Raw genomic sequence first — 113,611 nt, forward strand, 5'->3', positions numbered from 1 at the left:
AGCCTCCCTCCAGCATTGTTTCTGAGTTAGTTTGTAACTCTGGAAGTTGTAGGTAACTGTAGCAACTTAAAATATCTATGTGATAAGCAAACGACTGTTCCTGGAGGGATCAAAGCGTCCTTTCTGCATAGGCAATGCCAGAGTTTGTCTGTTTGCACTGTCAACTCACTATTCTCTCCTGTGCATGAGGCATGCCTACTGTCTCCTACTTATCTTTTTGAATCCTGAGCTCAGAAGAAATCCGGGTGGGGCCAATGGAAATCAGACAGTGGGAAAAAAAATAACAGTGTGGGAAAGGGCTATGAAGCTCCATACACCACTGAGCTGGAAACATGTGCCTGGTGCTGAGCATGGTGACACACACACACACACACACACACACACACACACACACACACACACACACACACACTTAAATCCCACCACTGGGGAAGCAGGGGCAGCAGATCTCCCTGAGGTCAGCCTGAGTTCCAGGTCAGCTTGGTCTGCAAAGTGAGTTCCAGGCCAGCTAGGACTACACAGTAAGACTCTATCTAAAACAAAACAAAACAAAGCAAAACAAAAGCACAAACAAAATGAGTCATGTCTGCTTGCTCCACTGATATTTGTCAAATTTTTTGAAATGTGTTCATTTTATATCAGTATGGCAACAGCCATAATTTTACCTTTAAGAACTATCTATAGCAATATTAGCCTCCTTACCGTGTCCTTTCTTGTCTTTAACTGGGTGTCCACTGTTGCCCATGACTGGCCCTCTGTTTCATTTGCTCAGGGTTCTTTCTTCCCTTACTGGTTCTCCAGCTTGGCTTCCCTCAGGTCAGAGCACACACAAAGTTGAGCATCCCCAGCCTGCTTTCACCAGCTTCTGGGAAGTGACTGATGCCAGCCAGAACTTTCCCTTGCTTGGCTAGGCATTGCAAGTGTTTGTCAGTTTCTCTTCCACATTTTGTCTGGTTCTGTTTGTCTCTCCTCTGTCACAGAAAGACAAGCTCCTCCCCTTTGTTCTTCTGTTTGAATGAGATGCTTGCAGAGTCTTGACACTGGACCATTTTGCCCATGACCATAATCTTTCTTTCGAATGACAATCTCTCCCTTCCTAAGTTTGATTTTATTTAACATACCCTATCCTTAAGTTTCCATTCTTGGCACACACCACACTGACTCACGAGCCACCGAAAGAGTTGGGGGCTCCACAGCAGTCATTTGTAGTCCAGGGGTTTCCTGTGCAATGATTTCTGAAGCTTCACAGCCCTTTCCTAGAAGCTGTTAATTTTCTCACCATCTGATTTCTATTGGCCCCACCCTGATTTCTTCTGGGCTCAGGGCTCTTGGGGGAAAGTTCGTCTCAAATATGCTATCGTGGAAGCTTGGTTACCAGCTGGAGGAAGTACCTCCTCCGTGGCAGCTGGAGGTCAGGCTCCCTTCCCACCCCTTTTAGCAACAACTGCTTGGGCAGACTACGCCCATCACTGCAATCAAGTCAGAAACTTGCAAGGCTGAGGTAGCAGAATGTCTCTTCTCACCTACGGCTTCCTCTTCCAGGTTAGTGAAGAGGTACGTCCAGGCAGGGCAGCAAACCTAGCACACTGAGTACACAGATCTCTCCCAGACTGTCCAAAGCTACTGCAACTGATTTGCAAACACATAGACTGAGCTCACCATTTGGATGTGTGCCCGTTTTTAATCTGAGTCAGCACTGCTCTTTATGCCTCAAAGCTTCCTCACCATGGTATGTGTATCAGGGGAGTTGGCCAAGTCTTCTCTTTAGGGAAACATGATCCCTGTTAGGGAAACACAACGACACACACAAATCCCCTCTTCCCAAAAGAGTCACCCAACCCAGACCGGTAGCCAGTAAAGCAGAAACAGCTGTCGTATCTGGAATGTGAGCGAGATGGAGAGGGAGAAAGTGGAAAGAGTTTGTGTGTGTGTGTGTGTGTGTGTGTGTGTGTGTGCGCGCGCGCGGTGCTCACGTGCATGCACGCGCGCACACACACACACACACACACACACACACACGTTCTCTGTTGGGCTCACAGACTTCACAGCTGCCCACAGGAAATCCCCACTCCTTGTTTTAGGAGGGATACAGCAGCAGCTGATGAGGTGAAGTGAGCCTCACTCTGAAACAGTAGACTACAGTCCCAGGGCCTCCCTTCCTGGGTTCAGTCAGCAGAGGACAAGGCAGGTCTAGCATGAAGGAAACCTACTCTTTCCCTTCCTGATGAATCCAAAGCAGATCACAGACAACATAAATTCTAGAGTTGTAGTTCAGTGGTAGACCACTTGTCTAGTGTACACAGGCAAGCTCAATCCTGAGTATCAGTGTGCCCGAGGCAAAAACAAACAACCCAGTTCAGTGTGCCAACTTTTGTCTGAACCTTAATGTCCCCCACAAGCTTGGGTGTTGAATGCTTGGTCCCTAGCTGGTGGCACTACTTTGAGAAATGGTAGGAATTTAGCAGGCAAGGCTGGGTGAGGGGACGAAGCCCTGTGGCTTTTGAAGTACACATGGTCTTCAGAATCTCTCCGCTTGCTTCCTGTCTACAATGAAGTGAACAGCCTTTTTCCTTTACAGGCTCCTGCATGCATGGTGTTCAGCCCTATTTCAGCACTAACATAATAGGACCACCCAAGCACAGACTGAAGTCCCTGAAGCTCTGAGCCCAAACAAGTAGTTTCTGCCTTTAATCTGTTTCCCCAGTGTTTGCATTGCAGCTACAAAGAGCGTCATAACACGTAGTGTGTCCTCCTTTCCTCTAGAGAGATTTGTAGCACAAATTCTAATTGGTCTTAATAATAAAATAACCTTGAGTCAGATATTAGTGGGTGAAAGATGAAAGATCAGAGAAGCAGAGTAGCCAGCCACTAGAGTTCTTACATCTGCAAAATCCTCAGATGGGTAAGGGGCTCCTGTCTCTGCCCACCTTATATTCCTTTTCTGCCCAACCATATTACTACCTGGGATCAAAGGAATGACATCCCAAGTGCTGGGATTAAAGGTGTGTGCCACCACTGCCTGGCCTTTAATGGCTAACTCCACACTCTGATTTCCAGGGAAGCCTTATTTGTTAGAGCACAAACATAATATTACCATAGAGATTATAGGAGTTATTCTTTCCTCAGGACTGCAGCGTGTGGCATGAGGCAAAGGGGGCTTCTGGAGGGTGGCTGAGACCTGAAGAGGAGACTGGACAGGCATCTCTTTAATCTTACAAAATGTGGGGTGCTGGGACTAGAAGGGGAGAGGAAACAGCCTGAAGAAAGTTCCAAAGGCCCAGATGCTTTCTGAGCAAATGCTGAGCTGTTTCTCCAGCCTGCACACATGGCCGCATATAACACACCGCAGACACCCCAGACTCTCCCTGAGAGGGGCTTCCATATGGGTTTCTCCAAATGGCAGATCAGCCAAGGGTAAATTATGTTTTCATTTGTGTTGTCCCTTGACATTTTCAAAATACCAGCCCCTCCCCATCTTCTTAACTCCTATGCCAGATCATTTTGTCACAAACTAGAGACAACTGGAGTGGCAGGGAATGGCCCCCATTAGATTGGCTCCTGGGCATGTCTGGGGGATGCATTTGATGGCTTAGGTGGGCTTAGGGTTGTATAAGTAAGGTAGCTGAATGTGAACTTAGCTAGAAGCAAGCCACTATGCAGTGCTCCTCTGGGATCTCTGCTTCAGCTTGACTCTAGGCTCCTGCCTTGAGCTCCTGCCCTGACTTGCCTCCATGATGAACTGTAACCCATAGGGTGAAATAAACCTTTTTCTCCCACAAGTTTTGTTTAGCTGGCAATCATTCTGTCAAAGCAATGGAGGAGCAAACCAGGGCTTCCTCTCAAGTGGAGACCTACTACTGCCTACTCCACTGTCAGAATTATGTGTGTCAGCTTACAAGGTTTGTGAAATTGTTTGGGGTAGCAGCAGGACTAGGCTTGCCACCATTATCACCACTGTTGTTACCATCATTGCCAGCAGCAGCAGTAGCAGCAATGGCACCTCCATGTGAGGTCACAGGAGTGTCCGAGCAGCTGTAGCTGATCCACTGCCTTCACAGTGCCCGATGAAGGGAACAGATACAGAGAAGTACGTTGCCCGCTCTATAGGAAGCATCACAGGGTACCAGAAAGGTGTGGCCCTCCACAGTTTCCAACAATAGTATCCCCAAGTCCTCCAAATCAGTGTTTTCAGGCAGAACGTGTTGCTTACTAAGCAAAAGTAGCTCCAAGGCAAGCTTCAAGATTAGCTCTTACAACCCCACCTACCGTCTGCATGTTTCAATTTTCAGGTCCCTTCCAAGTAGAAATTTCAGAACTTCCTAGATATATGCTGGAGTTCACATGGCAAGAAGCCAATGTGGCACTCAGTCACTTGTCTCCAGAGTGTGCAGGCTGGGTGTGGTAATTTCTCCCAACACACCAACCACAGCTGTGGCATTTCCACGGTGCTTCTAGGAGCCATCTTCGTTGTAAGCACCCCTGGGTATATATATTCTTGCTTGCTGAGTTACTTTTTCTTTTTTTTTTTTAACTGTTGTGACAACAGTAAACCAACTCAGGGTCTATTTGGTTCCAGTTTGAGAGATACTGTCCATCATGGCAGGGGGAACATGAGGTGTCTTACCACACTGTATCCATGGTCAGGAAGCAGACCTGGATTCTGGTGCCCAGCTAGCTTCTTGCTTTTCCCATTATTCAGTCTGAGACCCCAACCCTTGGGAAGGAGCCACCCACATCCAGGGTGGGTCCTTCTTTCTCAATTAAGTCTTTCTGGAAACACCCTCAGACACATCTAGAATTGAGTTGTTTCCAAATCCATTCACGTATACAGTGAAGGTTAAGTATCGCACTGGGCTTGTTCAATTATGATCTGGGGGCCACAGTTGCCGGAACTTGGGCCTACCTGACCTCTTGATTTTTCCCTTTACCCAATTCCATTCCTTTGCTCAGTCAGTGGGTGACTAGGTTCATTGCCAGGGAGTGACACTGGAAATACTGAATGGCCACTGAGCTTGTGGAGGGTACCCTGATATTGGTCCTGAGGCAGGAAGCCTGTCAGCCATTAATCATTCAGTGGATGTATTGGAGGGAGCATGTGGGGGTTGCAGATAAGGGGCTGGGGGGCCAGGATGCTGGAATAGTAAAGGGACAGGAAGGGGCCGGGAGAGCCAACCACTGAACTTTGTGAATCAGCTTTCTACTACTCTGACAAAGTATCGAAGATAACCAGCTTAAAGGAGGAAGTTCATCTTTGGCTCATGGTTTCATAGGCTCCGCTTTGTGGTCACCTGGTCCTGTGGGTTTTAGTTGATGGTGGAAAAGTATGTCATAGCAGGGGTATGTGGCAGGGTTGTCTATTTACCCCATGGCCTCCGGGAAGCAAAGAGAGAAAGAGAGAGCTGGAGTTTCAATAGTCCTTTAAGGTTCATGCTCCTAGTGACCAAATATACTAGTTACTTTTCTGCTGCTGTGACAAAACACCATGATGAAGTCTATTTATAGAAGGAAGAGTTTATTTGGGCTTCCTGTTCCAGAGGGACCGATTCCATCTTGGTGGGAGGCATGACAGCAAGTGGCAAACATGGTGGCAAGAGCAGGAACATCTTCAATTGCAAAATTGGAGTAGGGTGAGGCTATGAACTCAAAGCTCGACCCCCAGAGACAAACTATAGCTAACACAACTCCTGAACTCTCTTAAATGGTGCCACCAACTGGGGATGTGTTCGGATATGTGATCACACAGGGAATAGTGGTGGTTCGAATAGGAATGGCCCCCATATTTAGATGCTTGGTTGGTAGGGAGTGCTCCTACTTGACAGGAACTAGGAGGTGGCCTTGATGGAGGAAGTGTGTCACCAGGCAAACAGCCTCATCTCATTTCCTCCCACTGGGCCCCATCTCCTAAAGGTCCCAATCTCTTCTAATAGTGCTGCAGGCTGGAATCGACCCTTTAGCCTATAGGCCTTTGATGGGCATTTAACATCCAGATCAAGGTTAGAGAGATAGCTTGAAGGTTAAGAGCTCTTGTTGCTCTTGCAGAGGACCTGGACTTGGTTCTTAGTACCCATGTGATGGCCTGCAACCATTCACAAGTCCAGTTCCAGAAATCCAATGCCTTCTTCTAACTTCTGCAGGTACCAAGCATGCACGTGGTGCATATACATACATACAAGCAAAATGCATAATAAAATAAATAGATCTTTAAAAAAGACATCCAAGTTCAGCAATCCCATATCCCCTGCTTCCTGCCGTATTTGCTTTATGGCCATTGAGACTTGGTTCACATGCTTCCTCTGCTTCCTGATGTGGTCTCCTGGGGGTCAGGTGTTATTTTCTTGCTGTTGTTGACCTGCCTCAGTGACATTGCATTATTGCTGTGGTCTCATTTATTCTATAGCTTTGATTCCAAATGCCCTTCTGGTCCCCAGTCACCCAGGCCCTTTGGTGTCCATCCTTCTGTCAAACAGAGGATGACTTAGTGACCCACTAAGGATTTGTTTGACTATGGATCTGACCCAGTGTCTTTAACTTCTTAGGCCTCAGTTTCTCTGTCTGTGAGAGAGGGACCAAGACATCCACAGTGCCGACTAAGTACTTAGTAATTCTCAGGAGGATGCAGGCTTGCAGATATAGCTCAGGTTGCTGGTACAGGGCAGAGGAGGGTGTGGGCTTCCTCAATGCAGAATGTGGCCCTGGCTGTGCCGTACTTACTCAGGATGCTTCACAATGTGAGAGCTGCAACACAGAAACGAGGGTTGGATGGAACTCCAGAGCTGTTCTAGTTCAATAGTTTGCAGCTTGTTTGCAAAGCAACCAAAGTTTCATGAGATGTCAGTGAGTGGTTTGTGTGTGCGTGTGGTTCTGAAATTTTTTTTCATGGCCAAAAGATTCTGGAAAATGATTCACATTCAATTTGCCTCCAGATGAGCCATAATGCTGTTTATATGTTAAGGACTCTGCAGTATAATTTAAGAAAAGCAGCATGCAAGAGAATGATGCCATGCAACAGAGTTCAAGCAGAAGAGTTTTTTGTTTTGTTTTTGTTTTTAATTGGGGAGAGGGATCCTAAAAAGGGGGAAGGGGTATGGGGAGACCAGACTCTGGGGACAGGAGCCTAGGCAGAGAGGAAAGAGAGGTAGGGGAGGGAAGGAGGGAGGGGGGAAGGGAGAGAGGGAGGGGAAGAGAGAGAAGAAGATAGGATGTGGGCAGGGCCCTTTTAGAAGGAAACATAGTGAATGTGCACAGGTGGTGCTCTTAGTGGCTGCAGCTGAGGGCGTATCCTGTCAGAACCTTGATCAAGGGCAGGCCAGTGCAGATGCCTGAATATTAACACTGACCAGTCCAATAGCAAAGAATTACGTTTAGCTGAGTGTACCAATTTGTGTCCTCTAGAAAGTAAATTCCCCTTTCTACAAAACAAAACAAAAACAAACAGCCCCTCCCCGACAAAGTTAGAGGTTGTGATAGGTAATCTCCATCGTCAGCTTGACATACCTAGGTTGAAGAATTACCTCCATCAGGTGGGCCTGTCATTTTCTTGGTTGCTAATTGATGTAGGAGGGCCCAGCCCACCGTGAGCAGTTGTCATTCCTAGGCTAGTTAAGATAGGTAGCTGAGAAAGTCAGAGGAAACAAGCTAGGAAGCAATTTCCTCCTTGGTTTCTGCTTCAAGCTCCTGCCTTGAGTTCCTACCCTGGTTTCCTTTCATGATAAACTGTAACCTCTAAGCCAAATAGAGGTTTACTTCCATCTATTTCCTTTTGGTTATGATTTGTATCACAGCAACAGAAAGCAAACTGGAATAGAGGTTCAAGAGAGCTGGGCATGGTGATTCACACCTGTAATCTCAGCACTTGGGAGTCTGAGGGAGTGGGGGTTGCTATGAGTTTGAGGGTGGCCTGGGTATAGAGTAAGGAAATGTCTCAGAAAACAAACAACAAAAAAATGCAAGAGGCTTCCGGGTGCCAACTGTGAAAATCTAGAGAGCAGGAGAGAGAGAGAGAGAGAGAGAGAGAGAGAGAGAGAGAGAGAGAGAGAGAGAGAGAGAGAGAGAGAGAGAGACTTCAGACGGCAAGGAAGAATGAAGAAAGAGAAGAAAAGACTGTAGGGCAAAATGACCCTTAGAATACACTGTAGCTCTCTGAGGGAACCTCGGCCACCCAGATGGAGACTCCAGATAAAGCCAGCTCCAAAGAGGTCTGCCAGGGTTGAAATGAAGTCCAGACAGCTCTGTGTGCTGCCACTGACTGGAGCTGGCTGGGGAGCCAACTCTCCTTATCAAATGTTTGGTGCATATTCTTCAGCTCCTCTGGGTAGGTAGCCCAGTGAGCCGCCGTGTCTTGCTATCATTGCCACATTTACAGTTGAGAAAACGGAGGCATCAAGAGATCCAATGACTTCCCCAGGACCATGCAGCTGGGGAGTTGTGGCTCTGGACTGTGAAGTCCAGACGGCAGCTTGTAACTCAGGTCCTGGATGTACTGGACTAGGACAGTGCGTTTGCACTCTGCCCTCACCGTCACAGCACACTGCAGGCTGCAGGGCTGCCTATCATTGGTCACTTCGCTTCCGTGGCTTCCTGACACTCTGGCCCTTTCCCTTCTAGCAAACCCTTCGCTCTTCTCTCCGCCCCCCCCCCCCCCCCCGCCGCTGTCCTGGCCACACCTGCCCCATTCCCTATGCTTGTATCTTTGTGTAGGACATATTGTCCTTTCCTCTTCAAAACCTACCCAGAGTGTGCTTTTAAACTTCCCATCCCAGGGACCACTTGTGAATACACCTAGGATCTGGAGTAAAATAATGAGCGTGCTTCAGCTGGTGGAGACTTTCTCTCTTCCGGTCCCCTCCCCCTTGCCCCTCCCCTTCCCCCCCCCCCCTTCTCCTTCTTTTACCCTTTATACACCCAAGGAGGAGATTTTTTTTCCCTACGGGCTTGGTATTGTCCTTCATTAGAGTGTTAGCGTGGGTTCTCAGGCATATTTAGTGCAGGTTAACTGTTGCCCTTTCATCCTCCATTGGATCTGGAGTACGGGAGAGGCACCTAGCCCTTGTCGGAACGAGCTGGAGAGCTGTAGCGCTCATCTGAGGCCGTTTGAGGCTCTGCTCTTGAGCACCTAAGAGAGATGAGGGAAACCCTGCCTGGGGCCAAAAAAGGGCATATTCTGGGAGTAACCTCAGAGCCGAGCCTGGGGCTGAGTCATGCTCAGATATGTGTCCCCACAGCTTCTGACTCAGGGCCCAAATTCCTCAATATTCACAAAAGCCGAAGCTCTGAGGGACCTTCCCACGCACCTAGTCCAGCAGCTGTGGCTGAGCAGCAGGGGTCCGAGTGGTAAAAGCTATAGGAGTGCTTGTTGCTGGCTGCAGCTGGGGCTGGGGCTACAGCTACCCCAGGGACTGGGGCTGGGGTTTCTAGAATCCCTGAGGCAGCTCATTCTGCCTCTGCTCCTTCGGCTGTGCCCAGTCTGAACGGACTGAGGTGCATCTGAGGCCCAGCCACTCTGACCTGAGCAGGTTCTGCAGGGAGGCCTCAGCCTCCTGACTCATATTCCGAAGGGAGTGCCCCTAACTGACTCGGAACTAATTGAAATGCAAGTCACATTAGGAGTGTGACTCCTGTCTCCTGAGATGTGGACTCATAAGCCAGAAGGCACAGTTGTGGATGAGTGAAGCTGTTCTCTTTGTACTTTAAATTTTAATTCTATCCATTATTGTGTTATTTTTATTTCTGTGCACCTCTCACAGGGACCAGAGGGGGGCACTGGGCATCTCTCTCTACTGCCTTCTACCTTGAGGACTGGGACTCCAAACATTTGTCAGCTCAGCAGACAGCCAGCAAACATAGCTGTTGTCCTGTGTCTACCCATCTCAGTGCTGCAGTTCTAGATGTGTGCAGGACCACTCCCAGATTTTAGGTGCATGCTGGAGTACAAACTCCAGTCCTCAATGTTACGAAGCAATCATGCACAGTTAGTGCTCTTAACTACCAAGCCACCACTCCAGCCCCCTTAGCTCCTTTTATATGACTTCTGCTAGAATACTCGTCCCTGGTGCTACAAATACCTGTTCAATTGTCCACTAGAGTGTGGTTCCTCTTCTCTCTGAATTGGTTACTAGCATGTATTAGGTGTACAAAACAATGGATTTCATTGTGACATTCTCAAATGTTCACATAAAGGACTTTGATAATAGTCACCACCACAACCCCTCTCCCTCCTTTCTGCCCTTCTCCTCCTGATCCCTCACTCCTGGACCTGGGCCCCCTTGTACATTTATATGTTACTATTATTTTTAAGTTCTGAATCTGAAGCTGCGTGTTGTGACACCTGTCTGTAGTCTTGGCATTCCAAAGTAGGAGCACAGATTGGAGACTGTGTGTGTGTGTGTGTGTGTGTGTGTGTGTGTGTGTGTGTGTGAGAGAGAGAGAGAGAGAGAGAGAGAGAGAGGTTTGTTTTGCCCATAACAATGATCTCTGACTCTGTCATTTGCCTGAAAACAATACAATTTCATTCTTGTGGCTGGATAATATTCCCCTGTGTAAAGGCAGCACATTTTCTCTGCCCTCTCATACACTGATGGGTGGACTGACTCCTAGGCCAACTCTGTGACCTGGCTGTTGTGAATTGTGCAAACAATACATGGTGTGCAGGTCTTCATTGGAAGCTGACTTAGACTCCTAGGTGTGGTTTAGGTAGCTGATATAGTAGTTCTATTTTATGGGGTACCCACACTGATCTTCATAGAGGATTCACTAACTTACATTCCTGCAGTGGCCTATAATGCCCCTTCACCCCTATTCTGGTCAGCATCTATTGCTGCTTTTCTTGATGATAGCCAATCTAACTACAATGAGACGGGATCTATGTAAGTTTCCCTGATGGCTAAGGATGCCTATGTGTTTTGCATTTTAATGGACATCCTTCAGGACTGTCTATTCATTTAATTTGTCCATCTGATTGGATTTTGTATTTAATTTTTGGTGCTCCTTATAGATTGTGGATATTAATTTTCTGTCAGATGTATAGCTGGCAACAATTGTCTTCCGTACTGTAGGCTCTCTTCACTTAGTTAATTGGCTCCTTTACTGTGCAAAATCACTGTAAATTAATTCAACCCCATTTGCCAATTCTTGCTATTTCTTCCTGAGCCATTTGAGTCCTCAGAAAATCTTTGCTTGTGCCTGAACCTTCAAACATCCCTCGCCCTGTGCTTTCAAAATTTCACATTAAGGCCTTTTACATTAAGGCCTTTGGTCTATTTTGAATTTATTTTTGTACAGGGTGGGAGATGGTTTTATTACTCCACAGTGCATATCCAGTTTCCCCATCTGTGAAGAGTCTTTTCTCCAACTTGTACTCTTGGAACATTTGTCAAAGGTTAGGTGATCCTAATCCCAACAATTGACAGTCAGGACTAACCATCCTAGCATCCCTACATGGTAAGAGTCTTGAGGGAGCAGAAAGGTGCCCCGTGACATAATAAAGGCCATATGCACAGCAAACGTACAGCCAATGTCATATTAAAGGAGGAAAAACTCGTAAGTCAGAATAAGGCTAAGTTTTCATTTTATACTGTCTTAACTAGAGTGGTTAGAGAAGAGAAAAAGGTAAAAAGAGATTCAAGTAGAAAAGGAAGAAGTCAAATTATCAATTTGCAGACAACATGACACTTAAAAGACCATTCTTTAGAATCACCATGGAAACACACTTCTGGGTATATCTCTGAGGGTGTTTCCAGAAAGGGTTAACTGAGAATGGATGACCCATCTTGAATATGAATGGCACTATCCCATAGGTTGGTGTCCAAGGGTGAATAAAAAGGAGGAAGTGATGTGAGTACTAATGAGGGAGGCATCTCTGTGATTAAGTCAGGTTTATTAAACAGTTACAGAGTATAAAGTACACTCACAATACAGGATCCTCTCATTCCCAAGGGCGACTGGGGAGGTCCAGGGAAGACAACCAAGTTGCTGTTGCTGTTGTCAGGGAGCCCTCCACAGTCCAAGAGAGCACCCTTCTCTCTGCCCCTCCCTGGCCTTTTATTGGGGTATTTGGGTCACCCCCCCCCCCGCCCGCAAGAAGACCATGCCCATTGGGTCAAGCCACTCCAATACAATTGGCTGTCAGATAGAATTCCCACAATGGAGCACCAATCATCTCTCATTGCTTCTTGATTTTCAATGCAATGTGACCAGTTGTGATGTGGCATGCTCTTGTTGCCAGGCTTTCCCACCTGTGATGGAGTGTATCCTTGAGCTCTGGGTGCAGATAAACCCTTTTTTCTTTAAGGAATTTGATATCAGCTACTGAAGTAACCCATACAGATGGGGAACTTCGTTACAGTTTTTCTCTGCATATATTGGGATGGTCATGCGATCTATGCCCTTAAGTCTGTTTATGTGTTTTATTGCATTTATTGAACCAGTCTTGCATCCTTGGGATGAAACCAGCTTGGTCATAGTGTATGATCTTCTTAAGTGCTGTTAAATCCAGCTTGCAAGTGTTTGCTTGAGGATTTTTGCATCAGGATATTGGTCTGTAGTTTCCTTTTGTGTGTGTCTTTATCTGACTTTGGTGTCAGGGTAGTTCTGGCTTCATAGGATGATTTTGGTACTGTCCCTTCCTGTTATCTTCTGTGGGGAAGTTTGAGGAGTGTAGCTACTTTTTAAGAGCATGGTAGAATTCATCAGTGAATCCATTCAGTCCTGGGCTTTTATTTCTCAGGAATCTCTCAGTCTTGTTGTTTGCTATGGGTCTGTTTAAGTTATTCATAGTATCTTGATTTAATTTTGGTAGGTCACATGTGTCCAGGAACTTTTCCACAGTTTGTTTGGAATATAAGTTTCTAAAATATTCCCTAATGCTGTTCTGAATTTCACTGGAATCTATTGTAACATTTCCTCCTTCATCTAATTTTATCTTCCCTCTTTCTTTTTGTTAGATTTGTTAACTAGTTGGTAATCATCTTTATGTTGTCAAAACAACTATTTATTGCTATTGTAGTCTCTATTACATTAATTTTGTTTCAATCTTCTTTATTTCTTGTTGCTTATTACTTTTGGGTTTGGCTTGTTATTGATTTTCTAAGGTCTCCAGATGGATCATTAAGTTATTTATCTATGATCTCTATGATTTGCTTAATGAAAGCACTGTTAACTCTAAATTGTTCTCTTAGAATTGCTTTAGCTATATCCTTGAAGTTTTGGCAAGTTGTGTCTTAATTTTAATTTTATTATAACAATTTAAAACAAATTCTTGTTAATATTTTTAATGACACATTGTCCATTCCAGGGTGTATCCATCAGTCTCCAAGTATTTGTGTTGTTACTGTGGTTTCTCATGCGATTTATTTCTAGTTTTATACAAGAAATCATCAGGTTCTCTTGTATTTGTTGAAACTTATATTGAATGTGATCTATTTTAGAAAAGGTTCCATGGGCTAAGAAAAATGTTCATTCCATATCTGTTTGATGGAATGTTCTGTAAGTGTCTATCAAGCCAATTTCATCTATGGTGTTGTCTAGGTGATTTATCCATAGATGAAAACGGAGTATGGTATCAGGATCCATCTGATGTTTTATGCTGTAAAAGTGTAGCCTGGATTGTGTTGGAGACCCCCGAATGTTGGAGAAGCCAGAGCTGTGGGATATCTGCCAGGAGAGCTGCAGACAGGGAGTGGAGCCAGACACAGAAGTGTATTGCAGTGAGCAAAGCTGGAGGAGGAGACCACCCAAACCCTTTGACATCACACACGGAGCTACAAGATTTGACGTTTCCCTGCTGGCTTGAGTAGCATTTCCTTGCTATGCCTCCATTCCTCCTGTTTGGAATGGTAATGTGCAGTCTGTGCCATTGATGTTGGAAGTATATAATTTGATTTTGACTTTACAGAGGATGGCAATTAAGAGATTGCCTTGAGTCTCAAAAGAGACTTTGGGCTTTTAAACTGTGTTGGGACTGTGAAAGACTATGAGGACTTTTGAAGTTGAACTAGATATATTTTGCATTACAACAGAGCCAGGGAGTAGAATGTGGTGCCTTGAATGAGAATGACTCCTATAGGTTCATGTAATCGAATACTTGTTCCCTGTTGGTGGCGCTGTTTGGTAAGGATTAGGAGGTATGGCCTTGTTGGAGGAAGTGTGTCACTCAGGGTGGTTTCAAAAGCTCACGCCATTCTTGGTTAGCTCTCTCTCTGCCTCCTAATTTTGGATAAGGATGTCAACTCTTGGCCATTGCTTTAGCACCATGCCTGCCTGCCGCCATACTTCCTGCCATGATGGTCATGGACTCCAACCCTCAGAGACTGTGATCCCCAATAAACTCTTCTGTAATTGCCTTGGTTATGGTATCTCTTTACCATAGAAACAGAAAAGTAACTAAGAATAAATATAAGAAGGGGAAATATAAACAAAACCCCAGTAAGATAAACTCAAAATACTTCTAAAAGTATGCATAAATAAATGTACAAAGGGGGGTTTCCAAATGGCATATTGCGTGCCATGCTGCATTGAACCTGTGATGAGCCTATTGTTTGCCAGAGCTATCTTAACATCAGTAGCTCCCTTCTTTGTATACATAGTGCTTCTACTGGCTAGCCACCCTTGGCTTTGCCAAACCGGTTCTTCTACTCTTCCAAGACTCCCCAGTTTGTACCCACTGGTATGGGTGATGTTCTAGCAGACTCTCCCAAGTGCATTGAGAGTGGAGGATGCAACCACATGGGAAGACCATATGAGAGGACCACTTGGGAGAGCCTGTCTCCACACTTTCAAAGCCCTCTAAGTATTCATTGTCCTGCTGGAAAGATGCACGATAGATGCTGAGTGCTCTGCTGGGGCTTCAGAGTTATCTGATAACAGCATCGAACTTCACAGCACACAGCTAGCTCCAGTGGTTGGTCTGTTTTGCTGATCCCTGGCTCAGGGCTATCAATCTCAGCCAATGATGTGGGCTAAGAGAGGAACCATCTTCCCTGTGCACTTGACTGCCTGAGCCTTGCCTGCTGCCCTTTGCACGATTTAGCTCCACAGCAAGGAGGACTGTCCAGAGCTGTCTTCACACCCTGCAGCTGTGGCAGTTTGAACTAGAGCCCCCAGACTTGGGACTGCTCCTGTTCTCAAGCCTCAAGGGTATTCATTCTTAAACCCTAGGTTACCCCTTAAGCAAGATAACACCCAGCCATAGTCCTCCAAGCCAGGGCAGCTTCCCTGATGGCTGACTCCTTCCACAGGAGGAATCACTATTTCAGCAAGACTCATAGTGGGATTTGAGGCTTGTGAGGCCTGTGGCCTGGTCTTGTGGGTAGGATGACTATCACGATGGTCTAGAATAGTCTTTCTATCCAGGCCACCTTCCACCTCACTCCTTGCCCCAACCATGGAGCTAGAATCATGTTCAGCTTGGCTTTCTTCTCTTCAGCACCCTGCCTCGCATTTCTCTGTACTTCCCCCTGGCTGTCTTATCACTCCTTTTATGGGGCTCTGAGGCTCTTCTCCCTCTGTTTCTTTCTTTGGAGTAAAGTCTGTTTGTTTGTTTGTTTATTTATTTATTTATTTATTTTTACTCTGGCATCTCTCTCTCTCTCTCTTTTTTTTTTTTTTTTTTTTGGCCAGGCTACCCAGAGACAGGTTCTAGGCTGCCATCTTACCTGGAAGTCATTTTTCTCTGATTGTTTAACACAGACATTGATAATTAGCTATAGACTTCCTTTCTTTTTCTGTGTCCAAAGTTATCATATGTTGAGTTTTCATTTTCATTTGGTTCTAGAGAATTTAAATTTTCCTCCATTGATTTCTTCAATGGCTCATTGATTGCTCAAAGGTGTGCGCTTGCTCTCACATTGCTGTTCAGTTTCCCTAACGACTCTTGTCATTTGACTTCTAGTTTATTGTATTATGCTATGATAAGAGCGTATGTCCTTCTTTTTGGGTGTGTCCTTGTGGGCTTCCGTGGTCTTGGCAGAGTGCCTGACATTTGGCAGGTGCTTTGTAGAAGTTTATTGTTGTGGAATATTATTCTAAGATGTGTTACACTTGTTTATGCTGTGGGACATTGGTTTAATGATGCGAAGATGTGTTGCATTCTTTTATGCTGCATTTGTCTAACTCTGTGAGCTGTGTTACTTTGCCTGTCTAAAACGCCTGATTGGTCTAGTAAAGAGCTGAGTGTCCAGGAGGAGAAATCTGGGAAGAGAAGATGAGGGAGCAAAGGGGAAGGAGAGGAGGACTCCAGGGGCAGCCACCCAGCCGCACAGCAAGCCACGGAGTAAGAAGTAAAGGTATGTAGAAATGGAAAACGGTAAAAGCCCAGAGGCAAAAGGCATATGGGGCACTTTTTTTTTTTTTAAAAGCTGGCTAGAATTTAAGCCAGGCTAAGGCTGGGCGTTTATAAGTAAGAATAAGTCTCTGTGTATTTGTTTGGGAGCCTGGTGGCAAGCCCCTAAGAATAAAGAAGTGAAACAATTAACTACAGTTTATTGAACAGAAGCTAGAGACACAGATCTTCCTGAGACAAAGGTTGTTGGCATCTTTGACGTCATTGTCACTTATGCTGGCTGGGCAGGGGTGCTGTTGTCCCTGTATCCAGCATTTGAAATGGGTCATGATGTGCCCTCCTTCTTTACAAGGGAAGCCCCACTCCCTAGGGTGGAACGCTTGCCTACATTCCCATTGTCTCCTTTTCTTACTCTCTGCAGCTCAGCTCATCCCTCCACTGTGAGTTTTGGCTGATATGGAAGTGTGAGGATAGGGCTAAGGAAATCTTTGGGGAGTCTGTTTGGGACCAGACTGCCCATTCACGCATGGTGCGCCTTCTTCCCACTTCCCTGAGGGCATTTTTTGGAGCCAACTAGAAGATTGTGGAAGCTCTGGCAACTCTCTCAGCCTCTTGAGAATACTGTGTGGTGGGATGCCTGGGGGTAGTGGTAATGTGGTGATGGGGTTTTAAAGGAAAGAGTGATTCGATGGCATGTGAGTATGATAAGATTACTTTGGACCAACACAATGGGTAAAGGGACCATAGCAAAGGGACTTGGGAGCAAGGAAGCTAGTGAACACTAGGAAGGACAGACAAGGACCAAGGCTGGGTCAGTGAGTGGGAGTCTCGGGGTGAGGGCATTGGCTTAACCTAGTGATTTGTAGCACAGTGACCCTTGTCATCACTGAGACTAAGTCCCTGGCAAAGAGCAACCCATGGGAGGATGGGTTTGTTTGGCTCATGGATTGAGAGAGGGTAGTCTGTCATTGTGGGAAGGCATGGCAGACTGTGGCTGGCACACCTCAGATCTGGGCAGGTCGGGAGGCAGAGGATAGGCAAGATTGGTGCTCTGTGGGCTTCTCCTTTTTCCTTTTTCAGCCCAAGCTTCAGCTCACAAGATAGTGTCATCCACATTAGGGTAGGCGTTCCCTCCTCATTTAAACCACATGGGGGACACTCTTGTAAGGCACACCCAAAAATATGCCTCACTACTGCCCTGTGGGTTTCTTAATTCAGTGAAGCTGACAATCAAAAGTAGCCAGCATAGCCACCTATTGATGCAGCCAAGTCAGGTGATCAGATATCACTCCAAGGTTAGTGGGAGGGTCAGGGACCCCAGGACTAATGCTGAACAGAGTGGAGATGGAGGGATCTCTCTCTCTCTCTCTCTCTCTCTCTCTCTGTTTAGGAAAGGTCATACATGTTCTGCAGCGTGTGTGTGTGTGTGTGTGTGTGTGTGTGTGCGCGTGCGCGTGTGTCTGTACGTGCGTGTAGGTCACGGGACAAGTTGAAGGAGTCAGCTCTCTTCTTCCACCGTGTTCTGGGGATTGAACTGATGTTGTCAGGTCTTGAAGTGAGCCCCTTTACCACCTCGCCAGCCTGAGGATGGGCACAGTCTTGATAAGGTGACTTAACAGAGTTCTTTGTTAAAAGTAGATTTTATGAGACATGCTCAGAAGGCTCAGGAGCCTTGACCTAAGTTTGGTCAAGCAAAGAATCTTTGCTCAAGGCCTGGGGAGGTCAGAGTGAGGCTGGAAGGTACACAGAGGCCAGATGGTGTGAGGCCACAGAAGGGGACCCATGACTGTGTTGCAGGGGCCGACTGTGCATGAGAGGTGTGGCAGGGGAGAGAGCACAATCGATGCTGTCACAGGCATGCCAGGGGAACGAAGACACATCCCTGGGAGCGAAGCCCTGGTCAGGAGCCATCTCCCACGTCCCCAGCCCAGGTGATGCCCTCCTCCGCAGACCTGGGCAGGCCTGGGTTTCTTTGATGACAGTGACACTCTGCAGCTTGCTTCTCCCAGCTTATGCTCCCTCGCAACACTCTTCAGTCATGCTGGCTACTCTCGGGAGAGGACATCTCTCTTCACTCTTGTATGGAGCTGGATGATTTATTTGAATACAGAAAAGTGTAAGGCTCACTGAGATTTCCTGAACCAATACACTGTTTATACCCAAACTACACAGGAAACAATGGTGGGTAATGTCACACACAGCCTGTCAGGAAGCGAGGGCAAATGGCGGCTGTGAAGGCCTCTTTGATGTTTCGTTGGCCCCACCTTGTGGCAAAAAACGATAATGCTGTTTGGAGGAAAAACATTTAATTAGGCAATTCGAGTGGAAATGTTTCAAAACCAGTGAAACACACTGATGTACTTAGCAAGAGCCCTCTGGAATCTGATAATGATCCTTCACATATCTGTCTATCTCTAATAGATCTACCATCTATCTGTCATCTATTATGTATTTATCTATCTACTTATCTATTATCTACCTGTCTATAATCTATCTACTGTCTACTATATAATACCTATCTGGCTGTCTGTCTATCTATCTATCTGTCTGTCTGTCTGTCTATCTATCTATCTACCTATCTATCATCTGTTGTCACCTATCATCTCAACTTTATAACACTCACAGATGGAATCTGTCCCTAACAACCCTTTGCCCTTCTTTGTTCCCACTGGCTGAGGCTTGGTGGCTGTGGTAGGATGTATAACAGCTTTGTCAGAACTACCACACTTTAACCTTCAGAACCTGCACTCACTGTGTTACTTTGCAGGGTAAAGAGGACTTTGAAGACCTGATGTTAAGGATCTTGACTGTCCAGGTGGACCCGGTGTCATTAAGAAGATCCTTCTGAGTGAGGCAGGAGGTCTGAGTGGGAAGTGAGGGGACAATAGAAGCAAGGGTGTGAGGTGGTGTGAGGAAGAGATAGATCCCCAGCCTAGGAGAGCAGCCAGTTTCTAAGCCCTGAGCAGGGCGAGCACATGAACTTCTCCGGAATGCAGGAGGAGCTCTGAGCTCACTCCGGAGATACGGATGGAGGATGGATCGGGACCCTTCCCTTCCTGAGACACCCCACTGTTGCAGCGGCCACACAAAAGGAAACTGGAAGGGTGCTGCATTTTACAGAGCTGGAAGGCTGAACACTGGCTCTCCCTGAAGGCTCTGGGGCTGGCTCTCAGGCTCACCACTCAGGGCATGACTGTGAGTAAGTTCTGCGCTGAAGACAGTGGAGGGCAGATTCTTGGTGGGGTGCTGGAGTGACACTCAGGGCTAGCTACAGCTTTGGGGTACACTGTTTTGGGTGGTTTAAAGATAAATGAGTCCGCCCAGTGTCTGATGTCTGCCAGGGCCAGGATCGTCACTTCCCACTGGCCCCTCTACATTTTATTATTTCCTGTTTTAAAGGTCTCAATTTGCATATGTTAATTATGCCACGACAACATCATACACATATATAATGCATTTTAATATTAGTCCCTGATTACCTTCTCTGATCTCCTCCCACTCTGATGACCCCTCTCTTCCCAATTAGTTTCCCTTCTTTGGAAACATTGCCCCCTCTTTTGGGGGAAAACAAAGGAATATAATTAGTGTTACTAATAGAAGCAAGGGTGAGAGATTACTTAGTGTCACATGGGCATCTTAGCAGTGTCTGCGCCACAGGAAAAAATATTTCCTTCTCTCTCCCAACAACCTTTGATTGCCTGTAGATCCTCAGGGTGGGATTTTGTGAAGCCATTCCTATCCATGACAGAAGGTTTAGAGGCCTTATCTCTTAGCACTTGTTTAAAAAACATTTTAGCAATATTTTATTAATTCTTTGAGACTTCCATACAATGTACTTGACCACACTTACTTTCCCTCCCCAGCTCCTCCCGTTACCATCCTCTCTGACCCTTCCCACCCAACACTGACATTTTTCTTCTTTCCCCATGGAGTCCAGTCAGAGCCTGGGACAGCCTGTGAGTGAGGGCGCTCCCCTTATGGACCAGGGCTTGCTTGTTCAGGAATGTGCTGAGAGTGGCCCATGAGTGAAATTCTTTCCTTTGGTGGCCACGCTACTTGCTCTGGAATGTGCTGGGACAGACTCAGTTGGCTTAGAAGATAACAAGAGGGATGGAAAATACTGGAGCGGGGGCAGGTTTCAAACACAATGTTGCCAACCTGTCACAGCATAGTCGGATGTCCGGGACCTCTCAGAATCTCTGGGCTGGGGATGTAATAAAGATGGCAATGAAAACCCCCTTACCAAAGGATTCCCGTTTCTGTTTCTGGCTATGCTCCCTCAGGAGGCAGCTTCCAGGGCCTTGAAGGCAAGAAGAGTGTGACCCTCCTCTGTGGTGATGTGGCCAGGTGTTCTGTTTTGTATTGTCATCAGGCAGGTCACCTCCTGTGACTTCTGGTTATGCATAGAGGGGTTGTATCTGTTTGCTGCATCTGTGTTTCCATCAGTCACGACCCCTCTTGCTGGGATCACAGATCTCCTTGTCAGGCTAAAGTCCTTTGTAGCATGTTGGGCACTTTCCCACAGACCCCTTTCCTCCCAGTCGTCTGGGCTTTTGACCCTGGAGGTTTAATCTTTGAGGGTATTTTCTTTCCTTCAGGAGAACATGCCAGGTCACCTGCAGCTGACTGCTGGAGTTCTGGCTTGCTTTTCTTTGTCCTCAGACGTCCTGCAGGAAGTCCTAGACTCACAGCACAGAGGGTCAGAACATGCACCGGACAGGCAGATCCTGTAGCTTGTGGTGTCAGGGACCAGAGGAGGCAAGAGCTCTCTGCACTGGTGTCAGTAGGTGACTCTGCTGTGACCTGGGGCTATTCCTCCCTCTTTCATGGATGCCTGGAACCTGTGTGTTGGGTGCTGTTTGCCACTCTGACGCTTCCTATCTAGTGACCCAAGGGGAAGGACAGTGGCCTGTTATTTGTTTGCTGATGGAGACTGTGGATTGTTACTCTTGGGGGCTGCCAGAATGTTTATCCAAGACCCACCCTGGGCTGTGATGGAGGTTGACCCAGCCTTCCTTGGTTCTCTTGGAGGACTTTCTCTTGACAGACACTGAGGTTTGCATGTGGTGTGAGTGACATGCAGGCTGAAAACACTGCAGGGTAATTCTTAGCACAGGGCATTAAGAAGCAGCGATGCTTAGAGGTGGGACTGAAGAAGTCATATAAGTCGTTGGGATTAGGTGAGGCTGATCTCATGACTGTGGAAGTGGCTTCAAAAAGAGCGAGGAGGTGGATGCTCAAACCTGAGGGCACACACACACACACACACACACACACACACACACACACACACACACACACATGCTTTCAAGAGAAGGCCATATGAGGTGAGGCCTTTAGGTCTTATACTTTCAGAACTTTGAACCCAAACAGGTTTCCCCCCTAAAGTTAGCCTCAGACATTTCATTATAGTAATGTATAATAAACTTCAAACTTATGGAAAAAAAGTACCAAATCTTCCTGCATATATCATTTGCCCAGACTGCATATATCATTTGCTTACTTTTTGTTTTTGTTTTGCCTTGTTCTACTGCCTATATCTACCTCATGAATCTCTACCATCTGTTTATTTACCTATTATTATATGTGTATCACACACACACACAAACACACATATGTCATTATTTATCTGCATATGTGTGTGTGTGTGTGTCTGTTTCTTAACACCTGAGGACTGGTTGCAGACATTAGGCAGTTTACCCCTAAAACAGTTGAAGGTGTATTAAGGACTGGGTCCTTAACATTGATATATAGCTACCATCTAACCCATAGTTTATATTTTAAATTCATTACTTTCTTTTACAGCCGTGGGAACATTCCCTGGTAAATGGCCCAACGCAGGCACATGGAATGCATTCAGATGTTATATCGTCTTCTTTAGATGGAAGCAGTTTTTCGGCTTATATTATCTCTCACAGCCATGAGGTTTTTAGAGAACACAGGGTATGGTGCAATGTCTTCTGTTTGGGTTTCTTTGCTCTTTGCATGAGATTGAGATGTGATTTTTTTTTTTTTGGGTGTGGCAGTAACATCACAGGAGTGATGTGCCCTTTGTAGGACATCGCTTTAAGGAGGTATGTGATATTGATTTGTTTCATTTCTGGGGATGCTAGTTATGATCATCTAGGCGGGGCAGGGGCTGCCAGTGTCTCCATTACTGAATTATTCCCCCCTTTGTAATTAACCAATCATTTGTTGGGGGCATACTTTGACATCACATGCTTTTCCTCCTCAAACTTTCACCTACTAGTTTTAGCTTTGTAACAGGGGTCCCAAGACCTTGGCACAGCTGACTCCATGGTGGAAATACCATTCCGGCTGTAAAACTCAGCACGTAGACAGCACCACCTGCCAAAACTGAAACACAGACCTAATCCATCAAACTCCACAGTTCTGGGAAAGTCTCGAAATGCACTAATCTTGAGTTTTTTTTGGCTTCTGTAGGTCTGCTTCTGGCTGACTGTTCTTGTTAACTGAAGTATGTCAACCCAGAACATGATTTTTGTGCTTAAAAGCTCACCCTGAGAAAGGTTTGGGGCTACTCTGGGGTCCTGAACACGCAGTGTAGTCACCAGCTGGCTAATAAAGAGTTTCTATTATCTCACACCTATGTCTGAGCAGTCTTCTCTGGTGGATACCTCCTAACAGCCTTCCTCAGTATTTCCTGTCTGAACCAAGCACTGTTAACGATTGTTCTAAATTAGTGTTTTAAATCTTTAATGATGTCTTCTAGCTTTGCTGGTGGCCATTTCATGATGAGAAGGAGCTTTCTTCCCAGCCGTTATGTAGACGGGGACACAGAGTCTCACTCTGCTCATGCTTTAGAATGCATTACCATTATTACTTGTTTTTTTTGAATAATTTTTAAAATTTAAATTTGCAACAAGCTTGCTTTACATGTAAATCCCAATTCCCTCACCCTCCCCTTCTCCCCTGTCCCCCTCCAACCCCCATCCCATCTTCTTTCTGCTCCCCAGGGAGGGTGAGACCTTCCATGGAGGATCTTCAAATTCATTATTACTTGTTTTGATGCATCTCTTGGCCCTGAGTTTTACAAGGGTTTGTCCCATAAAGCTCTCCTGTCATGTCCTCTTCATTCACAGACAACAAAAAGATATTCTAGGGTCTTCTTACAAATGTCCTGTTGCCTGCTCTGCAATGGTCTCTTTCATGTGGAAACCGAGATCTGAGCATTTACTGCTATGGAGGTAACCTTGTTTCCAAGCCTTCGAGGCTGGCAGGCCTCTCCTGTGTATAGACAGTGTCCAGTAAGCAGGCTCCCCAAGGGTGTTCTCAGTCTCTAGGAGAATGCGTACGTGTCTCCTCTTTGGTTTGTTCTTCTCCATGGAAGAGGGTCATACATCTTTAAAGTCACACTTTAACGTGTAGATTTCTTTACCCTGTACAATAGTTTCTATCATGTTAAAAAGAAAAACAATGAAAAGGGAACGAAATTCAAAACAAAAACCACATTTAGAAATGATCACTTTTCTTGTCCTGTGTGGTGTCAACCAGTCTGTGCCTTTTTGAACCAGCTTTATTTTAATCTGGATGGTTCTTTCATTCTTTAAGCAAATCATTAAAAAAGAAGGTACATGCAAGGTGGTGGTGGCGCATGTTTTTAGTCCCAGCACTCAGGAGGCAGAGGCAGGAGGATCTCTGTGAGTTTAAGGCCAGCCTGGTCTACAGAGCAAGGTCCAGGACAACCAGGGCTACAGAGAGAAACTTGTAGTCCTGAAAAACTTGTGTCTTGAAACAACAACAACAACAACAAACAATCAAAAAGTAGGTATATAAAAGGGGTTGTGACCATCGCGGGGCTGCCCAGAGTGGAGAGCCTCTGAGCTTTCACCTTAGACATGGCGCCATCCTCTTGGCGTTCTTGTTCTTGGGGCCTGCCTGAGACCCTTGCCCTGTCCCTGCTGCCCAGCAGCCTAGCCTCGCCCTGCTGCTGTGGTGGGCTGTTTCTGAGGCAGTAAGGCCCAGCACCAGTGCAACGAGAAGGCCTTGCATGAGGCCAATGAAAAGATGGAGGCGCAGCTAGAGAAGGGCAGGCAGGTTTAGCAGGTACACACCGCCTGCTGCTGGGTGCTGGACATTCACGATTGCAAAGCAGATGAGGATCCTGCTTGTTAATGAGTTTAACGGAGATAGAAGTGCAGGGCATCAAAAACAACCCAAAGGAGGCCTCTGAAACCATTGTGACCTCCATGAGCAACCTGGTGCCCCCTGTGGAGCCGGCCATCCCGGAGAACCAGGTCCGAATGGGCAGCATTCTGAACTGAATGTGCAGAACCTTGACTTCCCACGTGAATTCTACCAGCACTCCAGTGAGCACCAGCTGTCCAGTACTTCCTGGACAGACTCAGTGTGAATGAGCAGCCTGACTACCTGCCAGGCGACCAGACCTTCTTCTCTGCCACGTCCTGACTTCTGGGATCTTTGAGACCAAGTTCCAGGTGGACAAAGTCAGCTTCCACTTGCTCGAAGAGGGTGGCCAGCGCTCTGAACGCCACCCGTGGATCAAGTGTGTTAGTGATGTTATCTTCATTGACTGTTAGTGCTGTCATCTTCGTTGACTGCCGTCCTCTTTGTGGTGGCCAGCAGCAGCTACAATATGACTACCAGGGAGGACAACGCAGACCATCTGCCTGCAGGAGGTCCTGAACCTCTTCAAGAGCATCGCAGATGGCTGCACACCATCTCTGTAATCCTCTTCCTCAACAAGCATGACCAGCTTGCTGAGAAGTCCTCGCTGGGAAATCCAAGATTGAGGACTACAGAGTTCACCCCCAACTCTCCACTTGAGGATGCGACTCCCTAACCTGGAGAGGACCTACCCGCTCTGCTCCCTGGGTTAGCTACTCCATCCGGGATGAGTTTCTAAGATTCAGAGCTGCAAGTGTAGATAGGCACCACTACTGCGACCCTTACTTTACATCCTGTGGACACTGAGAACATCTTAGATGACTGCCACGACATCTTCCAGTGCATGCATCTCTGCCAATAGGAGCTGCTCTAAGAAGGGGACACCCAAAATTTAATTCAGCCTTAAGCACAAGTAATTAAGAGTGAACTGTAATAGTAAAACCAGTTGATCATTCACCATGCAACCTTTCTTTTTCTGGAGTGATTCTGAATCCCCAGTTCCCTTCCCTTTATCTTGTTTAGATGTTCCAAATTTAGTTAAGTTTAAGGGGGCCTACAAAAGAAAAAGAAATAGGTCACAAAAGTGCCCTCTCACTTTCAGTAAATAAGATAAAAGCTGCAACAAACAGTAATAAAGAAATAAATGAAATATAAAATGAAATACATATTGTGTTGTGTAGCATTAAAAATCAAAATTAAATGTGAACAAAAAATTATGCATATAAATCCATACTTACTTTGTGCTTATCAGGGTGAATAAATAAAGTATAGTTTAGCCATAAAATTTTATACCTTGCTATGTGAGCTCAAGTTGGCCTATAATTCAAAATGAGCACCTCACGGTTTATTTTCACGTTTTCTTCCCATCTTTGTAATTCTCAAACAAGAAACATGCCTTCTGCCCTTCTAGTATAGTTGAGTATTTTATCCAAGAATTCACAGAGAGTATTTTTTTAAGTTACTAACCCGAATGACTATGAAAATAAAGGCTAAGTAGTGTTCATTGTGTGTGTGTGTGTGTGTGTGTGTGTGTGTGTCCTAGCACTGGGGGTCACACCCAAGGTCTTGTCAGTTTCTTTTTTTCTTTTCCCTATCTGATAAGTGGTTTCTCCCATCCAAGCACTAACCAGGTCTGACCCTGCTTAGCTTCCAAGATAGTGTGGAGACTGAATGAATTCAGGGTGCTATGGCATAGATGTACTTTCTAATCTGAACTATGTTTAGGAAAAACTGTCTTGGTTTGTTCTGTTATCTTTAGTTAGAAGATTCTCACATACAGATAAGGCTTAAAAAAAAACCTACACGATCGCTGTGCAAAGAGAACCAGTAAATATCTATGTTACAGAATGCCTTTTTCTTTTCTTTTTGATTGTGTATCCGTCACTTCTGAAAAGTGATTTGGATTTACCAACCACTTACTAGCGTTCTGGCCTTTGCTGCTCCCTTAATAACCCGTTAGTTCCACACCCTGTGGGAAATGACTGGATCAGCACACTTTCATTAACTCCACAGTATTTTCCTCTATTTAGGATTCTGAGAAATTGACACTTCTCCAGAGGACCCCAGATAATAAACAGCAACTCCAGTTCCCTAGAGCTGAGCCATCCAGAGTCGATTTTAAGTAAGCATTTGCATGATGTCTCCAAGTATTCGTGTAAGGCATTAGCATACTTCTGGTGTAAGGTTTAATGCCTCATGTCAATGACATCTTAAGTTTTAGTTTTTTTATAGTTGGGCTGTGTGCTTTGTTCTGTTTTAAATAGCTGACTGTGTGATTTACATCCTTGCCAGGAATAGAACTTAACAGAATCTAAGTGGACACAATCTGGCATTTGTTTTTCGGCCTATTCCTCGGTTTCATCATTCTTTCCCCTCTTAATGGTATTCACTCATGTCTGTCTTCCTTGGACATTGTTTTGCACATTTAAAAACCTTTTATGGAAGTACCTGAAGTTCATCCGTGTTAAGGCTTATGCAAGAGCAATAGGGCACGTGTTCCTCTTCTCTTCTGGGCACATTTGAAATAATCAAATTAACATATGTGTACCCCAATAAGTAATTGATAATATGATTTTCACAATTTTCTGCAAAATGAAAATGTAGCCATCTTCAACCCTCTGCAAAGTGCTATAAACATCACTACAATAAACCAAGCACGGTGGCTCACATATTTGGGAGGCTGAGGCCGGAGGATTTTGAGTTTACGGCAAGGGGGACATAATACACTAGATCCTGTCACAAGCAAAAGACAACAAAAAGGAGTACCACAAAACTAAAATGTAAAGCTATTCCCTTATTCCTTTTCCTAGGCTAGGGAGATGGTGTGGTTGGTAAAATGCTTGAGTTTGTATCTTGAACATCTACATGAAACCTACACAGCATGCACCTATAATCTCAGCACTGGGGTGGGGAGTGTGGATTCCTGGGGCTTGATGGACAGCCAGTGTAGCTGAACCAGTGAGGTCCAGGTTTAGTAAGAGACCCTGTCTTGGAAAAGCAAGATGAACACTGACTGAGGAAGTTACTGAATGTCAACCTCTGGCGTTCACACACACACACACACACACACACACACACACACACACACACACACACACACCTACATACATACTCCACACACATGTACACACAAACAGACACATATACAAACAAGCACAAACAGATACACAAAACACACACAAGCACACATAAAAGTACACACAGACACACAACATACACCTACATATATACACCTCACACAAACACACCTATATACATTCACCACACATACACAGACACATGGACACCTATATATACCACACACACACACAAACACACATACCTACATATACATATACACCACACACACTGTTCTTTTGACTTATAAAATACAGTAAGGAGAATAATGGTATATGAGTAATAACATAAATTAAAAATTACAAAATTATACCTTTTAATTATATTTTCTATAGCACAATGAATAATTAATGTGATTGATCACAGAATTTTCCTGACTTATTTTTCTGCATATTTGTTAACTAGGTCATAAAACTTTATGTTTTCAACATGGCCACAGAAGATCACTAAGCCACCTGCAAGCCCTGGGACTGCACTGTTGTGGCTCATGTTGTCAGTTCCCCTGGGCTCTGCGGCTGGTTCCCCAGAAGGAAGTGCTGAGCTGGAGTTTGAATTGATGTGTGTGTGTGTGTGTGTGTGTGTGTGTGTGTGTGTGAGAGAGAGAGAGAGAGAGAGAGAGAGAGAGAGAGAGAGAGAGAGAGAGAGAGAGAGCAATATGTGTGTAGGAAGGGAGGAATAGTTTGGGTCTTAAGGAGAAGTCAAATGTGGCACAGTTGTGGCAAAGCTCTGTATGCCCAAGGGACACTCTGCTCCATATGTGGTCTATCAGAAATACCAAGAGACACTCTGCTCCATACGTGGTCTATCAGAGATACCTCATTAGGCTAAAATGCCTGGGTCTCCACACTTCCTTTTATCATGTGTTGGACAAGAGCCACTCCAGTAGTTGGGAATATGATAAGCGGGGGTTACACTCAGGCTGTTTAGAATTGTTCCATTGTAGAGAGAGCCACTAGTTTGACTGCTGGAGAGAGAATTAGCAAATGGAATATAGCTATGTACATACGATGCTGGTTCCCAACCAAGAGTTCGGTTCTATTCTGGGAGTGAGGATTGATTTAACATTAGGGAAGCAGGATCCCACCATTGACTGGCTGATCTATAGTAACAGAAGTGCCCAAGGACAAATACAGAAAGGGTGAAACAGAAATAAGAAAGCTGTATCACGTGGACACTAAGCAGAGGGAAGATACCATATCTGTTAATATCAGACAAAGTAAAGCATTGTTAGTTAGAGGGTAAGGTGAGTCATGTGTAACAACAGAAACGTGAATGGCGAGAGACAGTGAGAATATCAGAAGGTGCATTAAGGAGATGGGCTGGGAGGGCCTTCTCCCACCCACTACCAGCTTAGACAGCTTATTTCTTTAGAGCGTTGTTGTGTAGTTAAAGAATAAAGAGAATGATGCCATAACGTTATAAGAGGACATGGTGGAAGCTTTAATACATGTTATTAAGTGACTGACAAGGCCAAATGCTGTATAATTGCTATCAAAAGCCTAGCAAAGTTGAAACTACAGAGCCAGTATAAAGACTGTTGCTTTGTGTTTGGTGGAGAGGGAGAGGAGGAGGGAATGGTGGCACGTGGAGGAGGTTCAGGGCAGTGAAACTGTTCTGTAGATGCAATATTGTGGGTGCATGTTGTTATACATTTGTACAAGCCCAAAGATGAGCTCTAATTGAAACTGTGGTGACAATATGTTCAATATACCACTGTAGCCCAAGCTGTTAACAATTGAGCAACCGTGCCTGAGGGTAAGGGAGTGTGAGGGAAAGCCATTTTTTTCCCCTCTGTTTTTTCTGCAAACCTAAAACAGACCTGAAGTCTATAAATTTAAAGAGTTGCTGACAGACTGAGTACAGCGATTTTTTTTTTGTATAAGTTACAGAAATCACCTGAAACTAAGCTCAAAGCAAACATAGGTCAGGACTGGGTCCTGCTGAGGGATGGCTTAAGTCTAAGGGCATGATAAACAGACAGTTCAATGCCAGGCTGTGATGGTGTAGTGCCTAAACAGAGGGCTCATTGGGGATACTAAGCCCTAAGCAGCCAGGCTGGGAAGCCCACTGTGGGTCTAGAATGGGAAAGTGGCATCTCTTGTGTGATGAGGAAGACTCGGGCAGATCTTTGGTGGGGGCTGCTGAAGTTCAGAACAGAAGGCCAGGGCCAAACGTCACTGGTGTATGTTAGCATTTCTCTTTCCTTCCACAGCTGCTTTCTCTGTAGCGAACCCAATGCTGCATATACAAGGACTGCATATACACAAGCAATTGCGAGAGTCAGCAAGGAGAAACTGAGTCAAAATGTGGTCCTAGAGTAGGATGGCGGCTGCAGGGGGCTGGGCAGAGAGCCAAGTGTAGTTTCATAAGCTTAGAGTTTCATTCTGGGAACATTAGAGATGGTGGCGATGGTACCCTGTGTGGTGGATGGTGGGGATGATGGTGCCCTGTGGGGTGGATGGCAGTGATGGTGCCCTGTGTGGTGGATGGGGTGATGGTACCCTGTGTGGTGGATGAGGTGATGATGCCCTGTGTGGTGGATGGGGTGATGATGCCCTGTGTGGTGGATGGGGTGATGGTGCCCTGTGTGGTGGATGGCAGTGATGGTGCCCTGTGTGGTGGGTGGGGTGATGGTGCCCTGTGTGGTGGATGGGGTGATGGTGCCCTGTGTGGTGGATGGTGGGGGTGATGGTGCCCTGTGTGGTAGATGGGGTGATGGTGCCCTGTGTGGTGGAGTATGGTGGTGATGGTGTCCGGTGTGGTGGATGGGGTGATGGTGCCCTGTGTGGTGGAGTATGGTGGTGATGGTGCCCTGTGTGGTGGATGGGGGTGATGGTGCCCTGTGTGGTGGATGGGGTGATGGTGCCCTGTGTGGTGGATGGGGTGATGGTGCCCTGTGTGGTGAATGGTGGGGGTGATGGTGCCCTGTGTGGTGGGAGGATGGGGGTGATGGTGCCCTGTGTGGTGGATGGGGGTGATGGTGCCCTGTGTGGTGGATGGGGTGATGGTGCCCTGTGTGGTGGATGGGGTGATGGTGCCCTGTGTGGTGGATGGGGTGATGGTGCCCTGTGTGGTGGATGGGGTGATGGTGCCCTGTGTGGTGGATGGGGTGATGGTGCCCTGTGTGGTGGATGGGGTGATGGTGCCCTGTGTGGTGGGAGGATGGGGTGATGGTGCCCTGTGTGGTGGGAGGATGGGGTGATGGTGCCCTGTGTGGTGGATGGGGTGATGCTGCCCTGTGTGGTGGGTGGGGTGATGGTGCCCTGTGTGGTGGATGGGGTGATGGTGCCCTGTGTGGTGGATGGGGTGATGGTGCCCTGTGTGGTGGATGGGGTGATGGTGCCCTGTGTGGTGAATGGGGTGATGCTGCCCTGTGTGGTGGATGGTGGTGATGGTGCCCTGTGTGGTGGATGGGGTGATGCTGCCCTGTGTGGTGGATGGGGTGATGCTGCCCTGTGTGGTGGATGGGGTGATGGTGCCCTGTGTGGTGAATGGGGTGATGATGCCCTGTGTGGTGGATGGGGTGATGGTGCCCTGTGTGGTGAATGGGGTGATGGTGCCCTGTGTGGTGGATGGGGTGATGGTGTCCTGTGTGGTGGATGGGGTGATGCTGCCCTGTGTGGTGGATGGGGGTGATGGTGCCCTGTGTGGTGGATGGGGTGATGGTGCCCTGTGTGGTGGATGGGGTGATGATGCCCTGTGTGGTGGATGGGGTGATGGTGCCCTGTGTGGTGGATGGGGTGATGGTGCCCTGTGTGGTGGATGGGGTGATGGTGCCCTGTGTGGTGGGAGGATGGGGTGATGGTGCCCTGTGTGGTGAATGGGGTGATGGTGCCCTGTGTGGTGGATGGGGTGATGGTGCCCTGTGTGGTGGATGGGGTGATGGTGCCCTGTGTGGTGGATGGGGGTGATGGTGCCCTGTGTGGTGGATGGGGTGATGGTGCCCTGTGTGGTGGGAGGATGGGGTGATGGTGCCCTGTGTGGTGGATGGGGTGATGCTGCCCTGTGTGGTGGGTGGGGTGATGGTGCCCTGTGTGGTGGATGGGGTGATGGTGCCCTGTGTGGTGGATGGGGTGATGGTGCCCTGTGTGGTGAATGGGGTGATGCTGCCCTGTGTGGTGGATGGTGGTGATGGTGCCCTGTGTGGTGGATGGGGTGATGCTGCCCTGTGTGGTGGATGGGGTGATGCTGCCCTGTGTGGTGGATGGTGGTGATGGTGCCCTGTGTGGTGGATGGGGTGATGGCGCCCTGTGTGGTGAATGGGGTGATGCTGCCCTGTGTGGTACCCTGTGTAGCAGTGGATGGTAGTGATGGTGCCCTGTGATGTAACTGTACCGAACACCACCAGTTTGTTCTATTTAGTGTCTGTTGCTTTAGTAGTCTGACATAAACAACTCTGGAAGGAAAAAAAATGTTCATTTAGCTCACAATTCCAGGTTATAACCCATCATGCTGAAGCCAAGGCAAAACCATGAAGCAGTCATAAGCATAGTAAAGAAGAGAGAAAAATGAATGCACAATGATTGTTAGTACTCAGTGCTCCCTCTGTCTCTCCCTCTCTCTCTGCATTCATACAGTCCAGGATCCACTGCTCACAGTGGCTTGGGGCCTCCCACTTCAGTTAACATAAGACACAATCCCTCACAGGCATGCCTACAGGCCAGCCTGATCTAGACAATGCCTCACTCCAGGGTGACTGTGGATTATGTCAGGTTGACAAACTAACCCCCTCACCACCAAACTGTTCACTTAGATGAATAAGACAGAAAGCTATATGTGATGCGCCTCCCAGCAATGCAAAAACTCAGAAGCTAAATGCAATGTGCAGATTCTGGAATGGTTTGGAGAACAGTCGGTACGATAAAGTTACACCTCAGAAGAGCAAAGGCAGAGGCTTGTAGCGTTAGGGTCTCTCTCTGTATCTTGTTTCTCGATACAGGCCTGGGATGATTGTTAACGTTACTGTTCAGATCACCTGTGTCTGTATTTTATTTGTTCATTTTACCAGTTGCTAAAAGAACCATATTACGATCTCATACTTAGATGTTATAGTTTGCCTTTTTGACCTGCAAAATCTTACTTCATGTATTCTGAGGCTGTGTTGAGTATACAGAATTAAACTGGTTACTGTATCTTTCCAATGAACCCATCTGTTACTGTCATGAAAGAGTTCTCCTTATCTCAAGCACTTGTTTGCTTTCCAGGTAGTCTCTATGACATTAGCACAGCTATTCCCATTGTCTTAGTATCTCTTACACATTTCCCCTGTTCTTGCATTTTAACCTTTAAGCTGCATCTCTTTGCTGTTGTTTTCAGCTAGTATAAGAATTAATTAACAGATTGATTTTTAGTTCTGGGGATAGAACCTAGGACCCTATTGGTTAGTTTTTATCGTCAATTTGACACAAGCTAGAGACAACTGGGAAGAAGGAAGGAGAAAGGAAGAATTGAATCAATCAGACTGGCCTGTAGCAGCAATGTCTGTGAGAGACTGTCTTGGGTCCTACCCACTGTGGCCTGTGCTATCCCTAACCAGGTGGCTCTGGGCTGCATAAGAGCTAGCTGAGTAAGCCAGAGAACAAGCCAGCAAGCTGTGTTCATCCATGGTTGCTGCCTCTTGGTTCCTGTCTTGATTTCCTTCCTGAATTCCCTCAAAGCTGGACAGTGGCCAGGAAGTGTAAAAGGAAGTAACCCTGTAAACCTCCTTCCTAAGTTGTTTTTGGGTAGACTGCTTTATTACAGCAACTGAATAAAATTAAAGCAGACCTTGAACACATACTCTACATTGAGCTACACCCCAACAAATACTTAGTTTTCTAAATGTAGTTATTTAGGCCCAACAGAACTACCTATTTATTGGTGTTTAAACTTCCTGTTTTCTTTTTTACTTGCCTCATTGAATCTATGTTCTTTTTCTTTTATGTGTGTTTTCTTTTTGATTAGCTCTTTAAACTTATTCTATTTCTCCAGTAGGTTGGTGTAGTGGTTTAAATAAAAGTGCTACATGCTACAATCCACAGACCCAGAGAAGCTAAGTAACAAGGAGGGCTCAGTGGGGGGGGGCACACATGGATCTCCTAGGAAGGGGGAATAGAATAGGCTTACAGGGGATGAGGACAGGAGGGACCAGGTGTGGGGGATGGAGGGAGAGAGTACTGGGAGACACAACAGGAGGGGGGGGGGCACATCTTGGAGACAAGCTAGAAACCTAGTGCAATGAAAACTCCCAGGAATGTGCAAGGGTGACCCTCACTAAGACTCCTAGTAATGGGGAATACAAAGCCTACACTGGCCATTGTAACCAGACATGACTTCCAGGGGAGGGATTGGGACATTAACCCAACCACAAAACCTTTGACCTACAATTTGTTCTACTTACAAGTTGTGCTGGGGTAAAGGCAGTGCAGAAATTGTGGGAGTGGCCAACCAATGACTGGTCCAGCTTGAGACCCATACCATGAGAGAGAGCCCACCCCTGACACTTCCTGGAGGGCCAGGACCCAGAGGCTAGGTAGCCCAGAGACCTAGGAAAAAATCAAACACAACTGAAAAAATTCAATGACATAATACCTAATGATATTTTGCTAAACTCATAGATTGAGTATAGCACAATTATCATCAGAGAGGCTTCATTCAGCAACGGAAGGAAACAGATGCAGAGACCCATGCCAAATATTAGGCAGAGCTTGGGGAATCCTGCAGAAGAGGGGTGGAGGGGTTAACGGCATCTCAAGAAATCCCACAGAATCAACTAACCTGGTGTCTTAGTTAGGGTTTCTATTGCTGTGAAGAGATACCATGATCAGGGCAACTGTTATAAAGGAAAAACATTTAATTGGGGTGGCTTACAGTTTCAGAGGTTTAGTCCATCATCATCATGGTGTGACATGGTGGTGTGTAGACAGACATAATGCAAGAGAAATATCCGAGGGTCCTTCATCTTGACTAGGAAGAAACAGGAAGTGGTCTGTCTCACTGGGAGTGGTTTGAGCACATATGAGACCTCCAAACATGCTTCAATAGTGACACACTTCCTCCAACAAGACCACACCTCCTAATAATGCCACTCCCTTTGGGGACCATTTCCTTTCAAACCAACATGACTGTACTCAGAGGGTCCCACAGAGACTGAACCAACAACCAGGGAGCCTGCATACGATTGGTCTATGTACGCTCTCTACATATATGTTACAGTTGTGTAGCTTGGTCTTCTTGTGCGATTCCTAGAGTGGGAGCAGGGACTGTCTCTGACTCTTTTGCCCACTTTTGGGACCCATTTCCTCATACTGGATTGCCTCATCCAGCCTTAATATGAGGGAGGTGCCTAGTCTTACTGCAACTTGATATGCCTGCCCTCTTCTGGAGAGAAAGGGAAGAGTGGATTGGGGGTGGGATGGGGGCGCTGGGAGGAGAGGAAGAGGGGAAACTGTGGTTGGGATGTATTAAAAAAAATACAGGAAATATAAACAAGGCAAACAGGGGCAAATTCTACATAGTCCCCAGACATATCTGTATACTTAAGCAGAAGATTCAACAAAAGAATATGATGCATGGACATTTCAGTAAGAAAAAATATGACCCTCACAGGCTCACAGGGAGTGGAAGGTTTGGTCTTGGAGTTTGTGTGGCTTTGTTGGAGGATGTGCATCACTAGGGGGAGGGCTTTGAGGTCTCAGATGATCAAGCTGAGTTTAGTACGACATTCACTTATGCTGCCTGTGGATCCAGATGTAGAACTCTCACTAACCCTCCAGCACTGTGTCTGCCTGCACACCGCCATGATTCTCACCACAACGGTAGTGAACTAAACCTCCTAACTGTAAGCCAGCCTGGGTTTTATAAATGTTTTTCTTTATAGTAATTGCTGTGGTCACGGTGTCTCTTCACAGCAATAAAACCCTAAGACAGTTGGTCAGTTAGTTATTCTGTTCATTTTTGGTGGTCATTAGACCATAATGTCAGTGGTTCAGGGGCTGAGAAATCCCACTTAATCTCCTATTCCTCTACACTGACAGTCAACACAGGTTTGGTTCCATTCAACTTGTTTTGGAGAAGACGACAGAATTTCACACAGGTGGCTCCTGTTGTCATCCTGTTTTAGCATGTCACAAGGCAATGGTGTCCCAGGCACAGATGCTCAGAATGACAATGAGGCTTGGGTGTCAGCCTGCTCCATCCATCCCAGAGCTTCTTATTAGCCTTTTGTCTAATCGTGCCAGCATCCTTGGTGACAGCTGCTTATGTCCATTATGTCATTAAAAGCTGAAAAATGTTGACTTCTGTCACCTGTTCCCTGATTAGCTGTAGTTCTTCTGTAACGAGAAACATTTATTATCAATTGTTATTGTTTTTAAATTGAACACATTTATTTACATGTACTTATTTGAGACAAGGTATCTCTATGTAGCCCTGGCTGCCCTGGGATTCACTATGTAGACCAGGCTGGACTTGAACTCATAGAGATATGCCTGCCTTTACCTCCAGAGTTCTGAGATTAAAGGCATGCATTGCCATACCTGGCAATTTTTAAAGATTTTATACATCTCGGTGTCTGTATACTATGTGTCTGCTGGTGTTCACAGAAGCCGGAGAGGATGCTGGATCCCTGGGGCTGGAGTTACAGACAGTTGTGAGCTGCCATGTGGGTGCTGAGAATTGCACTCAGGACCCTTGCAAGAGCAGCTCTCTTAAGCACTGAGCTGTCTCTTTACCACTTACTATTTATTTAATTACCCTGAAATATAGTCCATGCAGGAGAGCCAGGGTAAGCATACCGTTCTTTCCCTTATCAATTTTCAGTATCCACAGTCACTTAAAAATGTGCCTTAAATATGCTTTGTAGGCCTTTTCCAGAGCACCAGCAGCAACTACCCAGTAGGAGGCTGCTACAGAGCTAATGCTAAACCAGAGGGTTTTAAAGCAAGCCCACAGGCTTGCTGGGAGAGAACTGGGTCCTAGAGGGCAGCAGAGACCACCAGCTGCTGCAGTGGGAGCAGCTTGGTTTCCTTTCCTTCCAAGGTTTGTAACCACTTATTTGAGTTAGCTAGAATCTTCACCAATCTAGCATGCTGTTTTCCTGTGACCTCTATAGAATAATAGAATACTCCTGGGTCCTTGCTACAAGATTCTGGTGTGTGTGTGTGTGTGAGTGGGGTGGTGGTGAAGGTGGGTTGGGGAATCTCCCAGGGACTCACAGTGGGAATCCTGAAGTTCCCATGGGGAATCTTGTCTGTGAGAAGGCAGTAGCCTAAATTAGTCCAAGTCTTTGAGAACACTGAACATATTAGAAAGTAGTTCCTGCCCCTTTAAGCCAGTGGTTCCCAACTTTTAGACCATGACCCTTTTGGGGTCGCATATCAGACATTTACATTACAATTCATATCAGGAACAAAATTACAGTTATGAAGTAGCAATGAAATGATTTTATGATTGGGGCCACCAGAACATGAGGAACTGTATTAAAGGGTCGCAGCTTAGGAAGGTTGAGAACCACCATATTAAGCGGTGCCAACACAGGATCTTCATATTTTGGTATTAGCTGAGACGAATCTGAGTTTCAAGTTTGTTCTACTGTGCATGGCCAGTGTGGTAGAACACGGTTGCTGGTGGTGGGTGTTGCACAAGACGGATACACCAAAGGAGGAGGTACAAAGAAGGTCCCCGTTCTGGTCTTCTGAGACATGGTCTCACTGTGTATCACTGGCTTTCCTGGAACTTGTTATGTGTGAAGTAGGCTGGTCTTGAACTCACAGGGATCCTCCTGTCTCTGACTCCTGAGTACTGGGTTTAAAGTGGGCATGTGCTGTAATGGCTGGCCACTCTAATTCCTCTTACAACCAAATCAAAACAACAAAAGCAAATCTTCAGGTAAATCTGGCAGTTAAAGGGAATGTACCATGCTTATGTTTCTGACATGTCACCCAGAACTCCCCTGATGAGCATATGTGGCTACGGGCAGAGCTTCTAATGGCTTCCATGATGGTTGGCAAAGTGGCCCTGACTGCCTGATCTTGTGGTGCCACTTTGTACCACTTTGCACAGAGGAAGGCAAGGCTGGCTGCTGGGAGTGCTCATGCACCAAGCCCTGGAGTGTAGAAACAGAAAGGACTCTGGAGGCTGTAGCTGGAAAGCTGCCATCCTACACCATGGCAAGCTGTCCTTGGCTCAGTAAGTGACCTTTAAGATCCATGTGGCATGATTCAAGGAAAGATCTGGGACAATTAGGATCTCCCTTCTTGGGAAATTGGGTGGATAAACAAAGGCATCCCTTGCCACTTAGTGGAAAGAGAGAGTTGGCTCTGGAGAGGCTGTGATGGACCAACGGGGAGTTCAAGTAATGCTGGGGCAAAGACAATGAGTGTCTCTGGGGCTAGCTGAGAGCAGGACTGGATTAGATGGTTGGTCCAGGCCAAGGCTAGCTGATGCCGGAACAGTAGCATCAGGACCCACTGATGTCCTCTAGGCCCCTGGAGCTGTGATTAGCCATTTGAATAATCCACTTTCTGAGTTTGGGAGGTCCAGCATCATGAAGCTCTGGTACCTGACTTGCTATTCTTATGCCCAACTCTGTTTAATCTAGTTTTTGCCCACAGATGTGTGACCTGCATAGAGCATGACTGTCCTAGAGTACACCATCAAGCTGCAGTAGTTTAAAGAAGTGCTGTGCCCTAGAGCCTCCCTTTAAAGAGAGAGGCTAAAAACTCCCTGGCTAGAGAAGGCTTGACATGGCCATTTTCTTTAATAGTAGAATACATCATAAGTAATTATGTGTCACTTCATGCTCTGCCTTTTCTTGGGATCTGGTGGCCTGGAATGAGGCAGTCCCTGTGTTCTGAGGACACACACGCAGCTCACAGAAAGTCCCGCTAAGGAATTGAAGGATATGACTCACAACATGTGTGTGAGCCATCTTGATTCTAGATCCTGGCACTCTACTCACAACATCCATTGACTTTAGCTCCCTCCCCTCCCCAGTATCTTCTCAAAGCTGCAGCCCCTTGAGAGACTCTCCAGGCCACAGTCACCCTAAATTCATTCCCCTCAGAAACTGTGAGATTATAAATGTTTGCTGTTCTAGACCATTAAGTTTGAGATAATTGGTTAGTACACTAGATAAATCATACATATGTGGATTGGTTCAAGTTAAATTGATAATTACCAACTCAAATGCCCCCAGATGCTGCCTTCTAGAGTTATGTATCTTGTTCTTTCTCCGAGTCTCAGTATCTCTCCCTATTCCATCCTTCCCTACCTCCCCACCACCTCATTTTTCACTCTTCACTAATGGCTTTAATACCTATTTCCAAGAGAAAGTTAGAGTAATTGGAGTTTCCAGGCTCGGTGCTCACACTGCCCTTCCTACTGGATCTGCCTTCATACCTTCATACCATGCTCCTGGCAGAGGCCATCCTCCCCCCCCCATGCTCTGGCTATGGTCTTTTCTTGCTTCTTTTAGGGTCTCCTTCCTGGGATCCAACCCTCCCACCATCATTAGGGGGAGGGGAAAGGTCACTACCCTGTGTTTAATTTGCCACTTGCAGGTCAAATGCAAGGATCACTAAGAGTCAACACTGATTGAGTGCGATCAGTGGCCCACGGGGTTTTGGCCCTTGATTTTACCCTGAAAATCTGCCTGGAGGGACAGCAAGGAAGAGACAGTGAGTATGTATTCACTGTGTGTACATGGAACTTTATTGTGAAATGAAAAGTAGGTTAAGCAGTGGTGGCGCACACCTTTAATCCTAGCACTCAGGAGGCAGAGGCAGACAGATCTCCGAGTTTGAGGCCAGCCTGGTCTACAGAGTGAGTTCTAGGTCAGCAAGGACTGAACAGAGAAACCCTGTCTTGAAACACCTCCCTCTCCCAAAGAGGAGAAAAGTAGAAGCCAGATGTGATGGCTCACATCATCCCTTGGATGGCTGAGGCTGCAGGGTTATCTACATTTTAAGCTCTGTCTGAGCTAGATCAGCCTGGACAACACAGTAAAGCCTGTGTTTCAAAACACCAAATGAAATGTTACTGATGGTCGTGGTGGAATGATACAGGTATATCCATGAACACTTGGTACCAGGGACTTAAGGCAGGGAAGTATGACAGTGAGGTACCCAGCAAGAACAACCTCCAAGTGCATGTGGTCAGCCTGAGTCTGCGTGTGGTCTCTATGAAGGCCTTGGACTGAGAGGCTCTCCAGCTCCTGTCTCTATGACCTTTTCTAAAACCATGAGAACTCCCTGCTCTCTGCCACTTCTTTCCTAATGAGTGGTTTCCTTTGGGAGGAAATGGCAGCGTCTCCTCGTTTCCCTAGACTGAATTCTGAGCTGCCTCAGTGGGTGGGAAGTGAGGTCAGGCTAGTGGGGTCAAGATCATCACCATCCTGAGAGATGAAGAGAGATGTCCTTGCTCGTCTCTGTCCACAGCCTACTCTGCTTCTGACTCTACATCTGGGGTTCCATTGACTGATTCTCCAATACTAGCCGTGTCTCATATTTATTTAGATTCTGCAGGCCCTATGAGGTGAAGGTTCAGACCTACAAGGTTGCCCCCTCTTTAGATCTTATTGCTACTGGTGGGTACCCACAGTGCACTCCTGTTCAACTTGGTCAAATTCAAGAAAATTATCTTTTGAGACAAGGTCTTGTCTTGCTATATAGACTGTGGTCAAACTCAAAATCCTTCTATTTCAGTTTCCCAAGTAATAGAGTCATATTGCATTAAGTGTGCCATCACTCCCTGTACAGCTTGGTCACAAGTGAAGATTCCTGAGACACTCGTCTCCTCATTGATTTGAATAGCTTATCTGACTTGACTCAGGGTAGGTTTACTTACTCGTGTAAGTACGTCTACTTAGTGTAGAAGAGTATCACTCATAACAAGCCATTGGAGCACGTGTCAGGGTCTGAGTGTGTGGGAGGCGGCTGGAGCTTTCAAGCCCTGTCTAGATATACCACTCCCTATTATGCCACGTGGTCCACATGATCCAACCACATTATTGAACTTGTAACCGGGATAGACATTAGTTCAATCAGGTACTTTTCTTCCTGGGGGAAGTTCCAAGGTAGCCTCCTTGATTTTTATTTATTTGTTTAGCTTTTTTGTTTTTTTGGTGTTTTTCTTTTTCTTTTCGTGACCACCCCTGATCCAGAAGCCCACCCAGAGATACCTCATTAAAAGCAAAGATACATTACCACGCAGGAAATTCCAAGGGATTTAGGAGCTCTGTGTTCAGAACTTGTATTAAAGACTTGGTATTGGCACAAAAGATGCTCCTACTATCCTCAGTTGCTTGGGAAATTCCAGGGGTTTTAGAAACTCTATGCCAAAAGAAAGAAAAGGAGGAAAGAAGGGAAGAGGGAAAGGAGAGCAAGTGGGCGAGAGAGAGAGAGAAATTGATTTTATTTGTACAGTAGTATGTACAAATTTTATATGTACTGTAGAATGCAAGGACCCTGGCCACATCTTTTCCTCTTTACCCATCTTCCATCATCCCTCACAGAGATGGAAGCTTGGGAACTAGTCTCCCCCATGTTTTAATCTTGCTGCAACTACCTATTTAGGCTGCTACCAGTTTTTGCCTCGTTCCCAGAAGCTGCCTTCTAATTATGAGGAAATGTCCTTGCTGGTGGGTAACAGCGGTCAGTGTCACTTTATCTTGTGGCTCCTTTACTGCTCTGCAGTGCATCATGACATTCTCTTGGTGCTGTGTTCAGGGCTCCTCCTCACTGCCATGCTGTGTGCAGGGCTTTTCTTCATTTTAACGTTGTGTGCAAGATTCTTCACGGCCATGCTGTGTGCAGGGTTCTTCCTTACTGCCATGCTATGTGCAGGGTCTTCCTCTTTGTCATTGCTATCCTGCCCCCATTCCCAGCTCATATGCTTGATTCTCATTGCCTTCTCCCAAAATCCTTATCCTTAATCCTGTTCATAGCTGGAATGCCACCTCTTCCCTGAATACCTCCTTGTTACTCATCAATCTCAGAGCCTATCACTCTGTTCTTGAGTGCTACCCTATCTTGTCTTGGCACTGAAGTTTGGTAGGGACAGGCTACATTTATTTGTTCTTTATTCCTCTGCCCATCTGTAGTCCCACCATCTACTCTTCTTGTGGATGGTGCATCCCATCACTTCCTGTTATTCATATGCTTTGGAAATTGTAGGTTTTGGTGGTGGGAAGATAACAAGATATCAAATCAGAAAATTTTGGCCTCAAATTTGCTACCTGAGTGATCTTGGGCGAGTCTGGCTGTGAGCTTGTTGTGAGTCCAATCAACCAATGAATGTAAAAGCTCTGTGTAAACCTAGTTTATTCCAATAAATGGGTTATCATCCTCTCTTAGCTACAGTGGTTCAGCAGGACCTGCATTGGCCACTGGAGGGCAATCTCAGCCAGTCTCCCACCTGGACTTGATTGGGTCCCTTCTTGTCAGGGATGAGGGCCTGATGTATAACTCCAACGTGCCATAAGTGATCTTAGAGACCTGGTGAGGGATATACCCCAATAATGTCACTTGGTCAGCTTTCTCTTTTCTTTAGTGTGGCTAGAGAAGGTTCTGCTCACAGTCCCAGAACCCTGCTGCATAATAGGCCATTTGATGTCCTGGGCAGATGGAAAGCCAGCCTTGTACTCAGATCGCTGCAAGTCTTCCATTATGTAATATTTCCTTCCTTCCATCCTCCTTCATTCCCTTCCCATCCTTTGTTCTCCCCACACCCTCACCCCCATTATTGTGTTATGTAGTGTGGTATCAAATTCACTCTGCAGCTCAGGCTGCTTTAGCCTTCTGAGTGCTGACATTTTAAGCATGAGTCATAATACTCAGCTCTAGTTTAGATTTTGTATTGAGATATATTCCACACAATATAGCTTCATCATTTTCAGGCATACATTTAAAGTGTGACTTTTAGTAGCAGTCGGTCGCAATCCCCCATCTCCCTAGCTCCTGGGAATCACTTTCTGTCTCTGTGACTTTACCAGTTTTGGAAGTCTTATGTAACTGGACATGATGGTTAAACTTGATGTCAACCTGACTAGATTGAGTGGTGCCTAAGAGATGATTAAAAGCATTCTTGGGTGTGTGAAAGCATTTCTAGAGACTGCTAACTAAGGGGGAATAATCCTTCCTTGAATATGGATGGGACCATCCTGTAGGCTGGGAGCCCAAAAAAATGGGAAGGACAAAAGGGAAAAACCTTCAAGAGGGCAGCCATTCTTGCTCTGGGACTGTCACAATGTAAGCTGCTCTGCTATGAGGCTCTCCCTGCCATGAAAGATGAAAACTTTGAAACTTGATTGTTAGATGTTTCATTACAGTGACTTTGAGAGTGACATGTCTTTGATGATTAGCTTTGTTTAATTTGCATAAAGTTTTTATGCATTCCTGCACTATTTCACTCTTGGGGCATGGAATCCAGGGCCTTACTGTAGTTGTACTGTGAGCTACCCTTGCCCTCTGCCAGCCATTGGGTCTATGCTGGGTCATCTGGGCTAGCCTTGAGCTCATGATCCTCCAGCCTTTGCCTCCAAAGTGCTGAGATCCTAGGTATTTGACACCACACCTAGATGCTGCACTTATTTTTTAGGACTAAATATTATTCTCTTCTCTGGATGTACTGCATTTTGTTTATTTACTCACCCATTGATTGGTGGCTGCTAATTTCTACCCTTGTACTAGATCACTCTCTTCATTGTACAAGCATGCGTGTACAAGGTTTGAGCGGACATTTACTTTCTGTTCTTTTTTGGTTCTTGCTAACTGTGGAGTGCTGCTGGGAGTTACCATGCAACTCCACGTCTGGCATTTTTGCAAAACTGCCAGACTGTCTCTCCAAACATCTGTACTGGTTTCCATTTCTGCCAGCCACATATGAGAACCCCAAAATGCTCTTGACACTGAGTCCAACCCCTGCTTTCCTTAACATTCCGAACACAGGAAGCTCAGGGGACGAATCTGCCAGCTTTCACCCATCTCTTTCCAGTGCTATCGTTATGCAAGACAACAAGCTTTGCAGACTTTAATTGCCTGAGAAGCATACTTGGGCCCTTGGGTGCAACCAGGGTGATTCATCTTTCTCACTGAGGAGAGTACTACTGTGTGGCTCCCTGTAGTAGTGGAGGGCTTGTCTGTGAGCAAGGCTCAGGGACTGACTTAGCTGATGAGCACTTGGGCTGTTTGCCAAGAGATGTTCTTATTAAATAGGGGCTGCCAGGCAGGTGTGTGCACAGATTCCTTGCCTCTGTAATGGATCCCGAGGCTTCCTGGCAGGGAGCTGGCTCTGGCTCTTGCAGTTGTCATAGGTATGAGGTTGGGAAGACATCTGTCCAGATGGATAGGGACTGTGGGTACAGGCTGCTTCCTCCATGGTGCCTGGCTGAATAGCAGGTAAATACTGGCTGTCTGAGAAAGAGGGGCTGGTGAACAGGCCTCCCTCCCCCACTCAACATTCATTTTGTGACTGGGCAAATGATAGCAGCTCTATTTGCAGCAGCCCAGAACCTGCCTGCATGGTCTTGGTGGTATGCTATCTGGATCAGGAGTGAGGCAATTTAGGAAGGGGGTAGGAGAAGGAAGGGCAGATGGCTCACCCCAAAGGGGAAGCAAAATTACCATCTGCATTGCCTCTGTGCTTAGAGGAGGAAAGGCTAGCTCATTTCTGTCAGTCTGAGGGGAATGGTTTGGGCATGCACAGGGAAGAAACGGGCAGAGAAACACTCCCATGAAGTCTTCATTAATTAACTAGTGGCCCTGTATGGGGTTTCTAGGCCATTATATCTGGTTTAGATCTATTCAGCTACTGGACATCTTGATTTATGGTTGTTTCTTCATGTAAGAAACATGTAACTGAGTTTCTGGAACTGTCCTAAGATCCAGGGATTGACTGGCAAATAAATCCAGTCCTGATAAATGTCATTGTGGAATGCAAGACTGATGGGGCAGAGGGGCTTTAATTCACTGATTGCAGGAGTCTGTTCAGGGCAAGGGCTATACACGTCTGATAGTGTAAAAGGGGGTGGTGGCTAAATCTGAGGGATAGGGTTGGGGAAAACCTTTCCTAGGGCACAGGTCTGAAGGGTAAGCAGAGGGCAGAGGAGAACATTCAAGTTAGGAGGAACAGCCCTGAGGAGGGACAAGCATGACATCCCATAAACAGAAAGTAAGCCTTTTGTGGGAAAACAGGGAGGAAGGAGAGACATGGAGACAGGTGGCAAAGTCAACAGGGCCAGTGTGCCTGGGCTTCCACCAGCCATGCAGAAGACCCATTCCCTCCTAAGCTTGCTGGCGGTGGTCAGATCTGGGTTTGAAATGGCCACATTGTTCCCTGTGACTCATCGTGAACTTCAGATAATTAGGAGACAGAGTCTGGAATGAGAACAAGCCCTTACCCCACTACCCACTCAGAGATGTGGGCTTCTGGAATCCTCAGTGTTCCAGGCAACTTCAAGGGATGGAATGGAGTTAGGGTTCTAGTTTAAAAAAAAAAAAAAAAAAAAAAAAAAAAAAAAAAAAACCAGACCTGGGAATGCTCAATAAGATGAACAGTGGGCCTGTGTTGATTCAAAGGAAAAAGAGTTTTGAGGGAACAAAGGGGACTCCCAAGGCATAGGGAGAATCAAGCCCTTCAGATAACCGACAAGGCACAGGGAGGAGAACCAAGTTCTTCAGATAACCGACTCAAGCCTTTGAAGGTCATTCTGACCTTGTAGTTCTGATTAATCCTTAGAAGAAACCAAGTTTTCCTCTTTTTTCATGTGTGGGGAGGTGCATGGGCTTTCTTTCATTCAGAAATACCTAGCTCAGGGCTGAACACATGGCTTACCATCAGCATGAAGGTGAGAATCTGTAGGCCTCAGACCACCTGGTTCAGAGTCTAGTGTGAACCCTTGTACTAGAATCATCTGGGGGGGTAATGGTCTAAAGACTGTGGGTTCTTGATTCTTACCCCAGGTCTACTGAATCATAACTATTTTTTATTTTGTTTTATTTCAGTTTAGAGGCAGGATCTCATGCAGACTAGGCTGGCTTTGAACTCACTATGTAGCCCAAGATGGCCTTGGACTTCTTATCCTCCTAGCTCTACCTCTAAATGTAGATTCTCATGTGTGTGTGGCAAGTCCTTTACCCACTGAGGCATCTTGCAGCCCCAGAAACTCCCTCAGAGATGGTAGCAATGGTTCAGGCTATTAAAGAGCCCGTGTTGTTGGTAAGCAGATAATTCTTGTCACACTATATTTGTTGCCTGTGACTTCTGTAACAAATAAAAACACATGTAGTGACCAAAAAGAGCAGAAGTTGGGGCTGGAGAGATGGCTAAGGGGTTAAGAGCACTAGCTGTTTTCCTAGAGGACCTGGCCTTGATTTCTAGCACCCACATGGAAGCTAACAGCTGTCTGTAACTCCAGTTCTGTGACTCTGACACGCTCTTCTGGCCTCCAAGGACACTGCACACCTGTGGTGCACAGGCACACACGCAGGCAAAATACCACACACACTAGCGATAAAAACAAAACAAAACAGAGGATCATCCACTTTCTGCCCTGAAGACACACAGTCCTAAATTATTTCAGACTAAAACTGAGGATTGGGCAGGGCCACTCCTCACAGAGGCTCTGGGGAAGGACCCAGCCCCTGCCCTATCCAGTTTCCAGTGACTTCTGATAGCCTCCACTTGTGGCCTCTGAATAGCGTGTGAGCAGCAGGAGAAGGTGGGGCAGATTTACCAGCACCTTGGGTACATATTTGATCCTGTTTATGACTCATGTCCCTTTGGAGCTGGGCCTCCCTCGGGTGAAAAGTTTGCATGCCCCACCTCCCTGCATGCTGCCTTATAGGGTGGCAGCCCCACAGGGCAGATGTCTGAGAAGACACAGAAGCCCTGCTTTGCTGTCCATCCTACAGGCCATGGCAGCCCTGGCAGCAGGAGTATCCAAGCAACGCGCAGCTGCTGAGGGTCTTGGCTCTAACCAGAATGCTGTGAAGTATTTGGGCCAAGACTTTGAGACCCTGAGAAAACAATGCTTGAGCTCAGGGGTCCTATTTAAAGATCCAGAGTTCCCAGCATGTCCATCAGCTTTGGGCTACAGGGATCTGGGGCCCAGCTCTCCCCAAACTCAAGGCATCATATGGAAACGACCCACGGTAAGGCACAGCTGAGGGTCACACAGGGTGAAGGGCTGTCACTTCTGGTCAGGAGTTGAAGGCAGTGTCAGTGTCAGAATCCATTTTCAGATCCTGTAGATCCTGTAGTTCTGACTCCACGCCTTGCTTTCTAAAATTGTTTCTGAGGAGGAACATATACAGGTTCCAGGCTAGATGAAGTAGGTCTCAACAGTGGCTCTGCTGATGTGGCCTTGGGAAGATAGCTTCATCTCTCTGAGCTTCATCGCTCTGCCCTTAAAATGGCACTGCTAGAACCATGGTGTGTTAGTGTTGTTATGAGAACTAGAACTTAACCTGGGAGGGTAATTGCCCTGCATGTAAGAGGCGCAGAATGCAGGGTACTTAGGATTGCGTAGTGCCCCCAGGCCAGCACACAGGGGAACAAACCAAGGTTAAATACAGTCAGCTATGGGGAAACAGTGATAGCATCACTGCTGAGAGGCACAGGGCTACTGAAGGAAATGTCAGGGTTCCATCAGGGATGGAGAGTGGAGAAGAGCTGTGGAAGCCATCCTCAAGGGCATGGGTGTGGCCACATTGTGGTCTTGATTTGCATTTCCATGATGATTATGGATGCCATATCTTTTCATCTTTGTGATTATAGATAATCGGTGTATCCTATAGTGCCTGTTCAAGCCCTTTGTCCAATTTTCAATGGTTCGGTTTGCTTTTTCTTTGTTTGATTTGGTACTTATTTAGTTTGGGAACTGCCAATTTTTTTTTTAATCTAGTAATTCTGCAAATTAGGTTGTTTTATTTCCTTGTCCACATCCAGACAGCCATTCCTTTACTTCTATACTTCTCCAAGTTCTACATAAAAGGGAAAACATGTAATATTTGTTTGTGAGCTGGGCTCATTTCACTTAAAATGATGACTTTTGCTTCTGTTTATTTCCCTACAAATGACGTGATTTTCATCTTTGTTATAGTGAATGATACTCCATTGTACACACACACACACACACACACACACACACACAAATATACAATATTTTTATTCATCCCTTTGTGGATGGGTACCCTGGCTGATTCCATATCATGGTTACTGGGACTAGTGCTATAATAAACACAGGTGTTCAGGTGTCACTATCTGAGCTGGCTATGATTCGTTGGGATACCTACCCAGGAGGAACATAGTTGCTTTGTTTCTGTCTATTCTTAAGCTTTTAAGTAGAAGATTCACCTATGCTCTTGTCCCAAGGAATGGAAGACACAGTTGTCTAGATGAAGGTTGCATGATTAGACCTGGATTCTCAAGAAGAACTTGCTGTTGGGAGGCTGAAATCTCCAAGGGTTTTCCTGTTTGTGTGGGCCAAGAGCAGTAGTTGGCCCACAGAGACAGTGGCTGATCCTGCTGGTCCCCTGTGCCCTTAGCCTCTTGCTTTACCATCTGGACTCCTTGTCCATCCTGTGAAGTGTATAATGCTCAGTGTGAATGGACTTAGGGCAGCCTAGTCAATATTCTTATCTGTCTTGTGTCAGCCCTAACCCAGCAATTAAACACTTTATTGATCTTAAGAAGAAATATGGAGTCAGGACTTCATCATGCCAGGCACATGATAAGGACCCTGGCTGACAGACTCATGGAGGTGTTGAATTGTTGGAAGGTTAATGGATGGTGGTAGGCTCTGTTTGGGGTGTCCATCTTTTCTACAGCTCCTATCTCTTAGATTGCTTTGGAGTTCACAATTCAGTCATGATCTGCTGTGCACTTGTCCTGTATGGAGGAGCTTTAGTTAGTAAGGAGGGGCAGAGACTAGGCAGACAACTGAGTGACATTGGAATGGAGAAGACCATGGGCTTGGGTGTCAGGAGTCAGGGTTCTGGTCTATTGTCTATCACTCACTAACTGAGTGACTATGGGTAAGTGACTAACCTCTTTGAGAGGCCATTTCCTCATCCATGAAATGATGAGGAACAAAAGTACTATTACCCACATCCTTGCATTGTGAGGAAAGCTGGATGAAATGTTTAGAAAGTGAGCTATCTCTAGATAGTTTTACATGACAGACTGGGCAGAGAGAAAACTATTCAGTCAACAAAATGCATGGGATCTCAGGGGGAAGCAGTGGAGCTTGAGTGTGGAACTGGACAGGAAAATGATGCAAGCCAGTAGAGCTGGGATGGGTGGAGAACGAGGTCTTAGGTGAGATCAAGAAAGCTTGAGTGTGAGTCCAGGCGCTGGGCTGTGGAAGAGCATGAATGCAAGAGTGTTCAGAGAAGGCAGTGGTCTGTGGTCATTAGAGCAGATCAAACATGGCTGGAAACAGGCAAAGCTAGAAACATTCAGTGGATCAGTTCCTGGAGGGTCAGAAGAGCTGGATTGTGTGATGCGGCGATGGAATGAGGATAATGGCACCACTGGGCTTCTTGATAGCCCCTCAAATGCCAAACCAAGTCCCACCAGCCACCGTCCTGGAGAACAAAGTTTCCGAGTAGCCACTGCTTCTGCTTTCACAGCCCTTTCTATCTTGAGTTCATTACAGTAAATTAGAACTACTGTTTCCTGTCTTCCCATTTTTTTTCTGGGGCCAATGCAAGGCTTGGGTAGTTTGTGTTAAGGAGTGCTTGGGGTCATTACTTGATGGCCAGGAAGCATTATCCCGAACACATGTGACTGGTGCTAAAGAAGAAAAAAAAATTGCAGTCCAAAAATATTGGCAGATGGGGCTTGGCTTGTAGCAAGTTTTTCTCTGTCCTACCTCCCAGCTCCCAAATAAAGGACATGGAGAATTCTTATTAATTATGAAAGCTCTGCTGATAGCTTAGGCTTGTTTCTAACTAGCTGTTATAACTTAAATTAACCCATTTCTATTAATTTCCATGCCACCAAGTGGCTTATGACTTGTTACTTCATCTCCTACATGTCATGCTTCCTCCAAGTCTGGCTGGCAAACCTATCTTTCTTACCAGAGCTCTCTCTGTCCAGAAGTCTCGCTCTGCACCTGCTGCCTAGCTATTGGCTGTGTAGCTTTTTTTTTTTTAATTAAACCAACCAGTGACACATCTTCACACAATGTAAAGGAATATTCCACAACACCTGACCTTCTACAGGGTCTCCATCATTTAAATCTCTCCAGCGGCATGTTTACTCTATCTCTGCTTCAAGGGTTAATGGAGGAGAAGGCATACATCAAGTTCTTGTGTCTTGCAGTGGTCTTTTCTCCCTGTGAATTGTGTGTGAAGACTTTCTGTGGCCCTCGAAGGATCTGTGTAATGTATCAGTCATGGTTATGTTTTTTTCTGGGTGGGGAAATTTTGCGTTATAATTCTTGAATAACACATGTTAAGATGAACAGTGTACTGACTTACCAACAGGTAGCATTTTAAACTGTAGCCTCTGCTAACATTCTCTCTTCTTACCCAAACCTAAGACTGCAGCAAATTTTGGCAGCCTTACTGGGTATGAGTGTCTTTGCTTTTGTCACAAGGACAGTGTGACAGGGAATTAAGGAGAAAGGGCTGGGTGTTCACCTTGAAAGCCTCAGCACCGGCTGGTTAGGAGTTGAAGGGATGAGTTTGAATGATTTCCCCAATACCTTTCTCAGAAGGGTATGACTGATGGGTGAAATGGGGCCAGAATAGAGGCTGAGGGTCAAGTCCAGGGGTTCCTGGATTCCTAGAGTGAGAAAACAGGAGTCCACGGAGAAAATCATGACAGTCTATTGAGAGATGAGACACCCACGAGCAGGTGAAGACACTCACTGCAGGAGAAGGCTTGTAGAGAAAGAGCAAGCCAATAGCAGCAAATATTAAGGAACAGCCAGTAAAATGGGGCAGAAAATGATCATCTGGGGTTACTGGTGACATAGGAGATCTGTTTCTTGGACCTTCGAAGAAAGTAGATCCCATGGGAGTGATGGGTGAATGAATAAAAAAATACTTTTATTAGTTCTTTGAGGATTTCATATATGCTTACAATGGATTTTGATCATATTCACCCCCGCTCCTTCCTCTAACATCTTCCAGACTCAACCCTCCACCTTCCCACTCTGTCCCAATTCCACAAGTTTGTGAATGCTGTGGTCCTGTCATGTCTAGAAGACACTGTTTTGTCCTTCCTAACCACTGGCTCACAAATTGTTCTGACCCTCTTCTGAGATGGTCCCTGAGTCTCCAGGGAAGAAGTGATACAGTTGTCCCATTTGTGGCTGAGCACTCCAGTGACAGTGAGTCTCTGCACGTTGACCAGTTGCGAGTGTCTGCACTAGCCATCTCCCTGCTGCAAGACTCTCTGGCGTAGAGATACAGCTTAAGGGCAATTGGGCACTACATCCATTTAGCAGAATAATAGCAGGAATGGATACATTAGAAAAAAAAAGATTTGTTTAGGAGACAGGGTTTTTTTTTTTTTTTTGAGACAGGGTTTCTCTGTGGCTTTGGAGCCTGTCCTGGAACTTACTATGTAGTCCATGCTGGCCTCGAACTCACAGAGATCCACCTGCCTCTGCCTCCCAACTGCTGGGATTAAAGGTGTGAACCACCAAAGCCCAGTGAAATTGCCTCCTTTTTAAGAGTTTCCAATCTGTTATTTTTAATTAGTATTTCAAATTCCCCCACCTTTTAGTTGTCAGGAAATAATGGTCTAGAAGACCCGGGCACCTGAGAGCAGATTGTAGCTACAGCTTTTATATTTAGTGTATGTGTGTGTGTGGGTGTGTGGTGCATATGGGTGTGGTGGTGGTGTGTGTGTAGTGTGTGTGTGGTGTGTATGTGCCTTGTGTATGTGCGTATATAGGGTGTGTGGTGTATATGTGTGTTGTGTTGTATGTGTGTGTGGTGAGTATGTGTGGTGTGTCTCTCTTTGTGTACAAGTGTCTCATCACGTGTGAAGGCAAAGAGTTGTTTCTCTCTTTCCCCCTATGGGACTTCAGGAACTGAACTCAGGTTGTCAGGCTTGGCAGAAGATGTGTTTACTGCAGATCCATCCCTCTGGTCTACCATGTCCTCTTTTCACGTGCCATCAGAGACTGCAAAAGATTGAAACAAAACAGAACAGAAGTCAAAGCTCCCTCACTGGAGGACTGGCTGAGTGATCCATGACACTTTCAATGAAACTTAAAAACTCTGTTTTACAAAAGATGTAAAAGAACATGTGATCTCTCTCTCTGTCTCACAGACATACACTCACACACACTCACAGGGCTCTCTCTCTCTCTCTCTCTCTCACACACACACACACACACTCATACACACTCACAGGAAGGGGCTTGCTCTCTCTCTTTCAAAAAACACACAAACACACTGGGGGGCATCATTTGCGTATCATAGGCGCACTAGGCGACATGTGGGGTGGGACAGTTCAAAGTTGTGCCCAGCAGAGGGAGGAGTCCAGAGGGAGGAGTCACTGAGAGTGCTCCTTTGAAGGGGGCATAGGACCCTGGGCTCTTCTCTCCCTCTCTCTTCTTCCTGACTGGCATGCAGCGAGCAGGACTCTTCTACCACATATTCTTACCAAGCTGTCTGCCTCACCACAGACTCCCACATAGTAGAACTGTTCATGCCTCAGCCTTCAAAGATGTGAGCCCAAATGAGATTCCTCTTCCTCCTCTTCCTCCCCCTCCCTTCCTCCTTCTTCCTACCTCCTCATTAATATGTCCTCAAAATAATGATCTTTTTTTTTTATTCTTCCAAGTGCTGGGATTATGGGTATGTAGCACCGTGCCTGACACCTTTTCTTCTTTGTAAGCTGATTATCCCAAACACATTGTTATAAGAATAGAAAGTTGACTAAGACACACACACACATGCATGAAAATGTGCTATCATATCAAAGACAGTTTTTAGAAGAATGTTTTAGAAATGTTAAGAATAAAAAGCAAAAAATGGAAGGGTTTTTATTTTTTTGGTTACTATTATAATTTTGTCCATCAGTAAGAGTTACTTTCTTAACAAAAAACGTAAATAAAAAAAAAAAATAGTTGGGTGTAGAAGAGAGTGGTGTTGGGGGGGAGGGGCTGTTTCTGGCCCTCTAGGCAGGAGCTGACAGGTTCATATTGGCTGCCTTCCAGAAGGTTCCATCTGCTACAGTAGGATCTCAGGACTCCCGTTCACTGCTCCACTTGGGCCCTGCCCTTTTTGCTCAGCACACTTTCTTGCTTCTCACCTTGTTGGATCTGTTGCTTATTCATGTCTGTGGAGTAAGCAATGACTCTCACTGTGTAGCCAGCTACCCCTCCCTCCCTATAATGCAGCCCATCGGTTTGATGCCTCTCCGGAAGTGTAGCTCAAGTTCTCTTGGTCGCTTGAGGTCCCACACTTTCCCCTCAACAACTTGTCTCGTGTCCAGGATAACCATCTTCTTTGGACACACCTCTGCAGACTGTACCAGAGCCTGCCTTTCCAGCCGACAGCCATCATTTTCACCTGGCCAGCTGGTCAGCCAGAATTCGCCCTGGACTTTTAAAACACTCCCCCCCCCCGCTCCGTTTCCCTTTTAAAACACCCCCCCCCCGTTTCCCAATGATGTCAGCTTGATTTGCCTGTGTAAACCAAAAGCTTGCAGAGCCAGCAGTCTGCCTTTCCATTTCTTCACTTTTATCCCCCTCCCATCTCCCCTGCCTGCTGTGATACCAGAAGACCCAGAATGCAGCCCAGGAGGTCCTTCCAAGGTAAACAGAAGGAAAAGGTTGAACACATACTGACTGCCTGGTCCCTCCTTCTGGTCTAGGGTGACATCACACGCGTGCAGATGCCAAGTGGAATCTGGGAAATGGCAGATCTAGGTGTGCATATGACCTTAGCAGATCTGAGCTCTCCTGTCTGGAAATGGTCCTCCCTGATACCTCATCCTTGATCTCTGACGTCCTCCCTGGCACCCTTGGGATCCATTAGCTACAAGGCCCTTGCTGCTCAGTCACATGTTTAAGGAATGCCCACAATGTGCATTGCCTTTTGCCAAACAGCCCTCTAATTGGCTCTCTGTGTAAAGAGGGGTGTTGTCCAAATAGGCAAGGTCATATCTCATTGTATTAGCATCTCAGTCTTTGCCTTTCTCCTACCACACCACACCACACCACACCCTGAAGCCTTTCCACACCCGCTTATCCACATACCCACACACCTAGTGTGCATAGCAGTCAAGATCCCGGTTATTACAGGGGCTCTAGGCTCCAGCTTTTGTCCTGTGGACCGGTAGCTGTGTGACTCTGGTGTCCTCCCCTCTCTGGTCTCACAGACCTGGGAGAGGAGAGAAGCATATATGTGTAGTAGTAGACAAGCTGCTAGGCTTCTTCCAGGTCTGAATTCTTCACTGGTGTTTTTACTCACTCTGCCTCCGCCATTAAACAGCATCCTCTGACTTGTGTTTTCTCCTAAACTACTTTCAGGAATTGTGTTCCAACCCTCAGTTTATTGTTGGTGGAGCCACACGCACAGACATCTGCCAAGGGGGTCTAGGTGAGTAACTGGGTTGAGCCCTATTTATTTAGGGCGAGGGCAGGTGAGTGTGTGGAATGAGCAACACCAGATTAAGCTGTTAGACACGGCCAACCAAATTATGCACACATGGGCTCCTGTTTTTGCGGCTGCATGTTTCACAGCAGGTCTCAATGTTGGCTTCTCTTAGCCAGCGATTTTCTGCCAGCCCACTGAACTTCTTTACGATAGAGTGAAGAGCTGGGATTACAGACCAATAGTAGAAAACCTGTGATGTTTTTCATAGCTGTCCTTAAGCAGGCGGAGCTTCCCGTGGAGTGACCCTGTCTGCATAATTACAGCACAGGAGATGCCTCCATCCCATTAGCAAGAAAACATGATCTTATCTCTCCAGCCAAACATTCTTTCACAAGCCTGGGATCCTGGAACCAAGAACCTCCTTCTGGTGTGTGGGGGTGTTGGGGGTGTTGGAGGATAGGGGGGTGAGGACTGTTGGGAGGAATGGGTATCAAGCCAGGGTGAGACCCTGGGATCAGTCCTCGAAACAGATGAACAAGCAACAAACAACTCTCCCCCAACAAAACAAAACAACAACAAGAAACCCCAAACCCACCATTTCCTCAAGTCTCACACTCCTTTTAAGCCAGCAGTGGTTCATTTTGGGGAATAATTTTATCTTTGTTTCCCATTTTTTAGGCTCTCTGGGGTGTAGCGATCCAGTCATGCTACAATACAAGAGGGCTCTGGTCTAATCCCTAGCACCAAAGCTAATAAATAAATAAACAAAGTTTACTCATGAAGAGAGTTTGACAAAACCCAGTAAGAACTCACTTTGCCAATTACAAAGCCTGTATCTCATTTCCAAACAGTATCATTCAAGGCAAGTTCTAGGCACTAATTTTTAATATCCTCTCGTCACAGTTTAAATGTGCTGATAACATGCAGAGACATACCTAGGATTTTTTTTTTGATGGGGTTGCAATTTATCCTGAGTGGGCCTCAGACTGGCTCAGCCAGAGGTTGAGCGTGGAGTTGGCCGCTAACTTCCATCTCTGGAACATCTGGGATTACAGGCCTGTGGAGTAGAGGATTGAATCCACAACCTTTGGTGTACTAGGCCAGCCTTCTATCCACTGAGGAACAACCCTAATAGGACTTTTTTATTTTTATTTTTTTATTTTAAATCAGAATATTGTTAAGGAGCCGAAATTACCTGCAAATATATCAAGTTTTAAATGGCTCTTAACTGTTTAAACGCAAACTAGCTACAACTATTGTCCTGATTCTTTAAAAGAAAAATAAAGATTGGCTTGTAGGAATAGCATCACCAGGAGCTTGTGTGACTACATCTTCTTAATATGAGAGAACATTCAGAGATACTGTTCTTAGGGCTGGGTTGGGGCTCAGTGGTAGAGTGCTTGCTCAGCATGCAGGAGGGCCTAGGCTAAACCCCCACTGCCACCAGAAAACACACAGACACAGACACAGATACACACCACACACACACACACACACACACATACATACACACACACCACACACACACACACCACACACACACACATCACATACCACATACACCATACACACACACACACACACATATACCACACACCACACACACCATACACACACACACACATATACCACACACCACACACACCATACACACACACACACACACACACATATACCACACACCACACACACCATACACACACACACACACATATATACCACACACCACACACACCATACACACACACACAGCACACACCACACACCACACACACACACACACACACACATGCACCACAAACACATATACACACATACACCCCTCTTTACACTGCATGGCTCCACAGCTCCAATATGTAAGTATTTCAAATGTATATATCTTGTAAAATAGGAATAAGCATAGACTATCCTCCATAACAAGTTAGCTCTGTTGATCTCCAGTCTTTCTAACCCCAGAGGCTCCCTGATGGGAGTTTCTACAGAGAGCGGGACAAAATTTAATAGGTTTTATGGCCCAATGGAATCCTCAATTGAGCTTGCTAGGCCTTCATAGTGCCTTGGCACCTGTTAGTGGACAGGTACAAAACAAATTAGAGATGAAAGCAAAGAAGAAAGACAGGAAGGAAAGAAAGAAGGGAGGGAGGGAGACACTCCACCTGATGAAAATAAACAACACCCCCCTTTCACACCATCCCCTTGACCTTTATTTGTTAGCACAGTTTTCTGCCCTTCCTCTATGCTCTCCTTGTTGCAGCCTTGAAAACCTTTCTCCTCAGCCTGTGGGAAACCATCACAACTTGGATAATCGCAGGGTACTTGATTTTAAATGCTTGCAATAATCTGTCCTTTAATAAGTACAGCAAATAGCTTAGTTCGAACTCAGGCAGTGTGAGTACAAAGCATGATGCACAATTTGGTTGCCACACATGAGCGCCCCACTCCCACACTCACACCGGCGTCTTTCTAGCTCTGGCATGAGGCTCCCTGAGGGGAGAATGCCCTGACCTTTTGCCTGCTCTGGATGAGGGCGCCCTGCCCTTTTCCTTCAAGTGAAACAACCTAATTTAGTCCACAGCCCAGGGAAACAACCCTGAATGTCTGCCTTCAATGGCTCCTCGTTAGAGACCTTTTAACTCTGGGAAAGGCGGTTAATGAATGCCTTTCCATCGACTGACTTGGTGGGATTGTCCTTTGATTACTGTTAAGCAAGCAGATTTGAGGGCTTCCAGAAGGGGCTGGAGCATTACCATGGAGAATGTGTGTGGCGGATGAAGCCCCAAGCTGGACGCGCAGGAAATGAACCCTGATTCTCGCTCACATCAAAACAAGTGGATCTGTCACCTCAGAGGCGGAGGGAAGGGGCCATGGAGCACCTGGACTGACGGACGGATGGACGGACGGACGGGACAGATGTCTGGGAAAGGGCTTGAGTCCCTGTTTATCAGCTGCTGCTTCGTAGCTGATGCTGCAGCCAGTGGCCGAGCGACAACAGCTCTCGTGGCTTGTGAGGTCTGAGCCAGGGCTGTCCCTGAACTATGAGGAAAGAGTCCTCACTGGATAGCTCACCTTCCCAAGGTCCCAGGGAATTTGACACTCAGTTATTGAGTATGGCAGGGAGTAATGTTCGATTAATGTTTTGTCGGCATCCCAGAGTCCACTGTTAGCACTGTTATTTTTTCTTTAATTAAAATTTTTAATATTTGACTTACATGATAAAGAGAGGTCATTTATTTATTTTTGTTGTACTGGGAGTTGAACCCAGGGCTTTGGGCATACCAGGCAGGAATGGAACCACTGAGATATGCCCTAGCCCTCCCTCCTTTAAAAATTCATTTTAAGACAGAATATTACTAAGTTGTACAGACAGGCCTCAGACTCACTCTGGAGCCAGGTGGACCATGCACTCATGATCCTTCTGTCCTAGACTCCTCTGAGCCCCATCATAGTGCTCCACCGTCTCATGGTAGTGCTCCACCGTCCCATGGTAGTGCTCCACCGTCTCATGGTAGTGCTCCACCGTCTCATGGTAGTGCTCCACCGTCTCATGGTAGTGCTCCACCGTCCCATGGTAGTGCTCCACCGTCCCATGGTAGTGCTCCACCGTCCCATGGTAGTGCTCCACCGTCCCATGGTAGTGCTCCACCGTCCCATGGTAGTGCTCCACCGTCCCATGGTAGTGCTCCACCGTCCCATCGTAGTGCTCCACCGTCCCATCGTAGTGCTCCACCATCCTATCGTAGTGCTCCACCGCCCCATCACAGAGCTCCATTGTCCCACCATAATCATTTGCTTTCTCTTCACAGTGTTCTATTATCCTACCCCAGTGCTCTACTCTGCCACCACAGTGCTCCATTGTTCTGTTAGAGTGCTCCTGTGTCCCGTCACAGTGCTTTCCTGTCTTAGAAAATGTTTAGCTGCCCAGTCCTAACACTGTCAAGTCACCATGCTCTCTTATCTTCACTATGCTTCACTGTTGTCATAGTGCTCCATTGTCCCGTCACAATGCTTTGCTCTCGGGATTCATCTCAAGGCTCTTCACTGTATTATCACAATGCTCTACTAAATAATTATCACAAGGTGAATTGACTCATCACAATGTTCTGTCCCTTTACAGTGCTCCACTGTCCCAAGATGGTGCTCCATTGTCCCATCCCAGTGCACTACTGTGCCACCATAGTGTTCCACTGTAACATCCTATCACAATGTGCACCTGTCTCATCACAATGCTCGCCCCCTTTCTCTATGGACCAGGGTTTTCTCTTCACCTCTCTGGAATTGATGTCTTATTCATCTTTGTTACTTTTATCGAATAGAGTTTTATATTCAGTATTCATGTTTCAAAAAAGGGAATGAGTAGAACATTTCATGTCTCTAAAGATGAAGGAAGCCCGCTAGCAGTGACCTAAACTCCTCACCCTCCCAGATACAGCCCTTGCATTGATTTTCTTCTGGGAGCCAACACTCCCCCATGGAGCAGGGCCTGGACTCCTGCAGCCGAGATGGGCAGATGCGCTCGACAGTAATTGAGAGCAGTGTCAGCAGCCTTAAGACATCTTCTGATCTGAAATGTCCTTCCAGGACTGGGGCGAAGTGAATCAATTCACTAGGTCCGGATGCTTACTTTTAATGAGCAACTGGGGAAGCTTTTGCTAGCACAAGGGGCCCAGATGGCTGGGTGGTTCTGGAGAGCATAGGGTCAGACCTCCGGGAGGCAGGAAAGCTGCAGAGGCCAGGTCCATGCGGCCCGTGGAGTGAGGTGGGACATTGGCAAGTTTGATTCTGATGGGGTCTTTTCTCCCTTTCACTGTTGTGTCTTTCTGCTCTAATTCTCCGATGCACGCGTGTTCTGTTCCACTTTCCACTTTGAACAAAGGTGCTGGGACAGGCATTAACATTTGATGTGACTGTGACATGGCGAGTTATTAAAAGAGATTCGTGTTGGCCATTATTCAAGAGCATTGAAGAATTCTAGTTATACACTTAGTTCCATTCCCCCTTGCTTACCTTTTTCCTCCTGGTAGGACTGAAGGTGCTGAAAAACACGGCTGGCAACCCCAGACACTTATTCTTCCATATCGTAGAACAATTGTTACAACTATATAAAGTGTCACTCTGCCCGATATTCTCTCCCTGTCACATTTCTTATGCACTTGCCCGTATCTTTTAAGACATGAATGAAGCACAAACAATGTGATTTCAATTTTTTGGATGATTTTCAATAGGATCGGATTTTTATACTACTACCTTTTATTCTTTGTATTTAGAGTCCCTATTCTGAGATCAAACTTCTGGCTTCCCTGAGCTGTCACTGGGACCATGACACAGGCAAGGTGAAGATCAGGAGAGCATTTTTTAAAAAGTGTATTCTGGCTTTACGTGCTCATATAGAGTAGCTCTCAACTGTAAAAGATGCAGGTGAGCTTTGGAGTCTCCGACACTCTCTTCACCTCACAGAGAGGTGGTCTATGGGCCTACAGGTTTCGCTCTAGGCTTTGTCTTGGCTGAGTAGCCTGAGTTTGGATGTGCAAGCCACATCCCACAGTGTGGTAGATCCCTGCGCAGGGGCTGTCTGAAATCTGTCTGCACTGCTGTGTATACCCCACAGATGCCCTGATTGTGACCCACTGGCAACATGGCTGCCTGCTTCCCACCATGGCTTGCATTTTGAGAGGGTCACTTGGAGATTCAGAGAAGAGATTTTCATCGTTGACAAACCATGGTGATTGGGCTTCTGTGCTCTTCCCAGTGCTTCAGGAACTCCCACCTCAGACACCAGGCCAAGACACATGGTGTTAACCAGAGGACATAGTTGCAGGTGACTCTGGATTACTAAGGACAGAGAAGTTGATGCGGCATTAAGTGTTAGCAATTCGACATCTGGGACCTCAGCCTTTTCCTGCTGCAATGAACCCATTCCACCTGCTCACAGGGGATAACACAGTTGCATCCTTCTTCCTCGAGGCGACCAATGTGACACACAGAAGTAGACACTATTCCATGAGCCATTCAACACATCGGTCTCTTTTGGATACTTTCTCTTGCCTGGTCCCTTCCTGTCACCTGTTGACTGCCATCTCTAATGTTCCTGGTGACCTTTGGGCTGTGCTATCCCTTATCCCAGAAGTTGGTCAGGCCCTCCCTGTCAAGAGGTAGAATATGCTTCCCACAAACTCCTTAGATTCTTAGGACCAGGAGCCATTCTTGGTCCAGAGTAGCTGCTCAATGAGCACCTATGACATGAGTTTTAGAGGAAGTGTTTAGTGACTTTTAGGTGACAACACTTCCTCTGCAGGGTCCCCTGCCTCCCTGTTCTTCCTCTCTCCTTGCCGGTATGAACTGAACTCGGATATTTACCCAGCCTATAAATGTCTTGTTGTTGATCTGTACACTTTCTTGCACTTTGGCCTCAGAGTTGCTTGCAGTTAGAAAGCCCTTACTTTCCAGGGAGACACCCCTGCTACTCTGTGTTTAACATGTGATATACTTTAAGAACCCACATGCCCCACCCCACCGGAAGTCTCCCACTAGCTTCCCAGCACTACCCACTTTCCAGCCAGTTTTGGAATGAGCTTTAAGCAAAGCTGTCCCTGGCTTTAACTGTGGCTGGTACTACTCACTGAATCTTAGCACCCTACTTTAGTATTTTCCTGTTACACCTGTCTTACAGAAGTTTGCTGTATTTTTTTTTTTTTTAATTTCAAAGGGCATTATAGTTAAACACATTAAGCAAGCCAGGCACTTTGTGATGTATTTACATAAACCCCATTGACTGTATTTACCTAATAATGTCCTTGCCCTGGTGAATCCGTTTCATTTTTATAATCTGCTAAGAAATTCCTTCTCTCTCCATAGCATAAAGGTCTGATTTAAGTAGTGGTGGTGGGGGGCATAAGAACTCCCTGAACAGTTTCATACTGAAGAGTCTAATTTCTTCAACAATAGCTCAAATTAGATGAGGGTTGGTCTACAGGGCCTCCTACACAACTCCAAAGTGCTCTGAAGTAATTCTAGGAAGTTCTCTTGGCTGTGAAGTATTCTCTCTCTCTCCTTTCCTCTCCACTGATAAATTTAAAGATAAAGCATGACAGGCTTGCATTTGCACATGGCCTGCTATCTTTTTCGCCCCCCCCCCCCCTTTGTGTGTGACTACATTAAGTCTGGGCTACTCTTGGAAGCTCCTGGAAGCAGAGACCCTGGGCTCAGAACTGTCCTTGGGCAAATGCCGTTATTATTAGAGCTGTCCTCCATGCTGAGCTGCCCTACACTACTGCAGATCTGCTGGCAGGTCTGAGGCGCCTTCCTGAGTCACCATGGGAACCAGGAGTGGAGGCAAGAGGCCACCTTTGGGGCAGCAGAAGCACATTATTTAGTGTGTGTTATTATTATATGTAGTACATCTGGAAAGAGTTATTTTTGAGGACATAAATTATAGTTGCTATAAGGGAATATGCTGTCACCAGTCAGAAAAAATACCAGGTGACTCAGGGCTGATTTTTGAAAGTAGCTCTCCTCCTAGGGTGACCACAGTGCTCCTTCTCCCATGGAGAGGCTGGCACTGGGCCCTTGAAGAGTTTTGGACGTGCACCACACAGGATTGACTCTTGTCTCACTTCTAGACCAATGGTATCTTGCTGTCAGGTGGCCATGGGGTCGGAACGGTATACCAGAGAGCTGTGGTAGACCCTTCACTTGCAGTTGCAGTTGCAGGGGCTGGTTGATGGCGTTGGGTCCAGGCTTCAACGGGGGAAGGACCACATGGGTTACCTGACATGCTTGCCAGAGTCAGGAAGAGCATTCATGACTCTTTCATTCATTTGAACGGGTCGTAAGTTTCTTTCTCATGCTAGCAAACCAGGCCCTGTCTTTCCTCCTCTAGCCTATGTGGATATGGTGTGAGGGTTACTGGCAGTAGAAATTTGAAAAATGCCCTTTCACCTAGAAGAGCAAGTATGTTAGAGGGGTCTGCAAGGATGACTGGGGTAGGGCAAATGGAGGAAGGCTGCACAGTGCCAGATCCTGCTAAGCTTCGATGCTGTGTGAATTTGAAGAATCATGGGTGTTATTCCTTTGGATAATGGGGAACCATGGGGATTTTAGCAGATGTGTGTATGGCCAGATGTGGAGTGTGGAGAATAGGGACCCTAGGCTGGACACATTAGTAATAGGAGAAACTCTTGCTATCTTCAGATAGCCACAGGTGTGGATGGAACTGTAGATTAACCCGGAAGCTCTGATTTCATAGCAAATTATCAAAATGATATGAGTGATTCTGAAACATTTTTCTCATGGCTTACTATACTTAGGAAATAATTGCCACACAAGACAAGGGCACAGTACCCTTGGAGTCTCATTTGGACTGTCAAAGCAAGATCTTGAAAGCACACAAGTCTGTGGGTTCTTCCAAGATCTCTCTTCACCCCTTAACACAAAACACCACAGACTGGGTGACTCATGAGTCACAGAAATGCACCTGGCTGAAAAGTCCAGGTCAAAATGCTGTAGATTTGGTGTATCCACCTCCAAGATGGTGTTTTGTTGCTGTGTACTCTTGGAAGGCACATTGCGTCCCTACATGACATTGGGAAGAAGGGGAAAATGTGGTAATCCTGTCAACTAGTCGGTAGCTAACCCTATTGGTGAGGGCTGACCTCTCAAAATTCCATTTCCTGTGAACAAGCTCCAATGAGGGGTCGATTCCATGTGAATTTTGAAGGGGACTTGGATGTTCAAACCATACCGGGCACTGTGCTACCCCTTGGCCTTGTGTTTGCAGGTGTGCTGACTTGCTTGGTTCTAATGAAGTGGAAGTGGGTGTTTGACTTTATTTCTGTGTTTCTGATAATTTTTGTAATTTCCCAATTATAGCTCTTAGATCCTGGCTATTTAGAGGAAAGGGTCCCTTCAAGTTGCCTTATGAGAGGAGATGGCTGGGGAGCCGGGATTCTAGAGGCATTTGGGACAAAATCAAAAGCATTTGGGAAGCAATTAGATGTGGGGAAGGTGAGGGAGAGGAAATCACGGCTGCCAGGATGGGAATGGTGGCATCACCGGTGGCATTGCTTGTTAGAGAGGAGACTGAGTGGGGACAAGCATGGGTGGATGGGAGTCAGCCTACAGCCTTGCTTCCTAATCAACCTAGAGTGACTCAGGGAGACCACAGCATCTTCCTACCGTCATTACCAGTTTGTTTAGTTCTAGGTAGTGGACACCACATAAATGTCTGCTGATTCACTTTTTTGGGGGGACGCCCATGTTTGGGTTAATTGTTGGGTGATAATAGAGAATAATGGGGAGGCTTATTGAGGGCTTTCCGTGTGTCAGTCATAAGCTAGATGCTTCCCACATCTTATCTTATTCTTATCTTCCTAATAGCTCTGAGAGGTAGTGACTGTTTTGTGTCTCTGCCAGATGCTATTATATGAGGTAGGTGGCGGGGTGAGCTCAGTGTTAGTAACAGTGGGGAGAGGGCGCGTTCTGGAAGCAAATGGAAGTAGAGCTGAGGAGAGGCTAAGAAGCTGCTTGAGGGAGGTGATGAGGAGGGACTAATCCTATGTGCAGGGGTGTAGGCATCTGTTTCAAACAGTGCTGATGATGCTGCCTTCAGCTTTTGGCCCCAAGGGCATGTGAAAGACAGCAAGCTCATCACCTGGCTGGACATTGAGTGTCTGACCATGGAGATCACTTGGCCGGACAGGGCCTCAATTGTACTCATCTCTAAGTGGGTATAAAACTTGTAATTTATCCGATTTAAAGTATAGACACCCAGTACTAGAAAGCACTGTTCTAGCCTTGTGCACTCTATCAATGAGGGGGTGGCATCCATGAGTGGGGGAGCTGCTGGAGAACGATGGGCTGAGTCTACAATGAGTTTTCCTCATCTTTATTTTTCAAGAACTTGTTGGGGAACATTTGGGTTGGTTCCCCCATTCAAAATGAACTTCAGCAGGATTTATAGCACATGGGAGATTTTCAGATGAACACGGTCTGTTAATTCTAAGGACACTTTGCAGGCTGACAGGATGCGCAGGGAAAGGGCCTTCTGAAGATGACTCAGCAGGCAGGTGGTGACAGGTTACCCACTTAGAGCAGAGCCCCAGTGAGGGGCTCACAGGAACATGTCTTTGTAGACATAGTGTCCCTTCGGGAAGGTAAAGAGACCCTAAGACTCTGGCAGATGCCTTTCTCCACCTCCTTGATTTCAGGAGGTTTGGAAGATACTGTTTGCCCTGGATACAGCGAGGCCAAAGAATTTTTTTGTTTTGAGCCTTTGCTTGAGAGAAGTAGTTGCTGACTGGAGGAGACATCACTAAGATTACCTAACTGCATTTCCAGTTGCCTCTCCAGTGAGCTCTGCTAGTCCCTGGATTGGTCACGAGGACATGTCTGATATCTCAAACCATTTTGATCTTTCTCAAGAGCCCTGGTCAGAGAAGTGGGAAACTAAATGTACTTCAATCTGGTTTATAATTCTGTCCACTTCAATAAATGCAACTGTAGCCCCAGCATCATAGAGGGGTGAGCACCCCTTTGCCCTTCTCTCTCAAGAAGGCACGGAGTGTGTGGGGAGTGGGCTGTTGATGTCTGGGTGTCCTGGTGCCCTCAGGGATCTGCTGTGCTGATATGGAGTAGCAGTCTCCTGTCCCTTTTCTTTTGAAGGCTCAGGGAAGCTAAAGGGCTTCTGGAGGGCCATCCAGGAATCTATGTCTAGTTGTGGATCATTCCTTTTCTAACCCAGGGAGTTACCTGAGTCCATGCAGGACTCAGGTTATCCATGTTGGCTTTCTCTGTGAGCCAGTTGGAGTAAAAGCAAAAGGGTCCTTGGTCCCCTGCACACTTTAGTGCCCCTAGCTGCCTCATCCTTGCTCTGGGAATTTGAAGACCACACCTCACTACTCTCCCTCATTCTTGCTTCTCTGGAATTGTATTGGTGGATGGGGTCAGGGAGAAAGATGCTCACTCACCCATAGGAGAAGGCTAATGAAGGTAATTACCTTGCCTCCACAAATACCATGCTTCCTGGTTCATGCAACTCATGTCAATGTTCTATGTTGTCTACATTGATATCCTCTCTATCCAACCAGAGATATATAGTCACACACCACCTAATGATAGAGGCAGATTCTGAGACACCTGCTGATATGACAGTATTGTGTACTTACAAACAAAATAGTGCCTGTCTTTAGGAAATGTAGTAAATGCAGACATATGAAGTTGCTGCTGAGATAACATGGGATAAAGTTTACAATAAATTCTGCAAGTAGATGTTCACACTAATGATTAAAAATTACAGTGTAGTAAATACACAAGCCACAACATAGTCATTTATTATCAAGCACTGTGTTCTGCATATACTTACACCTGCTAGCTTTTCAAAGGACCATGTATAGTGGGTTGCACAGGCTACAGTAGCTTCACTGTAACTAGGTGATGGGAATTTTTAAATTCCATTACAATCTTATAGGACCTTATGATATATGTAGTCTGTGGCACTTGAGAAACAGTATATATGACATTATATGTAATATACAATTTTAGTATACATTTCATAAATTGTGTATTTACAGACATAAAAATACATAAGTTTTATACCTGAAAAAGGAACATATCATCTTATATATTTTTATAATTGTATAATATATTTACCCACACATATATGTCAGTATCAATTGGCCCTGTATGATAAGCTGTCACAGACTCATTTTACAGAGGAAAACACTGAGGTGCACAGGAATTCAGTGACCGCTTCTGGCCAACCTGCACAAACATGGCTACCAGGTGATGATATGTTTTGGGGGACAAGGGACAATAATCTCAGAGTTAACAGGTGTCATGAAGATGCCAAAGGCCAGAGCTGAGTTGGAGCCAGGTGCTACGAGGCTGGCCTTGGAAGAGGGCAAAGGTGAGGGGTGACCTCAGAGGATGGTTCAGGCCTCCAGTTTAGGAGGGTTCTGAAATGTCAAGGAGTGAAAGATGGTATCTCTTTCGTTCGAAGAGAGCAAAGAATGACATGCTTGTGTGTCTCAAAGGGTCTACTGGAGGCCAAGAGGCCAGCCACACAAATCCAGGTGGACCTGAGCGACCACCATGTCCTAAGAGTTTTCAGAGAAATGGGTGTTGGAAGCTGGGTGAGAGGAAACACTGTTGGTGTGGGTTCCAGAGGGAGGAACAGGGCACAGGCTTCCTTTAACTGATAGAAAACTTTTTAACCAGAGAAGGCAGACATGAGAAAAGGCAAGGGAAAGAAGAAAGTGGGTCTTGGAAAACTGTGATGGTGTCAGGCAGAGATATATCATGAGAGTTACCATTAGTGACATTTACAATATTAAGAAATAGTACAGAACTGTGGAAGAAGTCACTCTGTCTGTCCTTCTGCCTATGCCCACAGACTTTCCTCAAACTTTCAGCACTCGTGGTGTGTGTGTGTGTGGGGGGGTATGGTATGTGTGGTATGCATGCATGTTTGATTCCCCTCCTTTCACGTAGAGGACATTTGGCAATATCTATATCAATTTTTGGTTGTCACGTGGAGGGACACTGCGATTGGAATCCATTTGCTACAAGTCAGGTCCACTGCTCAACACTCAAGATGGCTTCCACCTTAAAAAAATATCCATCCCTTAATGTCAACCATGCTGTGGCTGAGAACCCTACACTGACTCATTACATGTCTCTTGTAAGAGCTTTACTCACCAAGAGAACAGCTCTGATGTAAGCCTGGCTCTTGTCTCACAAAGTATGGACACATGCCACTTGTGTTTCTCTGTCAGAGAAAACTTTTCAAATGACCTCCGAGATGGTCAGAGCATGCATGGTCAATTCACTTCTGACAGCTCCATCCAGAAGTGATGGCACGGATTGTAAGCTGGTGTCTGGGAGGAGGATGAAGCCACCATCCACCTCCAGCCGGCTTCCAGTCTAGGCAGAGAGACAACAGATTGTCAACAAAACCAGGGGCAGTGAAAAGAATGTGTGTTTTAATGCAGCCAAAATGGCATGACTGAAATGCTGTGGGCTTGAAAAGGCATGCTCGCCAGCAGGAGGGAGGGAGGATGCTTCATGACTGCCGAGCAGTGAAGCCGCAGAGCTAAATTGGAGGCCTGTGTGTAAAAACATTTTGAGCAGTCTTTTGGAGGAAGAGCAGGCAAAGGGTGCCTCCGCTGGGATAAAATATTGAAGATGAATAAAAAAATAAAAAACAAAAAACCCAAAACAAGTGTTTGTTAGTGAGGTCAAAATCTTTGCATTGCAATTGAATGTGTAATCAGTGAGACTGCTTTTCTCAACTATTTTTGGCTTGCTAGGGTGTCCCATTTCTAGTGGCAATGAGTGGGAGGGAGGGAAGTAGAATCCTGCCAAGGGTATCATGACTCTTCCTGTTTTAGGTTCTTGTCTCTTTGGAACACATCTCCCTCCTTCAGTTATTCGATGTGAGGGCTAGCATATGGATGAATGGTCTCTTTGTCCCCTTAAAATTCAGATTAAATTTCAACATCTGGTGTGGTAGTGTTAGGAGTTGAGGATGTAAGGAGATGATTAAGTCAAGAGGGTGGAGTAGTGAGATGTCCACCCCACCTGTACCTGTTGCACTGACCACGCCCACTTGTGCATGGTCACAGGTGTGGATGTGAAGGGGGAGGCTAGGTCAGGGGTCCCAGACCCCAGCTCGCTCTCTTGCTTCCTGGTTGGGTCGCAGAGCATCTGGGTGGCATCCGTGGAGCGGGAACCAGCAGCAGTCATCTGTTTCATGCGCAAGTGAATTCTCTCCAAATAAACCACACTTTTTCCAATACTGAGTCTAGTGAATTCTATTTCCCACGCTTTAGGGTGGGGCCCCTATGAGTGTAATTAGTGCTCACCCTTCCATCATGTCAGGATATGGGAAGAAATCCCTCATTTATGAACCAGGAGGAGATACCAAGTCCGCCTTTCAGCTTGCAGGACTGGGAGAAACAGATCAGTGTTGTTCATAAACCAGCTAGTATACTGGTCCTCAAGCTGTGGGTCATGATCCCTTCACAGGGGTCATATGTCAGAGATCCTGCATATCAAATATTTAAATTATGATCCATGACAATAGCAAAATTACAGTTATAAAGTAGCAACAGAAATAATTTTATGGTTGGGGGTTACCACATCATGAGGTACTGTATTAAAGGGTCATGGCATCGGGAAGGTTGAGAACCACTTGGTAAGTAGTATTTTATTTTAGCATCACAAGTGGACTAAGATAAGTGGCACCTCACTTCTTAAAATTATTGCTTCTCAAGATGGTAGGTGGATACAACAAAGGCCAAAATGACCTGCAATGAAGAAGATAGACCAGATTTCCTTCCTTCCTTCCTTCCTTCCTTCCTTCCTTCCTTCCTTCTTTTCTCCTTTCTTTCTTTCTTTCTCCTTTCTTTCTTTCTCCTTCCTTTCTTTCTTTCTTTCTTTCTTCCTTCCTTCCTTCCTTCCTTCCTTCCTTTCTTTCTTTCTTTCTTTCTTTCTTCCTTCCTTTCTTTCTTTCTTTCTATTTTGGAGACATGGTTTCTCTGTAGCTTTAGGAGCCTGTCCTGGAACTAGCACTGTAGACCAGGCTGGCCTCAAACTCACAGAGATTTGCCTGCCTCTGCTTCCTGAGTGCTGGGATTAAAGGTGTGCGCCACTAACACCCAGCTCAGACCAGATGGTTTTTATACAGCCTGGTACTGTCCTCTGGGTCCTTGCTGGCCTCTTGAAGAGGTGATGGCATATTGTATGGTCTTTCCTGGTTTATCAGGGCCCGACAGACCTGTCTTAGCATCATATGCATGCTTATGAGCTCTACCCATAGGCAACATCAGTCCTTCATCTGTGTCTGACTTCTGAGATCATCCCACAGCCTCTGCAGGTGGATGGACCTACGGCCTAGAAGCATTGCCACTCTACCTAATGTTTGAGAAATTCCCTTAACCTTGAGTTCTTGCTAACGATGTCTCATAATAACAGTGGTTATTGATACGTGCAGGTTTTAATTTATTTGTTTATTTGCCCATGTATCATTTGGTTTTGCTTGTGTTTTGAGGCAGGCTCTTGCTGTATTGCCTAAATTAGTCTTTTAGCAATCCTTCTGTCTCGACCTCCTGGAGAAGCTGGATATATAGAGCAGCAAATGTCTCTGACACTGTCACCAATGATCTCCGCATTGCTAAATGCAGTGGTCAATTTTCAGTTTTTATCATCTCAAATTCATGTGCAATGTCCACCCTGCTGCTAATGTGTCCACCTCACACCCTCCCCCTTTGGTTTCCTGGGTGATTCTTGCCCTTGCCTTAGGAGCTGCTTCTAGCCTTTTCTTTCCTATGAGGAACTGTAATTTAATGAGCTATAATTTAATGGCTACATACTGTGTTCTAGCCCTTACAGATCCCATTTGATCGCTTAGTGCCCATCCCAGTGTGGATGGTGAGTCGAGGCTCAGGGAAGTGCTATCTTTCCCTGGGCCCACACAGCTAGTGAAGGGCAGAGACAGGAGTTATACCTATATCATAGGTTGTATTCCCATGAAGAGATTCTTATCCTTTTGCTAAAGTCAACCTGAAAAGGCTCTAGGAATCCCCCCCTTTCAAAGAAGCACCCTCAGCCTCCAGTGGGGGTTCCTATTCTGACTCACTTCTTCGTGAAACCCAAAGGCACCACCAACTTCTATTCCTCTCTGTTGACTCTTGATCTCCTGTAAGTCTCCTTTGACTTACACCTAGGTGGGCAACCTGTTCTGAATGTGAGAACTTAAAAAAAAAAATTATTTTGATGTGAATGTGCTTGTATGAGTTTATGTGCATCACACGGGGGGGGGGGCGCAGAGGCCAAAGGAGGGCATTGGATCCACTGGTACTAGAGATGTGGGTGGTTCAGAGGCACTAGGTGGGTGCTGGGAACTGAACCCCGGTCTTCTGGAAGAGCAGTGAGTTTTCTATGCCTCCCCCCCCCCCGCCATCTCTAGCCCAGAGAAGTTTGTTTTAAAGACAAAGTTCTCCCTATAGGACCCTCTGGCTTACACTTGTGGATGTGCTTGCCCTGGTGTTTTCACATGCCTGCCCCTCTGTGGTTCCCATTCTTCTTCAGATACCCACTCTCTTACCACAGCCTTTGCTGCTAGAGACACTAGCTGCTCCAGGGCGCCCTCTAGTGTCTATTAATGTGCAGTGCTCTGCCTGCCACTCACAAGAGACCTAACTCTCTACATTAGATAAAGAGAGGACCGGCACTTCAGTCTTGTCTATTAGTCTGCTCAGATGGGCCAAGTGAACCCCAGTCTCCTTTTTATAATTCTTTAATTTCCCCCATCTCCTTGGCAATATGATTACATTTCTTTTTTGGTCTGTATCTCTTATCTCTGTGTCTCTGTCTGTCTCCCTCCCCACATCATCTGGACTCAAAACAGTCTTTCCAGTTGCTGTGGTTTGGATAGTCAGTCCCCACTGAGACTCTTGCCACGTGCTGGTTCGAGGACAGTGACCTTTCCTCTCCTCTGCATGCTCTGACTTGCCTGTTTGCTTGCTGCCATGAGTAGAAGCAGCACCAGACATTTGCTGGTGTCATGCTCTTGGGTTTCCCACACTCCTGGAACCACAAGCTAACTGTAGCCCTTCCCTGTAGAAACCCCCAGGCTAGGTATTCTGTTACAGTAAGGAAAAAACAGACAGAGATGCCTAGGTTGCTGTCTTAGTCTCATTTCCTGTTGCCGTGGTAAAATATGCCCACAAGAGCATCTTCAAGGAAGAAAAAGTCTATTTGGCTACAATTCCAGGTTCCAATCCTTCATTGTGGGGAAGTCAAGACAGGAACCTGAAACTGCTGGTCATGTCTGCTATTGAGAGTTGAGAAAGAATGTATGATTGCTGTCTCTGTGCTCTCCACTCTGATGCAGCGTAGGACTCAAAGCCAGGAAATGATGCCATCCATTCTTAGGCTGGGTCATCCTACATCAATATCATAAGCAAGGAACCCTCCCTACACACACACACACACACACACACACACACAGAGAGAGAGAGAGAGAGAGAGAGACAGAGAGACAGAGAGAGAGAGAGAGGAAGGCATATCCACAGACAACCCAATCTAGACAGTTCCTCACTGACTCTTACAAGGTGGTTCTAGACTATCACATTGACAATTAAAACTGACCATCATAATCCCCCACAGAAGCATCCTTTCTGTTCCCCAAAGCATATCTATGCTTGCTGGGGTTGAGGGAGAGGCCTGGGCTTCCTCAGCATACTCCTCATCCCTGTTTCTGTGGATTGGTCCACATGCAAATGTTACTCTCTGTAATTCCACACTCTATGATCCTTTTTCTAGATCAGACAGACATCCTAGCCAGGATCCCCAGAACAGTCAGCCCAGCCAGTATATAGAACAATGTGCATATTTCAACTGTCCCTGATAGCTTAAAGAACTCCTTTAGCGGAGTTTTTTCAGAACCAATTTGCAAGGCATACTAGTCACTTTGTTATTATATCAGGAAAATGTTGGCTGCAAGCATTGTTGAAGCTAACCATAGTGATTTGAACAAGTGGTGATAAGGGGCTGATATCTCTTTTGTGATAGGAGTCTGGAGGTGAGTAGCCCTGGGCTAGTTCTTAGAAACCCAAACACTTACTGGGCTTCTGCTCTGTTCTTTCAAGTATGTTGACTTTCATTCCACATTGTAGCCCTGGGTTTATGAGATGTCTCTGGATATCCAGGCATAAGAGGCATTTCCAAGGTAAGAGGACTGGGGAGGAATGGGCAGAAAGATTCTGGTAGCAAATCTACCACACTCCATCAGTAAAGCAGGTGATTTTATCAAATTCCCACTTCAAACTTAAGTTCTTAGGAATGCTAACCCATGATGATCACTAGCTGGGAGGTGGCTGGAGGGAAGGCGTTTGTCTATGGAGACAGTCTCAGGCTTTCTTGTCTACCTCGTCTGTCAACAAACATAGATCCCAAAACTTCATGACTGCTCAACCATCAAGGTAGGCCCCTCAAACAAGTGTTTAATGCATTTTGAACAGGAGAGTAAACATCTGTTCTTCCAAGGAGTACCTTTGAAAGAAAGCACATTCATTTGGGCATTTTAGAAAAAGCATCCTGTAAAGAACGTCCACTCACACTTAATGTAGTAATTGACAGGGACCCAAATGTCTATACCTATGGCATTTCTTTGTGCTTACTGCAGCAGCTGGGTGGACCCTGCAAAATGTCAGGAGCAGGGAAGAGAAAGAAAACATTAAACTCTTTCTTGGCTGGGCAGACCTGTTAGATGTTGGCCACCGAACTTTATTGGAATGTCTGGGAAGTGCTTGGAGTGGGTTGTTGGGGCAGCTTAGATTGGGAGTGTGCATCTTCACAACAGAAGGGAGCCTCTTTGGGCTCCTTGAAAAAGCCACCTGTTTCAGAGACACCACAGAGTATTCCTTCTGTCCCTTCCCTCAGGGACTATGCCCAACTCAGCTGCTGTCTTCTGCCGCAGAGTTTTGAGTAGCCAAGCATCTTGGTGCAGAGCAGGTGTCATCTGTGAGGTTCAATGCATGGCCCTGTTTACTTCAGCCCAGACCTGGGATTGCCAGGGGTAAACATGTGTGGGTGCTATCGTTGACTCATACAGACACAGAACATGATTCATTCATTCCTTTGGTCATTTGCTGACATGTTTTTATTTGTTAAAATTTACTGGGTCTCCTGTATTTGTCAGATACTGCCAGGGATGTTACCAAGAGAGAATCCATGTCCCTGCTTGGCAGGAAGAGATCAGAGAGGAACAGGGATGAGAGATGTGTGTATCAGGTGGCCTTGGCAGTGGTTAGGAGGGAGGGAGGGCTTGGGAGTCTGGGGTTAATAAGAGATAGCAAGGAACGTACCCTCATGGAGCCTCTGTGTAAGTGGACTTAGAAGCCCATCTTTTGCGCTGACAATGATCAGATGAGGGGGCATAAATAAGGTCTGAAGAACATACAAAGAAGAAATAAGGTGTGGTCTGAACAAACCTTAAGACAGGCTTTGTGGGGAGGCTGAAGACCCAACTGGTGAGGTTGCAGTAAGCACTGTACAGACAGGTAGAACAAATAAGCAAGGGAAGGCAGGGGAAATGATGAGCATTCGCTCTGCTTTCTATGTTTGAGTGGAAGCTAAACTCACAGTGGGAGAGAGACCAGGCAGGCCAGGCAGGAGGGGCGGAGTCACCCTGGGGAAGGTTTGCCTGTTGTTTCTAGGCAAAGAAAGGCAAAGAAATGACATCATACCATGAGTTCATAGGAAGAAACTGAGCTGAGGGGAACCAGGTGGGGAGGAAGGAATATGTTTCCACTCTTGGGAACTTGTTTATTAACCGTGTTTCACCGCTTCTGAAGTTTTCTGTAGTATGGAGCAATGTAGCCCAATGCATTCATACAGGTGCCATCTCCATGCTCATCTTGAACTTCACCTTGGATCCCTGTAATAAGTCTGAGGGATAGAGTTTTATGATAAAGATCAGGTTACTTAATTCAAAATTCAGAAAAATCCTTCAAAAAGTTCATGCGTGTGTGTGTGTGTGTGTGTGTGTGTGTGTGTGTGTGTGTGTGTGTGTAATGCCTGCAGAGATCAGAAGAAGACATAGAATCCCTGGAACTAGAGTTAAGGAGTGTTGTGAGCCACCATGTGTGTGCTGTGAACCAAACCTAGGTCCCCTGCAAGAGTAGAGAGTTCTCTTAACCATTGAGCCTTCTTCCTCCCTTCCTCCTTTCCTCCCTCCCTTTAACAAATATACTCACTGAGTCTAACTAGTGCTGTGCAATGGTTGTTGACTGACTTTGTTCACTTGACTCTGCAGGAACCAGAGTGCTGACTTCATGGATGCAATGGCTCTGCTGTGTCTAAGAGACAGCATTCCACAGCACTCCTCCCCACCTTCTGGCTTGCATAATCTTTCTGCTCTGCCTTCTGCAATGCTTTCTGAGCCTTGCTGGGGGACGGAGTGACATATATGTCCCAGTTAGGACTGAGCACTCAACAGGATCTTGGTGTCAGTACTTGACTAACGGAGTTTGCTCTGGTGTCTACTGCAGAAAGGGGCTTCTCTGGCTGAGGCTGAGAGGGTCTAATGTTTCACCCGGGGACAGTGGTGCCTGGAGCACACAAGGAGATGATAGAGCTAGAAGAACAGAATGAATAAGAGAAACAAGGACTGCTTCTCTTATCCCCAGACTCCTAGGGCTTGTGGTCTGCAGTGAAGCTGGACAGAGGCAGATTGGACAGTATGATGGCATATTGTTTTATACAATGTGAGGGACACTAAGGACATTTTGCCCTCAGACTCTGCAGTACCACAAACATCTACACAGGTGTCAGCAAAATGATACAGCCTCCAGGATGCTTGTCCCTCCTGCTAGCAGGTTCCGGTGAGCATTTAGTGTCTGGGGCCTGTGACTCATCATTTGGAGTTGTCACTGGGAGTCAGTGATGCTATCTCAGGAGGTGGCTTTTGGGGGCTGGAGGGTGTCAGTCTCACACAGAGGGGAGTTTTCTCTCTGCTTCTAAACTTACTCAGACATTCAAAGTGACCAACACCATGCCCTGGGATGTTAAACCTCGCTTGGCTCCCATTTCTTCTGCTTCAAATTATGATGATTCCATGCTAATCTATCTCCAGGGTATTGTAACCAAGGCTTTCATGTGAACCCTGAAATATAAAAGAGCCATGATACTCTACACATCATGCAGCATCAACTGTCATTACCCAAGGCTACAGTGGGAAAGTATCCGTCATTCATTCATTCATTCATTCATTCATTCAGCCAGCCAGACAGCCAGCCACTCACTCACTCACTCACTCACTCACTCACTCACTCACTCACTCACTCTCATACCTTATGCTTTAGTGTTTCTTCCAACCAAAAACATCTGAGTTAACAACAAATGAGGCAAAAGAACAAATTTCTCTCTCTCTTTCTCTTTCTATCCCATTGATTGGGAGCCTAGGAACTGTGAAGAGGTCAGCACGCAAGAGAGGCTCAGCAATAGGGATGAGCAGTTTCCCTGCTTGAGTAAAGCCCTCCTAGTGGGGCTCACCTCAGGAGCTCATGGCTCAGAAGAATGGCCTTGCATTCTTTGGTTGATTGTGTCCTTCTGCAAGCCCAGTGTGATCATACTAAGAAGAGGGCCTTAGGCAACAGTGCTCCTCTAATGGGGTGGGAGAATGAGCCAGGTCTTTTCTGTCATGCCTGAACACAGCACCAAGTAGAGAAGTAGAAACAGAGAGTGGCTCTCACGGGTACCGATTCTGCAAGTTTCCTGGACTTAGGTAAATACATTTATGTTGTTTACATATAACCCACTCTCGGGAATTGTCCTACAGCTGAAGTCAGTCTACAAGGGACATGAACCCTGGAGTAACTGGGACAGAGTGACTGGCTGTTGTCTCTTCTGATTCCTTGCAGGTGACTGTTGGCTTCTGGCAGCCATTGCCTCCCTCACCTTGAATGAAAAGCTGCTTTACCGAGTGGTCCCCCCAGACCAGAGCTTCCAGAAGAACTACGCAGGCATTTTTCATTTCCAGGTATTAGGCGTTGATTGCCACCACTTTTGTATTTTAGTTGTTACTCCAGACTAGTACCCTGGGTGATTTGGGTACACACTCCAGTTTGAGAACCATCCCTTTACACGTCTATTCAAGCCCCCTCATTTGCTTTCCTTCTTCCTCTAGGCCATGGGGCCATGAGGGGACTCACTCTAGACTAAGGACCAGGAGATGTGAGTCTGAGTCACCTACTTTGGCTCTCTGGGTGATATAGCATCTCCTGTGTGCGGATGAAGTGTTTAAGGTTCACAAGCCTAGAGACTAGCTCACCAACAGCAGAGACCCCATCCAGGGAGGCTACTGAAGGACCTCTCTCTGTTTCTGCATGCGGTCCACATTGCGTTTTCCCACCCCTAGTTCTGGCAGTATGGAGAGTGGGTGGATGTGGTCATTGACGACAGACTCCCCACCAAGAATGGACAGCTGCTCTTTCTGCACTCAGAAGAAGGCAGTGAATTCTGGAGCGCTCTGCTGGAGAAAGCCTATGCCAAGTAAGTGAGATGGTAAGGAACCGGGAGACGCTGGGGCCTCCTGAAGGTTCTCACCTGCCCCCTCCCACTCAGAGTGAGATGACCAAGGTTTTCCCAGGATCCAGACATCCTCTGGATGTCAGCACCCCTCTGAAGAGATATGGAAATTTGGGCTGGGAACTTAAGATCTCTTCTCTGGGGCTGGAGATGTAGCTCAGTGGTGGAGTGCTTGCTTAGCATGCATAAGGCCCTGGTTTTAAGAATGTCTAGCCATTATATTTTCCTCTCTCAGACCCCAAGGTAAGATCTTGGGCGGAATGAATGTTTAAATGCTGCTGATAGTGATGAAGAAAAGAAATCCTTTTAGCTATCAAACTTAACAAAGTTTCTGCTCATTTCTTGAATGTCATTTTCCTGATTGACATTCAAGGTCAAAGGCTTCTTTGAATTGGTCTTGTTTGCTGTCACTCTATTCTGACACCCCAGTAACTTTCTCATTCTTTTAGGGCAATCCTTAACAGTTCTCTCCCAGCCTCAAGGGAAAGCTCCCCATTCATCACTGTGCCAGGACTACCTAGAAACCCAAGCAGTCAGGGCCAATTCTGGAAGGGGTTTTGGTTTTGAAAGGGAGTGGGAGGCCTGGAGAGTGGCTGCCCGAGGATCTGTTCCCAGTGGAATCCTGGGATGTCTGTCTAAAACACTTGGTCTTTCAATGCCCTCTCTCCTATGTCCTGGCATTGTCCCTTTCGATGTCCCATGGTTCCCTTATTGGGTTGTTGTGGCTGTGGATGGAGTTTCTTTTCTTTCTTTTTTCAACAGGCTCAATGGTTCCTATGAGGCTCTTGCTGGAGGCTCCACAATTGAGGGATTTGAAGATTTCACAGGTGGCATCTCTGAGTTTTATGACTTGAGGAAGCCTCCAGGCGCTCTGTACCACATCATCAGGAAAGCCCTCCGAGCTGGCTCTCTGTTGGGTTGTTCCATTGATGTGAGCCTCTAGTCTTCTCTTTGCCTCTTTTCTCTGGTGACATGTTGGTTTACAGTGTTCTGGGACTGGTGAAGGCCTAGTGAGTGGTGGGAAGTAGGGATAGTCACATTTTAAGGTTATGCTTTGCTAGTAACTGCTGGAACTACTTTAGGATGGCTAAACTCCTCATGAGAGTGTAGCCTCATCCCCTGGATCCTAGTTCCTATCTACTTGTCATCTCTTTGCTAAATCATCTTAGTCTTTGGGAAAACAAATTGTCAGCTGATACTATTTGATGTACTTAGAGTTCCCTGAAGGAAAGAGGAAGGTCCAGCCCTGACAGGAAGATTGGCTGTGTGGAATGCCTATTTGGCCTTAGAGATCAGATCTGGAAGTCATCAGCCTGAGGGCTGGTTGTTATCTACGGAGATGCTCTCTTTTCCTCTCTGGATGTCGTAATGGGTAGTTTCATTTGTTTGTTTGCATTGTTCTGAGGCAGTCACTATGCTCTCAGTCATACTCTCAATTGGGCTCAGCAGCCACTCACTACTTGCTTGGCTTATTAAAGGGAGTATCTAGAGATGGGTCTCTCTGTGGATGGTTGCTGCCCCTGCACTCTTCCCACCTGGGAGAGCCCTGGATATATGGTGTCCTTTTAGAAAACATTGTCGTACTGGCTCCAAAGAGGTCAGGGTCAGCCTCCCTAATTGGACTCTCTTCTTGACCAGGTCTCAAGTGCAGCCGAAGCGGAAGCTACCACCAAGCAAAAGCTGGTTAAGGGTCATGCATACTCTGTTACTGGAGTCGAAGAGGTAGGAAGGGGTTTTTATGAAATCTGGGGTGTCCTAAGAAAGAAGTAGGAGATCACATTGAGTTGTCTTTGAGCTTTTATGCTTAACTCATGTTCACTACAGGGTGCCCTCAACTCTTAGCTTCTCAGAGCACAGCCATCCTCACTATATCTCTCTGGTTTCAATTAAATTTAACTTTTTTTCTGAGGTATGGTCAGTAAAGTTATAGGGACCATCAGTTAGATTCTACACACATTCTAAACAAATTTCCATGTAGGTAAAGCAGTAAAACCCATAGGAGTCCCTAAAGGAAGTGGTTTCTACTCAGTGTTTATGATGTTTTAACAATGAGAAGACACATAGATATTCTCCATTCTCTGCCCCCAGCACAACCTGTAATAGTCATGATTTTTATTTCATATAGTCTACCTACATCCAAATAGGATTTAAATAATTTGGTTTATAGTTAAAAGCATAGATATAAGTGGACAGTAAGAGAAAGGTAAAATACATTAACCTAGACAGTGCACGGGGACCATACTTGAGTGCTCATTAAATAGTAGCATGAGGTAGTATCTTGGTCCTTTTCTGTTACTATAACATGATACTGGGATCTGGGTGGTTTATAAAAGAGAGAGTTTTTTGTTTATTTGCTTTTATCTCATGCATCTGGAGGCTAGGAAGTCTAACACTGGATAGCTTCATGTGGCTTCATAGCAGCATCATATGAAAGGATTCAGAAGAGAAACACAACAAGAGGGGATTTGCTTTATAAGACCTTGAACAGCCAATCCAGTCCTGAGAGAATGAGAACTCACACCAGATGAACTCAGGCTCATAGGAAAGATATTGACCCCATGTCAAGTTTTAGTCTCTTCAAAGCCCCTCCTGCAGAGCCCACAGCAGTGGTGATCAAATTTTACAAGTTCCTGAGGGAATTTATCCATGTAAGCTTTGGAGACCCTCTGCTAGGCTCCTCCCCTTTTCCTGGAGAGATGTGGAAAACATGAACTCACCACAGATAAGGCAGCTCAAAGAAACAGTTCTACTCAGATCCACCTCGGGGAATCAGGGGTTGTATTAGGGTTGCTTAAAGGAGCAGGGATAACTCAAATGCAGCCATGCCACCAGAAAGCCACATGAAAACTTCATGGGCGGAACTCCTTGCTTGACTTACAGCAGTACCTGATGAAGACTCAATGTTTACCTTGCAACTCTTCATTGCTTTTATAACCTTGGGGAGGGGTTTTGTGAATCTTGTAACTTTCAGGAACTTCCTGGACCCCCAAATTTCCTTTATTTTCAAGTCTAATGAGTTTTCTTGAGGGGGGGGGATAGCTATTTGGCTATCTAGGTAATCTTGAGTTCTCTGAGTCTCATATTGTTGAGATCAAAGTGTGAAGTTTTAAAAAAGCAATCATGTGTTTGAAATGCTTAGCCCTGTGCATAACCCAATAATAAGCAATCAATAAATGTTAACTTCCATGCTATTGGCATTATTTATGGGGGCATGAGTAGGATTCTGACTCTGAACAGCATCAGAACAAGGTCCAAGTTCATCAACTGCAAAATATAAACCTAAGTTTAAGTAGATATATCGTTGGTTTCATGGTAGATTCACTCTTCATTTGTTCAAATAGCCTGCGAAAAACGAAGTGTTTGACCAAAGCTTAAAAACAAGCATGGCAAGAAAAAGAAAGTGTCAAGAAAAAGAAAGTGTCAACTATTGGAGACATTTGACACTGAATGTCCTGAGTACAGACATGTGTGTCAGGCAGCAGCAGTGTGGTGATTTGCCTGTGTGGATTTGCAGGTGGATTTCCGTGGCCGCCCAGAGAAGCTGATCAGACTGAGGAACCCATGGGGTGAAGTGGAATGGTCAGGAGCCTGGAGTGATGCGTAGGTTCATCTCTCCTTCCCAGTGCTCAGCTCTTTCTGTATAAAGGTGTCATGTAATACACCATAAGCAATGAGGTCCAGTGTTTGGTGTGTTCTGTACTTACTGTCCGCTGATTGCATAGTGTGTTATGGAAATAGTATCCCATGGTTCAAGGATGGGAAAACAGAATAGAAACCACTTCATTGCAGTTTTTGAATGTGGATTTCTGCTTTGGCACTTGGAAATTTGGCAGCTCCATGGAATTTTGCCTAGTGTTGAAGGCTTACCTATTTCTTACCTACCAGGTGAGATCAGTCACTTGCAATCTGATATTTCCCTGTCACAAACACTGTTCCCCTCAGTACCAACAAAGAACAAAGGTATTGGGGGAACCTTGATCTTGGGAGCCATGGACCACCCAGGCTGCGATGAACAAGGTGTTTCAATCACTCCACGAGTTCCTGACTAGATGGGCGTTGATTACAGGGTGGAAGGACAATCTTTAAGGAAAATCAGTTCAAGGAAATGAGGGCCTGGAGTGGCTGTACTTCGACATCCATGTTCCTGACATCCTCTACCAGCCAGAGGCACAGTCTGAGCTATTTCCCTACTGGCAGTTGGAGAAGAAGAAAACTCTGAGTCTGAACTGAGTTAGCATCCACCTGCTTTTTGCTGTTGTTTAAGTTTGAAAATCAAGAATAACAACAAAAATCAAACCTATTGGGAGGTTAGGTTAGGTCTAGAATCCCTAATCAGATCCCCTAACTTTTGCTTGTCACAGATACACTGTGGGACTTAGTACTGACTAAATGAATGTTTTCCTGACTTTTAGAAGCCCCAGAACACTCTGCCAGCTGGAGGGAGAGGCTGGGCCGGGCTGTCTTCTTGGCTGAGGAGGGTGGGGAGAGGCTTTTGCTGAGTGTGTTCAGGGAGAGACTTTGTTTGTTTTTAGGATTGATACTAACACTGTTCACTTATGTAGGTATTGCACATGCATTTCAGGAAAACCCAAAGCTGTAAAGGTCAGGCAGCTGTGGATGGCATTTGAACAAAGTACATGGATATTGCCACAGAAAAGCCACCAGCAGGATACCGGGTGACATTACTCAAGGAAATTTCCATAAAACTGGGTCCCATGATCAAAGCGGTAGACTTAGGGAGTGGACAGTGTCTCTGTCCCCGGAGCTGGCTGGGTCCTCTTTTAAATAAATCCACCCCAGTCTGATAGAAGATGAGAGTGGCAAGTTATGAATGGTACAGGAGTACCTGCCTTTCTTGTGACAGTACCTCCTTGTTCCTCTGGTCAGAGGTCTGTGAGTCTTAATCTGAATGTGGAACTTACCCAGGGAGTGAAAATTAGAATACAGCCATTTCGTTTCTGCTGCATGCTCAGGCCACCCTGCAGGGGCCCACATCCTCGGCTTCTTCCAGTAGTACACTGCTTCATACCAGGTCCAAGCCCATATTCTTTCCTTGATGGACAGGCATCCGTTTGTGGTACACAGCTTGCATCTGGGCAATGACCACCTCTGTCTGGCTCATTTTTCACCTCCACAGTGCACCTGAGTGGAATCACATAGATCCCCGGAAGAAGGAAGAGCTGGACAAGACAGCAGAGGATGGAGAGTTCTGGTGAGAGGACGTGTGTCAGAGGGCTGTTGCTCAGTGGTCCATCTGTTCCCAGGTACTCCGGAGGACTTCCAGGATTTGATGAGGCTCCTAACATGGGGGCTTTTGTTTCTCTATGCCCCCTTGTCCTAGTACAGTTCTCCTGTCTAAAGCATTGGAACCCAGCTCTCTGTACCCACAACATGGTCTGGCCAGCAGCTTTGTCTGCCTGTTGTGAGCCTAAAACAATACTCCCCACCCTCCACCCAATTCTAAGGCCCAGCTTGCAGTCCAAACAGGATTCTTTCCTTTGTCTGGGTTGGGAGGAGGTTTGTGGATAATGGAATGTCTTAGAGGACATCTCCACATGGGATATCATAGATAATTCTTCAGAACGAATCTCTGATGGACTTTGATGTGATCCAGCCTAGAAGCCAGGGCCACACTGGCATCCCCTCCTGGTTGTGGGGGGGTTTCTTTGGTTCATGGTTCCAACCCTGCTTGTTTTTGTCACTGGCTGTAGAAGGCAATCTGGCCAGTCCTTAGCTGCTGGAAGACCAGAACTCTTTTCTGGACCTTCAACCTCTCTCCTAGGCCAGCCCACTTCACTCCCTCCCTTCTGGTCCCTCTGTCCTTTTCAGGATGTCCTTTTCAGACTTCTTGAAGCAGTTCTCTCGACTGGAGATATGCAACCTGTCCCCAGACTCTCTGAGCAGTGACGAGATCCACAAATGGAACCTGGTGCTCTTCAATGGCCGCTGGACACGAGGCTCTACAGCAGGGGGCTGCCAGAACTACCCAGGTGAGGCAAAAGGCTGCTTGGCTTTTCCTCCCTGGGCTGCACAGCTTTTTAACAAGGCTCTTTGGATAATTATTTGGATAATTATTGCTGTTGGATCTGAGATCCTGTTTCTACTCTGGCTTGGAGGCCAGGCCAGCAAGGTGGGCAGTGGTTTTGCAGCTGCCGGCCGAGGCTTCATCTCGGCTCCTGTGCCTTGCTTGCTCCCCAACCCCACCCTGCTCTCCCAGCATGCTGCTCTCACCAGCTGCTCTTGGACCATTACTAAGGCCTCCTGTTCTCCTGGGTTTCCACCTGCCCTACCTGGTCCAGCTGTCTGACATCACCCCACTGAGCTTGCAGGTAGAGTAGTTAAGGATGTCAGCAGACAATCTGGTGTTTCCATGGACTGCACTCAGAAGGACAGCCATTCAGTTTTGTGTTGCTTGAGTCACAGCCAAAGGGGTGAGGCTGTAGGGGGTCAGGGATGGACACACACAGGCTAAGTGTGGGGGGATGTGTTCCATTCTGTGTGTGGGGGTCATCAGGGCTCCCTCCCTGGTGGGGATGTCCTGGTGCAAACCACTGCCTCTGCCTTGACTCTGGCTCCTTAAAGGTGAGAGTGGCCTCCCTGGTTCTCGCAAGATGACTAACATGTGCTTGTGTAGACTCCTCCTAGGTCGTGGTCCACTGAGACAGCTGCCGAAGAAACAACCGAGAAACTACCCCCAGCTCTCTGGAGAAACAAAAGAAAGAAAAGCACTCTCCCCTCCCCTCTTGCTAGTTCCTGGCCTCCATGCTTCCCTGGCTTTGCTCTTGCTCCATTGATTTGTGTTGATTGACTCAGTGTCTCCGTGCAGGGGCAGCCGCTTTCTTCCCAGCCAGAGCACTGCATGCTGCAGAAATGGCAGCATTGTAAAACTGCATATGGGTACAGACTGGGAGTACAAGGTTTTACCTCCTTTCCACCCATCTCCATCAAGCTGCAAAGACCAGCCATTGACAGGCCTGAAGGGGGAGCTGGTGGCCTGCCCCCATCAGTCAGTTTGCAGGTTGTGAGGCCCAAGGAGCAACTCCTTTCCTGGAGCTTCAGTTTTTCAGTCCTCACAATGGTTCATAATTCCTACCTTCCAACTCGCTGGAGCGCAGTGAGCATTGTAGCACGAAGTGCTTTGTAAACTGTGCAGTGTTATACAAATGGGATGTATTATTTTTATGGCCCATTCTCTTCCTCTAGTACTGTTAAGGAGTAAACAAAAAAATATATAGGGATTGCAGTAATGCTGCATTTGGGAGAAATTAAAATATGCTCACCATTAACAAGCTCTTAGAAGAGGCATAGGAAGATTGCATGGATCATTCTGGAAGCTCAGAACCATAGGGGGTGCTCAAGGTATCCACATGCACCAAATCATAATCCCATCTGTGCTGCCAGCTAGCTGTCAGGAAGAGATGGATTGTTCTTGCCTTGTGGTAATGAAGTAAGTATAGAAGATTACCAAATTTCCTGTCTCCCTTGGAATTCACAGACACCTGATCTTAAAATCTATGTACACCTGTGCCTTGAGTGGAAAAAAAAAAAAAGAGTCTAGAAATGCAGGCTCTGGGAAGGAGGAAGCGAATAAGTACTCTCATTGTTAGGGAAAAAAATAACGAATGGACCTTGGACATATATGAATGCTATGCTGTTCTATAAAGTTTGCGCCATCATGCTGAGATTGTCAAAACACTCGCCAACCCCTGCTCACCCCTAAACAAACACTCCTCCCCAACTGTTTGTTATAAATGAATGCCTAGCATGGTGGAGTCTGTCAGAACGCCTTCTTCAATTATACGCTTAGCTCAGTTCCATCACAGAACTGTTGTGAGTCTGTGGTGGATCCCGCTAGGCTTCTCTGTGCCTAGCTTGCGTAGTTACTAAGTTGAGAGATCTTTTTCAAAAGTTGTCCTTCAATTAAAGTGTCATGTGTGTGTGTGTGTGTGTGTGTGTTGTTGTTGTTGTTGTTGTTGTTGCTGCTGCTGCTTTGTGCATGTGTGTGCGTGTCCATGTTGTCCCTTATTCACCATACACAGATGTTTCTTATTTCCAAATTCCTGGCAGCCACTTCCTAAATTGCCTCACAGAGGTTTATATTAATATAAATGCTTGGCCAGTAGCTTGGGTTTATTACTAACTCTTACATTTAAATTAATCCATATTTCTATTTATGCTCTGCCGTGTGGTGGTACCTTTATTAGCATCTCCTGCTCCCTCTGCATCTGGCTGGTCACTCCTGACTTCACCCTTCTCCTTCCCATCATCCTTTGTTTGGTCGCCCTATCTATACTTCCTGCCTGGCTACTGGTCAATCAGCATTTTATTAAACCAATTTGTGTGACAAATCTTTACAGTGAACAAGAGGATTATTCCACAGCAATTCACCCCTTCTTATTCATGCAGCCTCACCCCCTGTCTCTTACTCCTTTGAGACATAGCTCTTACTGAACCTAGAGCTATGCCAACAAAGCCTAACAGCACCCCTGTTTGTATCCCCCAACAGCACTGGGTTTACAGGCACATGTGTTGCAGGCTTTCTTGGACCACCAGCCCCCAAATCATGGCATGGAGACTTATTTTTAATTAGGAATGCTCAGCCTTAGTTTAGGTTTGTTTCTGGCTAGCGTAATTAACCCATTTCTATTAATCTATGTACAACCTATCCTGCTTTCCTGCTTCCTTCATGTCTGCCTGTCTGGCCCCCAGCTTGCTGGCTGGCTCCTCTTTACTTTCTGTTCACCACCAGCCCTACCTATCCCTCCTCTGCCTATTGGCTGTTCAGCTTTTTTTTTTTTTTTTTTTTTTTTTTTTTTAAATCAGGGTTTCTCTGTGAAACAGTCCTGGCTGTCTGTCCTGGAACTCACTTTATAGACTAGGCTACCTCAGACTCATAGAGTGCTGGGATTAAAGGTATGCACCACCACTGCCTGGCAATAATTCTGCTTTTTATTAGACCAATCAGGTGCCTTAGGCAGGCAAGGTGAAAGAGCAACAACACATCTTTACTTGTTATGTTAACTATGTTTAACATAGTTAAACAAATGCAGTATAAACAAAAGCAGCACATCTTTACCTAATTAAACCAATACTGTAGTCTACATTTACCCATTTTGTCTAAATAAAAAGGAAAGGTTTTTAACTTTAATATAGTAAAAACTATGTATAATAAGAATAAGTTAATTAGGTAAGAATTACATTTACAATATCCAGTCCATTTATATTTGGCAAATTTAGAGAAAATATTCCATTAATTACCCTATCATGGTGAATCCAAAGTTTTGTACCTAATTTACCTTTTATCACAACTAAGGAAAATTATAACTGTAACTGTCTAGTCTTCAGCTCCATCAAAGACCCCAGAAGGATACTATATTACCCAAGTAAACAGGAAATGCAGTGCAAGCCACTTCCAAAACTATAGAAATGACAAAGGCATCTGGGTGCCTGGACAGTCACCCAAGGTTCCTCTGCAACATTGGGACATCCATCTATGGCCTATAAGCCTAAAATATCTGGCAGACATTTCTGTGAAGCAGGAATCTTGATGGACTGCCTGCCTTGTCTTGGAAAGTTCAGCAGTCTCTTTCCCTTGTGTCCTGCATATCCAGTTTGGATGGTGTACTGTCAACGGTCAAGGCAAGGATAGTTTCTTGCCCAAATGGCTAGCTTCGGCACAGTGAAAGCAAACTCCATATGGAGTTTCTTCGACGCCCATCATCCTTTTATGAAGTAGATTGGTGCTGCCAGGAACAGATGTGTCTCACTGTCATGAAAAGCCTTAGGTTATTAAACATATTCGATGTCATATTCTGTGGGTCTCTAAAGCATTTGAAGACCATCTATCTATCTAAAATATATCTGTTTAACCTTGAAAACACACCTAATCACACCTAATATGACTACAAGGTTGATTATTATAGATGACTAACTACTAACCTGTATTTCTTAATTATATGTTATATTTTAAAATGAGCTGCATAGGTACAATAGCTTAAATGAGAGTAGAAACATTCAGACAGTATAATAAAATAACTTTGTATTTGTATAAATATACCAAAATCCATACCAATGTAAAATATTTGAGGTTAATAGTTGTCTTTTTATCTATATTCCTATATCGCCCCTAAATGATTACAAATATTCATAACCCACCACACCTCTTGGGAATGTGGGCATTGTGCTCTCTAGACTGCTTCCTGTTTTCTGGGGATGATGACATCTCCAGGGGAAAATTGAGGCAATGGTCAAGTCCTGGAGAAATTAGTTGTAACATTTTTGTCCAATCTCAGAACTTTTCTCATGCAGAGGGATCAATGTATTATGTCACCTGTCTTGTAGTTTTTCTTGGTTTATATCTTTTGTCTGTAGCTAAAATTTTCAGGAGGTCTCCTCCAATAAAACCTGATCTCTATTAATCTTGAAGGAATCCATAGCCTTTCGTTTCTCGTGGAAACAAAAGCATACTGTCTTCCCTAACACAATACATTTTCACACTTCCATTTTAAAGTTAAGGCTTCCCTAAAGTATCTAGGCTGGCTTAATTCAGCATTTCCCTTTACAATCCAATGTTTCTCAGTAGCTATGGTTTGCTCATTGGCATCCAAAAAAAAAAAAAAAAAATGCAAAGTCAACACAACCCTATACATGATCCAGACTGTATATTTCCCATCTTTATGTGGTTCTTTTCCTTTATATGACTTTATTATCTCTTAAAAGACCTTATTGTTTTTAAACTATATATCTTTTTTCTTTCTTAATTGCCTATGCACATCTTTAAACATACTGTAACCTGTTTAGAGGTGTTTCTTGATCTGGACCTGCTTTACTGTACACCTGTAGCATTCTGTGACCAAGTGAGTCAAACTGTAAACTTGCCAAGTGACTTTGCGCTTGTGGCTGGCTCCTCCTTGGTTGGGTCTAAGAGCAGAGCTTTATGCCCTGGGGATGTGGCCAAGCGCTGCATTTAACTGAGAGCTATGTCTAACCAGGAACTGCACTGAACTGCCCCTGCTCTTGGTGCACCTGCACTGTGGCAGGTATTTTTCTTAGCTTAATGTGCTGGTTGCTCAAGTACTTGCTGTATGGCAGAGTCACATCCCTGTGTGCTGCAAGCTCCAGGCTACTAGGGAGCCATGTCTTTTTCTTTCTTTTTTCTTTTCTAGCTTTCTCAGACCCTGTGTGGAAATACGTGCCCCATGTTGGGTGTCAAATGTTGTTTCAGCTTTGACACAGTGGCTGTGCCTTAATCTACTGCTGTTTCAGCCAGCGATTGCAACTCTGCAGTTACAAGCCTGTTTCTCTAGCTGCGTCCTGGTGGCTCAGCCTGAGCCTGGTGAGAATTCTGCTCCAACAGGCACTGGCACTGTCACTGCCACTAAGGCAGCATTAACTAAATCTCTATCGTTTTAATAATGATTAATACTTGAGCTTAAGGCTGGGGTGAAAACCTTTGAGCTCAGAGATGCTGAGTAACAGCAGCTTAACCCTTTTTCCTTGCTGACATCCACGGAAGATCCATGCTTCTGCTTTGCCAGCCAGAAAAAGCTACACCACTCCAAACCCCACCCTATTACTTCTTGTGTCTCTCTATCTCTCCTGGATGCCCTCTGAGGTTCTATGATTACTTTTTGTCAACTAGTTGCTAACTCAGCTTCCTGACCAAAGGTTATATTTATTAATGCAAATGCTAACTTGGGATTCACAGTGTGATTGAATATCCACCAACACCCTCATGTAGCCATGACTGACATTTAGACAAGGTGCTAGGACCTGAACTCGAGTCCTCTTGCCTGCACAGCAAGCCCCCTTACTCACTGAGCAATCTCCCAGCTCAAAAAGACATCTTTTTAAGTATTCACAGGTGGTGTGGCAGGAATGCTTAATGACATTGTGATTTCTCTCACATTATTGAATGATGACTCATCAGTAGGCTGCAATATTGGGCATCATGGGAGGCCCCTTGGGCTGTGGGATAGAGGATGGGTCTCATGGAACTGAAATCCAAAGCTGGGGCTTCTCCTGAGCTTGGTGCAGTCAGATGGTTTTCATCAGGCGAGGCCTCCTTGGTTGTTCTGTGACTGACTCAGTTGCCATCCATCCCAGAGATACATTTCTCCCTAAAGAGCTCCTTCCAAGTGGAGTCTTCAGCTAAGAACTGAAGAAATGAAAGACTCCCAGGAAGGAAAGATATTGCTTCCTGATGCAGACCAGTGCAGCCTGGGATGGCAGGATCTCAGATTTCATCACCATTCTGGGCTACTGGTTGATCAAGCAGACAAGATAGACATCCTAAGTATCTACCTGTGGGGTGGGATGGGGAGGTGGGAGGGCTGCTTTCCAGTTGTACTGTGCCAGGCAACCTGCCAGTGTTGTTCTTTCATTGGGACAGTGGAGGTTTGTTTCTTCTTTAAAATTTTCCTTCTTCATCTCCTCACTCCTGTCGGACCACTGTCACTGGACGACTTCCAGCCACTTACTGGACCAACCCCCAGTTCAAAATCCATCTGGACGAGGTGGATGAGGACCAGGAGGAGGGCACCAGTGAATCCTGCTGTACTGTGCTGCTGGGTCTGATGCAGAAGAATCGCAGATGGCAAAAGAGGATCGGCCAGGGCATGCTCAGCATAGGTTTTGCTATCTACCAGGTACAACTGAGTTGGGGTCTTCCATCGGGTATACTGATGCTTTTGATCTGGATGTTTTGGTCAGTAGTTGGGGTGCATCTTTCCTACTGCTCAAATAATCTTCATAAGATACTTTCCTTACTCCCTCACATCTCTAGAGCTCTTACTGAGGTTTGGGTTCCATAGTAAGAGAATCAGCCCTATGGCTGAATTTCTGCAGCTTACATTGAGATGTGCAATTCATTACACTTTCCCTGTCAGTAAGAACTCAGTAAAAATGTGCATATTAGAGTTTTCCCAAGAATGGGTGTCTCAGGGGACTAGAGCCCAAGGACAAAATACATTTGAACAATAAAATGCATTTCAGAATAGGGGAGGTGGCTGGATAGAGAAACCAAATGTATATCGTCCCTTCTTTCTACCATAGGAAGTTACTTGGAACACACAAGGTACCGTTTAGGGTAAGAGGAATGACATAGCCTTTTTTACTTTTTTGGTTCCGGAGTCTCTGGATTGAGGAACACAGCTGGTTCTTGTCTCAGGCTTCAGTCCCTGATTCAGGATGCCAGCCTTCACCAGTGACTACCCTTCTGTGGACTTTGTCTCCCTAATTCAATAAATCAAATCTTCAGGGCTTGACAATCTAGTTAGGATCATGCTACAGTCTACTTCTTTACCCAGGCAAAGACTCCATACAACATATCCCATAGGGCCTCAGTTTTCTGCTTTTTGGTATGGTTTTATTGCAAGTGAATTTCTTGGTTAAAAATATAATTCTAATCAGGAAGATCCAGAGCTGCTTGGAGGCCCAACATCTCAGTATAAATTAATGCACATAAAATAAGCATTATATTAAGAAGTACTGTAATAAATTATGTAACAAGGAAAAATTTAGTTGCCAAGTCCATACCTCCTCCCCCAACACTCTTTATCATATTCTTAAGCTTAGGGTGTCAGGTGTGTGTGTGTGTGTGTGTGTGTGTGTGTGTGTGTGTGTGTGTTATACTGACAAAGACAAGGAAGGGTTTATTTTAGTCTACAGATGAACTCATAGTTCACCATGTCAGGAAGTCAAGGGAGAAGGAATTAGAGGCAGCTGGTCATTTCGTGTGTGATTGCACAGTTGGACTCCCTTTCTGTAGAGACATACTCCAACATCCTAGGTAGGGAGTGGTGCCACCCATAGTAGGCAGGTCTTCTTATGTCAATTAACAATCCTACACAAGCCCACAGGCTTATCTCCCAAGTGATTCTAGAGTCTATCACATTGGTAATTAACACTAACAATGCGTGTGTGTGTGTGTGTGTGTGTGTGTGTGTGTGTGTGTGTGTGTGTAATTTGAAGAATGGGAGTTGCAAAAGAATTGCTACTTAATGGCAAGAGAAAAGAATTGAAAGTAATGAAGTTCCATTTTATTCCAACTTAGTTCTTCCAGCCTTGACTAGACATAAATACTGCAAACCCGCCTTCACTGCTTACAGAGATAACAGCCATGCATGCATCCCAACACAACAAACTTGCCTGAGCATCTACTCTGTGCCAGGTGCAGAGCTAGAATCTGGGGACACTGAGGACTAGTACACAGTTCCTGTCCCCTGGGTGCTCCTAATCAGGAATGGGAGAGCAACACTCAGTTGCTGACAGGGCGGGTGTGTGTGTGCTGTGATGGTGGCACTGCTGCAGCAATCCGGAATCCTCAGCTGGGGGGGGATTTAATCAGGTCTTCAAAAGATGACCTAGATTTCAATGGTGGAGAAGAGAGAACATTCTAGCTTGAAGGCATGCCATGTGCACTCTGACAGCTTAAAACTTAGTGCCTGTTTTAGAGATCTGACAGTTGGCAGGGGCGGGTTCAGGCTGAGCCACTCAGGGACCTTGGCTACTGCTTCTTCTGTCCGGTCTCTTCCATTTCAGATCAACAAAACATTCTTCCTCAATTGCTGTGTGTGCTGAGGTGTTTTCACCAATAAGTAACACACTCAGCATGTCAGTTTCATGTATCAAATCTTAGCTATTTATAAAATGCTCCAGGGTATGTGATCTGTGGTCCCACTTCTTGTAATTGGAGGCATATCATTTAGAGTTTGAATTCTGCAAACAGATTGGTTTTTAAAGTCAAATTGAGGAGATGGATGTGGGGAGCAGCTGGGGCAAGGGGAGCAGCCTGGGTGAGGAGAACAACTGGGGTGTGGGGAGTAGCTGAGCTACAGGAAGCAGCTAGGGTGTGGGGAGTAGCTTGGCTAGTGGGATATTATATTTTCACCCCTGCCTGTGACTCCCTTCTCTGGCTGTAACTGTCTGAAACTGGACTCTAGCTTGAGGTTGAAAACCTGTGACCAGTTGAGAAGCTGCTAGGCACCCCTGAAGGCTAAAGAGCCCTCTTCCTGTCACCCACTCAGAACCTGCATTTCACAGATGGCTGCCCTTCCAGTGTCTGTGGGCAGTGGCTCTTCCTGTATGGCCCAGGGGACTCAGGGCCAGGTGGACTCAGAGCATATTGTCTGAAGTGTCCAGGTTGTTGAGGGAAAGTTGGCCAAAGTCATTATGGAAGCTCCTGATGGGTGGGGAGGTCTCTGTGTGGCTGACTGTGCTTTAAACTCCAAATTAGAGGCTTGCCTGTGTCCCTTGACCTCTCCAGCATTGCTGAGAGAATGCCAGGCAAAGATCACTTCCCCTCAGAGTGGAAGGCAGTTGCACAATTGGCCTAAGCTGCCCATGTGTTTTCTGGTTCAAGCAGCCTGGGTGGCAGGGACAGGGAAGGGAGGACATAGGAGGACAGGGCTTCTCTTTTCTAGCCTGACATAGGAGCTCTGGGCACAGCAGGGCTCCCCTCTGGGTCTGAGAGCTCATCTCCACAGCTGATGTTTTCAGCAGTGCCTGAGAGAGCTGCAACCTGGCCAGTGAGAAAGAATTCACTCCCTCATGTAAGGAAAGCAAAGGGCAGAGAGGAAGGATGCTTGGGGTGAAGGAGTCAGGCTATATTTCTCTCCACATCCCTTTCTCTAATGCCAGTGACATTCTCCAACATCACTAGCATTAAAGAAGGGGCCCCTTTCCTTGCTTCCAATTTAAAGATCTTGAGGAATCTCCTATAGGCCCAGTTTAGGTCACTGTGGCTGAAGACAGGATCAACTGTGACTTAAGTTGAGTAGAATTTTCTTTATAGCCAAATCTGTGATTTGGCAAGCCAGGCAGGGTAGGAAGAACTTGAATCCAATTTAAGCTCAAACATGACTGTTTTTTGAAGTATTTGGGGGATCCTGGTAGATTGCACAAAGTAAGAGGTAGGGGCTTCCGCAGCCCCAGATTTCTTGGACTCAGCAGTCTGCATACAGGCTTGAATCCGCTGATCACTTTCCAGGTCAGGAAAGCTCATCACCCTTTCATTTTAGCTCTAACTTCCTCCCTGTGTGCTGCAGCAGCTTGTCCATTTGCAAGGTTCAGGGAGAGATGCACGAAGGGAGGGCTTGAGCTCCCAGGTGACCTGCTCTTGTCTTTTGCCCTGCAGATTCCCAAGGAGGTATGTACCGCCTGGACAGATGTGGTCTTCATTGGGTAAGAAAGGGCTCCTTCCTGCCATGCAGACAGGCTGTCCTATGGATAGTCTTTTGATATGGTGAGCCTGTATCCCTGAGAGCCAGTGAAAACAAGCTCAAGTCCCACCTGTCAGGCTGTTGGGGAGGGAACACGGGGGATCCTTGCCCCTATATGAATGAATGAATGGTGGCTTGTCCTGACTAAGGCGATTGCAGCATACTGTAGGTTCCTTCTTGTCTGGCCAACAGAAACAAATACCCTGGTGTCTGATTAGAAAGGGAAATGCTAACTTCACCCTCTGCTCTGGCTTGTCCCATGCTCCTCTGTAACTCACAGCTGGCTTAGGGAATCCTCTCAGTAGTGTCCATATGGTCTGAGGTTCCCTCTGATCTCCTGAGGCTTGTTCATGGGTTCCACCCACCTCTGCTGGTTGAAGATAGGGGCCTAGAAGCACTCCTGAGAGGGACCTGCATGGCCCCACAGGAGAGTGCAGTCTGCACAAAGCAAGGCCCCAGGGTCGTCTCTCCTGCAGCTCAGAAGTCTTAAACATCGCAGTGTACATACAGGCTACATCCCAGCAAGTTATAGCAGCATCTTGTGGTCGGGAGAATGCAGGCATTGTAGGTTTATAGACAGTCCCTCAACTTCAGTGTGTAGCCATGCCTGGGGTTTGACCTTGAGTCAATTGCACTAATTATGCAGTGGGTGTGACAGGCTGCAGCCTCCTCTCCTCTCCTCTCCTCTCCTCTCCTCTCCTCTCCTCTCCTCTCCTCTCCCAGGCTTGACCAGGGTGGTGGGTGGGCCCAGATGCATGGGCTTGGGCCCAGGTTGCAGACTCCTGGTCTTTTGGGCCCTAGGGCCTCAAATGCATGCTGTTTATCATGGAGGGACAGATGGGTGGTTTGCTGCATCATTTTCACTACTAGAAAACAATGGAAGCCAAACCTGAGTTAAATGTGGTTAATGGTGGCTCCCATCAGGATGCCTCATCAATATGAGTGTGGGATCCTATGTATGGGTGATGGAACTTTCCCCAGGAGCACCCACCATGCCATTGGTGTAGATTCTGCGATCTGCAAGTGTTACAGAGTTTTCTGGCCATGCTTGAACTTGCTTCAGCATCTCTGGAGGGATTGTTAAGTCACAAACCATTGGGCCTCACACCTATAGCACCTGGCTCTATGGGCCTGGGGTGGGCACAATAGTTTGCATTTGCCCCCCCCCCACCCGCAGGGTTTGTCTTTTGACCTTAGCCTCGAACTTTTGAGAATCACCCTCAGCTGAGCACAGTTGATCCCCACACCATCACTGCTAGCTGAGTTAGGCCAAGGAATGATGTGAAGACCAGAGATCCTTGACACCTAGCTGGAAGGGGTCTCTGAGAGCACAGAAGAAGAAACCCAGCTCTTGACTCAGTGGCCCCAGTCCCCACCCCACTCTGTCTTCCTAAAGGAGGAGTCTGGTTTGTTCCACCCGTGGATTCTCACAGAAACTCTGTTTGCCCTCCCCAGCCAAGCCCAGATGTCAGTCAGCTCCCCATCAGCACTGGGAGCACCTTCTCCTGCCGGGCTCTTTCCCTCCTCATTTCCCTCAGGGATACCAAGAAACACACTGAACTTGTTACACTTCGATGTTGCCTGTGTTCGTTGATGCCTCCCTCAGCACACTTATGCCCAGGGTGTATTCGTTTTCAGAGAGAATCTGAAGCATTGTGGCTGTCCTGGTTGCCCCCTGGAAGGATCTCTGAGGCATCCCGTCTGGGGCAATGACAGGGGGACAAGGGGGTCCTATTTCTCACCCCTGATCAGCAGAACTGAGATCCAGAACGGGTGGCCATGCACGGACACTGACCACTCCAGTGTGGGTGTTTCAGCTCTTGTGGCTTGCCTGCACCTGCCTCTGTCATAGAAATCATATAAAGATTGATTGTAAAGGTACAGGTCCGGAGAGGCTTAATGGCTTAATTACAGCGCTAACAATGTTGGCACCTGTGTTTTCAGAGCACTCTGCAGTTAGTAATTAGCAGGTGTCACACACTGGCAGCACCCTCCCACCCTTCCTCACAACAAATTCATAGGAGCATCTTTCCCTCTCTGATGAAGATTCCAGATCCCCAGGAGGCCAGAAGGGACTCCGAACCGGGCTTGGATAGCTGCCTCCTCCATCTGTCTTTTCAGAGCCTGGTCACTTTAGTCAACTCCCAGAGAGCTTTGCTTGAGGACCAGGGTTGAAGTTTCCAGCCCCTGGTCTGGATCGTGAGAGTCAATGCCTTGCTCACAGAGACAGCCTCAGAGTGCTGGCTGCTGGTAACATTATGCAAAGCCCACACTAGGTACCCCAAGATCCACCTTTCATTTAATGGAGGAGGCCTGGAGAGCCAAGGGGCTGGTCAAGGTCACAGTTAAGGTCGCAGCCTCATTGGGCTTGGCACCCAGGAGGCGCCCTGATCCACTTGATGGTGCAGATAGTGAGCTAGCTTGTGACTGGACTGAAAACCTCTCAATTCCCACACATTAGGTGCAGTGCACAATCCCTAATTCAGGTGGTTGGGCTGAACTCCAAGGAGAAACTGACTCTGCCCATTGCTTTGTGCAGCTGGAGAGTCACACGGAGGCACACCTGGGCCCGGACTTCTTCCAGGGCCACCAGCCCTCTGCCCACTCCAGCACCTACATGAACCTTCGGGAAGTGTCCAGCCGGGTCCGACTACCCCCAGGACAGTACCTGGTGGTGCCATCCACCTTTGAGCCCTTCAAGGATGGTGAATTCTGCTTGAGGGTGTTCTCAGAGACGAAGGCCAAGGCTCTGTGAGTCTGCTTTGTGAGGGGTGTTTTCTGAATTAGGCCACAGGTGGGGGTGCAGCATTGGGAGGCATCTATTGCTGAGTGATCTGCCCCTGGATCTTGGTAGATCCTTCTAGAGGAAGTTTGGAAAGCGGGACACCTCCCAGCGGCCTTCTCTGGGTGTGCCTCCTGCTGCCCTATAGCACTGGGAATTTCCTCCTCCAGAAAAGTCAAGGCTGGGAAGACAGGGGCACCATCAACAGCCTATAGACCAGCTCTCCTACCTGCTGGCAGGGGTTGATGAGATCTGGGGCAGGGATGTGTACACAGTACACACATAATCAGTATACATACCACACATATGCACCCCAGTTATATACATTATATACAACCCACATAATATATATATGTGTACATATATATAACATATACAATATATGTACCAAATATGTACTATCTATGCATCCCCCATCTTATGTATGTACACAATATACCATACACACACTGTAGATAAACATATGCACATATACAGCATGTGCACCATGTATACACATACACACAACACATGCATCAAATATATAACACAAACCAGCAACACAGAAAAACACATATATTATACATGCCCTATTATATACATTTACCACAACATATTATGTGCACACTTAACACATACTGCATACATAATATATACCATATACTTCAATACCACATACCATTAATATATAACACACACACCACACATACTCACTACACATACAGCACACATATAATAGTCACATAGACACCCAGAAACTATATACATACCCCGTGTACCACATACCACATGTACCATACACATACCATACCACAAACCCTCAATGCACACCACATACATACTACATACCCCCTGCCATGTACCCACCCCTCACTCTTCACATTCTTCATGAGGCCAGCAGAGGATCTGGCAGTGAGGTCCTTAGAAGAGAGAAGAGTAGCCTGGGGTAAGAAGGGGGAGCATCTCAGGGTTCTAGAATCTGCAGGGGAGAAAAAAGCCTTATCTCTGACAAGAACTTCAAGGTGGGATGTGTGCTTGCAGCAGTAAAGGGAAGGATTCCTTTTAGGGGTTCAGCTGGTCAGTTATTTTTAAGCAGGAACTGAAAAATTCCGGGTGTAAAATCAATTTCCCATTAGAGGAAATTCTCTCTGAAAGAACCCGGCCATTGGCTAAACTTGCTTTTTCATGTGTAATTTGTTTCTGTCTGAATTTCAGGGAAATTGGGGATGCTGTAGCTGGAAACCCTCAGGAGGTATGCTGTAGTAGTTAGTACTTTCTTATCAGGACCTCCAGCCCCCAAATAATGACACGGAGAGTCATTATTAATTATGAAAGGTTGGCCTTAGCTTAGCCTTGTCCCACTAACTCTTATAACTTAACCTGTTTCTATTAATCTATGTTTTGCCACGTAGCTTTTTACCTCTCCTTCATTCTGTATGTTCGAGTCCTTCGGTGTCTTGCTGGCATCTCTCTAATGTGCCTAGATTTAATCCCAAATTCCGCTCTCTCTCTTGGAAGTTCTGCCTAACCTCTTTCTGCCTAGCTATTGGCCTCTGAGCTCCTTATTAAACCAATCAGAAGGCTCCTTAGCAAAGACACATCTTCACAGTGTAGAAAAAGATTATCTCACAGCAGTATGTAATACCGTTATGCCAAGCTCTCACGCTATTACATAGCCGACATCCAACCTTCTTATTAATTTAATAGAGTTCTTTACATATTAAGAATGGTAACATTTTATTTCCCTGGGACAGAGTACTATAGTGTCTAAGGAATGACACCAGAGACTGTTCACTAGTCTACACACATACACACTGTCACACATGTGCCCATGTACCTTCCACATGCACTCACATACATGAATGTAGTGTGTGTGTGTGTGTGTGTGTGTGTGTGTGTGTGTGTGTGTGTGTGTGTGTGATGCCTTTCTGCCTCATGGGACAGGACCCGTATCTTCAAATGACACAGGTCCTGCCCCACCCCTCTTGAGCTCTTATAGATACCCAAAAGGACTAAGTTCACCCAAAAAGACTAAGTATCTCTATATGCAGCTGCTACTAAAAGCGCCCTCTAGTGGCTGAGCCTGCCATCCTGGAATGAACAGCAGTGGGATAGACATCTTGTATTATTGGAAATAATCAACCATCTTTCTACAGATAAGTGGAAAGTTCCCACTTGAGGATTCATCTGCCTAGAGCTTGGGTGTGAGTTTATCTGTAAGGAAATGCCCTGTCATCTGCTTGGTCTTCCCACAGTTAGTCTATCAGGTGTGACTGCTCCTCAGGTCTACAGCCCATTTAGTTTTCTCCCTGCAGCACGAGGCCCATTCTGGGCTTGGCTCTTGGAAACTGAGCACTAGGTGCAGGCAGCAACTCAGCTCCATCCCTCCCAGGGTCTTATCATCCTCACTGTGGGGTAGAGGAAGATTAGAGGAGACATGTCATGACAGGGTAGACAGTACAGAATCTACACGTCTGTTTTGGTTTCTGCTAACTGAACCAGGCTGGCAGGGGCTCACTCCTGGCATCACTGGGGCTCTCTGTCTCCATCTACCATGGTCTTGGTGTTTCCCAGAGCCTCAAGCCACATGAGGTCTCTTTTGGTCATGGGTCTGCCTTGGCCATCCTGGGATCTGATCATACTCCTTCAGGAGTTACAGTTCACAGATGGCTGCATTTGGCTTGCAGCTTGGTAAAGTGCTGGCCTTCAGAGAGAGAGAGAAAGAGTGCCTTCTGTGGTCTCCAGAGCATGGCAATGGAACCATATGAGGGATCTGGGATTCCTGGGCCTGAGACTTCCAGCATAATCTGGTTCACAGAAACTTTGATTCTCTTTCTCTCTGTGGCCACCTCAGTCCCAACATATACATACCACACCACACACAACAAACTTTATATGCATACCATATACACGTACTCATCATACTCCACAACATTCCCATCACAAAACATACCATACATGCTACTGTGCACTCACCATCCACATCACACATGCATAATATATACTATATATACCACATAAATCACCACATACACATACCACACACGCATATTACATACCATACACACCACATAATCAGCACATGCATATATACACATGCCACTCATATTACACATACATACTATATACCACATATACCTATCATAAAACATATCATGCATGTATACTCACATATACCTACCATACAAACTGTATACTTTTACATACATGCACCATGTATGTATAGTATACATTCCATCATAACACTACATATAATGTACACATAACCAGACTTATGCCACATACACTACTCACCTGCATTTGTACATGCCACACTCATATACAGCACATGCAGCTACCATACCCACATGTGTGCTCAGCACACACACTACAGTGGTAATGTCTTTGTTAAACTTGAGACTTTACAGGAGACAGGAAGAGCCTTGGCCTTCTGGAATTCCTGTGTCCTTACCACCTATCCACCAAGTCATGGATAGTTAGAGGATCAAAGGACCTGGCTGCCTTGTGAACCACCCACTCCAGGGGTTCAGATGTGTGCCTGTGAGAGGGCTGCTAAAATGATATCCTCACCCAGTTTAGTCATGAGACTCCTTCCTTGCCTTTGTTGGGCTGCCACATTGTTGCCAAGTGTTTCTATATGCATTCTACCAGGAGAGTAAATACTTCTCTGGCCACACATTGAGATAATTGTTCACCAGTCTCTATATTTACTCACAGACCTAGGGCAGTCTCCAATTTGTACCAAGTGAATGGATATTGAACAATATTGAGGTACTTTGTTGTAAATCTATCATCCCACTTTGTGTCCCTAAATCCCCATATCCAGTGGTATGGTTCCCCTAACTGGCAGATGCTATCTGATATAGGCAGCATCTGTCTATATGCACACACTGGGTTGTTATGCATGTGCCTGAGACATGGTCTTGCTATGTAGCACAGGCTGGCCCATGCCTTCTGCCTTTGTTTCACAAGGGCTGAGATTCAAGGGTGCCCCGCCTCACTTGGCTCTGCCCTTTAAAATGCAATTTCATACATTTTCTCCCCAGAATAATAGATTATGCTCTGTCTAGAATTTATGGGTTTGCCACTAGACTTTAAAGTACATTACATGAACAATATATCGAGTTTCCTGAAAAACTGCTTTAAATCATATGTGTGAAACTGTCACTTTTTTCCTTCTAAAGAACCTATGTGTGGCTTTAGGATTGTGCATCTTGTGTGTGATGGTAGTAGCATCAGTAACCTCGCAATAGAGCCCAGGAGACTGAGAAAATAGGATGTTGTATGTTAAGGTAACACCAGTAGCCTCGTGGTAGAGCCCTGGAGGCTGAGTGAATAGGATGTAGGAGACAGGAAATCTCATGGACTACCAGAATTGTTGTTAATTCCTGTACAAATCTCCAAGTCATGATTTGTTAATTCATTCAGCAGTCTCTGGTAGTCACACTACAGGATGGTCGAAAAGGACATCTGAGTCGTGGTTCTATTATTCATTAGCTGTGCGACCTTGACCCCTGCCACTTCACTGTTTATTTTTGTGTTTTAAATCTGTATTCTTTAGCAGTGTATTTAGATTATATCCACTCCATGTCTCCTCTCCAACCCCCAACTCCACCTTCATTTCTTTCTCCTCCTCCTTCATAACCCACTGAGTGCAATCAGTGCTGCCCATAGCACATGGGCAATCTACCACGGCCCCACGTCTGAAGAAAACTGACCTTCCCCCCCCATCTGCAACTATCGCCTGCCAAAACCTTCTCAGTTAGGTGTAGGGTCTCACACACCTCTCACCTACCCACACGGGCATGTCAGCAGGGTCTATCTTATGCAGGTTTGTAGAGGTAACTGACAGCTACTGTGAGTTCATGAGCATATCAGCCTTCTCATGTCTAGGAGACACCACTTTGCAGCCATCCTCCCCAACCTCTGGCTCTTAAAATCTTTCTGTGATGTTGCTTAACTCTATAAACCTCGGCCTCCCCATATATGAGAAGTGTATAGTAATGAGAAGATCTCACAGTGTGGATGCACTGAGTCATTGGCAGTAAGTAAGGATGAGACCCTTCCTACTATTGTAACTTAGATTACAGCAGCATTAGCTATCCCAGGATTTGTGTACTTACCCTAGGGATGGCTTTGGAAGGAATTGACCTGGCTTCTGGAAACTCTTCAGGCTATCTGGGAAGCTTTGCCCTTTTAGTGCTGTGGTGATGACAATCAGAGATAATTTTGAAAGCTTTCGGTCAGAGGCATTTATAGAATGGCTTGTAATTTTTTAAAGGACTGACACACATTAGCTCTCATTTGATTTTCAAAATGACGGTATGAGATGGTCCGAGGTAGTTTAATATTAGCATTAGGAAGTGGATACTCAGTCTGCAGAGATAGGCTTCATTAAACAACTTGTCTGCTTCGACTCTAGTCTTCTGGCTTCTGGTTTTGCTGTATCTACTACTACTAGGCTGTGGTCTTTTTTTTTTTTTTTTTTGACTTTGCAAAAACTAGAAAAGCACATATAAACAGCCTCACATCTTTCATATGATTTCTGAGGTTCAGATTCCTATGAGGTGAAATCCTTAGACATTCTCTAGACCCAGCCTAAGATTTCCTATGCCTGTTTTGGTTGTTCTCTGAAGGTGATTCTGGATTGAAACTCAAAATTCAAGGCTTAGGGGTCTGGAGAAAGGGTTCCTAGGTTAAGTGTGTATACTTTTCTTGTAGAGGACCCAAGTGTGGTTCCCAGAACCCATGTAGGGCAGCTCACAACTGCCTGGGGATCTAAAGCCTCTGGCCTCTGTGGACACTGAACACACATGTGCACATCCCCTCCCCACACATATAGATAGTTAACATTTAAATAAGTCTTAAAAGTAGACTCAGAGAGGAGCTGTGGATCAGGCATGGCAGCCTGCTGGACTGCCAACCCTCTGGGTGGCTCCTTTCCTTACCACCCATATTCCTTACTTATCTGTCGTTATAATAAGACAATGTGCCCAAGGCAACTGTTTATCTGGGCTTATGGCTCTGGAGGGATAGGAGTCTATCACAGCAGGGAGGCATAACAGCAAAAGCAGCCAAGGCAGCAGGAGTAGGAAGCTAAGAGCTCACATCTCCAAATGCAAGTCAAAGCAGAGAGGACAAACCGCAAGCAGAATGAGGCTTTTGACCCTAAAGCCCACCTCCAGTGACATAGCCCCTCAGCAAGGCCGCACCTCTTAAGCCTACCCAGGCAGTGCCTGCCACCAACTAGGAAACAAGAGTTCAGATGCCTGTGACTGTGAAGGACATTTTTCAAACCACCATATGCCCCCACTCAGCCCAAAGCCTGGCCCAGAGCAGTTTCATAGCGGATGCTAAGGGGTTGCTTGGGATTCTCCATGTTTCATTCCACGGTTCCTGTTTTAATGTCATCACTGTCGCCCTTCCCAGCCGCATCCATGTGACATGGACCCAGAAGATGAGCATTTCCAGAGCCTGTTTGAGGAGTTTGCAGGCAAGGTGAGTGGAGGGCAGATGCCTCCCGTGCAGGGCAGCAGCGGGCTCAGGTCATGCTTGTCTGCACTCCCTCGGGGTCTGTAGGAGTGCAGAGGGTGAAGCTGCATACTCTGGGTCTCTAGCCTGTGCGTATCATTTGTCACTTCATCCTGCCTGAAGCTGGCAGGCTTTTCCTGTGTTTTGGGGGTAGAGAGAATAACTATTGTCCAGAGGCCACTTTTCTTCCTGTGTTGACTGACTTGAGAAAATAGAAAAGCCCAATCTGTGGGTCTGGCCAAAAGCCTTTCAGTTTGTAAATTGGTCCTGTCAGATGGGGCCTCTGCCTAGAAAGGCAGGGCAGCGTGACCACTTTAAATCGATAGCCTCAGCAGGATGCCACTCAGTTAACCTGCCCAGGGAATGGAGACACACACGCCTGGCCCACTGGAGACCAGCTGTGCTGTGGGATCTAAGTCTGTCTCTGGTATGTGTATGAATACGATTATCATCTGGGTTTGTACAGTGGTTTCCCACCCTCCCCCAACCTCCCCTGCCCTGCTGCCCAGGGTCCATTTTGGTCTGCTGTCATAAATCCAAGCTCACTCAAGACTCAGTGTGTCCCCACTGGCCTCATAGAAAGAGAAGACCCTTGATGGGTCATAGACTGCTAAAAAAGAAAGGCCCTGAGAAGGGAAAAGTCATGTTTCCTGCTTGCCTGTGCCTCCTACCCCACTGAAGCTCCAGGAGACTTTCTGGGCTATAAAATGGAATGGAGTTCTGGTGCAGTGGTCTGTCGTTCCAGGTATGTGGGAGTCTGAGGCTGGAAGATTGCATGACCTGGGGGTCTGGGGACAACCAGGAATATATGGTGAATCTTCTGTTTGGGGAGGGGGATGGGGGAAGAATGTTAAAAAAAAAAAAACACAGAAAATACTACAGAAACCTTTGCAACAAAGCAAAGCAACACGGCAACCAGCCCCTCTGTGTGGCCATTGGTGAGCGCTCCCACAGAATACATCACTTCGCACTAGGCAGATACTAGGCTGGTGTTTTTCCCAGCAGAGGCTTGTTACTCAGCTGCCAAGGGGCCATGTTTTATTTAGCATATCCGAAACACCAGAGGGGGGAAATACTGTTGCTTGTAGATATTTTTTCCCAAGCTTGTCTTTCGTTTCTCTCTGGTTGAGGGGTGATGGAGAGGGGACACAGATCCCCATCCCCTCCTCTGCTGGTAAAGTGACAGAAGGTCCAAGGTCACAAGGCTTCATGAAGGTCACAGCCAAGGTCCAGTACGGACTCCGAGCAGCCTATATTTTTCCTGGTTGATGATTAGCTTATCTATGGAGAGGGTTTCCAGAGGGGTCCCCGGTGTTATTCTAGGACTGGCCACCCTATGCCCCAGGGAGACCATCCGGAGACACTGCTCTGTGCAATGCTAGCCTGATCTTTCCAATGCTAGGGCCTGACTGGGGGAGTACAGGAGGACCAGAGTGTGAAAAATGGGCAGAGTCTAGCCTGGAGCCCAGCTCAGGCCACAGCTTCTACTGTGCTCCTTGCCCATCATCCTGCATGAGGCTTATCTTCTATCTGTGTGCTAAGGTGTGCATCTTCTCTCTGCTCAGTGTTCATACAACATACACACAGACCGCTTTATCCCCTGAATCTGAATTCCAGCCTGAAATGTGTTCCTGCATGGAATAGCAGCCCCCACATGTGGGAAATCTGGCACTTGGTGCCTGTGAGCCCCAAGCTGTTATAGCACAATAATCCGTGTTGTTGTATGTGTATGCAGCGATTAGCAGTTTCTGTAGACATGGCTCTTTAACTGTAGCATGGATGCAGTTTTGTTAGAGATTTAATGATGCTGCACATTGGGTGTGTGGTACATTAGTGCTAGTTCCTGCTGTCACTACTTGTCACACTCTGTTCTCTGACTAAGCAAGTCCCATGAAACACAGCAAGAGGTTGGGCTGGCAGCCTTCTGTGGAGCTAGGTGCCAAGTTGTGCAATCAACATCTCTCCATGTTCCCGACATTTCTCCGTGTTCCCTACTAACCCTTCTGTGCTCTTCCAGGCTGCTGGACTCCAGAGGGAATGGGGAAGCTGAGTTTCTAAATATCACATGCTTTGAAAAATCAAAGGGCTGGTGGTCCTGGAGTGTGGCTCGGGCAGGATCTCTACATTAATTGGATACTATGAAGTAGCTTGTTGGGTCTGATGAAATTCACATTTGGGCTCTTTCTAGGATTCTGAGATCGGTGCTAATCAACTCAAGAGAGTTCTGAATGGAGTGTTTTCCACAGGTGAGTTCTCCCCTGGGACCTATCAGCAAGTCCATGGGCATCCAAGAGAGGTGCCAGGAGGGGCTGAGAGAGGGGACAGGCAGAGGTTGGCCAGAAATACTCCAGGTGTATGTGTTGGCAGGGGGATTCAGGCTGCCTCTGAGCTTAGAGATCTTGATTCTGTATGGTGAGTATCTGGCCTGTAAGAGAGGCTGGCGAGATGGTGGCATTGGGAGAGGCAAGACTCACACTGGTAAGTACCCAGACCCCGCAGGACTGAGAATCTTGACATCAAATGCAATTATTTGTAAGTCTTCAGAGCAAAAGCTGAACTGTGTTTGATTTATGTGACACTCTCCTACAAAATTAATGTTGCCTGAACATCCTTCACCCAGCTTCTTTGGGGAGGTAGGTGGGAGGGGCAATTCTGACTATTCTTGCCTATACTGAGTTGTTCAAAGCTTCTAACTTCTGCTTGGGATCTGGCCAAGTGTCCAACTGTTCCCCAAGGAGGCCAGTGCACCCTATTTCAAGTTTCAGTGCTGTTGGAGCCTGCATGGAGCGAGCCACTTTCTGCTCTGGTTCAGAATTAAGTCCTTCATCTGCTTGGGTGATGGGCTCCCATGCTAGCTCAGAGTAAGACAGGGCCCTGAGCAGTGTCCCGGAGCTCAGAGCTCTGGCCTAGCTTAGGGTGGTCCTCCTGCTCTGCTTGCTGCTTCTATGGCTTAGAGCAGAGAGGAGGGGACTACAAAGTCTTTAGCCACCAGGTGAAGGTGGTGGGCAGGAATGTCTGCAGCTCCAGAGAGATGCCTGTGACTTAATAGGGACAGCATCATTAAGTCACTGTGTGTTGTGACTATGGAGTCAAGTGATCCAGGTTTAAAACCCAGCTCTGTTCCCTACAGGTCAATGACCTTGACCAAACTGTAGAAGTGCCCTGGGCTTCAGGGTCCCTGTTTATAAAATGAAGATGATGATAACATCTGCCAGGCAGGATTATTCTCTAGAGTAGATCATATATCGACAGGGAGAGCCAAGGAAGGGCAGGGTGGAGATGAGGAGTAGGTGGGCTTAGTATCCTGCTAACACAGCAGGACTGTTAGGAAGAACCTAGCATGTTTCACTTTTCATATTGCAATGCTCAACCAGTTCTTGGTGGCAAGTAGCATCGTTATCACCATTGCATTTCCTTTGGAAGGTGAAACTTAAGCTGAAAAACACAAACCTGTGGGGACAAAGCTGAGGTTCAGAGGCTGAAGCACAATGCCAGTGCTGGTCAACACTATATCCCAGGGTACCAGGAGGCTGGTGGTTTCTGTCCTGAGCCTCATGATGCTCTAACCTTTTCAATCGAAACATTACTCTCTTTGATAGTCTCCTACTGTCTAGATCATTTATTTTCCCTGTCTTCAAACAACCCTGACTCCCACCTTCTTTTCTTTTTAAATATTTAGGAACAGGCATGAAATTTGATGGATTCAACATCAACACTTGCAGAGAAATGATCAGCCTGCTGGATGTATCTTTTAAATGTCACATCTTTTTTTTTTCTGTTTTAAAGCCCCCTCTACCTCTTTCTAGTAAGGAGGGAGGGGTAGGGGAGAAACAGAGAGAGGAAACAAACTTACTGATCATATGTCAGGAATTGTGTTAGAGTTTTAAAGGAAAATGTGTCTTTTGCAAATTGTCTTTACCACACTAGAGACTATCTCCAAGTTGTTGCTATAAAACCAAGATATCCCATAGTTGAGTTCCTAGTCTAACATTATGGAATTCAGAGATAGCAAGTGGAAGTTTTCCCTTTCTTCCTCCACTTTGCTGATCACAGTGTTCTCACCTGCTAAAATCCACCCAACTCTCTACACTCACTGGCGCTCCTACTCTGCTTTCCCCATCAGACTCTCAACATGGCCCCTGGATATCCACTACCAATAGTTTAGGATTATGGTACAAGATAAAAATCCATTTGTTCTCTCTGATCTCATCTCCTATTGAAGATTGGTCTTTTCAGTGTTTGCCAGAATACTATTGAACAAGACCTTTAACTGTGGGCTTATAAATAATAGACATACCTTACAGTTTGAGGTGCTGGGAAACCTAAGACCAAGAACCAAGATGTGGTAAATGTGTCTGGTGAGGGCTTGTCTCCTGATATCTTTATACTGGGATTAGATTTCAACACATGGATTTGGGAGGACATAAATAATCTGTTATAAATGGGTAGGGGTTTTCAAGCCTGGTGGTGGTTACACAGGCCTTTAATCCCAGCGCTCAGGAGGCAGAGGCAGGCAGATCTTTGTGAGTTTGAGACAAGCCTGGTCTACAAGAGCAAGTTCCAGGACAGCCTCCAAAGGCACAGAGAAACCCTGTCTCAAGAACAAAACAAAACAAAACAAAAATGGGTAGGGCTTTTCATGATGAATAGAGAAGGGGCATTCTGTACGGCAGGGAAATTCTTCAGGAAGGTACAGGGTGCTGACGGCTCAATAGCACTTCCTTAAACTTTGCCTGGGACAGGCATTTGCCATTTTCCATTAATGGCCAGGGCCATTTTCCAATAACTGGTGGCAAAGGTCTTTAGCCTAGGGAGTCCCTCATCAGTTTCTAGGACCTCACTCATAATGATAACTTACTCCAGTACCTCTTTCCCAGCCCCATGAGGACAGAAAGTGACTTTCCTTTGGACATAGCAGGGTTGTGCAGAGTCATGGTAGTGGAATGTGTGTGCATCTCTGTGCAAGTTATCACTGATGGATAGGCAGTATGCTATCTAGTGGTCCCAGGGCCCAAAGTGGCCACTAGCCAAACAGAGCTGGAGCCCCTCTGCCCTTGTGTCCTTCCACGGGAGTGTGGTTAACAGTTAGTTCAACCTGTGGCCACAGAAAACTGTTAGCTTCACTTTGGTATGACTAGGTCTTTGGTTTCAGAATCATTGTCATCAAAGCTCCCTGTTGGTTTCAGTTCAGACTCAGGTTCTGTTGTAGTTGCCCACACATTGTTCCCAATGGCACTAGAACTCTTTCTTATGGCTGCAAAGAATGCTGGCTTGGTGACTCTGTCTTATTGAGTCTACACGCTGGCTTAAATCTCCATGTGCAGTGAAAATGCCCGTGAGGACTTAGAAAGATGACCAGCCTATTCAGATGTAGTTCACATGTAAGAATATATTTAGTTGGGATTTACACTTCATTCCATGGCTTTCGTTAGATTTGGAGCTGTGTAGCCATCACCATCTGGTCTAGAACACTTTTGCCACCCCCACCCCAGCTAAACCCCACTCTCTGTTATTCTCCCAGCGCCCATTCCATGGCAGATACTACTGTATTGTCTACCTCTGCAAATCTGTGTATTGTGGACATCTGTATACATGGAGTCCTGCAGCATAGGGTGCTTCCATTAGCATGATGTTTCAAGGACAAGACCATACACCAGTATCCCCTCACTCATGGAAACTTGCAAATGCCATTGCTTGAATTTCAGTTCTGGAGACCCTGACTCAGTGGGTCTATCTAGACATTGGAACAAGCAAAGGTTCAAATTCTGTAGTCATTGCTTATCAGGTATATAAATTTAGAGGAAGTCACTAAATGCTTGGACCGTCAGGGTCTTTCACTGGAGAAGAATGGAATAAAAATGTCTAGTTTGTACAGCCATTGTGGGGGTGATGTGAGACACAAGCATGGGATGTGCCAAGGGGTGCTATTTCCCTGAGCCCAATACCCTGCCAAGAGCAGTTGCTTATGTGGTAGTGAGGTTGTGAGCTGTGGTCCAGCCGACATTCAGTTCTCTGTGGAGACTGGTTGCTTATGTTGTAGTAAGGGTGTGAAGAATGTGGCCCAGCCGACATTCAGCACTACTCAGAGATACAGCCCAAGACTGGATGCTCTGAAAGGATGAGAATGTTAGTCAGCCTTCCACGATTTTAATGGAACACCGGAGACAATGAACTTGTAATAGGAAAGACTTGAGTTCACAATTTTGGCTGTTTTGACCTATGATGGATGAGGAAGCATGCAATAGTGGAAATGAGATGAACCATTTACCTCACAGCATCCAAGAGTAAAAGAGAGAGAGGAAGAGGCAGGGTCCAACATCCCCTGCAGGGGCGTGCCTCCGATGACCTGTGGTGTTCCACTAGACCTTTCTCTCCAAAGCTCCACCACCTCCTAAGAATGCCCTTCTGGGCACTGAGTCTTTCAGTGGAACCTTTGGTGGTCACTCCAGATCCAGACTGGAAGACAGCGCTTTACATTCTTGGGTGCAAACTCCTATTTGGTTGTCTAACATACATGGGGAGGATTGATGGTTTATTGGTTTGTTGTGATTGGTGAGAAAAGAGACTAAACATTTTTTTGAAAATGAGGGCAATTTAAAACCAAACTCCCATGTCTAATTCAGCATTCAGTAAGTGCTCTTGGAAGGAAAATGCATCAGATATGGAAAATTCTACCTGACCTCCCTCAACACACACACACCTCTTTTGGTTTTGTTGTGCCTTTGAGAAGACCCCATGGTTGTAGCAACTGTTTTTTTGTTTGTTTGTTTTTACATTTTGATGATACTAACACGATTTGAATGAGAAATTGCACTAATCATAGAGATTTATTTTGGAAGTAAGTGTATAAGCCACATAGCGCCACCCACTGTCACCTGGGATAATGAGGGTATGATGTCAGTTAGTGTTGTTGTTAGGAGGTTTCAGGCTGCTGCTTTGTTCTTCATTCTCATCTCTGTGCCTGGCCTCTGGAGTGAGCATTTGACCTTCTAATCTTAGTTTGAATTTGCTTCCCAATATCACCCCGTTGTGTGGCTTGCTTCAGACATGGAAGGTCCCCTAAGGCTTCAAGGCACTCACATGAAACTCACTGGTGATTCAGGGATTGCTGATATTGTTCTTTAACAATGTTAGAGTGATGGGACTGGAACCCTGAGACCTGAGGAGCTCAAGACACTCTGGCTGAAAATTCACAAGTATCTGGTAACTAATTTTTTTTTTCTATATCTCTTGGCATAGAAGGGCATCTCTCTGGGCCCTGGTCCTTTCATCCCTTCTGACCCTCTATAATACTCATCCCTGGACTGTTCTACACCATAGTCTGACAAGACTGTAGTCTAAACCATGCAAATCTGGGCACATTGTTCAAAAGAGAGTCAGAAGGCAATGACAATGAACGATATTGATGATAAATCCTTCAATGGAAGCACCATTCAGAGGACAAAGTGCTACACTGTCCTTTAGCTCCATTTCTATTTGTTCTGGAACTTCTTTGAAGATATCAATACAGTCTTTTTAGAGTGCATCCTTGGGCTCCCAAGAGAGGAGTAGAGTGGGAGGAAATAGTTGTCCAGGGCTATGCTATCCCCAATGTCCAATTTCTCTCTGGCTTCAGGAGATCTTCCAGGAAATAGACCACGACCATGTAGGGACCATTGATGTCTATGAGATGAGAACAGCTCTCAAGAAAGCAGGTGAGGACCTGCCCTGTAGAAGAGGTCTTTGGTCCAAGGTTTCCCACTGTAAATAGTTGTTCTCATGATAGTGGCTAAGGGTCATTCCTGAGAACTTTCTTTCATTGGATGCCAGTGTGGCAACAAAGCCTTACTGAGGATCCATCTGATCCAGGAAGGAGAGGGTAGTGCTGTGTTCTGTACTCTGCCTGTTACTGAGATAGTAACAGTGGTTACAAGGTGTGGGGCTCTGTCACAGACACCAGACACAAAGCCCCTTACCCTTTCTACTTGTACATGCTGTGGTTGCCTAGCCATGACTGTCCTAGGGCTGAGCAGGCATTTGACCAAGAAAAGAGCCGATGGGATATCCCTAAGAGGGGAGAGACTTGGAAGAGCATCTCCTAGACCTCCATGGGGGAGGCAGAGTAGTCCTGATTTACAAATTTACACATAATCATGGAGGGTCCCTGGGTTGCCAGTACCTTGAAGTTTATCTGGAAGATGCTAAGACCTTTGCACCAACGGTGACACAGTCTCTCTCTGTCATCAGGTTTCACTCTCAACAACCAGGTACAGGAGACTATTGCCATGAGGTATGCGTGCAGCAAGTTTGGCATTGACTTTGATGGTTTTGTGGCTTGTGTGATTCGCCTGGAGAACCTGTTCAGTAAGTCTGTTTTCTTTAGCCTTGCTTCTTTTCTTCAGAGACACAGAGCATGGGAGGGGCCAGGCCAGGAGGTGAGAGGCCTGTCAATGCCTTTGGAACCTGGGGACAAAGGAAGTAGAGTCTTATGATACCCAGGAGGAAGGGGAGGTGGACACTTTTGGGGCTATGGATGTCTGGGCTGATCACACAAAAGGGCCAAGGTTGCTTTTCCTTGGAGACCTAGAGAATGCTATCCTAATTATTGAACTATACAAAGTCACTAGGCCAAGGCATTGACTCTCTTAATGGTCCTGTTGTATGGATCCTTTAGTGTTTATTCATGTATATGTCGTTAAGAGAGACTATACCACCTTCCAGGAAGAGCATGGGCTCCCTCTAGAAGGCAGTAGCTGTATTCGTTCGTTAGGCCTTAGGGTGCCCTTATCTTATAATCAGTACCATATCTTTTAAAGGGATGGGACATTCCTTCCATTGGGAGACTGCAAGGTTGGAAGCCTTAGGGGCAAAATCAATTGGCTAGAGATAGAATTGAGGGACTGAACTATCCACAACCCACTTGTCAAAGAACTTCCAGTTTCTTGTGAGCTACTGAAGGTGAAGACCTAGAGGAAACACATTGGCTCATCCACTCAGTCTGGGAGACACCTGTAGCCACAAAAGCTCACCCTAACTGCTTGTCCCTGGGGTTGGATGAGATCTGGAGGGCAGGAGTGGAGGGAAAGGAGAGTTGAAGCTTGGTGTGGGTTGGCCAGAGAGAGCTTTCTGATATTCCAAAACCCTGACCAACTTCCTTCCTTCTCTGGTGTTCCAGAACTGTTCAGGCTTTTGGATAAGGACCAGAATGGCACTGTCCAGCTCTCTCGGGCTGAGGTAAATGATCCGTTGCTTGAAGAACTTCTGGTAGACAGATCTCTGAAATCTTTGAACAGCATAGGTGCTAGGCTGTGTTTATTCCTACCAATCAGCTATTGCCACGGAAACCTTGAATGTTCTTCCCTGGTGGGCTGGAGGAGAGGAGAAGGAATGGGATAGTCTCTTAATTCTGTTAGGCATTATATTCAACTAATATAATTAGTCAAGATCCTCCCCCTTGACTCTTTCATCCCTTAGTAGCCGCATCTAAAACCATTTGAAAGAGGCAAACTCTTGTTAATGTGGATGAGCTTGAATGTGCATGTGTGTCTGGTGGGGGGAGTAGACCTAATTTAAAGGGCCAGACTTCTTGAGTTGACATGTAGGAGGGCACTGGCAGTCAAAACTGAATCTCCAACAAGGTAGAATGAAGGTGCAAAATAAACCAGTGTCCCTACTGTGCACAAGTCACAACATACATTAGGGAGAGAGAGCCACCCACTGCCTGTAGGAGGAAGCTGTGGATAAGGGAGGCTGCAGCCACTGCCTGTAGGTGACACTCTGGATAAGGGAGGCTGTCTCTGGCTGCTGCAGATGGCCAGGGGGAACAGGAAGTGTACACATGGCTCAAGGGTCCAAGTTATGAGGCAGCATTGGCTGCTGACCTGTTTCTAGGATGGTAGAGCTAGAAGACTGGATTATTACCCTCCCTGCCATATTAGAAGATGGGGTTATTATTCTCCCTGCCATGTTGGAGGACAGAGTTATTACCCTCCCTGCCATGTTAGAAGACTGGATTATTACCCTCCCTGCCATGTTAGAAGACATAATTATTACCCTCCCTGCCATGTTGGAGGATGGGGTTATTACCCTCCCTGCCATGTTGGAGGATGGGGTTATTACCCTCCCTGCCATGTTGGAGGATAGGGTTATTACTATCCTACCATGTTGTCTGAGTTGAACTGCTTTTTACTATTCTTGTGAATGAAAATGGTATTGAAAATTCCCTATGATCAAGAAAAAGCTTTCTTTGTGACATATATGTAGATTCCTGTAGACATCTTGAGACTAGTGTAGGACCTAAAATGAAGTGTTTATGTAGGAGTATACAGATACATATAAGAACATATATGCACACACATATGAAATACAAATATAAATGCAGGAATATGCACATGCATGTTGGAATGCATATGATTATATATGAAATAAAGAATGTAGGACTATATACATATATGTAAAATATAGACATAAGAATACAGGAATATATAAGGATATATGTATATTTGTAAAGATGTATATGTGTATGAACATAATTGTCCTTTATGGGCGTTTGGATTCAGAACCCTCCTAAGATGCCTGGATGCACCAGACCTTTGTGTGAAATGGTATGGTGTTTGCATAGGACTGATATCCATCTTCTCACACATTGTACATCCTTTCTAGACTATTGATAGAATGCCAATACTGGGTAAAGAGCTGCATTGATTGGGGAGTCAATGACAAGGAAAGAAATTTGTTCCTATTCAACCCAGATGCAATTCTTTTTCTGAGGAGTTTTAATCTGCCCTTGAATTATGGATGTGGAACTTGCAGATAGACAGGACCCATTGTACTCATCGACACACCCACTTTTGGAAGCCCCTTTTTGGGTATAGAGCTTTATCTAAGTCATATTTTCTGTAGTGACTTTGTAAAGAGCTTCCTGTAAGCGAGCGTGGCCCTGGCTGGAGGATGGAGCTGTGACAAGCGGTGACATACGGGGCAGGAGGACATCTGTGGCCAAAGCCCACATGCTCCCTGGAGGCTATGTACTGATTGTGTGTCTTCTTTTGCAGTGGCTGTGCTGTGTGCTGGTCTGACCTGGTGTTTAGGACATCAACAACTTCCCTGCCTTCCTCTTGTCTCTTTGCAATCTTATGAACACAGATCCTCAAGTGACATTTTCTGATTGTTGTATTGTTCCAGATAATCACTGTTCCCGAGACACTGGTCTGTTTCAACAGAGCAGGTGGGGAGCCCTGGATCTCTCAACAGCATGGAACTATGAGCTGTTTGAGCTGATCTCAGGGCCCAGTGGAAGGAAATCAATCAATTGAAGTTATGGGCCAGAACGGATTCTGCTGTCCTCTAGAGATGAGGAATGATGGGCAACCTAGGCTTTACCTGTGATGGGAAAAGATATGACTCTAAGCTACCAGGAGGCTGAAAAGATGGATGCTTTCTTGGAGGGGAGACCTGCTGGAAACAGGGCTACTTCTGAGGGCCCGAGGGGAAAGAGGCAGCAATTTAGCTATGCTAAGAAAGAGCACAGGCCTTTCTAGAGAAAGTGTGTCACTCTGGGTAGGCTTTGAGAGCTTAAACTGTGCTTGTGGTTCAAGATGTGAGCCCTCGACTTTCTGCTTTTGCCACAACTTCACTCCATCATCAGAGATACTCACCTTCTGGAACCATAAACCTAAATGGGATCTTTCTTCCATAAGGTGCCCTGGTCATGGTATTTGTCACAGCAATATGAAAGTAACCAATTCACCTGTCTACACGCTGAGACGCTATGACTGTGTTATCAATATTCAGCCTGATTTCAAAAGTCTGCATAGTCACAATAGCTCCAACACTTCAAAAATTTAACATTTCTTTTGAGACTTGAGGCAAACTCTTCACTGTGAACCTCTACAAAAATAAAAGGTTATACATCTTCATTATACAGAGGGAGGAATAGGAAGCCAGTAAG

General features: G+C 46.0%; 1 protein-coding gene and 1 pseudogene across 1 annotated transcript; both read left to right on the forward strand.

The window, feature by feature from the left end:
* The first annotated feature begins 23,475 nt into the window (after positions 1-23,475).
* Positions 23,476-25,283, forward strand: LOC127223300 (guanine nucleotide-binding protein G(s) subunit alpha-like; annotated as a pseudogene).
* A 21,037-nt stretch (positions 25,284-46,320) lies between these two features.
* Positions 46,321-113,257, forward strand: Capn8 (calpain 8). The gene is made up of 21 exons (XM_051186484.1): positions 46,321-46,668; positions 54,018-54,087; positions 75,504-75,622; positions 76,001-76,134; positions 76,933-77,101; positions 77,809-77,892; positions 79,685-79,770; positions 81,308-81,382; positions 82,000-82,160; positions 88,642-88,817; positions 92,306-92,317; positions 94,930-95,141; positions 96,367-96,403; positions 101,581-101,649; positions 103,871-103,928; positions 105,362-105,426; positions 108,817-108,885; positions 109,298-109,376; positions 109,909-110,025; positions 110,837-110,895; positions 112,716-113,257. The coding sequence occupies exons 1-21, from the start codon at positions 46,348-46,350 to the stop codon at positions 112,737-112,739; spliced, it is 2,196 nt and encodes a 731-aa protein (XP_051042441.1). The 5' UTR covers positions 46,321-46,347; the 3' UTR covers positions 112,740-113,257.
* Positions 113,258-113,611: the final 354 nt, after the last annotated feature.

The sequence above is a fragment of the Phodopus roborovskii genome, unplaced genomic scaffold, assembly GCF_943737965.1.
Source record: "Phodopus roborovskii unplaced genomic scaffold, PHOROB, whole genome shotgun sequence".
In the NCBI taxonomy this organism is placed as follows: domain Eukaryota; kingdom Metazoa; phylum Chordata; class Mammalia; order Rodentia; family Cricetidae; genus Phodopus; species Phodopus roborovskii.

Excerpts from the sequence above, each read along its gene's own strand:
- Capn8 (XM_051186484.1), top strand. The coding sequence starts at position 46,348 with ATGCTGCCTTATAGGGTGGCAGCCCCACAGGGCAGATGTCTGAGAAGA. Across the intron at positions 75,623-76,000 it reads CAGGCATTTTTCATTTCCAG|TTCTGGCAGTATGGAGAGTG; the intron begins GTATTAGGCGTT and ends TCCCACCCCTAG. Across the intron at positions 110,896-112,715 it reads TCCAGCTCTCTCGGGCTGAG|TGGCTGTGCTGTGTGCTGGT; the intron begins GTAAATGATCCG and ends CTTCTTTTGCAG.